At 44.5% G+C, this 124,728-nt stretch overlaps 2 protein-coding genes and 1 long non-coding RNA gene across 4 annotated transcripts; 1 reads left to right on the top strand and 2 right to left on the bottom strand.

The window, feature by feature from the left end:
• The first annotated feature begins 3,016 nt into the window (after positions 1 to 3,016).
• Positions 3,017 to 3,956, top strand: LOC137639109 (uncharacterized). The gene is made up of 3 exons (XR_011044230.1): positions 3,017 to 3,531; positions 3,702 to 3,769; positions 3,895 to 3,956. It is a non-coding gene; the product is annotated as an uncharacterized lncRNA (long non-coding RNA).
• A 19,058-nt stretch (positions 3,957 to 23,014) lies between these two features.
• Positions 23,015 to 97,716, bottom strand: LOC137639108 (uncharacterized). Of its 2 annotated transcripts, none has more exons than XM_068371425.1 (2): positions 97,430 to 97,716; positions 23,015 to 23,793 (listed from the first exon to the last, which is right to left on the bottom strand). In XM_068371425.1, exons 1-2 carry the CDS (start codon positions 97,437 to 97,439, stop codon positions 23,015 to 23,017), a joined length of 789 nt encoding a protein of 262 aa, XP_068227526.1. In that variant the 5' UTR covers positions 97,440 to 97,716. The 2 variants fall into 2 exon arrangements, with proteins under 2 accessions (XP_068227526.1, XP_068227527.1); XM_068371426.1 differs by having other exon boundaries at positions 23,015 to 23,790.
• A 3,822-nt stretch (positions 97,717 to 101,538) lies between these two features.
• Positions 101,539 to 102,735, bottom strand: LOC137639481 (uncharacterized). The gene has a single exon (XM_068371751.1). It carries the CDS (start codon positions 102,733 to 102,735, stop codon positions 101,539 to 101,541), a length of 1,197 nt encoding a protein of 398 aa, XP_068227852.1.
• Between the last annotated feature and the right edge of the window lie 21,993 nt (positions 102,736 to 124,728).

Below are 124,728 nucleotides of genomic sequence, written 5' to 3'. Positions count from 1 at the left end.
TAGATTACTGTTTTATTGGTACAAGAATGTTAGTAAGGGAGATTTTTCCTTGGTTGCATTTAAGAATGTTAGGCTTCCGTTTGGATTAAGATACAGCCCATTTTTACTTATGATATCTCTGTATTACATATTAGTTGCACAAGCATCGGACCAGTCAATGTTGTCTGAATTGAAGCATTCAATATATTCACTTATATATATGGATAATGGAGCTGTCACTTTCAATGATTCAGAGAGTTTACATTGGGCTTATAAACAGATTCCATGTATTTTTGAGCCATACAATTTCAAGGTTCAACAGATTGTCACAAATGATAGGGATTTACAGATGTAATTGATGTAGAGAATAAAGTAGTCACTCCTGAAATAAATAAACTGTTCGGTCTAACATGGGATAGGTACTCTGATGAGATATTTACAAAGCCCATTAATCTAAATGCTGAAGCTAAGACTAAAAGGTCCATATTGCAAACTATTGCTTCCCAGTTCGATATCTTTGGATTTAATATGCCTTTATTTAACAGGTGTAGATTATTTATGCATAAATTACAGTGTCGAAAGAAACTTGGATGGGATCAAATACTATCTCAGGAGTTGCAGAAGGAATGGCAAAATATTTCAAAGCAGTGTAACAGAGCAGCACCTTTACGTATTTCTAGATCTGTTGGTCCTCGTATGGTGAATATAGCATTGTAGTGTTTACAGATGCCAGTCGTGATATATATGGATGTGTCCTTTATTTGCTTCATAATGAAACTAATAAGCTTAGCTTCGTTCATGCCAAGAATAAACTAGTTAATAAACAGCTAGATGGCAAGTCGATACCAGCCCTTGAGTTAAATGCAATAAGTTTAGGAGTAGGATGTGCTATGGAAATTTTCAATGACTTGTCTGGGTCACATTGCATGAAGCCTCTACAGATTGTGAATATAACTTTATATACAGATTCCATTTGTGCTTTACATTGGCTTAATGCATCTTCATTTAAACTAGATAAAATGAATAAACACACAACATTTGTTCGCAACAGGATTCATAATATTCAGAGAAAGTGTGAAATGTTTCCTGTTACTTTTAAATTTGTTTCTGGTAAGGCAAATCCTGCAGATTTGGTGACAAGATGTGTGTCGTATAATCAGCTTATGAATTCAAATTATTTTTCAGGACCTATTTTGGATGAAGCCAATATTCCAGAGCTATCAGTCACAATACCAGCATTTGAAATTGGTGAAGAGAGCAATTGTTCCCATGGTCTTTCTGTGCTTTTGTCCAGTGCGGAACCTCTCATTGATATTAACAAGTTTTCCACTTTTAGGAGACTAGTGCTAGTATATCGGAGAGTTTTGATGTGTGTCCAGAAATGGAAAGTTAGAGCAGGGTTGAAGTGTGATAATGATGATTCTAGTACTCCCTACTTTGCTCAAGCCATTAATTTATTGATATCTTTTGAGCAGAAGAAATATTTTTCGGAAGTTTTTTGAATATTTCAGTCAAGTTAATGTGCCTATTAAAGACATTCCTTCTATTGTGACAAAGTTTAACATATTTTTTGATGAGCAAGGTTTGCTTAGAGTAAGAAGTAAATTTAAGAAGTGGTATTTAAACAAAGATGACAAGTTTCCCATTCTACTGCCTAATGATAGTTATCTCACAAGACTATTATAATGAATGCTCATGATAAATTACTTCATTCTGGTAGTTATGCCGTATTGACCGAATTAAGAAGAAATTATTTCGTACCCAAACATTTTTTCTACTGTTAAGAAAGCTTTGAAGCAGTGTGTTCATTGCCGTCGGTTCAATAGTCGTAGCATTAAACTTAATCAGAATTCCTATAGAGATTTCCGTTGTAATCCACCTAATGTACCTTTTGCCAATATATTTATAGATTATCTTGGTCCATTTTCAGTTAAAGTTAGTGGTGGGACACATAAAGTATGGTTATTATGTTTGACTTGTACTTGGTCTAGAGCAATTAATATGAAGATAGTTAAAAGTTTAAATGTAAGTGAATTTTTAAGAGCTTTTCAGATGCATTGTTTGGAGTATGGGATCCCTCAGTTGTGCATTAGTGATCAGGGATCGCAGCTTGTAGCCGGAGCTAATATTATTACATCGTTTATCAGGGATCCAGAAACTTTACTTTATTTTGAAGAAAATAATGTTGCCCCTCTTTCCTTTCAACAATATTCCAAAGGTGCTAGTCAGTTGGGATCTATGGTTGAGGTGTGCGTTAAAATGGTAAAAAGGTTAATTTTTGGAGCAATAAAGAATAACATTTTATCCTATTCGGATTTTGAATTTTTAGTATGTAATGTGATCCATCTCGCTAATAGACGTCCCATAGCTTTAAGGAAGTTGTTAGAAATGATAGTAAAGATTCTCTTCCTGAACCAATCACCCCTGAACATTTGATCAGAGGGTATGAGCTGTCTTCTTTAAATTTGATTCCTGAATTGCAGAGCATTCCACAAGATCCAGATTTTGATTCCAGAGACATAGAGAGGAGTACCAGGGGTTGTGCAAGGTTAAAGAAAATCTTAATAATATTTATCATAATGAGTTTTTAGGTAATTTATTATATCAAGCTATTGACCGAAAGGACAGGTATCGTCCGGTTTCTCATGCATTGATAAAGCCAGGAGATGTAGTTCTTGTGAAGGAGGAACATACTAAAAGGAGTAATTATCCCCTAGGATTAGTTCGCGAAGTTGTAAGTAATGATTTGGGAGAGGTGACACAAGTAACTGTACTGAAAGGGAAAACTAAAAAGATTAGTAAGTTACATGCAAGTCAAATAATTCCTTTCCTTGAGATTAATACTACTGATGATGTAGTTTGTAATACTGATAATAAGAATGTTCCTGGTGCTGATAGAAAGAAAATTTCTTCGCGGCCTAAAAGAAAAGCTGCTACGGTAAGTGAGGAAAGAACAAGAAAAATGTGCTCTAATTTCATATGTTCATTTACAGCGATGAAGATTTTTTACCTTTGAAAAATCTTCACCCTCTTCCGTGGACTAAACGGAAATTAGTATTTCTTACGTTTGTTTATTAGTATATTTATATATGTATTTATTGAAGTAAGGAGGACTTTTCTCTTAAACTATTAAAATAACTAGTTAAATTACATTTATATGCTTGGTACCATCTAAGTCCTGCTTGCTTACTACGAGCTAAGTAATTAGCTAACAAGCCTGCTAATCACGCCATTTTCTCTTTACTTGGGAGGTTCATGGATATACCCAAGCCAGTCTGGCCTAGCATACCATACCGTCCATATCTTCACTGGCAGTATTTCGGCATGAAGATTTGAGCTGCTAGATTCGTGCTACAAGATTTTTATTATTGAATTTGTGCTGTGCTGCTATTTTACCGTACGATGTTTGGGTTGAGCAATTCAAGTGTTTCCGCATTGACGAAGTTACTCAACATGATCTAACTTCCCTTAATTTGGACTCTGAGCTTCCTTCGGCATGAAACTTTAAACTTCGAGGGCATTCGACTCGTCTCATAGCTTGCATGGATAAAGGTGAGAACCAAGCATTGTTAGGGGTTTCGTAATGTTTTATGGTAATCATTATCCGTTGCCTTAAGCCTTCAAAGCACCAATATTAAAATAAATTCCTTCCTCTCTGATAGATATATATATATTGTGTACTATTAAACTAATTTTGATACTTGTACAATACTTTCGCTTAGGTATAATTGGTGAAGCTAGGTCGTCCTGGGTTATCATCCTGCGTCCATCTTTCTTATTTATATTATTGGTAAGACTTTATATTAGATTTAATTCGAAGGGTGAATGTTATATTGAATACATTATACAAATTATATTGCTTATATTTATAGCTTCAGGACAGTGTTTGATGTCGGAATGTATTTCATTTTCCAGGATATCATTTATCCATATGTTTAATTGAAGTGGCTTAGTCCGAGGATAAATTCAGTTTCTTACATTGGCGAGCACTTCCAACATTATCGGTAATGGCTTATTAGGTTTATATAGATCATATATGCAATTTACGATTTATTCATATACTTTGTTCAAATTGAATTTATATAATTTCCTTTCTTTTATTATATTTTGATATATTTGTTTTTGTTGTTTATACAGGTGAGGTTGGAAAAGCTGAAAGTAGTTTGGAAATACCCCTAGATATAACCACCTTCAAGCATTCGGAATAGACCATTTATAGCATTTTTATTTTTCTGAAATGTTTATAATAAATTTGTGAATTGTTTTGAAGAGTTTTTCTAACTACCATTGTAGAATGTTCAAATTTCAGCTTAACTAGGGCATAAGCTCTTTTCTTTGCTGCCTTAACTACAACTCCCCGAGGTAAAGCTACCTTGGGTCTGGAGGGTTTAGGAGCGCCAGAAAACTGGTCAAGGACTGTATCTTTGCCCTTGGTAAGGACATCATCAGGGTTCTTCCAGGTTATTAACCTTCCTGATGCATATCAGAATCTTATAACTCCAAAGAGGTGAAATTCCCGCTGGCGGAATGTTCTGAACTGTCGTCAAAAGGTTCTTCCTCTCCGAAGCTAACACCCATAGTAGCCCGGGAGGTTGAGGCTCGTCAATGATTGATTGATTGATTGAAAGTTTTCTGGCATCCTGACATCTAAGGTCATTGACGCCGATACCATTTACTGTATATGAAAATTAAAAGAGAATTCGATTAAAACCATAAAAATTAAGAAGTCATTACAATAGTTAAATAGTTTTATGAAGACCTGCTTCTGAAATAAATCTAAAAATTCCGCTCGCATAGTAAGACACATCATGTCCAAGAATCTTGGCAAGGATAAACCTGCCATCCTCACCTCGAGCCTCAAACAGATATCTATTTCTTAAGTTAGTAAAATTAGGGCATTCGGTCAACAAATGCCTCACTGTTAAAGGTACTAAGCAGTCCTCGCAATACGGTTGGTGTTGGCCCTTCAGCATAAACTCGTGTGTCAACCGTGTGTGACCAATACGGAGACGACAAAGAGTCGTCTCCCATTTTCGGGGAATCATGTTATACCTCCAAGGTGATATGATATTTGTTACTTCCCTCATTTTATTGCCATCTTGAATATCCCAGTGCTGTTGCCATTTATCACAAACCAATTTCTTGATGTAAGGTAGGAAATCGTTACATGGAATGGGATACCTCCTTGGTAGCAACTCGGATGCCGCATTCTTCGCCAGTAAATCTGCCTTCTCATTCCCAGACACACCTACATGTGCTGGAACCCAACAGAATCGAACAGTTATACCTTTCCGTCCAATACTAAAAAGCCATTCTAAAATCTTTAAAACTAGAGGGTTACTAGAATTAAAAACTTCTAAAGCTTGAAGAACACTCCTTGCATCACTAAAAATTGTAAAATTACCCTCCTTTTCCAAAGCTATTTTCTCAATAGCGGTTAATATGCCATACAGTTCGGCAGTAAATATGGAAGCTGTTAGAGGAAGTGCACCTCTGCAATTAAAATCATTACTATGTACTCCAAATCCAACGCCAGCATCAGATTTGGAGCCATCAGTATATATAAAAGTCGATCCTCTATGTTCTTCAACATGTTCCATAAAAAGAGACCTGGATTCTAAGTCAGTCAAATTCTTCTTAACTCCAATAAAGTATCTACAAAAAGATATGTCAGGTAATTTCCATGGAGGCGTTGATGATACCTTGAATGGAAGCACCTTATTTCTAATTATATCCAGATTGTTTAATAATTGGTTAACCCGAAACCCAAAAGGTTGAGGAGATTTTGGGTGCAACTCAAAGTAGGTTGAGTGCCTTACAAGACTTGCAGTTTGAAAGGCTGAAGAATTGGGGAGTCTTTGCAATCTAAACCAATACCGAATAATAGAGGACATTCGGTAAAGGTCCAGAGGCAACTCCCCAGCATCAACAAGGAGACTTGTGATAGGGGAGGTTCTAAAGGCTCCTGTGGACAATCTAATGCTAGCATGATGTATTGAATCTAGTATTTTTAACCGGCTTGGGGTTGCTGAGGAGTATATTTCGCATCCATAACTAATTTTGGAAAATATCAAGGCCTTGTATAATTTTAAAATTGTATTGCGGTCGGCCCCCCATGATGTATGGGACAAGACTTTTAAAAGATTCATAGCTTCAACACATTTAGCTTTTAATGTTTTTAAGTGAGAAACCCATGTAAGCCTACAATCAAATATCAACCCTAAAAATTTGGCTTCACTTGCACATGGGATCCGTTGACCTTTGATGTATATATCCGGGTCTGGATGTACTCCCCGTATACGACAGAAATGGACAATTGTAGTTTTACTTGTTGAGAACTTAAATCCATTCATATCGGCCCAATGGATAATTTTATCAATAGAGAGTTGGATTTTTCTCTCAACCATTGCCATTCTGGCTCCAGCAAATGATATGGAGAGATCATCCACAAATAATGTTGCGAGAACATCCCGGGGAACGACTGAGGATATCCCATTAATTGCTAGTGCAAAAAGGGTTACACTCAGCACACTCCCCTGAGGAACTCCTTCTTCCTGGCATTTACTCTGTAATAGAGCTTCCCCAACTCTCACTTGGAAAACTCTATGTGAAAGAAATGACTGGATGAATAGTGGTAGCTCACCTCTCAATCCGTACTCATGGATTCTTTTAAGTATACCGTATCTCCATGTGGTATCATATGCCTTTTCAAGATAAAAAAAAAACTGTCACATGGTGCTGTTTGGAAGCAAAGGCTTCACAAATGGAGGACTCAAGTTGTATCAGCACATCAGTCGTTGAGTGCATTTTCCTGAATCCACATTGAATGGGTGATAAAATATTCTTCTTTTCAAGGTACCAAATCAGTCTTGCATTGACCATCTTCTCCATGATTTTACATAAACAAGATGTCAATGCAATAGGTCGGTAGTTTGCTGCTAAAAACTTGTCCTTACCGGGTTTTAAAAAGGCTAAAATAATGGCTAGTTCTCAAACACTTGGATAACTATGATCATGCCATATTCTATTAAAAATGCTTAAAATAAATAACTTTGTATTAAAAGGTACATGTTTAATCATTGCATATGGAATTCCATCGGGTCCAGGGGCTGTATCGTTACAAGTAGCAAGAGCAGAATCAAATTCTCTTTCAGTAAAAGGAGAATTGTATGACTCTTGCTTTCTTGTTGCGAAGTTTAAAACTTTCTTTTCTTCATTGCTCCTATACTGGTGACCAGGAGCTGCTTCACACTTGCACGATACATTTGAGAAATGGTCAGCCAGGGCATTGCTTACTTCGGTTGCTCCAGTCATATACTGGCCATTTATCTTTAACACTGGTGGTGGGTTTGGGGTGAATTTTCCTGCTATCTTTTTTACTTTCCTCCACACAGATGATGTTGGTGTTCTACTGTTAATGGAGGAAACAAAGGACATCCAAGACTGGCGCCTAGCTTCTTTCATGGCACGGCGGAACTGTGCTCTACATTTCTTGTATATGACTAAATTCTCCTCATTACGGTGCATGCGCAATCGAGTTAAAGACTTTCTTGTGGCTCTGTGCAGGGCAGTTAGTTCTGACGACCACCAGGGGACTGGTCGTCGTCTGAATATCCCAGTTGTTTTGGGAATGGAAATCACTCCTGCTGTGTGAAGAGTTTCACTCCTGCTGTGTGAAGAGTTCCATTAAGTAAGTCTATGGCATCATCAACACTTTCAAACTGTTCTGCATTTCCTTCAATTTCACTTAACTCCCGAAATCTATTCCAGTCCGCCTTATCAAGATTCCATCGAGGTGATCTTTGTAAAGGTGGACCATTGTTGGTGTTTATAATGATTGGTGCATGATCACTAGTATGCCAATCATCTAATGTTCTCCAATTAAAATCGAGAAGACAGTTAGAGCTTGCAACTGATAGGTCAATGCAGGACAAGGTACCTGTCTGTACATGAAAATGTGTGGGCTCTCCTGTATTGAGGAGTCCGACATCTTCATTCTCCAAAATTGACGATATAATATTACCCCTTGCATTTGCTAAAACATCACCCCATAAAGGATGTCTACTATTAAGGTCTCCTAGTAAGAGAAAGGGTTGTGGGAGTTGTTTAATCACCTCTACTATATTATCATATGAGATGTTATCATTTGGAGGCAAGTAAAGAGAACAGATTGTGTATTTTCTCCCTATATCAATCTGTACAGCCACTGCCTGCAGAGGGGTACAGATAGACAAAGATATTTGGGGAACATCTCGACGAACGTATATAAGACTTCCCCCATGGCTCCCTGCTCGTTGATCATATGGTGTCCTATAGCTAACATACTCTCGAGGACAAGGAGTATTAGCATCGAGCTTGCTTTCTTGTAGACATACTGTTATAGGGGAGTGCTCACATATGAGGAGCTTAAGTTGTTCATATTTCGCCCTTAAACCCTGGCAATTCCATTGCAGAATGGAGGAAAGAACTATGTTTTATTTTTTGGAAGACACCTTGGATGAAGTCTTCCCATTGGCAATATTTGATCTAACAATATTTCCCGGAGGTAACTCTAGAGAGGATCTTGATATAGTGGGTTTTGTGTTTCTCTTTTTCTTTGTGTCCTTTTGATCTAATTGTTGAGGAGGATGGTGGACCTCAACTTGAATTTCTGATTGGTTCAATTTACCTTCTAGTTGTTCAGAAACATCAGCAGACAAGATATCATATTTATTGGAAGTCGTGACTTTAATGTTTCTTATGGTAGGAGGCGAGAGGGAGGGAGGTCTCTCTCTTTTTCGATTAAAAGGTTGTGATCTGTCAGGTTTTTGCACCTTCCCCACTACGGGTTCACCAGGTAAATTGGTTTCGAGTGCAACCTCCATCAGATCAGGCAAGGAAACGGCCTGTGAGAGGTTTGTACTATTGTTTAAAATCGGAGTAGTTGGCTTTTGAATAATTTTCAGATCTTTAAGTGTCCGTTTTGATTTTTCCACAATTTCTGGATATAGATTTTCGATGGGACTTTCAACCTCTTTAACTACTTTCATTTGTTTCTTTATCTTAGAAGTAGAGATATAATTTTCGTCTGTGTGGTTTGGCAAGTTTTTCTTCAGAACCATTGAAAAAGGTTGCCCTGGTCTTATTTGCTTTTCAAGAGCTCTTTTACGAGCCTCTTTAAAAGTAACCCTTTCCATGGTCCTAATGGCCTGGATTTCTTTTTCAAAAATAAACTTTACACAGCTTTTAGATGTAGCTGGGTGTGCTTCCCCACAATGTATGCAATTAGGGTTTTCGATGCATACTCCATGACTACTTTTTCCACAGTTGGCACAAACAGCTGGCTTATTGTTTAGTTTTTCTTTACATTTCTGGCTTAAATGGCCATACATTTGGCAATGATAACATCGCAATGGTGAAGGGATATATGGTTCTACCTTCAAAGATAACCAACCAGCTTTTATAACATTTGGTAATCGGCATTGATCAAATGTTATAATCAGAGTAGCAAGAGGGATACGTTGTTCTCCAACTCTCTTTCTGACTACTTTAACTACTCCTTGATTTTTCAGTTCATCCTCTATTTCTTTTTCCTCTATATCCAACAATTCTGGAGCATATATCACACCTCTACTCTGGTTGAAAGTAGGGTGCAAAACGCATTTTACGCTATGACCATTCAATGTTGTAAGTGTTTTTAACCTTTCACCTTGTAATGGGGACAGTTTCTCTATCAAGAGACTTCCATTTCCCTGGGGTAAAATTTTTGGCTGCCCTCCACATAAAGTAACTATTTCCCTATTAGCTTTAAAAACATTTATACGCTCATTTCTTCCGTTTTCAAATTCCAAGATAAAAAAATTTTCATAATTCACTACTTCATAGTGACCAGGTAATACTTCTACTTTTCTATATCTTTCTGTACTGTCATCATTTTTCACTCTCTCTCTCTTCTTCTCTAGCGTTTTATTATTCACATGACGTGAATAAGGTTCTAACGTTACAATGTTAGAACCCGAGTTGGAGCTGTCTGTACCGAGGTCCATGTTTGTATTTTCCAGGTCGTCAACAGAGGTGTTGGGTTTTTTTGAAAAAGCAAGCCGGGTTATCCACCTCTTATCGGAGGATGTCAGTCCTCCTATCCCATGTGGCCCAACACGAGAAGAGGCTTCAGCGGGGACCAGTCCTCTATTAGAGAGGGGCTGCCTCTCTTAAGGTGGGCGTACACTGGTCAGTGGGGGTAGTTAGCCCCTCCCACCGTCGACTCCAATGCCTGGCGTCACCCATTACCCGCAAATATGGGTGACTTAAGACCGGATCACTGGAGCCCGACTCTTAACAGACTTGGTCTGCACCCAATGGGGTCTGCCAGAGGGTGATGGCGTCTAAATTGGCACAGGTTGAGATGGAATGCAGTCCATCCCACACACTGCCAAATCCAAAGCAGCATCCAAAGTAAAATCGAACATGCCAAAGTCGTCAACAATATCGAGCCCAAAAGGAAGAGATGGGAGAAAAAAAGAAATAATCAAAAGTAAAAGAGAAAGTGCTGACTGATTTAGTTGGATCGACAGCTGGGCACCGAGGTCCAATGGGAAGTAGTTCCCACTGTTCATTAGAGCCCAGCTGCTAATCCCTAAGCCCCCCATCCTCATCAAGGCTTCAGCATCTGGGGGGGCTCGTCAATGAAAAACCTTTTGGATACCGAATGGGCCCTCAGGGGAAGGTCGCTATAATTAGGTCTTGTGTTAGCAGCCGAGACGGTAGACTGTTCTCCTCGAGTCTGACGTACATCCATAGAGCGCCAGTTCTTGGGTAAAGTCTTTGCTTCTATCCTTTATCTTGGTTGAATCTCAAATTCGTCCAAGAGGAGAGGATTCCCCTCCCCTGATTGATTTCGTTGGTTTAGAGCTTCCATCAGGATGACATGGCCGAGCCCAAAAAACAGATTTTGAGCAAAGCAGAAAATCTATTTTTGGGTGAGATAGCCATGTCGTCCAGATGGACCCACTCTTCTTTCTTAAAATGACCCCACCCGAAACTACTCACTCTCTGACGTACATCTGCTTCCACTCCACCATTTGCTGCAACAATAGACCCCAAGTACTTAAACTGATCCACCTCCTCAAGTAACTCTCCATTCAACATGACATTCAACCTTGCACCACCTTCCCTTCTCGTACATCTCATAACCTTACTCTTACCCACATTAACTCTCAACTTCCTTCTCTCACACACCCTTCCAAATTCTGTCACTAGTCGGTCAAGCTTCTCTTCTGTGTCTGCTACCAGTACAGTATCATCCGCAAACAACAACTGATTTACCTCCCATTCATGATCATTCTCGCCTACCAGTTTTAATCCTCGTCCAAGCACTCGAGCATTCACCTCTCTCACCACTCCATCAACATACAAGTTAAACAACCACGGCAACATCACACATCCCTGTCTCAGCCCCACTCTCACCGGAAACCAATCGCTCACTTCATTTCCTATTCTAACACATGCTTTACTACCTTTGTAGAAACTTTTCACTGCTTGCAACAGCCTTCCACCAACTCCATATAACCTCATCACATTCCACATTGCTTCCCTATCAACTCTATCATATGCTTTCTCCAGATCCATAAACGCAACATACAGCTCCTTACCTTTTGCTAAATATTTCTCGCATATCTGCCTAACTGTAAAAATCTGATTCATACAACCCCTACCTCTTCTAAAACCACCCTGTACTTCCAAGATTGCATTCTCTGTTTTATCCTTAATCCTATTAATCAGTACTCTACCATACACTTTTCCAACTACACTCAACAAACTAATACCTCTTGAATTACAACACTCATGCACATCTCCCTTACCCTTATATAGTGGTACAATACATGCACAGACCCAATCTACTGGTACCATTGACAACACAAAACACACATTAAACAATCTCACCAACCATTCAAGTACAGTCACACCCCCTTCCTTCAACATCTCAGCTTTCACACCATCCATACCAGATGCTTTTCCTACTCTCGTTTCATCTAGTGCTCTCCTCACTTCCTTTATTGTAATCTCTCTCTCATTCTCATCTCCCATCACTGGCACCTCAACACCTGGAACAGCAATTATATCTGCCTCCCTATCATCCTCAACATTCAGCAAACTTTCAAAATATTCCGCCCACCTTTTCCTTGCCTCCTCTCCTTTTAACAACCTTCCATTTCCATCTTTCACTGTCTCTTCAATTCTTGCGCCGGCCTTCCTTACTCTCTTCACTTCTTTCCAAAACTTCTTCTTATTCTCTTCATATGACTGACCCAGTCCCTGACCCCACCTCAGGTCAGCTGCCCTCTTTGCCTCACGTACCTTGCGCTTTACTTCCACCTTTTGCTCTCTATATTTTTCATACTTCTCTATACTATTACTCTGCAGCCATTCTTCAAAAGCCCTCTTTTTCTCTTCCACTTTTACCTTCACTCCTTCATTCCACCATTCACTGCCCTTCCTCATGCTGCCTCCAACAACCTTCTTGCCACATACATCACTTGCAATCCCAACAAAATTTTCTTTTGCTAACTTCCACTCCTCCTCTAAATTACCAGTTTCTCTTACTCTCACCTCGTCATATGCCATTCTCAACCTTTCCTGATATTTACTTTTTACCCCCGGTTTTATTAGCTCTTCAACCCTCATTAGCTCCCTTTTACATCCACCTACTCTATTCCCCCACTCTTTTGCTACAACTAATTTTCCTTCCACCAAAAAATGATCAGACATACCGTTAGCCATACCCCTGAACACGTGCACGTCTTTCAATCTTCCAAACATTCTTTTAGTTATCAACACATAATCCATTAATGCCCTTTCTACTACTCTTCCATTTGCCACTCTTACCCATGTATACTTATTTTTATCTTTCTTTTTAAAAAAGCTAGCACTTATTACCATCTCTTGTTCAACACACATATCTACCAGTCTCTCACCACTCATTTTCACCTGGTACGCCATACTTCCCAATGACACCTTTTACCTCTCCAGCGCCCACTCTAGCATTTAAGTCACCCATAACAACTACATAATTCCTTCTACCCAGTCCTTCTACACACCTAGTTAATTCACTCCAGAATTCATTCCGCTCTTCTTCACTTTTCTCACTACCTGGCCCATACGCACTGACAAACGCCCAACATTCCCTACCCAACCTAACCCTTACCCACATTAACCTAGATGATATCTCCTTCCATTCCACTACTTTACCTGTCATCCATTCACTCAGCAATAAAGCCACACCCTCTCTCGCTCTTCCCCTTTCAATCCCAGACACTCTACCAGACATTTCACCAAACATCACTTCACCCTTTCCTTTCATCTTTGTCTCACACAAGGCCAATACATCCATCCTTCTACTTCTAAACATACTTCCAATCTCACATCTTTTACTCTCTATCGTACTACATCCACGCACATTCAAACACCCCAAAACTAGAGTGCGGGGAGCAGTCACTCTCCCCCCAGCTCCATCTCCTTGTTGCTGTCTCACAAGATTTTTTTATACAGGAGAGGGGGTTCCCAGCCCCCTCGTCCCGTCCCTTTTAGTCGCCTCTTACGACACGCAGGGATAACGTTGGCGCTATTCTATTTGTTTTATGCCCCCGCGGCCACGGGGGCAAAAATAAAAAATAAAATAAAATAAAAAATAAAAGAGTATTCAATTAAAATCATAAAAGTTGAATGTCATAAAAGTTAAATATTTTTCAGAAGACCTGCTTCTGAAATAAATCTAAAAATGCCACTTGCATGGTAGGACACATCATTTCCAAGAATCTTGACAAGGATGAACCTGCCACCCTCACCTCGAGCCTCAAACAAATATCTATTCCTTAAGTTGTTATAATTGGGGCATTCGGTCAACAAATGCCTTACTGTTAGAGGTACTAAACGGTCGTCACAATATGGTTGGTGTTGGCCCTTCAGCAAAAACTCGTGTGTCAACCGAGTGTGACCAATACAGAGACGACAAAGAGACGTCTCCCATTTTCGGGGCATCATATTATACCTCCAAGGAGATATGTCATTTGTTATCTCTCGCATTTTATTGCCATCTTGACTATCCCATTGCTGTTGCCATTTATTGCAAACCAATTTCTTGATGTGAGGTAAGAAATCATTACAGGGAATGGGATACCTTCTTGGTAGCAACTCGGATACAGCCTCCTTAGCCAGTGAATCTGCCTTCTCATTCCCGGACACACCTACATGTGCTGGAACCCAACAAAATTGAACTGTTATACCTCTCCGTCCAATAATGAAAAGCCATTCTAAAATCTTTTAAACTAGAGGGTTATTAGAATTAAAAACTTCTAAAGCTTGAAGAACACTCCTTGCATCACTAAAAATTGTAAAATTACCCTCCTTCTCCAACGCTATTTTCTCAATAGCTGTTAATATGCCATACAGTTCGGCAGTAAATATGGAAGCGGTCAGAGGAAGTGCACCTCTACAATTAAAACCATTACTATGTACTCCAAATCCAACGCCAGCATCAGATTTAGAGCCATCAATATAGATAAAAGTTGATCCTCTATGTTCTTTAACATGTTCATTAAAAAGAGACCTGGCTTCTAGGTCTGACATATTCTTCTTATCTCCAATAAAATATTTACAAAAAGATATCTCTGGTAACTTCCATGGAGGCGTTGATGATACCTTGAATGGAAGTACCTTATTTCTAATTATATCCAGACTATTTAATAATCGTTTCACCCGAAAGCCATAAGGTTGAGGAGATTTTGGGTGCAACTCAAAGTATGATGCGTGTCTTACAAGGCTTGCAGTCTGAAAGGCTAGAGAGCTAGGGCGTCTTTGCAATCTAAACCAATACCGAAGAATGGAAGACATTCGGTAAAGGTCTAGAGGTAACTCTCCAGCATCAACAAGGAGACTTGGGATAGGCGAGGTTTTAAAAGCTCCAGTAGACAATCTAATACCTGCATGATGTATCAAGTCTAATATTTTTACCCGGCTTGGGGTAGCTGAAGAATATACCTCACAACCATAACTAATTTTGGAAAAAATCAAGGCCTTGTATAATTTTTAAAGAGTATTGCGGTCTGCCCCCCACAATGTATGGGAAAATACTTTTAAGATATTCAGAGCTTTAACACATTTAGCTTTTAATGCTTTTAAGTGAGAAACCCATGTAAGCCTACAATCAAATATCAAACCTAAAAATTTAGCTTCTCTTGCACATGGTATCCGTTGACCATCCGGGTCTGGATGTACTCCCCGGATACGACAAAAATGGACAATGGTAGTTTTACTTGTCGAGAACTTGAATCCATTCATGTCAGCCCACTGGATAATTTTATCGATAGAGAGTTGGATTTTTCTCTCAACCATTGCCATTCTAGTGCCAACAAATGATATTGAGAGATCATCCACAAATAATGTTGAGAGAACATCCTGGGGAATGGCTGAGGATATCCCATTAATTGCTAGTGCAAAAAGGGTTACATCAGCACACTACCCTGAGGAACTCCTTCTTCCTGGCACTTACTCTCTGATAGAGTTTCCCCCACTCTCACTTGAAAAACTCTACGTGAAAGAAATGCCTGAATAAATGGAGGCAGCTCTCCTCTCAATCCCAATTCATGAATGGTTTTAAGTATACCATATCTCCATGTGGTATCATATGCCTTTTCAAGGTAAAAAAATACTGTAACATGGTGCTGTTTGGAAGCAAAGGCTTCACAAATAGAAGACTCAAGTCGTATCAACACATCAGTCGTTGAGTGCATTTTTCTGAATCCACATTGAATCGGTGATAAAATACCTTCCTTTTCAAGGTACCATATCAACCTTGCATTGACCATCTTCTCCATGATTTTACATAAACAAGATGTCAATGCAATAGGACGATAGTTTGCTGCTAAAAACTTGTCTTTACCGGGTTTTAAAAAAGCTAAAATAATGGCTAGTTCCCAAACACTTGGGTAACTATGATCATGCCATATTCTATTAATAATGCTTAAAATAAATAGCTTTGTATTAAAATGTACATGTTTAATCCATTTTATATGGAATTCCATTGGGTCCAGGGGCTGTATCATTGCAATGAGGAAGTGCGGAATCAAATTCTCTTTCAGTGAAAGGAGAATTATACGACTCTTCCCTTCTTGTTGCAAAATTTAAAATTTTCTTTTCTTCAGTGCTCCTATACTGGTGACCAGGGGCTCCTTCACACTTGCTGGATACATTTGAAAAATGATTAGCCAGGGCATTGCTAACTTCATTTGCTTCAGTTACATACTGGCCATTCACCTTCAACACTGGTGGTGGGTTGGGGGTGAATTTGCCAGCTATCTTTTTTACTTTCCTCCACACAGAAGATGGTGGTGTTCTACTGTTAATGGAGGAAACAAAAGACATCCATGACTGGCGCCTTGCTTCTTTCATGGCACAATGGAACTGTGCTCTACATTTCTTGTACATAATTAAATTCTCATCAGTTCTGCGTCTACGCAATCGTGTTAGAGATCTTGTTGTGGCTCTGTGGAGTGCACTTAGTTCTGAAGACCACCACGGGACTGGTCGTCGTTTGAATAACCCTGTTGTTTTGGGAATTGAATTGACTCCTGCTGTATGAAGAGTTCCATTCAGTAGGTCTATGGCATCATCAACACTTTCAAACTGTTCTGCTCTCCCTTCGATTTCACTTAGCTCAGAAAATTTAACCCAGTCTGCCTTGTCTAGATTCCAACGTGGCGATCTTTGCAAAGGCGGACCCTTGTTGGTGTTTATAATGATTGATGCATGATCACTAGTATGCCAATCATCTAATGTCCTCCAATAAAAATCAAGAAGGCAGTTAGAGCTTGCAATTGAAAGGTCAATGCATGACAAAGTACCTGTCTGAACATGGAAGTGTGTGGGCTCTCCTGTATTAAGGAGTCCCACATCCTCATTCTCCACAATTGATGAGATAATATTGCCCCTGGTGTTGGCCAAAACATCACCCCATAAAGGATGTCTACCATTCATATCTCCCAGTAAGAGAAAAGGTTGAGGGAGTTGTTGAATGACCTCTGCTAAATCATCATATAAAATATTATCATTTGGAGGTAAGTAGAGAGAGCATATTGTATATTTTCTCCCTATATCAATTTGTACAACAACTGCCTGCAGGGTTGTAGGTATAGATATAGGTATTTGGGGAACATCTCGACGAATGTACATGAGACTTCCGCCATGGCTCCCTACTCCGTGATCATAAGGTGTCCTATAACTAATATATTCGCGAGGACAAGGGGTATTAGCATCAAGCTTGCTCTCCTGGAGACATACAATTATGGGGGAATGCTCGTGAATTAAGAGCTTAAGTTCTTCATATTTGGCCCTCAAACCCTGACAATTCCATTGCAAAATGGATGAAAAAACTATGTATTATTTTCTGGAAGACATCTTTGATGAGGTCTTCCCATTGACAGTTTTTGATTTGACAATATTTTCTGTAGGCTTTTTAAGTTTGGGTCTTGATAAATTAGATTTTATATTAGCCTTTTCAGTGTTGTTGTTACCTAATTCTTGTGGGGGATGGTGGACCTCCACTTGAATTTTTGATTGATTCAAGAAGTTTTCCTGTTGATCTGAAATATCAACAGGAAAAACATCATATCTATTTGATGTCATAACTTTGGTGTTTTTAATGGATGGGAGTGAGAGAGATGGAGGTCTCTCTCTTTCCCTATTGACAGGTGGTGATTTATTAGATTTTGATGTTTTCCCCACTACAGGCGCACCTGATAATTCCATTTCATGTGGAACCTCCATCAAATCAGGCAAAGATATAGCCTGAGAGAGGTTAGTATTATCCTTTGTAGTGGGGGACAAAGGTTTACTAGAGGTGAGAAAGGTCTTACGTGATATTCTTGCCTTATCCTCTAGAATTCTATCAGAAGATGGCAAATTTCTTTTCTGGGGAATAGAGGCAGTATTAGGTGGGTTGGATATCTCCTGCCTCATTTTTTCTCCCGATTTCAATACTTTTGCATAACTTGCTGATTTACTCAATAGTCTCTTGGCATGCCCCACACTTATGTGTTCGATACTGGATTTATTGAGAGCAGCCTCTTCCAATTTACATTGCTGGCAGTTCCTATCCGTAGATTTGTGATTCAAATTGCAGTTTATACAATTGGCCTCTAGTGTACAGTCTCCATGGTAAACATTAGAGCATGTACTACACATTTTATCATTCTTACATACTTTAGATGGGTGCCCATATCTAAAGCAATTAAAACATTGCAGCGGCTTCTGCTTAAAAGTTCGCACTTTAATTTGTTCATTCTCTATGTAAATGTGGAAAGGCACATCAGCATCCTGGAAAGTCAGGATAATCATTGACGTTCCAGGGACTTTATGCACTTTCCACACAGTTAAAGGACACATGGTCAATATCTCCTCTTCTGTGAATTCATATAAGTCTCTATCAAAAACTACTCCCCTTCCATAACTGAAGTTTAGATGGGGTTTCACATCCAGCTTTATGTCTTCGTTATCTGTATTTAAATTGGAAAGTATAACCGATTGAGTTTCTGATTTGGCACTTATTAGGAAACTGTTCTTTCCAAACCGAGATATATCTCCTGGTGCGATAGTACCTACTTTCTTTTGAAGAAATTTACATATTTTGAAATAATTTCCAGTACTCCCTTTTGATTGAGCAACAAGCCACTTTGGTGGTTTTGGCTTTCTCTGGGAAGGTACAACTACCTCTATACCTTTATCAATCCAATCTGCAGGCCTATATACATCCAGATTCTTAGGTACCCGATCGCAAAGAGCACCCTTGAAATTCAAATTACTGATTTTAATATTTATGATATCATTGATAGCTTTGAATGCTTCATCATGGTTATCAAATGATATCCATGAATCCCATTTGTCACCTTCAAGCCTCATTCTAATTTCCCTGATGTGACCATAACATTGAAATAATTTATATAGAACATCGTAATTGGTTTCAATGGGGATCTGAGTGACGTGAAGGATTCGCAAATTCTCCACGTCACCAAAATTACTTTGTTTTTGAACATAAGTAGCATGGTCCTTTAGAGTTTCCAGGTCGTCAACAGAGGGGTTAGTTTTTGGAGTAGAAGCAAGCCGGGTTATCCACCTCTTATCAGAGGATTTCAGTCCTCCTATCCCATGTGGCCCAACACGAGAAGAGGCTTCAGCGGGGACCAGTCCTCTATTAGAGAGGGGCTGCCTCTCTTAAGGTGGGCGTACACTGGTCAGTGGGGGTAGTTAGCCCCTCCCACCGACAACTCCAATGCCTAGCGTCACCCATTACCCGCAAATATGGGCAACTTAAAACCGGATCATTGGAGCCTGACTCTTAACAGACTTAGTCTGCACCCAATGGGGTCTGCCAGAGGGTGATCGCGTCTAAATTTGTACAGGTTTAGATGGTATGACATCCATCCCACCCTGCGCCAAATCCAAAGCAGCAGTCAAAACCTAAGTCGTACAAGCTAAAGTCGTCAAAAAGTTCATGCCCAAGAGGAAGATATGGGAGAAAATAAGAAGTAATCAAAAGAACGGAGAGAAAGTGCTGACTAATTTAGTTGGATCAACAGTTGGGCACCGAGGTCCAGTGGGGAAGTAGTTCCCATTGTTAATTAGAGCCCAACTGCTAGTCCCTAAGCCCCCCATCCTCATCAAGGCTTCAGCATCTGGGGGGCGGCAGAGAGAGTGTCAGCATATCCAGGGGATGGGGAGTCGGTGCTTGAACGGTGGGATTTTCCTTTTGTTTTTTGTTGATTGTTTTGTTGGTTTACCTGTTTGAGAACTTTAAGAAAGTATCATACGTTGGAAAGGAAATTTGCATTCTCCACCATCGGCACAATGAGAGTATACTTCCCAGATGGTCCACTCCATACCCTACCCGAAGGATAGCATCAAAACAGATAAAGAGGCACAAGGTGTAAGCTAAACCCGCCTGTTAGGACCGAGACCAAGAAAATATGAAATCAGCCACTTGGGCATAAGCTCTTTTTTTTTCCTGCCTTAACTAAAACTCCTCGAGGTAAAGCTACCTTGGGTCTGGAGGGTTTAGGAGCGCCAGAAAACTGGTCAAGGACTGTATCTTTGCCTGCCCTTGGTAATGACGTCATCAGGTTCTTCCAGGTTATTAACCTTCCTGATGCATATCAGAATCTTATAACTCCGAAGAGGTGAAATTCCCGCTGGTGGAAGCAGGGAGCGCCCCGTCCGAATGTTCTGAACTGTCGTCAAAAGGTTCTTCCTCTCCTAAGCTAACACCCATAGTAGCCCGGGGAGGTTGAGGTTCGTCAATGAAAAAACCTTTTAGAAGCGAAATTGGCTCTCCGGGGAAGGTCGCTATGCCTAGGTCTTGTGTTAGCAGCCAAGACGGTAGACTGTTCTCCTCGAGTCTGACGTACATCTATAGAACGCCAGTTCTTGGGTAAAGTCTTTGCTTCTTTCCTTTATCTTGGTTGAATCTCAAATTTGTCAAAGAGGAGAGGATTCCCTCCCCTGATTGATTCTGTTGGTTTAGAACCCTCAGAAACAATTCAGAGAGAGTAATCCTTCGATCGAGTTGAAGCAACTTCCTGGCCCTTGATCTTTACAGGCTTCCAGCAGTCAGTGCGAGAGTCTACGCGAAGGTTAGAGGACTCCGCCCTTCGGGGAGAAGTGACAACTCTTTTTTTTAACCGTCCACACGGCCGTAACCCGAGTCACTGCCACCCTCTCCCAGTTTGGATCTGTGATCTTCGGATCCTTAGTCTTAAGGTAATCATCATACCTTGAGGCTCTCTCGGTAACAGGCAATGGAAAAGGTAATGGCGCTTCAGCTAGGCTAGATTGCCTTGGGGCAGAGAGATAGCTAGATCCCTTAGGCAAATCCAAAGGAATGACAGGAATCTTCGTCGCTGCCACTGGAGGATTGTTGTTAGATATCCCTACTGCTTGTTTAAGCGCTTTCACCAGGCCTTAAAACGAAGACCCATCCTTGGCTAACAAGTTACCTGATGGTTCAACCTCTCTGTGTTTGGATGGTTCAGGTTGAGCCAGCCGTTTAGTGGGGGAGGGGTGGGGGGAACGCCTCAATCATCTCCCCAGTGAGCTTTCGCGCGAGAGGTTGGTTGGCGAGACAAGCTGGTATGCTCGCTCTCCTCAACCCTAGGATAGCTATCGCTAGAGTGCTTAGGATCCTCGTTCCCCTGATGAGAATCCTGTTTCCTCGCTTCCAGCGGATAAACTCTCCTATCCTTCTCGCTGGAAGGAATGGCAAGCGACGATGTGTTAAGCTTCTCCGCCTTCGGCGGTGACACCATATCCTGTCTGAGAGCATCAAGAAGGGCGACTCTCTTGCTCATCTGTTCTCCCGAAAGAGAAAGGTGTGGCTCTTTCCTTACCCCGGGGGTGAGGAATGACCAGGAGGTGAGAGCTTATGATGCTGCTGCGAGATAGGTGTAAACTCCGGAGAATTACCTGCCTGACCAACCTCAAGCGAGACTGGTCTCAAGAAGCGCTGAGTGCTTTGCTGTTAATGACGAGGTGGAGGGGCAAATGGAAACCTCCTCCCTGCTTCGTCATATAGCTCAGAAAAGCTGTGCTCCGACAGACTGGAGCGCAGTATGGACGAATCGAATACCTTTCGTTAGAAACCTTGTGGAGGAGACCTCTCAGAGGAATATCTTTCCTCTTGCAAACTTAAGGAACGATCCTCACCTTCCCCTGCCAACAGTGCATCGCCTTGCGGATGAGGGAGCTGCCGCTCCGAAAGGAGGGTTGTAAAAGATCTCTCCTCTTGCAAACGAGAGGATCGTTTAACTCTTCCTTCCGACGGAGCACTGCCTCAAGGACGAGGGAGCTGTTGCCCAGAAGGGTGTGTGTTACATCCTCCTTCCTCGGAAGGTCAGACTGCGCAACACTGGAAGGCGAACCTTCCAGTCCTCCAGGTTGCTTCTACTCCCTTTGGGCAAACTTGGCAACAGGATCAGGTCCCTGAACAAACTCTGGAACAAAGCCGAAGCTTGTTCCCAAGACCTGGCGATCTCATAACAAGTCACTCCGAGGAGTGCTTATCCTCCTATCGGGGAGAGAAGAAGAGGACTCAGCCCTCGAATGTGCACGCACTCACACCCAATCGCAGGACCTCCTGTAGCTTCTTCTTTGACAGAGGACCCCTCAATCATAAGAAGGGCCACACCAGATGAGAGAGACCGCGGAGGACTCTCTTACTGCCCCTCTATGAGGTAATGGGAGGAAACCCCACACGAGATTGTCCCAGCGTTTCAAGGGCGTCACTTCTACTTCTACTCGAACGATCCCGGAGGAAGCCGGTCGAGCAGAGTCAGAGTGGAAAGATTGAGCGGGAAGAGAAAGAAGACGAGCCTTCTTCCCTTTCGAGGCTGACCTCGAAGCGGAAGAATTCCTCTTAGCCTTCTTCTTCTTCTTCCACCTATGAAAGCTTGTCCATTGGGAGAGCGATCACTCCCGACACACACTACAAAGAGATTCCTTTGTGCATGAGTGACCTTGGCACGAAGGGCAGAGACTGTGAGGATCTATTGGCTTGGCGGAGATGAAGGTTCCACACCAGTGCCCTTTCCAACCCGGACAAAACCACATGGTTGATCCTCACAGGCAAGCACACCTGAAAAGAAAATGCAAAGAAATCAGTTCCAGCCAGTTTAGATTAACTGGTACAGTGAGACACGTCTACACTACCGAACCAAATTAAAAAGGGACAGTTAGCCACCAGTGCTGGTGGGAGGGAGTAAACATAACCCAGCTAACTAAGTGGGCAGTTAAACCCTGTTAAGTTTCAGTTTTGACTAGATTTCAGCTTCACCGAAATAATAATGCACTCTTAAAGAGCGTAAGGATTGTATTTTGCATCAGGACAAATTTTACCTAACAAATCAAAAAGTTCACACTTCTAAGACATGCAATGTGACCTAGAGGTAAGATTCATCAAAATATCAGTGTACTGTCATTATAATCGTACATTTAGAGCAAAAGTAAAAAATCACACTTACCTATTTGATAGTTTAGGAGAGGTTGAAATAAACTGGTTGAGAGTACTCTTGTCATAGAATTCTTTAAAAGAGTTGATGGAGTGAATAGAATGTATAGAATTAAGAGAATGTTCTCTACGATGGTGAATGCCACCAACAGCACCACTCTCTTCAATGGGAGGTGGAGGTACTGGTGGTGGTTCAGTGGAGCCATAGATGCTTCCAAGAGATGCTGAACCACTATATATGCCAGATGATGGATGGCTGCCACTATACAGACCACCTATACCACCATATATCCCAGAGACTGAAGGTGGACTACTCCTGTAAGCAGCATACATAGCTGCTTCAGCATTGGAGGGAGGTGGGGCTGGAGGTGGAGGATCATCTGATTCTGGAGAATCATCAGGACAAGAAAGCTGGTTGGTAGTACCAGGGGATGGAGGGTCTTCTGGGCTCTGGCTAGAACTCTGACTGTCCCCAGAATGCTTAAAAGGGGGATTTGACTTTGGACGGGGTGAATGATTTCTCGCAGATGAAAGCTTTGTTGGAGGAACTGAGGGAGGTGTGTGAGCAAGAATAGGAGTTTTGGGTGAGTTTGGAGGAGTGTGAGCTAGGTTAGGGATATTAGCTGAGGTATCAGGACTAGCAGTGCCATCGCTGCGGTCTATGCTAGGTATGCTATGCAGGGAGAGCCGTTCAGCCAGGGAGGCTACCTCATCTTTGGCATTTGTCACATTATCATCATCTTTGGGTGTGGTAGGAACCAGGGGTTCTGGTGTCTGTCTTCGGTCTGCTGCAAAATATATATATATGAGAGAGAGAGAGAGAGAGAGAGAGAGAGAGAGAGAGAGAGAGAGAGAGATTCTGTCAAATCATCCCATTAAAAATAAGCTTAAAAATTAGCATGCAATATATAGAAAATAAAGTTTATTTCACATTATCTTTTACATATCCAACTTTCAAAAATTTTAAATACCCAATACTTTTAATAATAATGAAAATTAACAAAAATTAGTGTCTTAATATTTTGTATAACTTCAAGTAAATCTAATAAAAAAATCAATATAAATTTCAACAGTAAATACAAATATATGAACATTCTTATACTGAATTGGTTAAAGTTATGAAGTAATTAATTCTTTTATATAATCCCTTCACAGAGGCTAACACACTTGAAACTGTAAAAATGACAAATTGTACAATACTTTGTATATTTCCTAACTATTCAAACCTTGAGCTCTTTACAATGAACCTATTTTGGCAACAGCAGAAACTACCCATAAGACATTTGGTGAACTCACATCTAGTTAGGGGGGGATAGACCGGCAACCCCACTGACACCTGCACTGGTAACATGACACCACTTTGGATTTGCAGGCATAACTTACCAGGGAATAGGTGATGGCGGGACAGTATGCATATGGAGCTGAAGGTTTGTATAGTTAGAAAAAATACAAATTATTTCCAAATTCATTTGTTCCACCACTATATAAAAAACCCTTTCGCTTTTCAGAGTGGACACTCACTATTAGGGGGATGGAAGTCCTCAACCAACAGGTTGGGTCCTGTCCTGGGGTGTGACTGTGCTGTGCATGAGCTTCTTAGACACATTTTGTCGTCTTGCTAACTCTAAGATTTGTGAGAGATAACAGCTTGAGCAATACGTGGGATGGAGCGTGAACTAAGCATTGTGACTTGATCAGGTAAGGACAATCTTGGAGCAAAGCTCTGCATTTAACCTAGTCATTACCTGACTCTATCTCACCTGTGCATATGTACCAGGTTTCACAAAGGACAATGGTACCCACCTGCAATCAGGAAGAGGTCAGCTTGCAGAATTCCTTGGATGCTGAAATCCCAAGAGGGGGGAGAATGAAGAACAAAGAGGCCAGTCACTCGCACATTCATTCTAGACTCACTACCAGGTAACATCTGCCCTTGAACGACTCCTACTTATCCTACAAGAGAGCTGACCACGTTTTGTACAGTCACCATAGAACCTATCGTAAAGGTAACAAGGTTCCTGTGGGTTACGTCTTGCAGGTAATGAATTGAATTGAATATAGGATTTAGGCATTAAGCCAAGCACTGGGGCATCAAAGGCCATTCAGCGCTATATAACGAAAATCATTCAATCATATCTGTACACTCACACCATTTAGTATCATTTTAACCTTTAATACAAATCGTAACACTGTCATACAATAAAATCTAGATGTGAAATAAATAGGGATTAAAAGGGTAAAATAAATAAATAAATTAATAAAATCAATTATAGCTCGTAATATAACCCAATACTTTGTATAAATTTTCTCAAGTTCAGGGTATTACAGTTTTCCCCCAGTATATCTCTTAAATGTTTGTCCTGGAGTAAATGTGTCCTCCTCTGAAGATTAAAAACAGGACAATCGACTAAAATATGTTTAACATCCATTGTCACTTGACAGGTATTACAAAGAGGGGCTTGTCTCCCTTCCCCACTCTTCATTAAATAATTGTGCGTTGCATGTGTATGGCCAATACGCAGCCTAGTTATAATAATGGTATCCCTTCTACTTGTAGAATTACAAGATGACCATTTATCCACCAATGGGTGGTTTTGTTTCAATTTTGTATTGGTGGTCAGTTCAGACCATCGAGCTTGCCACTTATTTTTACAGTAAAGATGAATCTCACTTTTAAGATCTTTGTAAGGAATACTCAAGGGGGATGGATTACTTAGCCCTGAAGCTTCCTTTGCTGCCTTATCTACTTGTTCATTCCCATCCACCCCAACATGGGCAGGGACCCAACAGAAGTGAACACTGATACTCTTCCTAGACTGCAGAAGTACTAACCAGTCCTGCACCTCTTGTACTAGATGATGGCCTGGCATAATTTGTTTTAATGAGAGTAAAACACTATTGGAATCCGTAAAAATTGTATAAAAACTATTTTGGTTGCCATTTTTAAAAATATGTTGGACTGCGAGAATTATTGCGTACAGCTCAGCAGTAAAAATTGAACAAGAGGATGGGAGTTTCCTTCTAATAACAATATCCCCCACCACAGCTGCACTTCCAACTCCTGCAGCCGATTTGGAGCCATCTGTAAAAACATGTTTCCCATGATGTTGAGCAGCATGATTTAAAAACTCACTTTTCATTACCCTACTAGGTAAGGTATTTTTCCCTCCTGCCGTAAAACATACTTTAACAGGTGGATTACACCAAGGAGGAGACTTGGGATATCCTACCTCTGCTATCTGTGCTGTTAACAAGCCTACTTCTCTAGCATCATTTTTCAGCTGTACTTCCAAAGGCTTAGGCACTCTAGATGTTAGGAGCCCGATCTAAAGGCGCCCTAACATATTTACAGTTAGGATTGTTTCTCACAGCAAAGGACCCAGCTAAAAACCTCAAATTTAACTCATCTCTGCGAATGGAAAGGGGAGGTATGCCAGAATCAACATAGAGACTGTCAATGGGAGATGTTCTGTAAGCACCTGTGCAGATGCGAAGACCAGCATTGTGAACAATATCAAGTTTTCCAAGTAAAGTCTTTGTAGCTGACCCATATATTTGGCATGCGTAGTCTAACTTGCTCAGACACAAAGATGTATAAATTCTAAGCAAAGTTGTTCTATCAGCACCCCAATCAAAATGCGATATCACTTTCAGAATGTTCAGTGACTTCTTAACCCTGATAGATAGGTCATTTATATGGGGACCAAATGTCATTTTCTTGTCGAAAATGACTCCAAGAAACTTGACACTATCCTCATATGGCAAAATACAATCATTTAAGAAAAGGGTGGGGATCTCTTCCCTTTTACGAGTACGAGTAAAGCGAATGGCTTTGGTCTTCTGAGGAGAAAACATGAATCCACGAGAATTTGCCCATGCGGAAGCAGCATTTATTGCAATTTGAAGATTTTGGCATGCTTGTAGTGCAGATGATCCACTACAATAAATTGCAAAGTCATCGACAAATAGTGATCCTTGTATGCCAGGAGGTATGTGACTAATGAGACTATTAATAGCAACAGCAAACAAGGTCACACTCAATACGCTGCCTTGGGGGACACCTTCTTCTTGCATGTAGGATGAAGATAGTTCTGACCCTACTCTCACTTTAATTGAGCGGTTTGATAAAAATTCTTCAATAAAAGAGAACATATGTCCTCCTATACCCCACGAGGCCAATTGCTTTAAAATACCACCCCTCCAGGTGGTGTCATATGCCTTTTCGAGGTCAAAAAAGACACCCACCACCTGGTTTTGGTTAGAAAACGCATTTGAAATTTCCCTTGATAACATCAGCAAAGGGTCTAGAGTACTTCGGATCTTCCTAAAACCAAACTGTCTGTTAGATAAAAGATTTTTTGATTCTAGATACCACACAAGTCTGTTGTTGATCATTCTCTCAAATAATTTGCATATGCAACTGGTCAAGGATATGGGCCTATAACTAGATGGCAGTTCTGGGTCTTTACCAGACTTGTGGCCTGGAATTACAATTGAAGTATGCCAGGAATCAGATGTATGGGAAGCCCATAAACCATTAAAGGTTTCTAATAAAAATTCCTTGGTATCCACTGGAAGATGTGATATCATTTCATACCGGATGCCATCCTCACCTGGGGCAGTTAAAGAAGAGCTGGAGATAGCATTTTGCATCTCCTCCATACTAAAAGGCAGGTTAAAAGCTTCAGTATTTGAAGAAGCAGGAGGAACAACAGATGTTGATGCTCTAATTTGTTGAAATGCTGGGGAATAGTTGTCAGCACTTGATACATGAGCAAAGTGCTTAGCAACAACCTTTGCTACATCTTTGGGGTCAGATATATATCTATTATTTTCCCTTAATATTGGTAGAGGCTTAGGGACGAATTTACCTTGAAGTTTTCTAATCTTGTCCCATATTTCCTTTGAAGGAGTTTTGGTATTAATATTAGATATATATTTCTTCCAAGATGCTCTCTTTGATTTTTTTAAAATTCTTTTTTGTTTGGCACAGGCTCTGAGATATGCTATTCTATCTGCTAAATAGTTTGTCCTCAAGTATCTTCTGAAGCAAGTTCGGGTCACTTTTCTTGCGTTGGCACATTCTTTACTCCAAGGAACTACAGAGCGATGAGGTAAACCGCATGTTTTAGGTATAAACTTGCTAGCATTATCATCAATAATATTTTCAAGATGTTGATAGGCATGCACTGGAGATGTAAATTCATCATATTCTTTATCAGTGTGTGAACAGTTTTCATAAGCTGCCCAGTCTGCCTCATCTATCTTCCATTTTGGTGGACACTGAGAAGGAAGATTATGGACATAATTTAACATTATTGGCCAATGGTCACTGCCATGTAGGTGTTCATTTACTGACCAAAGGTAGTCCAATCGAATGGATGAGGAACAGATTGACAAATCAATGGCTGATGTAGAGTTGTGGAATACATCATACCTAGTTGGAGAACCATCATTCATTAGTATTACATCATTGTTGTCGATTAATTCTTCAACAAGATTACCCCATCTATCGCACACATTTCCACCCCATTAAGTATGCTTTGCATTAAAATCACCCATTAAAATAAAAGGGGCAGGAAGCTGATTGATCAAGTCTTGGAGGTCAGAAAGTCTAAGCCTTCTTGGATTACCAGCATGATCTAAGAGGAAAAGTTCTAAGGATGGTTCAATATATAGCGAGCATAAAGTAATTTTTTCCCCGATATGAATTCTAACTGCACATGCCTGTAGTGGTGTATTGAGTGGGATTGTTTCAAATTTTACAGATTTGTGAATAATAAAACCTGTACCACCTTGAGCTCTTGCAGCTTGCAAAGGAGGGGATCTACAAAAATGATAATTGAGTCCAGGATTAAATGGTTTGTCACTGATCTTGGTTTCCTGTAGGCAAATTACCTTCGTGTCTGAGTCCCTGGTTAAAGTTTTTATTTGCTCAATGCTAGTACTTAGACCTCTGCAATTCCACTGGATGATAAACATTATCTTTTGTTATTATTTTTCTTTGTCTCATTTGTCTTTTGGGACTTTTCAGATGAAGCCATGTAAGGCCTGGAGATGGAAGGCTTTACTAGGCCACCACTCTTCTTTTCTTTCTTTCTAGGATCTTTATAAGAGTCAACCTTAGGATCATGAGCAGTAGGGCACTTACCTGACTTAGATGAAGGTGAGGATGATGGGGACCTTTTCCTCTTTGGAAGATCTTGTTTTCCAATCTCCATCAAATCAGGTAGAGATTCTGCCTGAGACAATACATTTAAGGTGGTGGAAGCCACATTGGCTTCCTTGGAGGATTGTGCTAGAACTTCAACAGTTCGAGCACTTAACCCAGAAGGCTGGGCTACTACCTCTAGGGGAGATGCTCCTATCGGTGACAACACTTTTGGTGTGTTGGAAACCATATTGACCTCTTTGGAGGTTTGTGCTCTGGCTTTTATAGGCAGAGCACTTGACCCAGATGGCTGGGCTACTACCACTAAGGGAGATGCACCTGACGGGCCAGGTGCTGCCACTGGTTCCCCTGTGGTAGTAAGGGGTAGTGGATTATAATCTTTTGTTGGTATCTTAACCGCGCGAGCAAAATTAAGTTGCCGATTGAGTAAATGCTTTGCATAACCTACACTTATATGTTCAGCATTTGCTTGCAAGATTGCAGCTTCTTCTTTCTTGTATTCTCTACATCTTTTATCATTTGATTTATGATGATCTTTACAGTTTGCACAGGTTGTATCTCTGTTGCATTGGCCATGTTCTAACAAAGAACAGTTAATACAGATCTTCGTATTATTGCAGTACCGGGAAGGGTGACCATACTTGAAACAATTAAAGCATTGTAAAGGCCTAGGTTTATATTCTCGAACACATACTCTTTCATTCTCAATAATTATATGATCTGGTATAACAGGGGTTTCAAATGTTTAAACTACCATGCTTGTTTGAGGGATCTTACTTACTTTCCAAACATTAGCAGGGCACATGTCCAGAATTTCTGGTTCTGAGAATTCATATAGATCTTTATCAAAAACTACCCCTTTACCATAGCTGAACCTCATATGTGGTTTAATATCCTTAATAGGATTAATTTCTGCAATCTTCATGCCACAAAGCATGTGAGCTTGAGTATCTGATTTAGCATTAATCAAAACAGATTGCTTACCGTATCTACTAATATCCTTACTTTTAATCAAACCAACTTTTTTTTTTGTATAAATTTACTAATCTTATAATAGTTATAATTATCTATCTTCCCAGATGCAATTATCCATGTTGGGGGCTTGGGGGTTCTTACTTCTGGAAGTCTATGCTCTATTTCTTTTTCCATCCATTCTTCTGGTTTATATACCTCTAATTGTCTTGGTGCTTTATCACATAGAGCCCCAGAAATCAAACAATTGTCAATTTTTATGTTCTCTAAATTCTTATTTGCTTCTAAAGCAATCTCAAAACTTGAAAATGATACCCAAGCTTCCCAAAAGCCTTTACTACCATTAAGCTCCATTAAAATTTCTTTGATTGCCCCAAATCTACAGAAGGCTTCATGAATTATGTCATAGCTACAACCAATTGGTATGTTTTTTAAGTGGAGAATTTTCAGATTCTTTGTTGGATCTGGTAATGAGCCAGAACCAGAGAGTAAAGTATTACGGTTATTACAAGCATCATTTTCCACCAGTGCCGATAAATTGTCTTTAACAACACTGGTCAGAGAAGTATTGTTAGAGGAATCCTTTTTATTGCCGAGGTTATCAACAGAGCTTTCCCTATTGTTGGACAAAGGACAAGGGGTCAAATGGTGCCCCAGCCTTGCCGCCAACGTACGCTCCCTCCTCCATCATATTTGCGTGTGCTACTCTCTTGCAGGTAATGAGCCATGAACGTTGTTAGACGTTTCCACACACCCTCCTGTAAAACCTGCTACAGAGTAATTTTTTTTGAATGCCAGGGATGTGTTAACACCCCTGATGTTGTGAGCTCTGCGAATTTGGTTGAGAGAAGTGGAGCTTGAGTGTAGGGCTCATTCGATCACCTGTCAATTTCAAGCAGAGATTGTGTTCCTGGTGATCCTTTTCTTTACTCTGCTCGTAATGACAAATAGTCTGTTGATGTGGGCAAGCTCTTGCGGTTCACTTGAAGTACCTCCTCAGCAATCTCACAGGAGGGCTCGAACCTAGTAGAGTCTGGCCTATTCTTTCCACATTCTCCTCTGCTCTCATACACTTGACAACACTTGAGGTTACCAAACAATTCTTCTTCACTCGAAAAGTTAGCTACTGCACTATAATTGATCAGTAGCAACTTTTCGTTTGGTAAAGGTAGAAGAGACTCTAGCTATAGTAAGCAGCTCTTCTAGGAGAAGGACACTCCAAAATCAAACCATTGTTCTCTAGTCCTAGATAGTGCCAGGACTGGCTTGGGGTAAAGTTCTCTTTCTTGAGGGTACACTCAGGCCCATTTTTCTATATTTTTCTTCCTCTTGCTTTTTCTAAGTTTTGATAGTCTATATAACGGATTTTGACCAAAGCGAAAAATCTATTTTTGGGTGAGATAGCCATGCCATCCTGATGGAAGGTTCCTCTGGGTAGCTTACTAAGGGATATTTGCTAGAGTGATACTCCCAGAGAATTAACCATATGTCTCCAGAATTTGAACTCCTGGCACGAGTATCCTTAATATATCTTTAAGGATATCGCATAATATCAGGGGACGTATTTTTTTATAAGACACAGCAATCTTCACCCCAAATAGATTGAACTCTTTGAGGGGGAAGAGTGGCGAACGAAAGAAGGGTGGGTCCATTAGGACGACATGGCTATCTCACCCAAAAATAGATTTTTAGCTTTGCTCAAAATCCGTTTTTTGGGCTCAGCCATGTCGTCCTGATGGAAGCTTACCAGAGAATTAACTTGAAAGTACTATATCTGTGAGTTTGTGAAGTGCCTTTACTTTGAATGAGTTCCTTATATGGTCTCCTACACCTATATATATGACATTACCGTTGTCTGTCATATCCACTAAGTTTGGCACTAGCTTAAGGCTTAGGGCTTCCTGCCCCCTGCAGGGAAAGTGTCGACTTCGACTATAAGGATTCAAAGTTTGTATCTCCATTCGGTAATTCTTAGAGATTACCCTTCTCATACCTTGGAAATCTGTACTCTGATTTCAAGTTGGGCCCTTCTAGGGTTTGATTAAAACTCTAGCATGCTTTATTCGTCTGTAACTGAGATAGCAGCAGTAAGACGCAAATACATTTAGTATTTTACCTTGCAACTAGATTATCAAATGTAGTTCAATCAGGTATGAATCTGATCCGGCATTGAAAACACATCTGGGGCCATATTTTCTCGTCAAAAAAATATGTAATTTCATCGAAATGATGCCACTCAATGGAGATGTGAAACAAAATCTGACTGATTTGTACAGATTTTGGAAATGCATGAACACCACGACGCAACGTTCACTCGGCACTGGTCAGATATACACCTATATGGAACAGTGTGTTAATCATCATTGTGATTTGCACTTGAGGGTAAATGTACCCATGCACCCGATGCACTGGAAAGTCCCAAAGCAGTTCACTGTTCATCGCAGCGCTAGATGACGGGTTTTATAACACTACCCGCCGCCACCACAACATGTTTTATTTCATGTACTTGCTTCGTATAGTGTCTGTAAAAGATCTGGTTGATCTCCACCCAGTGTATGAGCAGAGTCTACCAAAGCCCCTGTGTTGGAAGAAGTTCCGTGAAGAAGCAATTTTCTTTGGATCGTGACCTGCGGGTGAGCTGTCAGGATCCGCTCTGCGAATAAGTAGGTGAGCATTACTCTCAGTTATCTTAGGGATAGATTTTGATCCTGAGGTTTCGCCTCAGAAGAGCTGTCCTTCCTTGAAGTCTGAAGTTCTACGAAGATAGACCTTAAGACACTCTACTGAGCACAGAGAGACATCTCCCTTCAGTGGGCAAAGTCTCCAAGGACCCCACCTCTTGGTGGGTAGCTCGTTCTTGGCCAGAAAGGCAGGATCAGGAAAAGAGATCAGTTCTCCTGTGTTTAGGAACTGAATATGGCCTACATCCCTGATAGGGCCAATATTACACTAACTCTAGCCCCTGAGGCTATTGCGAACAGAAAATTGACTTTGTGTGTTAGTTCCTTTAGAATAAAATCCTCATTGTTTAGGTTCGAAGCATAGATCATGTTTTTTGGTACCTTATAGAAGGTTTCGCTTGTGAGGTCCACCTCAAAGGCGTATAGAAGAGGTCTAGTCAGGGCCGACTTACAGCGGTTATCGTAGTGGAAGTCAGCCCTTATTCAAGTAGGTAAATGAAGAAAGAGAGAGAAATCTGTTGAAATTTCTGTTGGTCCCCTTGTTTTCACAAGGGATACCCATTTCTTCCAAGACAATTCACATTGTCTTCTGGTTGAACTTAACTTGTACTCTACAATGAAGTCGACCTTGTTCTTCGAGATACCAAACTTTTTGTTCGCTGCTAGGGCGAAAAAATCATGAGATGCGGGTTGTTGATTCTCGAGGATGAAATATAAACAGTCGACTTCTGCACCAGTTTGGATAAAACTGGGTTCGAAAGAGGAAAAAGCTTCAGTCTCAATTCCAGAACTAGAGGGAACCAATTGTTTTTGGGCCATTTGGGGGCCACTACAGCAGCTGTTCCTCTGAAGGATCTTAGCTTGTCAAGAACTTTTAGCAGGAGATTGGTTGGTGGAAACAGGTAAATACGATTTCATCAGGTCCCGTCGAGAGACATGGCGTCTATTGCTTCTGCTTAAGGTTCTCGTAAGGGGCTACATAACGAGGTAGTTTCTTGTTGTCGCTCGTTGCGAAAAGGTCGATCTGCAGTTCCGGGACTATTATCAAAATTAAAGGAGAATGAGTCTGCGTCAAGGGACCATTCTGTCTCTATTGGCTTTCGCCTGGATAGAGCATCCGCCGTCACATCGCGGAACCTTTGAAGGTGAACTGCTGATAAATGCCATCTTCTCTTCCTTGCCAAGCGGAAGATGGCTAACATCACGTGACTGATGTGAGGTGAACTCGAGCCTTGTCGATTTAGACATATTACTATTGCCCTGTTGTCGAGGATCAGTCTGATGTGGACTGCTCTGAGAGGGGATAGTCTCCTCAACATCAGGCAGACTGCCATAGCCTCCAAGATGTTGATGTGAAAGTTTTTGAACTGGAGGGATCAATTCCTTGCACTTTCATTTCATGCGAATGGCCTCCCCATTCTTCCAGGGAGGCGTCCGTGTGTATCACCACTGATGTTTGTGGTGGTTGCAAGAGAATCGTCTGTGCTAGGCTCTTACTTGTAGTCCACGGCCTTAATAGCGTGCGCAATCGGGTTGGTGTCAACCTTGTTGATCTCTTTGAGCGTTTGATGCGTATCATCTCCAGACTCCTGACGCATCCTTTAGCTGTGCTTCTAGCACCGGGTCTGTCACTACTGTGAACTGGAGAGAGCCCAGTACTCTTTCCTGTTGGCGTTTGGAAATTCTCGTGTTGGATTAGTCTCTTGAGAGATGCTGCTATTTCTCTCCTCTTCTATAATAGAATGGAGAGGTGGTGTGACTGCAAGTTCCCATGGATTCCTAACCATTGAAACTTGTGAGCTGGAGAGAGGCGAGACTTCTAGCGATTGATCTTGAAGCCCAGGTGTTCCAGGAACTGGATCACCTTTCCAGCCGCTTGCAGACAAGTAATCTTGGATGCTGCCCGCACCAGACAATAGTCCATGTATGCTACTACTTGTACTCCTTCGGAGCATAGTTGTTCTCGACGAACTTAAGTGGAGACAAGTCTTGAATGACTCTGGGTTTGTCCGAGCCTTTCTTAGGAACACAAAACAGCCTTCCCTGGAATTTTGATGGACTTCGATTTTCTCATGACCATCTTGTTCAAGAGTTCTGAGGTATATTCTTCCAATAAGGGGGTGGTATTGGCAGAATTTTTGAAAAGTGAGGAGGATTTTTGTTCCATTTCCAATCAAGTCCATTCATAATTTGGCTGTGGACCCAGGGATCAAATGTCCAACGATCCAGAAAGTGGAAAAGTCTGCCTCCTACCTGGAACCTCTCATTGTTTAGAGGTTCCTGAGGACTTGTTTCTGTGACCGCGTCCTCCTCCACCCTTGGGGGGTTTCCGGAGGATCCTCTGTTTGGGCCCTTACCTTTGTAGGGACGAAAGGTGGTCGAGTGCCTTTCAAAGCATGGATTAAACACAGATGACTGGCTACCAGCTATTAAGGGACCATCTGGAAGGTGGTTTGTGGCTGGGGTACCATTTGAGGCACCGGAGTCATGGTCGGATATTCTGCAGTTCTAATGAAGAATTCCTCCACTTTTGGAGAAGGTTGCTATTCTCCGTGGTGGCTTTGGCAATGACTTCTTGGACCACTTCCTGTGGGAAAGGGTCTTCGCCCCAGATACATGATGAAATCGACTTTCTGGGCTCATGTTTCACCGTTGTTGCAGCAAACATGCTCTCTACAGGTCCTTTTTTGACCTGAGAAAAGCATACAAATCCATCACAGGTGGGGTGTTATTTAAGGCCTGCACACATTTCCAAGCAGTTCTGATGAGACAGGGAGGCAGCAAAACTATCTTTTGTCTCCTGTTCCCTTCTCAAAAGATGGTTTGGCAACTTTAGAAGGTTCTCAATAAACTGCTGGCCTGCTATCTCCAGATCCAACTTCGAGATGGAGAAGGTTAGATGTACCTCTTTCCACTTTTCCTCGCAGGTGGGCATAGCTAGAGATTGATTGATTGATTGATTTAAAGTTTTCAGGCATCCTGACATCTAAGGTCATTGATGCCGGTAACATTTAATTTATGTATACAAAAATAAAAAATAAAATAAAATAAAAATAAAAGAGTATTCAATTAAAATCATAAAAGTTGAATGTCATAAAAGTTAAATAGTTTTCAGAAGACCTGCTTCTGAAATAAATCTAAAAATGCCACTTGCATAGTAGGACACATCATTTCCAAAAATCTTGGCAAGGATGAACCTGCCACCCTCACCTCGAGCCTCAAACAAATATCTATTCCTTAAGTTGTTATAATTGGGGCATTCGGTCAACAAATGCCTCACTGTTAGAGGTACTAAACAGTCGTCACAATACGATTGGTGTTGGCCCTTCAGCAGAAACTCATGTGTCAACCGAGTGTGACCAATACGGAGACGACAAAGAGACGTCTCCCATTTTCAGGGCATCATATTGTACCTCCATGGAGATATGACATTTGTTACCTCTCGCATTTTATTACCATCTAGGCTATCCCATTGCTGTTGCCATTTATTGCAAACCAATTTCTTGATGTCAGGTAAGAAATCAGTACAGGGAATGGGATACCTTCTTGGCAGCAACTCGGATGCAGCCTTCTTAGCCAGTGAATCTGCCTTCTCATTCCCAGACACACCTACATGTGCTGGAACCCAACAAAATTGAACTGTTATACCTCTCCGTCCAATAATAAAAAGCCATTCTAAAATCTTTAAAACTAGAGGGTTATTAGAATTAAAAACTTCTATAGCTTGAAGGACACTCCTTGCATCACTAAAAATTGTAAAATTACCCTCCTACTCCAACGCTATTTTCTCAATAGCGATTAATATGCCATACAGTTCGGCAGTAAATATGGAAGCGGTCAGAGGAAGTGCACCTCTACAATTAAAACCATTAATATGTACTCCAAATCCAACGCCAGCATCAGATTTAGAGCCATCAATATAGATAAAAGTTGATCCTCTATGTTCTTTAACATGTTCATTAAAAAGAGACCTGGCTTCTAGGTCTGACATATTCTTCTTATCTCCAATAAAATATTTACAAAAAGATAACTCTGGTAACTTCCATGGAGGCGTTGATGATACCTTGAATGGAAGTACCTTATTTCTAATTATATCCAGACTATTTAATAATCGTTTCACCCGAAAGCCATAAGGTTGAGGAGATTTTGGGTGCAACTCAAAGTATGATGCGTGTCTTACAAGGCTTGCAGTCTGAAAGGCTAGAGAGTTAGGGAGTCTTTGCAATCTAAACCAATACCGAATAATGGGAGACATTCAGTAAAGGTCTAGAGGTAACTCTCCAGCATCAACAAGGAGACTTGGGATAGGCGAGGTTTTAAAAGCTCCTGTAGACAATCTAATACCTGCATGATGTATCGAGTCTAATATTTTTAACCGGCTTGGGGTAGCTGAAGAATATATTTCACATCCATAACTAATTTTGGAAAAAATCAAGGCCTTGTATAATTTTAAAATAGTATTGCGGTCTGGCCCCCATGATGTATGGGACAATACTTTTAAGATATTCAGAACTTCAACACATTTAGCTTTCAACGCTTTTAAGTGAGAAACCCATGTAAGCCTACAATCAAATATCAAACCTGAAAATTTAGCTTCACTTGCACATGGTATCCGTTGACCTTTAATGTATATATCCGGGTCTGGATGTACTCCCTGGATACGACAAAAATGGACAATGGTAGTTTTACTTGTCGAGAACTTAAATCCATTCATGTCAGCCCACTGGATAATTTTATCGATAGAGAGTTGGATTTTTCTCTCAACCATTGCCATTCTAGTGCCAGCAAATGATATTGAGAGATCATCCACAAATAATGTTGAGAGAACATCCCGGGGAATGACTGAGGATATCCCATTAATTGCTAGTGCAAAAAGGGTTACACTCAGCACACTCCCCTGAGGAACTCCTTCTTCCTGACACTTACTCTCTGATAGAGTTTCCCCCACTCTCACTTGAAAAACTCTATGCGAAAGAAATGACTGAATAAATAGTGGTAGTTCTCCTTTTAATCCTAGTTCATGAATTGTTTTAAGCATACCATATCTCCATGTGGTATCATATGCCTTTTCAAGGTCGGAAAAAACTATCACATGGTGCAGTTTGGAAGCAAAGGCTTCACAAATAGAGGACTCAAGTCTTATTAACACATCAGTTGTTGAGTGCATTTTTCTGAATCCACATTGAGTCGGTGATAAAATACCCTTCTTTTAAAGGTACCACATCAACCTTACATTGACCATCTTCTCCATGATTTTACATAAACAAGATGTCAATGCAATTGGTCGATAGCTTGCTGCTAAAAACTTGTCATTACCAGGTTTTAAAAAGGCTAAAATAATGGCTAGTTCCCAAACACTTGGGTAACTATGATCATGCCATAATCTATTAATAATACTTAAAATAAATAACTTTGTATTAAAATGTACATGTTTAACCATTGCATATGGAATTCCATCGGGTCCAGGAGCTGTATCGTTACACGTAGCGAGTGCGGAATCAAGTTCTCTTTCAGTAAAAGGAGAATTATACGATTCTTCCCTTCCTGTTGCAAAATTTAAAATTTTCTTTTCTTCAATGCTCCTGTACTGGTGACCAGGAGCTGCTACACTCTTGCACGATACATTTGAAAAATGGTCAGCCAGGGCATTACTAACTTCATTTCCTTCAGTCACAAACTGACCATTCACTTTCAACACTGGTGGTGGGTTCGGGGTAAATTTGCCTGCAATTTTTTTTATTTTCCTCCATACAGAAGATGGTGGTGTTCTACTATTAATGGAAGAAACAAAAGCCACCCAAGATTGGCGTCTAGCTTCTTTCATGGCACGACGGAACTGTGCTCTACACTTTTTGTTTGATATCAAATTTTCATCAGTATGGCGTCTACGCAATCTAGTCCGGGATTTTCTGTTGGCTCTGTGCAAGGCTGTTAATTCTGAGGACCCCCACGGGACTGGTCGTCTTTTGAATAGTCCTGTGGTTTTGGGAATCGAATTGATTCCTGCTGTATGAAGAGTTCCATTCAGTAGGTCTATGGCATCATCAATACTTTCAAACTGTTCTGCTCTCCCTTCGATTTCACTTAGCTCAGAAAATTTAACCCAGTCTGCCTTGTCTAGATTCCAACGTGGCAATCTTTGCAAAGGCGGACCCTTGTTGGTATTTATAATAATTGGTGCATGATCACTAGTATGCCAATCATCTAATGTCCTCCAACCAAAATCAAGAAGGCAGTTACAGCTTGTAATTGAAAGGTCAATGCATGACAAGGTACCTGTCTGAACATGGAAGTGCGTGGGCTCTCCTGTATTAAGGAGCCCCACATCCTCATTCTCCACAATTGATGAGATAATATTGCCCCTTGTGTTGGCCAAAACATCACCCCATAAAGGATGTCTACCATTCATATCTCCCAGTAAGAATTGAATTAAATTGAATATAGGATTTAGGCATTAAGCCAAGCACTGGGGCATCAAAGGCCATTCAGCGCTATATAACGAAAATCATTCAATCATATCTGTACACTCACACCATTTAGTATCATTTTAACCTTTAATACAAATCGTAACACTTTCATACAATAAAATCTAGATGTGAAATAAATAGGGATTAAAAGGGTAAAATAAATAAATAAATTAATAAAATCAATTATAGCTCGTAATATAACCCAATACTTTGTATAAATTTTCTCAAGTTCAGGGTATTACAGTTTTCCCCCAGCATATCTCTTAAAGGTTTGTCCTGGAGTAAATGTGTCCTCCTCTGAAGATTAAAAACAGGACAATCGACTAAAATATGTTTAACATTCATTGTCACTTGACAGGTATTACAAAGAGGGGCCTGTCTCCCTTCCCCACTCTTCATTAAATAATTGTGCGTTGCATGTGTATGGCCAATACGCAACCTAGTTATAATAATGGTATCCCTTCTACTTGTAGAATTACAAGATGACCATTTATCCACCAATGGGTGGATTTGTTTCAATTTTGTATTGGTGGTCAGTTCAGACCATCGAGCTTGCCACTTATTTTTACAGTAAAGATGAATCTCACTTTTAAGTTCTTTGTAAGGAATACTCAAGGGGGATGGATTACTTAGCCCTGAAGCTTCCTTTGCTGCCTTATCAACTTGTTCATTTCCATCCACCCCAACATGGGCAGGGACCCAACAGAAGTGAACACTGATACTCTTCCTAGACTGCAGAAGTACTAACCAGTCAAGCACCTCTTGTACTAGATGATGGCCTGGCATAATTTGTTTTAATGAGAGTAAAACACTATTGGAATCCGTAAAAATTGTATAAAAACTATTTTGGTTGCCATTTTTAAAAATATGTTGGACTGCGAGAATTATTGCGTACAGCTCAGCAGTAAAAATTGAACAAGAGGATGGGAGTTTCCTTCTAATAACAATATCCCCCACCACAGCTGCATTTCCAACTCCTGCAGCCGATTTGGAGCCATTTGTAAAAACATGTTTCCCATGATGTTGAGCAGCATGATTTAAAAACTCACTTTTCATTACCCTACTAGGTAAGGTATTTTTCCCTCCTTCCGTAAAACATACTTTAACAGGTGGATTACACCAAGGAGGAGACTTGGGATATCCTACCTCTGCTATCTGTGCTGTTAACAAGCCTACTTCTCTAGCATCATTTTTCAGCTGTACTTCCAAAGGCTTAGGCACTCTAGATCTGTTAGGAGCCCGATCTAAAGGCGCCCTAACATATTTACAGTTAGGATTGTTTCTCACAGCAAGGGACCTAGCTAAACACCTCAAACTCAACTCCTCTCTGCGAATGGAAAGGGGAGGTATGCCAGAATCAACATAGAGACTGTCAATGGGAGATGTTTTGTAAGCACCTGTGCAGATGCGAAGCCCAGCATTGTGAACAATATCAAGTTTTCCAAGTAAAGTCTTTGTAGCTGACCCATATATTTGGCATGCGTAGTCTAACTTGCTCAGACACAAAGATGTATAAATTCTAAGCAAAGTTGTTCTATCAGCACCCCAATCAAAATGCGATATCACTTTCAGAATGTTCAGTGACTTCTTAACCCTGATAGATAGGTCATTTATATGGAGACCTAATGTCATTTTCTTGTCGAAAATGACTCCAAGAAACTTGACACTATCCTCATATGGCAAAATACAATCATTTAAGAAAAGGGTGGGGATCTCTTCCCTTTTACGAGTACGAGTAAAGCGAATGGCTTTGGTCTTCTGAGGAGAAAACATGAATCCACGAGAATTTGCCCATGCGGAAGCAGCATTTATTGCAATTTGAAGATTTTGGCATGCTTGTAGTGCAGATGATCCACTACAATAAATTGCAAAGTCATCGACAAATAGTGATCCTTGTATGCCAGGAGGTATGTGACTAATGAGACTATTAATAGCAACAGCAAACAAGGTCACACTCAATACGCTGCCTTGGGGGACACCTTCTTCTTGCATGTAGGATGAAGATAGTTCTGACCCTACTCTCACTTTAATTGAGCGGTTTGATAAAAATTCTTCAATAAAAGAGAACATATGTCCTCCTATACCCCACGAGGCCAATTGCTTTAAAATACCACCCCTCCAGGTGGTGTCATATGCCTTTTCGAGGTCAAAAAAGACACCCACCACCTGGTTTTGGTTAGAAAACGCATTTGAAATTTCCCTTGATAACATCAGCAAAGGGTCTAGAGTACTTCGGATCTTCCTAAAACCAAACTGTCTGTTAGATAAAAGATTTTTTGATTCTAGATACCACACAAGTCTGTTGTTGATCATTCTCTCAAATAGTTTGCATATGCAACTGGTCAAGGATATGGGCCTATAACTAGATGGCAGTTCTGGGTCTTTACCAGACTTGTGGCCTGGAATTACAATTGAAGTATGCCAGGAATCAGGAGATGTATGGGAAGCCCATAGACCATTAAAGGTTTCTAATAAAAAATGTTATTTTCATTAGTAAAATAAATTTTTGAATATACTTACCCGATAATCATGTAGCTGTCAACTCTGTTGCCCGACAGAATTCTACGGAAGGGATACGCCAGCGATCGCTATACAAGAGGGGGGTCTACTCACAAGCGCCACCTGTGGCCAGGTACTGCAGTACTTCTTGTTGACACCACTTCAATTTTTCCTCGGTCCACTGGTTCTATGGGGAGGAAGGGTGGGTCAATTAAATCATGATTATCGGGTAAGTATATTCAAAAATTTATTTTACTAATGAAAATAACATTTTTCAATATTAAACTTACCCGATAATCATGTAGCTGATTCACACCCAGGGAGGTGGGTGAAAACCAGTGTACATGTATATCAAGAAGCTAAGTATCCCGTATTTCATATTATCAGTTATTCAAAATAACAATGAAATTACAAGTACCTGGTAAGGAAGTCGACTTGAGCCATTACTCTGCCTTAAATAAGTTCGTCTTCCTTACTGAGCGCAGCGTTCCTCTTAGGAGGCTGAACAACTCTAAGGTGCTGAAGTATCAAGGGCTGCAACCCATACTAAAGGACCTCATCACAACCTTTAACCTCGGCGCTTCTCAAGAAAGAATTGACCACCCGCCAAATCAACAAGGATGTGGAAGGCTTCTTAGCCGACCGTACAACCCATAAAAAGTATTCAAGAGAAAGGTTAAAAGGTTATGGGATTATGGGAATGTAGTGGCTGAGCCCTCGCCTACTACTGCATTCGTTGCTACGAATGGTCCCAGGGTGTAGCAGTACTCGTAAAGAGACTGGACATCTTTGAGATAGAATGATGCGAACACTGACTTGCTTCTCCAATAGGTTGCATCCATAACACTCTGCAGAGAATGGCTCTGTTTGAAGGCCACTGAAGTAGCCAGAGCTCCCACTTCATGTGTCCTTACCTTCAGCAAAGCAAGGTCTTCTTCCTTCAGATGAGAATGTGCTTCCCTAATCAGAAGCCTGAATAGTAAGAAACTGAGTTCTTAGAACTTGGAAAAGAAGGTTTCTTGATAGCACACCATAAGGCTTCTGATTGTCCTCGTAAAGGTTAAGACCTTTTTAGATAGTACCTAAGAGCTCTAACTGGGCAAAGTACTCTCTCCAGTTCATTCCCCACCAAGTTGGACAGGCTTGGGATCTCGAACGACTTAGGCCAAGGACGTGAAGGAAGCTCGTTTAGTAAAAACCGAGCTGCAAGGAACATGTAGCCGTTTCAGATGTGAAAACAATGATCCTGCTGAAGGCGTGGATCTCACTTACTCTTTTAGCTGTTGTCAAGCACACGAGGAAAAGAGTTTTTAATGTGAGGTCCTAAAAAGAGGCTGATTGGAGAGGTTCAAATCTTGATGACATAAGGAACCTTAGGACCACGTCTAGATTCCAGCCTGGAGTGGACAACCGACGTTCCTTTGAGGTCTCAAAAGACCTAGGGAGGTCCTGTAGATCTTTGTTGGTGGAAAGATCCAAGCCTCTGTGGCGGAAAACCGCTGCCAACATACTTCTGTAACCCTTGATCGTAGGAGCTGAAAGGGATCTTACTTTCCTTAGATATAACAGGAAGTCAGCAATCTGGGTTACAGTGGTACTGGTTGAGGAAACTGCATTGGTCTTGTACCAGCTACGGAAGACTTCCCCTTGAGACTGATAGATTCTGAGAGTGGATGTTCTCTTTGCTTTGGCAATCGCTCTGGCTGCCTCCTTCGAAAAGCCCCTAGCTCTTGAGAGTCTTTCGAAAGTCTGAAGGCAGTCAGACGAAGAGCGTGGAGGTTTGGGTGTACCTTCTTTACGTGAGGTAGACGTAGAAGGTTCACTCCTAGAGGAAGAGTCCTGGGAATGTCGACCAGCCATTGCAGTACCTCTAAGAACCATTCTCTCGCGGGCCAGAGCGGAGCCAACCAACGTCAGCCGTGTCCCTTTGCGAGAGGAGAACTTCTGAAGTACCCTGTTGACAATCTTGAACGGCGGGAATGCATACAGGTCGAGATGGAACCAATCCAGCAGAAAAGCATCCACGTGAACTGCTGCTGGGTCTGGAATCGGAGAACAATACAACAGGAGTCTCTAGGTTATCGAGGTAGCGAACAGATCTATGGTTGGCTGACCCCACAGGGCCCAAAGTCTGCTGCAAACATTCTTGTGAAGGGTCCACTCTGTGGGGATGACCTGACCCTTCCGGCTGAGGTGATCTGCCATGACATTCATACCGCCCTGAATGAACCTCGTTACCAGCGTGAGCTTTCGATCTTTAGACCAGATGAGGAGGTCCCTTGCGATCTAGAACAACTTCACGAAAGAGTCCCTCCCTGCTTGAAGATGTAAGCCAGGGCTGTGGTGTTGTCAGAGTCCACCTCCACCACTTTGTTAAGCTGGAGGGACTTGAAGTTTATCAAGGCCAGAAGAACCGCCAACAACTCCTTGCAATTGATGTGAAGTGTCCTTTGCTCCTGATTCCATGTTCCCGAGCATTCCTGTCCGTCCAAAGTCGCACCCCAGCCCGTGTCTGATGTGTCCGAGAGGAGACGGCGGTCGGGTTTCTGAACAGCCAAAGGTAGACTTCCTTGAGAAGAAAGCTGTTCTTACACCACGCGAGAGAAGACCTCCTCTCTTCGGAAACAGGAACTGAGACCGTCTCTAGCGTCATGTCCTTTATCCAGTGAGCAGCTAGATGATACTGAAGGGGGGGAGGTGGAGTCTCCCTAACACGATGAACAGGGCCAGCGATGAAAGTGTCCCTGTTAGACTCATCCACTACCTGACTGAGCATCGGTTCCTTCTCAGCATGCTCTGGATGCATTCTAGGGCTTGGAAGATCCTTGGGGCCGACGGAAAAGCCCGAAAAGCTCGACTCTGAAGATCCATACCCAGGGAGACAATGGTCTGGGATGGGATGAGCTGAGACTCCTCAAAATTGACCAGGAGGCCCAGTTCCTTGGTCAGATCCATAGTCCATCTGAGAATCTCCAGACAGCGACGACTTGTGGGAGCTCTTAAAAGCCAGTCGTCTGACGGAGCCGGACACAAGATCATGGTACTGCTGCACAGTCTGTGAACTGTCAACCATGGGGAAGCGAGGAAGTACAGTGACAACCCGAAGCTGTCTAGACTGTCTGGGTCGTACAGACAACTCCTTATCGGGTTGCTGAGGTTGCCGCACTGCGTCACAACAAGTCACTTCTGCTGGTTGTTGAACGTCTTCCCAGTGACACACTGACTCCGTAAACAAAAAATCCTTTAACAAGGACTAAGCTTGGACTGCATGTCTTGCAACACAGCTCAAGGTCTATGGGAGCAGGTGTGGTAACAGACGGGGTTAGTGACTGAAGTGGAACCATTACCTTCCCTGGAAGCATGTTATGCTTAAATAAAAGTCCATAGGAGGCTAAGCAGCTAAAGGCTCCTCTCCAAATGACAGAGTCCTCAAGGGAATATCAGAAGGAGGGAGAAAAGCACTTTCTCATCTACAGGGACCATATCCGAGAAAAGCTAAGTTCTCTCAGTGAGGGTTTCAATGGTGCAAAAGCAGCAGACTAGAAGGCAACGTATGAAACTGCTTGACAGTCTAGTGAGTTGGCAACAACCAAAGATGTGTGACTGAGAAGCATGCGGTAAGGTATGCAGAGCATGTTGTATGCAGAGCATGCTGTATGTAGAGCATGTTGTATGCAGAGCATGCTGAATGCAGAGCATGCTGTATGCAGAGCATGTTGTATGCAGAGCATGCTGAATGCAGAGCATGCTGTATGCAGAGCATGTTGAATGCAGAGCATGCTGTATGCAGAGCATGCTGTATGTAGAGCATGTTGTATGCAGAGCATGCTGAATGCAGAGCATGCTGTATGCAGAGCATGTTGTATGCAGAGCATGCTGTATGCAGAGCATGCTGTATGCAGAGCATGCTGTATGTAGAGCATGCTGTAAGGTAAGCAGAGCGTGTTGCATGGCGTGTAACATTTCTCAGAAATTCCATGACCAGTGCTAGAGTGAGTAATATCGCATTACCGTCCATTGAAAGTGCACGTGCCGAGGGAATTGATTTAGACTGTTTTGTTGATGAATTTGATAGCCGGCATGATAATCGTAGAATTAAGCTACACTAAATGTACTATAATCTACTTCACCTCAGGAAAGGGAAACTCGCCCTGTTGGCAACACTGCATTACTTCATGCATGCTTGCATGGGGTTTTAATATCAACATAATATTTACCTTACATTCATAACTCATGATTCATTTTTGTTTTGAAGATATTTTTGCCATATTTTGCGATATTGTTAAAAATATATTGCAAGGAATACATATATATTTTTATATAAGTAATACAAATAACCTCCATTATCATAATGTTTGTGTAGGCATACATGAATATGATTACAAATGCAAGTTATGAAAGTAATGAGGTGTTATTATTGTCATTTGTTATTTCCAAGTTGAATGGGAAGAGGCTCAAGTTGAGGAGAAAGTGGCAGATGCATGCGTTGAGGTGGCTGACTCATAGCATGAGGTTGCTGCCTCAAGAGTTGCGCTTGCTGTAAGGGTTGCGGATGCGCAGTAGCAGGTTCCTGAGGAACGAGTTAAGGTTCCTGAGGTGTGAGCTGCGAGAGTTGAGGTAGCGGCTGCGCAGAACGCAGTTCTTGTCTCGCGAGTTGAGGTTCCTGAGGTGCTAGCCTAAGCTGCAGCGAGTGCTGAGGTGGCTGCCTCATTGATGGAAGAGGTTGTCGTACCTCAAGAGATTGTTGCCTCGCTGGTGGAACCGCAAGCGGAAGCGGAGGAAGTAAGGCATAAGATTCCTGCTCCCATTGCTGAGGTTGCCTTAAGGAAGGCGGAGGTTGCTGCACACCGCTGGTAACTGGCAACTCAGTACGCGGTAAGGTATCCTGAGGAACCTCAACATCGTACGCCTGGCAGACTGGACTGCGGTGAGGCGGAGCGATCGCAGGAGGAGGTGTAACCTTCTCAGCCTGACACTCACGCATTAAGACCGCAAGCTGTGACTGCATGGACTGCAGCAAAGTCATCTTGGGGTCGGCAGACGCTAAGGTCTGCTGAGGCAAAGCCTTAACAGAAGATGAGGTCTGTTGCGGCATCACCTTACCTCTCTTAGGAGGTGTGCAGTCACCTGATGACTGCGGAGAGTCAGAGCTAACCCAATGACTGCATCCGGGTTGTTGAACTCTAGAGGTCTGGACTTTACGTTTAAGAGGTCTTGAGACCTGAGTCCAGCGTTATCTCCCCGAAATTTCTTCTGCAGACGAGTAAAATAAGGGCTCAATCGTCTGCGGGTGGGAGTGACGGTCTCTGTAAGACACGCCCGCAACCACCGAGGATACTTCTGTGCGCCGATCAAGGCCTGCCGAACCCTTTTGCCCTTCGACATTGCTTCTCCCCTGGGCTTGGGAGCTTGCAAGAGGTCCCGGACTGGGAGGACGACTGGCACGCAAGAAGTACCCTCACGCACAACACTGACACACTTTGCGCAAATCACTTATCACTTTTGAATTTCTGTTTGCACTTATTTCACTGAACTCGAAACTTTAAGTGGTTTGTACCTGAAACACGCAATTCTATCCTTCTTTAAAAGTTAGTAATTGCGAAAACAGAATTACAATGTAACAGAAAAATCTAATGAAAGATAAATAATTCAGTGGCTGGAAAGAGACTAAACACTAGATCAAATAAACTACGTTTAAAATCTCTCACCGCATAAAGCTTGAGAACAAGAATAAACTTTAGAAACGTTTACCTTCTTCCCCTAAAGAGACTAGGGAGAAGAGAAAAAACGATAACAACGTTACTCGCTTGAACGAAACGTTTATCCAGCTCTCTCTCCCTCCGTCTCTATCTCTCTCTCTCTCTCTCTCTAGACTTAGAACCTGAGAGAAGAGCCCAATCATATATACTCGTTAAAACATATTATTGTTAAAGGAAAAAAACTGAAAGATTTCCCAAATAAAAAGTTCCTTTATTAGAATTAAAACCATTAAGCTAAGAAAGAATGAACAAAACGTTATAAACGGTTTACTCTTACTGCAACGTGACACCGTGAAAATTCTCTCTCTATCGTAACGATAGAGCGCAAGTTGAACGTTCTGAACGTCAACAACTGCAGAGACAAAACAAAACGTTAGTTCAACTTTGAAACAGTACGAGACTATCAAAGAAATTCTTTCAAAAACATTAAAATAGCATAATATGTTAACAGGTAAAACCGAAATGACGGGCTCAATGTTAATTAACTTCGGTACAAGAAAAGACCGCCTACTATTAGGAAAGGTCGAATATAAACAAATATAAAAATTAATTTTAATAATTTTATAATAAAAGGAAGTTAATCGAAGAGGCCTATAAAAGGCGGAGAGATATAAAATAAATCTATAACTTTGTTAAGCAAAATTAAGAAAGAGAGTCTATACTCTCTTAGACACCAACACTTCCGTCTAAGGGAAGGGTCGGCCATTTAAAGGTGAAAGAGAGTTCATACTCTCTTCGTCACCATAATTAATCAAATTAATTCCAAAAGCTAGCTAAGCTAATAATAGAACTTCCTGAATAGCGAAAGCTGAAATCTTAGAGCAATACTTCACCAAAAACCGTGAACAAGACTCCAAAATTATAAGCGTATCCATGAACGTCTTGCCGGAAGCACGACAGAGGAAAAATTGAAGTGGTGTCAACAAGAAGTACTGCAGTACCTGGCCACAGGTGGCGCTTGTGAGTACACCCCCCTCTTGTATAGCGATCGCTGGCGTATCCCTTCCGTAGAATTCTGTCGGGCAACAGAGTTGACAGCTACATGATTATCGGGTAAGTTTAATATTGAAAATTTCTTGGTATCCACTGGAAGATGTGATATCATTTCATACCGGATGCCATCCTCACCTGGGGCAGTTAAAGAAGAGCTGGAGATAGCATTTTGCATCTCCTCCATACTAAAAGGCAGGTTAAAAGCTTCAGTATTTGAAGAAGCAGGAGGAACAACAGATGTTGATGCTCTAATTTGTTGAAATGCTGGGGAATAGTTGTCAGCACTTGATACATGAGCAAAGTGCTTAGCAAGAACCTCTGCTACATCTTTGGGGTCAGATATATATCTATTATTTTCCCTTAATATTGGTAGAGGCTTAGGGACGAATTTACCTTGAAGTTTTCTAATCTTGTCCCATATTTCCTTTGAAGGAGTTTTGGTATTTATATTAGATATATATTTCTTCCAAGATGCTCTCTTTGCTTTTTTAAAAATTCTTTTTTGTTTGGCACAGGCTCTGAGATATGCTATTCTATCTGCTAAATAGTTTGTCCTCAAGTATCTTCTGAAGCAAGTTCGGGTCACTTTTCTTGCGTTGGCACATTCTTTACTCCACCAAGGAACTACAGAGCGATGAGGTAAACCGCATGTTTTAGGTATAAACTTTCTAGCATTATCATCAATAATATTTTCAAGATGTTGATAGGCATGCACTGGAGATGTAAATTCATCATATTCTTTATCAGTGTGTGAACAGTTTTCATAAGCTGCCCAGTCTGCCTCATCTATCTTCCATTTTGGTGGACACTGAGAAGGAAGATTATGGACATAATTTAACATTATTGGCCAATGGTCACTGCCATGTAGGTGTTCATTTACTGACCAAAGGTAGTCCAATCGAATGGATGAGGAACAGATTGACAAATCAATGGCTGATGTAGAGTTGTGGAATATGTCATACCTAGTTGGAGAACCATCATTCATTAGTATTACATCATTGTTGTCGATTAATTCTTCAACAAGATTACCCCATCTATCGCACACATTTCCACCCCATTAAGTATGCTTTGCATTAAAATCACCCATTAAAATAAAAGGGGCAGGAAGTTGATTGATCAAGTCTTGGAGGTCAGAAAGTCTAAGCCTTCTTGGATTACCAGCATGATCTAAGAGGAAAAGTTCTAAGGATGGTTCAATATATAGCGAGCATAAAGTAATTTTTTTCCCGATATGAGTTCTAACTGCACATGCCTGTAGTGGTGTATTGAGTGGGATTGTTTCAAATTTTACAGATTTGTGAATAATAAAACCTGTACCACCTTGAGCTCTTGCAGCTTGCAAAGGAGGGGATCTACAAAAATGATAATTGAGTCCAGGATTAAATGGTTTGTCACTGATCTTGGTTTCCTGTAGGCAAATTACCTTCGTGTCTGAGTCCCTGATTAAAGTTTTTATTTGCTCAATGCTAGTACTTAGACCTCTGCAATTCCACTGGATGATAGACATTATCTTTTGTTATTATTTTTCTTTGTCTCATTTGTCTTTTGGGACTTTTCAGATGAAGCCATGTAAGGCCTGGAGATGGTAGGCTTTACTAGGCCACCACTCTTCTTTTCTTTCTTTCTAGGATCTTTATAAGAGTCAACCTTAGGATCATGAGCAGTAGGGCACTTACCTGACTTAGATGAAGGTGAGGATGATGGGGACCTTTTCCTCTTTGGAAGATCTTGTTTTCCAATCTCCATCAAATCAGGTAGAGATTCTGCCTGAAATAATACATTTAAGGTGGTGGAAGCCACATTGGCTTCCTTGGAGGATTGTGCTAGAACTTCAACAGTTCGAGCACTTAACCCAGAAGGCTGGGCTACTACCTCTAGGGGAGATGCTCCTATCGGTGACAATACTTTTGGTGTGTTGGACACCATATTGACCTCTTTGGAGGTTTGTGCTCTGGCTTTTATAGCCTGAGCACTTGACCCAGATGGCTGGCCTACTACCACTAAGGGAGATGCACCTGACGGGCCAGGTGCTGCCACTGGTCCCCCTGTGGTAGTAAGGGGTAGTGGATTATAATCTTTTGTTGGCATCTTAACCACGCGAGCAAAATTAAGTTGCCGATTGAGTAAATGCTTTGCATAACCTACACTTATATGTTCAGCATTTGCTTGCAAGATTGCAGCTTCTTCATTCTTGTATTCTCTACATCTTTTATCATTTGGTTTATGATTATCTTTACAGTTTGCACAGGTTGTATCTCTGTTGCATTGGCCATGTTCTAACAAAGAACAGTTAATACAGATCTTCGTATTATTGCAGTACCGGGAAGGGTGACCGTACTTGAAACAATTAAAGCATTGTAAAGGCCTAGGTTTATATCCTCGAACACGTACTCTTTCATTCTCAATAATTATATGATCTGGTATAACAGGGGTTTCAAATGTTAAAACTACCATGCTTGTTTGAGGGATCTTACTTACTTTCCAAACATTAGCAGGGCACATGTCCAGAATTTCTGGTTCTGAGAATTCATATAGATCTTTATCAAAAACTACTCCTTTACCATAGCTGAAGCTCATATGTGGTTTAATATCCTTAATAGGATCAATTTCTGCAATCTTCATGCCACAAAGCATGTGAGCTTGAGTATCTGATTTTGCATTAATCAAAACAGATTGCTTACCGTATCTACTAATATCCTTACTTTTAATTAAACCAACTTTTTTTTGTATAAATTTACTTATCTTATAATAGTTATAATTATCTATCTTTCCAGATGCAATTATCCATGTTGGGGGCTTGGGGGTTCTTACTTCTGGAAGTCTATGCTCTATTTCTTTTTCCATCCATTCTTCTGGTTTATATACCTCTAGGTGTCTTGGTGCTTTGTCACATAAAGCCCCAGAAATCAAACAATTGTCAATTTTTATGCCTTCTAAATTTTTATTTGCTTCTAAAGCAATCTCAAAACTTGAAAATGATACCCAAGCTTCCCAAAAGCCTTTACTACCATTAAGCTCCATTAAAATTTCTTTGATTGGTCCAAATCTACAGAAGGCTTCATGAATTATGTCATAGCTACAACCAATTGGTATGTTTTTTAAGTGGAGAATTTTCAGATTTTTTGTTGGATCTGGTAATGAGCCAGAACCAGAGAGTAAAGTATTACGGTTATTACAAGCATCATTTTCCACCAGTGCCGATAAATTGTCTTTAACAACACTGGTCAAAGAAGTATTGTTGGAGGAATCCTTTTTATTGCTGAGGTTGTCAACAGAGCTTTCCCTATTTAAACAAGCAGAAGTCGTCAACGGTGTCTGGGGTTCGCCATTTGATCCAGGGGTACGGGGAATATTAAGTTTACTCATTAATTATTTTTTCAGGGGGAGGGAAGGGGTCATAATAACAATGGAAAAAAAAAACAATGGAAAAAAATATAGTTTAAGGGAGAGAAAAAATTAAGACTGTCTGAAATTCCAAAGAAGACACCGTTAGCCTTTCCTGGAATTAATTTCTCCACCAATGACACCTGTGAAAGCTGCTTACCAAATGTCCACTCCCTACCCTACCACAAAGGGATGGTACCACTATGATTAGAGTGGCTCAAGTGTATGCCAAACCCGCTTGATGGGACTGAGAGCATTTCAAGAATACAATCATCCCCACTTTAATCATAGTGGCAGGCAAACCGGACAGAATGCCGAGAGTCCTATCTCTATGAAATCGCCAACCCCTGGAATCCGAAGGCTAAATTTCCTAAGAGATAGTTCCGCGTGCCAGTATGGGAATACTGACACTCCTAGGTGTCCAAACATTTTCGGGCAGTTGGCAAGACCACCACAGCTCCCACAATTGATTTTGAAATAAAAACCAATCATGGATACAATGTCCCCTCTAAAAAACCTGGAGAGTGAAATGGGTATAAGAGTTTTGACAGCAAGGTTGGAGACAGCTGATAATTATGAAGGCGGAATAAGCAATAAGAGGTAATAGAAAAAGAATGAGAGAGATTTAGAGTCAAACTGAGGAAAAGAAATTCCCCAGTTCGAGAGCCCTCTTGCCCGTCACAAGCCTTCAGCACGGGAATGATATGCCGTGCTGAAGCCCAATGACTTCATCAAGGCATTCTCTCGTTAAGAGGGAATGAACACATTGAGCCCACTTACATCTTAAGTACTCCTGCAGTGAACGTGGCTGCCAGATCATTGGAGCCATCCCTGATAGCCTTGTTCCTGCAGAGAACGTGGCTGTCAGATCATTGGAGCCATCCCTGATAGCCTTGTTCATGCATGACATAATTGTACAGCAAAACTTCAAACGCTCGAAAAACTCCTAACAGGAGATGGTCTAGCTCTGAAGCCGACCATAAAATCTTGGAGCGTCTCATGGCCAGGCGACGGGGAGAGTCTATGAGGCTTGAGAAGTCTCCCTGGGCAGAGGCAGGAACTCCCAAGCCGAGAACTTCTCCCGTGTCATACCAGATGCTCGCTCTATAAGCTAGTTTAAAAGGAGGGAAAGCAAAGGCTGTCTCCCCCAAACTCCTCCTGGTGATCAACCAGTCGCCTAGCAAACGTAAAGCTCTCTTAGAAGAGCGAGAGAGCACTAGCTTAGAAAACAACGGCTTCGAAGTAGCTAGGCCTAGTGTAAACTCTGACGAAGGCGAACGAGGAGCAGCAGTTACAAAATGGTCCGGACAAAGATCCTTAAAAATCAGCATGATTTTTTTAAAGACCATAGCGGGCTGAGCAGCTTTAGGCTCCTCTCCGACTGACAAAGTCCCCAAAGGAATATCAGTAGTAGGGGGATCAGCAACTTCCTCATCTGAAGGAACCTCGTCCGACAATTGCCGAGTCTCATGAAAAGAAGAGACCTGCCGCGGTGGCAATGCTTGACAAGCAAAGTCCACACGCAAAGGAGCAGCAGTAGCAGTCAAGGAAGCGACGTCATGTCGCTGCTGAAAGGACTGACCAGCAACAACAACAGGAGTTGATGGACGCTCGACGTCAAGTCGAGACTGCCTTGACTGCCTAAACTGAGCAGTCAAAACAACCCTTGACTGCGGTGCTTGACGCTCAACGTCAAAACAAGGCAACTGAGCTGGTTGGCGAACGTCCTGAACGTCAACACGAGACTGCGGCAGCGGCTGAACGTCAACACGAGGTTGCGGCAGCGGCTGAAAGTCAACACGGGACTGCAGCGAGTGAGGATCCAAGTCACGTGACTGACGTGACAAACTACCGACATCACGTTTCATAACGTCAAAAGGACGAGTAAATGCTCGTTTGGGCGGCTGACGGCCAGAGTCTCGTTTAGCGTAACGGCGACTCGAAAGCGAAGGTTCATCGTGAACCTGCTCAACGTCATACTTCTCCATAAGGGAGGCAAGCTTAGTCTGCATGTCCTGCAGGACAACCCATTTAGGATCAACGGGAGTCGGAACGGGCCGAGACGACGGTAACGTCTGTGTTGGCAAAACATTGCCTTTACCGCGACCCTCGGAACCCGTGTTACGCTTACGTTTAATAGGCGAACCGTCTTCCGACGACTGCAAAGGGTCAGAGCTGTCCCCATGGCTACAGCCAGGACGCTGGACCTGTCCTGAAGGGACTGACTTCCGCTTTAAGGGTCTAGAAACTTTGCTCCAAGGTTTCTTTTGCGAGAAGCCTTCGGATGACGAGGAGGAAACAGCCTCGCTCGTCTTATGGTAGGGGCGATCTTGACAAGACACGCCCGATACCACAGAGGGAATGTCTGTTCGTTGGTTAAAGCCTCTCGTCCCCTTAAGTCCTACGACATTACTTCTCCCTGGTGCAGGGGAGCCTGAAAGAGGTCTCGGACTAGGTGAACGACAAGCACGAACAGACGAACCCTTGGTCGCAACACTAAAAACACTTTGCGCACTTATCACTTTATCACTACGATTTTCTGTTTTTTTGCACTTACTTCACTGATATCGTATTTTTCAATAATTTCACATTAGGCATGAATAAAACTGATTTCTACCTGAAGCACGCAATTCTCCCTTACATCAAAAGGTGATAATTGCGAAATGAGTCGTATAATGTAAGCACATTAGTACATGCAAAAATCAGTAAACATATATATCGAATAAAAACGGAAATATATAAAGTTAAAAAAGGATCAGTGACTGGGGAGGAGACTAAACACTAGTTCATTAAAAACTACGTTTTCAATCTCTCACCGTACAGTGCCTTGGGACGAGAATAAAAACTAAAAACGTTTTATCCTTTCCCCCCGTACAGAGACTTGGGACGAGAGTAAAAAACTGAATCGAGAACAACGTTACTCGCTCCCAAACTCCTTACTTGGGACGAGAATAAAGATCGGATCGTTCTCTCTTCCTCTCTCTCTCTCTCTCTTGTCACACACGAAGAGAAAAGCCCACTCACCCTTCGTCAATAAACAGGTTATTTGACCAAAGGAAAAAACTGAAAGGACTAAGAAATTGAAAATTAACAAGTTCCTTTAAATTAGTATTTAAAACACTTCAGTTTGAAAGAAGAATGAACAAAATGTCAAAATCGATTTACTCTTTCTGCAAAGTGAAACCGTGATTCTCTCTTTCTCTATCGTAACGATAGAGCGCAAACTGCGTAGCACAAATAAACCAAACGTTAGTTCATCTTTGAAAAAACAGCACGAAGACTATTCAAAGAAAATCTTACTTAAAATATTTTCTAAAAAATATTCATTTCATAACTCTTACAGAGCAAATGATTTAAACTTATCGAAAATAAAAGTTGAATGGGCTCAACGTTGTTTAACTTCGGTTTCCAAGTTAGGACCGCCTACATCTCGGAGGTAAAGGCCGCATATAAACAAAACATAAAATTTATCTTGATGTTAAGTATAAATGGAAAGCTAATCGAAGAGGCCTAATAAAGGCGGGAGAGATATAAAATATATAGAGGAAAATCTATAATTATCAACAATAATTTATAACGTGATAAAATAATTACTAAAAGCCTAAAACACACTTCCGTACACTGAGGGAAGGGTCGGCCATCTTTACTCTATGGAAAAACCAGAGATAAAAAAGCAAGGGCAAAACACTTTTACTCTTCTTTCAAAAGCATTTCTTTTGAAGATAGTATTGAATAATCCAACACGGCGAAAGCAATAAAACCAAAACCAAGTACTTCACCAATTCGGTAGAAAACTCAAGGTCATAAAGCGAGTGGAATCGACTTGTCGATGAAACCGACAGAGAAGAACTGAGGCTGTTTACATGTATATGCGGTATCTGGCCGATAGTCGGCGCTGGTGGGCACACCCGCTACCTTCATGGCGACCGCTCGCGATTTTTTGTGTTTCTGTCGAGCCGTCAGCTATTATATATTCACCGGCTAAGTTTAATATTTAAAAACTCCCATTCCTACCTCTGTTAAGAAACAAACTTAGTTAAAGCACTAACACTCAGTAAAAATAAAACCCAACCAGCGAAGGTTAAAAATAAATTGTACATCACCAAAATAACTGTAATACTGTATACAGGTTACAGCGAGTGAAAAATCCAACTTCTTGCCGCTAGCACGGCAGGGAATATATGAAGGTTCCTGGAATGGTTCCTAGGTACCTCGCTAGGGCGCAGGGGTGGTACACCTGGCTATCCAATCGGTGATTGGCGCGAGTTTCGAATTTTCTGCCGTTGACGTCAGGGATGTAAGCAATATATATAACTACCGGGTAAGTCTTATGTTTAAAACTTCAGAGCCCTTACAAGCCATAAGACTCTTTCCATTTCATTCCCAACAACCTCTGATAGGTTGGGAATTTCAAATGATTTCGGCCATGGATGAGATGGTCGCTCATTTTTGGCCAGGAAACCAAGCTGCAGGGAGCATACTGCTCCAATAGCCAATGTTTTTGCTGAAGGCATGCACTTCACTGACTTTCTTTGCGGTAGCAAGGCTCACTAAAAAGAGAGTTTTGAGGGTAAGATCTTTGAGAGAAGCTGAGTTTAGGGGTTCAAATCTTTCAGATATAAGAAACTTAAGGACTACGTCCAAATTCCAAGCTGGAGTAGTAACTTGACGTTCCTTGGAAGTTTCAAAAGACTTGAGAAGGTCTTGAAGATCCTTATTATTAGACAAATCTAGGTTTCTGTGTCTAAACACCGAAGCTAACATGCTTCTGTAGCCTTTAATAGTTGAGGCAGAAGGCTGCAGTTATTTCTGAGATGAAGCAGGAAGTCCGTGATCTGTGCTACAGTGGTATCGGATGAGGAAACGGAAGAGGACTTGCACCAGTCTCTAAATACCTCCCATTTAGATTGGTAGATCCTGATGGTAGAGGATCTCCTCGCCCTTGCAATCGCTCTAGATGCCTCCTTCGAAAACCCTCTAGCTCTAGAGAGTCTCTCGATAGTCTGAAGGAAGTTAGACGAAGCGCGGGGAGGCTTTGATGGAATCTCTTTATGTGAGGTTGACGAAGGAGATCCATCCGCAATGGTAAACTTCCTCGAACGTCCACCAACCATTGATGTACTGTACCTTGGTGAACCATTCCATGGTGGGCCAGAGGGGAGCAACCAACGTCAACCTGGTCCCTTCGTGAGAGATGAACTTCTGCAGAACCTTGTGTAAGGATCTTGAATGGCAGAAAGGCATAGATTTCTAGATGGGACCAGTCCAGAAGAAAAGCGTCTATGTGGGCTGCTTCTGGATCTGGGACTGTAGAGCAGTAAGTGGGAAGCCTCTTTGTCAAGGAAGTCGCAAACAGGTCTATGGTAGGGCGACCCTAAACCCTCCATAGCTTCTCGCACACATCTTGGTGAAGAGTCCACTCCGTGGAGATGACTTGACCCCTCCTGCTGAGGCAGTCTGCTCTCACATTCTTCTCTCCTTGAACAAATCTTGTCATAAGGGAGATGTTTCTTTCCTTTGACCAAATGATAAGGTCCTTTGCGGTGACGAAAAGGAAGTGAGAGTGGGTTCCTCCCTATTTTGAGATATAGGCTAAGGCCGTGGTATTGTCCGAGTTCACTTGTACCACATAGTTCTTGATCAGATTCTCGAAACTTTTCAAGGCCAGATGGACTGCCAGAAGCTCCTTGTGATTTATATGGAGTTCCTTCTGACCCTTGGACCAAAGACCTGAGCATTCTCGATTGTCCAGAGTTGCTCCCCAACCCATGTCCGATGCATCTGTATACAACACATGGTCTGGGCTCTTGGGGGCCAGTGAGAGACCCTCTCGACGTCTGAGGTTGCTGTCCCACCAAGCCAGGCATGTCTTGACTGAGCTTGAGATCGGAATGGAAATAGCCTCTAAGCCCTTCTCTTTGTTCCAATGTTGGTTTAGGTGGAACTGAAGAGGACGCAGGTTGAGTCTTCCCAGGGAGACAAATTGTTCTAACGATGATATGGTTCCCACGAGGCTCATCCAAACCCTTACCGAACAATTGCTCTTCTTCTGAAAGAGATGAATTTTTAACAGAGCTTGCTCCAATCCTGTGGGCGATGGAAAAGCCCAAAAAACTTGACTCTGCATCTCCATCCCCAAATATAGAATAGTCTGGGATGGAGTCAGCTGTGACTTTTCTTTGTTCACCAGGAGACCTAACTCTTTGGCTAGGTTCAATGTCCACCTGAAATCCTCCAGACAGCGGTGGAAGGACGACGTTCTGATCGACCAGTCGTCTAAATAAAGGGAGGCTCTGATCCCTGACGAATGTAGGAAGCTTGCTACATTTCTCATGAGCCTTGTAAAAACAAGAGGAGCAGGGCTGAGGCCGAAGCACAGTGCTCAAAATTGGTACACTTCTTTCCCGTGCATGAACCTTAGATGTCTTTGAAAGGTTGGGTGAATCGGGATATGGAAGTACGCATCCTGGAGGTCGAGAGAGACCATCCAGTCGCCTTTCCTTACTGCTGCTAAAACAGATTTTGTTGTTTCCATCGTGAACTTGGTTTTCATAATGAACACGTTTAGTGCACTCACATCTAGCACTGGTCTCCAACCCCCCCGAGTTCTTCGGAACTAGGAAGAGACGGTTCTAAAAGCCTGGGGACTGAAGGTCCAAGACCTTCACCACTGCCCCCTTCTCTAACAAGAGAGACACCTGATGTTGCCAGGCTTGCCTCTTTGCTTCTTCTCGATACCTAGGAGAGAGGTCTCTTGGGGTATGTACAAGAGGAGGTTTCCGTACAAATGGGATTTTGTAACCTTCCTTTAATAAAAGTACTGACCACTGATCAGCTACCCTTCTCTCCCATGCTTGCCAGAAGTTCGTCAGTCTGGCACCTACTGCTGTCTGAAGCCATGGACAATCAGACTCAGCCATGGACAATCAGACTCTGCCATGGGAGGACCTGGATCCTCTTCTCTTACCTCGCCTTCCGTCAGGGCGAGAGGTGCCTCTGTTGGAGGCTCTGCCACGAAAGGGAGGAATAAATCTCGAGGCTGGCATATCAAACTTGGGTTTGTTGCTGGTAAAGGAAGAGGGCAAAACTTTGCGTGCTGTTTTGGCCACTAGATCATGCGTATCTTTCAACGCAAGAGACGACGCAATATCTTTAATAAGCACTTGTGGGAACAGAGTATTCGAAAGAGGAGCAAACATTAACTCTGACTTCTAGCACGGAGTAATTCCTAAAGAAAGGAAAGAACATAAAGATTCCCTTTTCTTTAACACTCCTGCAGTGAAAACAGCCGCAAGTTCGTTGGAACTGTCCCTTATGGCCTTGTCCATACATGACATAATTTGGATAGCAGTATCATTGTCCGAGGGAGAAAACTTTTTACTTAAAGCTCCCAAGGACAAATCCAAAAAATTAAAAACCTCGAAGGCACGAAATACTCCTTTCAATAGATGATCCAGTTCTGAAGGGGTCCATAAAATCTTGGAGCGTCTCATGGCTAGACGACGGGGAGAGTCTACCAGGCTTGAGAAGTCTACCAGGCTTGAGAAGTCTCCCTGGGCAGAGGCAGGTACTCCCAAGCCGAGAACTTCTCCCGTGTCATACCATACGCTGGAACGTGACGCTAACTTAGGAGGAGGAAGAGCAAAAGCAGACTTTCCTGAGCTTCTTCTGGTTGCCAACCAGTCTCCCAGCAAGCGCATGGCTCTCTTGGAGGAGCGAGAGAGAGCACTAACTTCGTATACGAAGGTGTCGTAGCAGTCAAACCTAACGTAAACTCAGAAGGAGGCGAACGAGGAGCAGCAGTAACAAACTGAGTTGGAAAAACTTCTCTAAACACATTCATGATTTTTCTAAAATCAAGGGATTGTTGGACAACATTAGGTCCTTCTTCCTCTGAAAGGATCCCTAAAGGAGCATTAGTAGAGAGAGGATCATCAATTTTCTCTTCAGAGAAAACTTCGTCTGATGAAATTAAATCCTTACGAGAACGAGAAATCCCCGAATATCGTGAAGGTAAAGCTTGACAGCCTACATCTATTTGTACTTGAGAAGAAGTTAAGGCAGGAGGGTCGACATCACGTCGTGAATGCAGTGACTGTCGATCGACTACACGCCGTGACTGCAGTGATTGCAGCTCAACGTCACGTCGAGACTGCTGTGACTGACGCTCGACGTCACGTCGTGACCGCGGTGACTGCCGCTCGACGTCATGTAGTGACTGCGGTGGCTGACGTTCAACGTCATAGCAAGACGGCCGTGACTGCAGTACGAAATCGAGGTCAGACTGACGTTCAACGTCACGTCGAGATTTACGCTCTGAATCTCGCTTAGCCGCAAAGCTAACACTGGGGTTAACATCGGAATGACGTATCACTTCACGTTTAGATGGTTGAAGACCTGAAACTCCTTTAGCAGACCCGTGACGCACTGCAAGCAAAGGTTCCTGACGAACAGGAGCAGGACCGTAAGCCTGCATTAAGGAGGACAGTTTAGACTGCATGTCCTGCAAAACATGACAAATTCGGAGATAATTTGTATTTTTCCTAACTAAACAAACCTTAGCTATTTAATATGGGTATTACTTTCGGCGTAGCTGAAAAGACGAGCCATTAGAATTTTAACGAGGGTTTATTACCCCCATCGCTAGTTAGAGGGGGGTAGGGAGGGGTAGCTTGTTACCCCTCCCCCCTCACACACCTGTGTGCTGAACTCACTTTGCTTAGAGGTAGGACTTCACGGGAGATAGGGCTGGCGGGCAAGTTTGATTAAATAGCTAAGGTTTGTATAGTTAGGAAAATTACAAATTATCTCCGAATTTGTCATTTGTTCCGTAACTGAAATACAAACCACGCTATTTAATATGGGTGACTCAACCCTTAGGAGGGGTGGAAAAGTCCCAGCCATACTGGCTTTTGGCTTTGCCCGGGGACTCATTATCTGAGTGTGTCAGCACTCAACAATAAAGAGTCCCTGCACCTTGCTCGCACCTTGCTATGCAAGGGCTGCGGCCTACATAAGCTGTGTGTGAAGGATTATGTGTAACTCGTCCTAGGAAGTTGACCTGAAGTTCTTTAGGCTAGGACTTTCCCAATACCACCTCGTCAGGGTATGGGGACGTGACAGTATTAACTTAATACTAGGAACACAAGGAAACATGGTTTACCCGCAGTGGTTTGAGGTCAGCTGTGCAGAGAACCCAGGATGCTGCTTTCCCCAAGAGAAGGGAGGATAAAGAAAAGGATATGGGCCAGACATAACTTTTCTTTCATGCAGACTAAAACCGGGTAACAATGCCCTCAACCCTCTGCTACTTGTCCATTAAGGAGCCTGAGGTTTAACCCAACTGTTGTGCAGCCACCACAGAGCCAATAGAGAACGTATTGAGCCTCCTGTGGGTCACGTCTTGCAGGTAGTGGGCTGTCAAGGTCGTCTGACGCTTTCACACTCCTGCGTCACTGAGAAGTTCTTCTTGAAGGCCAGGGGCGTAGCTGCGCTCTAAGGCGACATGACGGAGGAGGGTCAGGATTCAGGGACAGACGGATCGCCCAACGAATCCATGCCGAGATGGTATTCTTGGTGACCCTCCTCTTTGTTCTCCCAGTGCTCACAAACAAAGCTTGGACTTGGGGACAAATGCAGCTGTTCTTTTGAGATATAACCTCGGACTCCTTACTGGACACAGTAGGGGAAGGTTTGGGTCATCTGTTACAGAACGAAGACTCGAAATCCGGAAAGAGTCGAATCGAAGATCCGGCACTCCCGGATTCTGTGTCTTAACCACAAACTCAGAGATGAATATGAACGTTTCCTCCCCTCATCCCCTTGCATGGGCGATGTCAACGAGAGACCATGAAGTTCATTGACTCGCTTGGCCGAGGCCAATGCTAGTAGGAACACCGCCTTCCAAGTTAGGTGGCGATCTGAAGCCTGGCGAAATGGTTCGTAGAGAAGTCTCTTAAGAGGCCTGAGAACTAAAACCATATTCCATGGAGGATTGATTGATTGATTGATTGATTTAAAGTTTTCAGGCATCCTGACATATAAGGTCATTGTCGCCGGTTCCATGGAGGTGGTCTCACTTCCGACTGAGGGCAGGTAAGATCATATCTTCGTCTGAGTAGGGAAAGTTCCAGCGAGGGTGAAATATCCACTCCTTTGAGCCTGAAGGCTAGACTTAAGGCTGAGCGATAGCCTTTCATTGCCGAGACTGAGAGGCGCATTCTTCCCGCAAATATACGAAGAACTCCGCTATTGCTTGAATAGTGGTATCGAGTGGAGAGATACCCCTCACGACTCCAACCACAGGCTCTCGCCACTTTGCCTGGTAGACCCCTGTGGATGATCTACACAGGTGTCAAAACATCCCGTTCGCAACTCGTTGCGACAATCCTCTCTTAGCGAGGAGATGCTGGATAGTCTCCAAGCATGAAGTCAAAGGGAAGCTACGGCTTTGTGGAAGATGTTGGCATGTGGTTGTTTGAGTAGGTTGTGCCGTAGAGGGAGTTCTCTCGGAAGTTACGTTAGGAATTGCGGAAGGTCCGGAAACAATTCCGCGTGATGAGCCACAAAAGGGTCATCGAGAGATTGACCGATATTCTAGTCTTGTTGAGCATCCTCCTCATCAGACAGAACGAGGGGAAAGCTTACACGTCAGTGCTGTCCCACCGTTGTTGGGAGGCATCATGCCAGAGTGCCTTGGGATCTGGGACTGGGGGGCAATACAGCGGGAGCTTGAAGGTCAGCGCTGTAGCGAACCGATCCACAGTCGGGTAACCCCACAAAGTCAGGACTTTGTTGGCTACTGAATGATCCGAGGACCACCCGGTACTCATTATCTGAGAAGCTCTGCTTCGACCGTCGGCGAGCACATTCCCTTTTTGTCTGGGATGAAGCGAGCCGATAGAGGAATCAAGTGGACTTCGGTCTATCTCAGTATCTCTACTGAGAAATGGGATAACTGCTTGAAAAGGTACCTCCTTGCTTGTTGATGTAAGCCACTACTGTGGTGAAGTAGCTCATCACACCACAGAGTGATCCGCCAGGTCCTTGTTAGAACTGTTGAAGGGCCAGGAAGACAGCCTTCATCTCTAGCAGATTTATATGGAGGCACTTTTCCGATTCTGACCACAGGCCTGAGGTCCTGTGATACAGAACGTGGCTCCCCCCCCTTCCTTTGAGGTGTCCGAAAACAGCATCCAAACCGGAGGAAGGAACGAGAAGATCCATTTTCCTTCGTAGGTTCTCGCTTGTCACCCACCACTGGCAATTCGTCCGTTCCGCAGGATCTATAGGGATCATGGTGTCCAGGGAATCGCAGCCAGGATTCCACTAGGACCTGAGTCGCCCCTGGAGAGACCTCATCCTGAGGCGACCGTAGAGAACTAGACGAGCCAAGGGTGAAAGGGGACCGAGGAGACGTAACCACGATTGGGTTGGAAGCTCTTCTCGACTGAGGAAAGGGCTTGTGACTCTTCTCAGCCTTGCTATCCTGTCGTCTGATGGAAAGGCGTTATGGAGATTGGTGTCTATAATCATGCCTAGGTGAACCAGTCATTGATTGGGCAGCAGAGCGGACTTCTCCAGACTTACCATGATCCTTAGATCCTGGCAAAGTCGTAGAAGTTTGTGTCGGAGTCAAAGAGGGAATGACTCCGAGTCTGCTAGGATCAGACAGTCATCCAGATAATGGAGGAGACGGAAGCTGATCTTGAGTGCCCATGAAGAAATTAGGGTGAACAGTCCGGTGAAACCCTGTGGTGCTGTGGAGACACCGAAACACGGCACCTTGAACTGGTACTCCTTGTAGTCTATGTTGAATCCTAAGTACAGTGATGCCTCAGGATACGAAAGTAATCCGTTCAGGATACGGTTTCGTATCCTGATTTTTTCGTATCCTGAGTCGCGTTTTACATGTAAATAGCCTAATCCGTTCCAAGCCTTACAAAAAGTCACCTTTTCTTTCATAAACACGCTAAACTTTAGTAATAAACATGCAATGCAGCCATTTCTATCATTCAATAATTAACCCAACCGTTAAAAACCGCCTAATCCATTCCAGAAACCACCATGAGATTATTCAATAATGTAGTTATAGCCTAGTTATCCCCTCCAAGCCCTAAGAAAACGGTCAATTTTCTTTACTACTGTATAAAAGTTATGGTACTGTATGTAGAGCATTTGGATCAGTGAAGGTGTATTGTTACCTGTACACCTAAATTAAGGGTTGATACCCTGAAAAAAAAAGGTGCTGTACTCTTGGCGACGAGTTGGGATCTCGTAAGCTTTTCGTATCCTGAAAATTTTTTCGTATACTGGGGCATAAAAATCTTTGTATCGCTTTTCGTATCCTGAATTTTTCGTAAGCAGAAACTTTCGTATCCAGAGGTATCACTGTACATCCTTGAAGACGGATGGACTGGGATCTGGAAGTACACGGCCTTCAAGTCCAGAATACACAAGAAGTCTTGCGGTTTACTGCCAGACTGACTGTGTCTGCGGTCTCCATGCTGACCGAAGTATGCTTTAATCTGGACCTCTGCCCACAGAGTTTGCGGCCTTGCTTGATCCCATGACAAGGGTATTAAATGACACCGGATTCGTCCTCAGGGGGGGTAGAGGTGTTGTGAACAGGACGCGATATCCCTGACTGATTACGGAAATCGTCCAGGAAACGGCCCTGAGTTGCCGCAACCTGTCTGTGCAACCTTGTAGGTATCCCGCCACTGGCGGACATGCAGGGAAACTGGCAATCCTAGCGTTTGCGGCCTCGGCTGCTCCTTCTAGGATTCTTCCCTCCCCTGGGGGACTAATTGCCTCTCTTATCCTTGACCGGAAAGGGCTTGGACCCCACTGTCTTAGCTGCCGTTGTTTTGGTGGGACGTGGTTGCTAAGGTGCTGGAGGTTTATAGGGCTTGAATGTCAAAGCCCCATATAGGAGGGAGTCTTGGTGACTTTGTACACCTCTCAGCCGCCTGCTTCACGTCCTTAGGCTCAAACAGGTTCATTCTCATAACGAAAGAATGTCTGAGCCTGTAGATTTTGGTGCTAGGGGACTCCCGTTACTGTCCTGGAGTCCTTTGACTCCCTCCCGGGAGGGATGCAGGACTCCAACCACGATGGAGGCAGGCTCTTCTCCACCCCTATTCGAGAAGACTTTACCGCACGAGGTGGGGTTTCCCTTAATGGTGTGATTGGGGAACGTCTCACCTCCCGTGACTCTTCTGAGGGCGGGAAAACTTCGTCCGAAGGTGAGGGAGAAAAGTCTGAGGGGGAAGAGTGCCTGCCTCGAAGACTTACGAGGAGACAGCTACGACCTCGTAGAAGTTACCTCGTCCAAAACTCCTCTTTTCCTCATCGGGGGAGTGGATGTAGCCAAGGATTTGTGGCTCTACTGAGAGAGAACAGCTTAAAAGCCTGTGCTACCGCTCTAATCTGATTAGAGACCCAAACCAGGCTGCCGGCTGACGGCTGCGCTGTCAGACACTCCCTCTGGAGGGGAAATCGCCTGTAAAAAGATAAGGAGGGCATGTCCCTGGGCCTTTCTGGAACCTTCCCCCCCACCGGCAAGCGCGCTGTTCTGTGCTTGGGGGGGGGGGGAATGTGGCGATGGCGCCCTTACCACGCGATGTCCGGCAGCCTCGCGCGGGGGAGGGTACTGGTGATTGCGCTAGGGAGCGCACTGGCGCTCGCGCAATGGGGTATACCAGGGGGTCACGCGCGAGACTGTCAAAGCGCTGATGCGGGTGCGCGGGAATACCCTGGGCTCGCGCGCGAGAGACTGCTGAAAACGCTCGCGCGCGCGTGCGAGACTTCATAGAGTGCGCAGGAATCATATTGATGTGCAGGATCAGAATGAAGAGCCCGTATGGACCAGAATGTTGGAGCGTGCTGCAGCACGTATGAGTTTGTTGGCGCGCGCGTGCGTGAAAGACCATCAGTGCGCACGCGGGAGACCATCGGTACCCCCCCCCCCCCGAAAAAGATCGTTGGCGCTTGCGCGCGTAAGAAGATCGTCGGCGCTTGCGCGCGTAAGAAGATTGTTGGCGCTTGAAGATCGTCGGCGCTCGCGCGTGTTAGAAGAATGGCGAGTGCACGCGGGAAACCATCGGTGCCCGCGTGCGGACGATCGTCGGCGCTTACACGCGTAGGAAGATCGTCAATGCTTGCGGGCGTAAAAAGATCGTCGGCGCTGGCGCGCGTAAGAAGATCGTCGGCACTGGCGCGCGAAAGAAGATCGTCAGCGCTTGCGCGTGTACGAAGATCGTTGGCGTAAGAAGATCATCGGCGAGCACGCGCGCGCGTTTAGTGCGGTAGGATGCAGGGTCAGCTGACAGGACGATCAGGAACTGTGATGTGTCCTTAAAAAGGGGCGGTCATCCCACGAAGAGGACCGTAGGCAGGACTGCTTTAGAGTCCAGAGCCGAAGTCCTTCGTTGCAGTGCAAGGAAGCGCTGGAAGATCGGTAGGTCAGCTGGCTCAACACTGGAAGATCTGCTTGATACTCCAAGGAAGGGTCTCTATGAGAGACCTTTTCCGCGAACGGGAGAGGTGCCCTTCGTAGAAGAGACTAGGAGACACTCGCAGGCTGAATCACTGGTGAGCGCCTGTGCACTATCTCAGGAAACTCCAACGATGTGCGCTGATGCGCAGGTGAACGTTGGCGCGCAGTCCCTGGAGCATGATGTCTCTGGATGGCAGTCTCAGGAACAGCAGGCGAGCGCTTGCGCGCAATTGCGCACGAGCGCACCGGAGAATGTTGGCGCGCAGGGGATACCTGGCACTTAAGGGACTTACTCACAATGTGAGAAAGCCCCTTTTGTCCCGAAGGTACCGGTGCCCGTTGGATAACGGGGTGCGTGGGCGCCCACAGCGTCAGCAGCCAGGAATGGAGATGGCAGGACAGCAGGTCTCATCAGGAACAATCCTCCGAAGAAGGGTCTCTATGAGTGGCCTCTCTCGCGAACGAGAGAGGAGAACACTTCGTAGAAGAGACTTGAAGACAATGGTGATGGCGCCCCTTAGGGCCGTTGGATCAGCAAGCTGACCTATAAGGAGCAATCCTCCGAAGGGGAGTCCTTAAGAGTGGCCTCCCTCGCGAACGAGAGAGATCACCAGACTGATCCTGCAGCTGCTCAGCCCCTTGAGCATAGCTGCAGGTGCGACCGCTCAGCCCCAAGAACATAGCCACCTGAAGTTTTCATGCGCCCAGCCTTGCAACCACTCAGCTCCTTGAGCATGGTTACAAGTGCAGTCGCTCAGCACCAAGAGCATAACCGCCTGAGGACCAGGAAAACCCCGGAATTATTAAGGTATGAGAAGTTCCCCCTCTGCCGGGGGAAGCTCTCACACCTGGGAAGGGAACCTCCCTCAGAAGGGAAGTTACCTACCCCTGGAGGCGAACCTCCTTAGCGTTCTAAGATGAACTGAAGAGCTGACTGTTGTCACGGGAGGACTTCTAAGAGAAGGGATAATGCCCATGACGATGTCCTAGAGAGACGGCAGCGACAGCAGACTCCCCAGGCACAAACAGGACAGCTCTGCTTCGTTGGCACACTTTAGTCAAACGAAGAAAAACTGCATAGTTAACTGGGAAAATAAAGTTAAAATGACAAATCATAGATAATTTGTATTTTTCCTAACTATACAAACCTTAGCTATTTAATATGGGTTATTACTTCGGCGTAGCTGAAATGACGAGCCATTAGAGTTTTAACGAGGGTTTACTAACCCACCACTAGTTAGCGGGGGGAAGGGAGGGGTAGCTTGCTACCCCACCCCCCTCACACACACCTGTGAATACTTCACTTTGCTTAGAGGTAGGACTTCAAGGTGGACAAGGCTGGCGGGCAAGTTTGATTAAATAGCTAAGGTTTGTATAGTTAGGAAAAATACAAATTATCTACAAATTTGTCATTTGTTCCGTAACTGAAATACAAACCACGCTATTTAATATGGGTGACTCACCCCTTAGGAAGGGTGGTGAGTCCCTGCCATACTGGCTTTGGCTTTGCCCGGGGACTCCATATTTGAGTGTGTAAGTACTCAGGCAATGAGTCCCTGCACCTCGCTAGCATTGCTGTGCAACTGCTGCGGCCTACATAAGCTGTGTGTGAAGGTGAGAAGCGTAACTCGTCCTAGGAAGTTGACCTGGAGTTCTTCAGATGGATTTCTAGGCTAGGACTCTCCCAATACCACCTCGTCAGGGTATGGGGATGTGACAGTATTAACCTTAATACTAGGAACACAAGGAAACATGGTTTACCTGCAGTGGTTTGAGGTCAGCTGTGCAGAGAACCCAGGAGGCTGCTTTCTCCAAGGGAGGAGAAGATGAAGAAAAGAATAAGGGCCAGACAAACCTTTTCATTCATGCAGACTAAAACCGGGTAACAATGCCCTCAACCTTTTGCTACCTGTCCATTAAGGAGCCTGAGGTTAGACCAGCTGTTGTGCAGCCACTACAGGGCCGATAGAGAACGTATCGAGTTTCCTGTGTGTCAAGTCTTGCAGGTAGTGGGCTGTGAACGTCGTCTGACGCTTCCACACCCCAGCTTGCAGGACCTGCGTCACTGAATAGTTCTTCTTGAAGGCCAGGGACGTAGCTATGCCCCTGACATGATGTGCTTTAGGGCGACGTGACGGAGAAGGGTCAGGATTCAAGGCTAGGTGTATTACCTTGCTAATCCAGGCTGAGATGGTATTCCTAGTGACCCTCCTCTTCATTTTCCCAGTGCTCACAAACAAGGCTTGCACTTGGAGACGAATTGCAGCTTTTCTTTTAAGATACAACCTCAGACTCCTTACTGGGCACAGTAGGAGATGGTCTGGGTCATCTGTTACAGAACAAAGACTCGAAACCTGGAAAGAGTCGAACCGTGGGTCCGCACTCCCGGATTCTGAGTCTTGGCAACAAACTCAGGGACGAACCTGAACGTTACCTCCCCCCATCCCCTTGAATGGGCGATGTCATATGAGAGACCATGAAGTTCGCTGACTCGTTTGGCCGAAGCCAAAGCTAGCAGGAACACCGTCTTCCAAGTAAGGTGGCGATCTGAAGCCTGGCGTAATGGTTCGTAGGGAGGTCTTTTCAGAGACCTGAGAACTCGAACCACGTTCCATGGAGGAGGTCTCACATTCCGACTGAGGGCAGGTAAGTTCATATACATGAGTAGAGAAGTTCCAGTGAGGAAGAAATGTCCACTCCTTTGAGCCTGAAGGCTAGACTTAAGGCTGAGCGAAAGCCTTTCACCGCCGAGACTGAAAGGCGCATTTCTTTCCGCAAATACACGAAGAACTCCGCTATTGCTGGAATAGTGGCATCAAGTGGAGAGATACCCCTTCCACGACACCAACCACAGAAAACTCGCCACTTCGCCTGGTAGACCCCTGCGGATGACCTTCGCAGGTGTCCAGACATCCTATTCGCAACTTACTGCGAAAATCCTCTCTCAGCGAGGAGGTTCTGGATAGTCTCCAGGCGTGAAGTCGAAGCGAAGCTATGGTTTTGTGGAAGATGTTGCCGTGTGGTTGTTTGAGTAGCTCGTGACGTGGAGGGAGTTCTATCGGGAGCTCCGTAAGGAGTTGCAGAAGGTCTGGAAACCACTCTGCGTGATGCCATAGCAGAGCTATCAGGGTCATCGATAGATTGACCGATATTCTGGTCTTGTTGAGCACCCTCCTCATCAGACAGAACGGGGGAAAGGCGTAAACATCGATGTTGTCCCACCGTTGTTGGAAGGGATCTTGCCAGAGAGCCTTGGGGTCTGGGACTGGGGAGCAGTACAGCGGGAGCTTGAAGTTCAGCGCTGTAGCGAACAGATCTACAGTCGGGGAACCCTACAAAGTCGGTACTCACTATCTGAGACGCTCTGCTCAGACTGTCGGCGAGCACATTCCTCTTGCCTGGAATGAAGCGAGCCGAAAGTGTGACCGAGTGGACTTCGGACCATCTCAGTATCTCTACTGCAAGATGGGATAGCTGTTCTGAGAAGGTACCTCCCTGCTTGTTGATAGAAGCCACTACTGTGGTGTTGTCGCTCATTACCACCACAGAGTGGCCCGCCAAGACCTGATGGAACTTCTGAAGTGCCAGGAATACGGCCTTCATTTCTAGCAGGTTTATGTGGAGGTACTTTTCTGGTTCTGACCACAGGCCTGAAGTCCTGTGGTTCAGAACGTGGGCCCCCCATCCTATCTTTGATGCATCCGAAAACAAAATCAAATCCGGGGGAAAGACGAGAAGATCCACTCCCTTTCGTAGATTTTCGTCTGCCAACCACCACTGAAGGTCCGTCTATTCCGCGGGACCCATAGGGATCAGAGAGTCCGGGGAATCGTGTCCTTGATTCCACCGAGACTTGAGTCGCCACTGGAGAGATCTCATTCTGAGGCGACCATTGGGAACCAGACGGGCCAACGAAGAGAGGTGGCCGTGGAGACGTAACCACGTTTGAGCTGGAAGTTCTTCTGTGGGAAGGGCCTTGCGACCTTCCTCAGCCTTGCTATCCTGTCGTCTGATGGGAAGGCTTTGTAGAGATTGGTGTCCAAGATCATGCCTAGATATACCAGTCACTGAGTTGGAAGCAGAGAAGACTTCTCGATATTTACCATGATCCCCAGACCCTGGCAAAGTTCGAGAAGCCTGTCTCGGTGGCGAAGAAGGGTTGCCTCAGAGTCTCCTAGGATCAGCCAGTCGTCCAGGTAACGGAGGAGACGGATACTGATCCTGTGAGCCGAAGATGATATCTGGGTGAACACTCTGGTGAACACTTGAGGAGCTGTGGAGAGACCGATGCACAGCACCTTGAACTAGTAGATCTTATTGTCTAGGCAAAATCTTAAGTACTTCCTGGAAGACGGATGGACTGGCATCTGGAAGTACGCGTCCTTCAGGTCCAGTGTACACATGAAGTCTTGCGGTCTCACTGCAATCTGACCGTGTCTGCCGTCTCCATGCTGAACGGAATCTGTTTGACAAATTCGTTCAGGGTCGAGAGGTCGATGACTGGTCTCCAGCCTCCAGACGCCTTCTTTACAAGAAAGGGTCGACTGTAGAAGCCTGGGGACCCGTCTGCCACCTCCTGGAGAGCGTCCTTCTTCAACATGGTCTCGACTTCTGCCCGGTGGGCTTGCCCCCTTACCGATCCCATGGTAAGGGAGCTCAATGACACTGGCCTCGCTGTCAGGGGAGGTAGAGATGATGTGAACGGGACGCGATACCCCCGACCGATCACGGAAATCGTCCAGGTATCTGCCTCGAGTTGCTGCCACCTTGTCGCGCAACTTTGCAGGCATCCGCCCACTGGTGGACATGCAGGGGGACTGCCAATCCTAGCATTTACGGCCTCGGCCGCTCCCTCTAGGATTTTTACCTCCCCTGGAGGACTTCCTGCCCTTCCTGTCCTTGACGGGAAAGGGCTTAGACACCTTTGGCTTTGCCGCTGTCATCTTCTTCGTATTCTTAGCTGGATGGGGCTGTTGAGTTGCTGGAGGTTTGTAGGGCCTCGATGTCAGGGCCCTATGGAGGAGGGAGTCCTGGTTGGACTTCCTCCACCTCTCAGCAGCTAGCTCAAGTCCTTAGGCTCGAACAAACTCTTACCGAGTACGGAAGAGTGTCTGAGCCTGCTAACGTCGGAACTGGGGACCTTATGGTGAAATCTCTCGGCAACTGCGTCTCGACGTTTCAGGATCATATTGGCCCACAAGCTCGAGACTTGGTGGGCCAAAAACTCGATGGTCCGCGTGCCTGAGAGTAAGAATGTCTCCAGTGCCTTCCTGGTGCTTTCTTTGGACAGGTCCTCAGACTGCACCAGGATGCCCAGAGACCCCAGCCAGATGTCAAGCCACGAGGTTGCCTGCATGGCACACTTCGCCACCTTCTCCTGGCTTAGGATCTCAGTAGCAGAATACGAAACCTGCCGGTTGGAGAGTCTCTCTAGAGGGACTCCCCCAGTGAGTTCTTCCACAGAATGGTGAATGGGAAGACCCAAACAAGACTCCTCTAAGATCTCGAAATACCTCCTCTGCTGGACTCGAGGAGGAGGGAGGAGTTTGTCACCGGCGCTGGATCTGTTGGAGGAGGCAAGCTCAGAGAGCTGGCCTTCGACCTTGTCTCTGGCACTCTTCATCCCAAGTGACCAGGGCAAGGCTGCACTGGCCCTAGAGGGCTTCTTGGTGCTGTAGACTCGGTCCAAGACCGTGTCCTTACCCTCACGAAGAAGAATCTTAGGGTCCGGAAACCCGTTGAGATTTCTCATGAGGGTCGGAACTTGCCAGAACGCATGTTCTGACTCTTGAGGCTCTCCTCCCGAAGGGCTAGCAGCAGTCTCCCGTCCCCAGTGGCTCTTCCTGGGGGACTCGTGGACATTCTACGAAGGTCTAGCTGATTCCTGTCTGATCCTTGCAGAAGACTTAGGCAAAGTCTTCGAGTCTTTCGGCTCCCTCCCAGGACTCTAGCAATGATGGATGCAGGCTCTTCTCCAACCCCGTGTGAGAGAAGTCAACCCCGTGTGAGAAGACTTCTCAAGGAGAGGCGTAGTTTCCTCCATTGGTGCGATGGGGGAATAGACTGGCTCGTCCGACTCCCCTGAGGATGGGAAATCCTCATCCGCAGGGGAGGGAGAGAAAGTCTGGGGGGGAGAGAGAGCTTTGCGCAAGGATTTCCGAGGACACAGCTTAGCCCTCGGAGAAGTCACCACGGAGGGGACTCCTCTCTTCCTCTTCAGGGGAGACGAGGTAGCCACTGCTTTGTGACCCAGTTCAGAGAACACAGGTTTAAAAGCCTGCATGAGAGCTCTGACTATGGTCCCAAACCAGGGCTGTTGGCTGACAGTCGCGCTGTCAGACACTCCCTCTGGAGGGAAGGGGATCGATCGATCCCTAGGAGGAGTCGACAAACGAGGGTTCGCCTGAAACGAAGCTGAAAGAGTCCTTAGACCTGTCCGGGAACCTCCCCTCCTCCGGAGAGCGCGCTGTTCTGCACTTGCGAGGGGGGAACGAGACGAGGATCTGTCCGCCTGAAGCCCCATGAAGTCGCGTGCGGGATCGCGGCACAAATCGCGCTGGTGGTCGCGCAATGAGCCCTGCCCTGGATCGCGCGCGGAAGGATCGTGTGAGACAAGAATTTCGCTCGTGCGCGCGCGAGGGTGAGGGCGCGCATAAGTGATGGCGAGGGCGTGCGGCGCGCATGAGCTGGAACGTGGGGCGGGGTTGAAGGCTGGATGGGAGCTGGAGCGTGAGCAACCTTCTGCTCACGTGTGCGCAGGCGCGCAGGAACCTACTGAAGAGCCCATGCGGGAGAGACTATTGGGCGGGTCTGCGCAGGAGAAATGTTCCTAGCGCGTGGGCGTGGAGCACGTGTGTCAGGAAGCACGGGGCGAGGGCGGGATTGCGCAGCCTCGTGAGAGCGCAAAGGTGAACTTGCGCGCTGGCGCGCAGGAGAACATTGCACAGGTGGTGCAGGAACTGCCCTCTGAGGAGAACGAGGGCATGCATCAGGATGCGGGCATACAGGCGTGTGCTGCTGTGATGGGCGCGCAGGGTGCGCAACAGGATTTGGGCGCAGTTTGGAGGAAGAGAGCAGGGGTACCTGTGAGCACCCGTGCGCTAACTTAGGTACCTCCTGTACTGCGCGCTGGAATGTAGGAGAGCGCTGGCGCGCTGGTGAGCGCTTGAGCGCTGTGTCAGGAACTGCAGCTGCGCGCTTAACTCCAGAAGTGCGCTGAGGCACTGGAGAGCGCTGTGGCAGGAACTGCAGAAGGGCGCTGGCGGGCAGGTGAGCGCTGGCGCGCTAAAGCAGGAACTGCAGGTGGGCACGCAGGAGATTGTGGGGCAGGGGGACCCTGGCGCATAAGAACAGGAGCAGGAGCACGCACGCGCGCAAGAGAGTGCAGTGGCACTAAGTCAAGAACAGCAGCAAGACGGCGCGCAAGGGGTGCCTGGCGCTTAAGGGAGTGAGGCACAGTTTTGCGCTCAAGTCCCTTGTGCCCCGAAGGGACGGTGCCTGTGCAATGACAGGATCAGCAGCCTTGAAGGGTGACGGCAGGACAGCAGGTCTGGAGGGTGACAGGTCAGGAAGTCCCGAAGGACGACCTTCCACAGAAGGAGATCGCGAACGATCTTCGGAGAGGTCTAAGGTGGTAGCTGGCAGGATCGGTGAACGATGAGTCTCCTCCGCAGAGGACTGCGGGGACGACGAGCCGAAAAGGCTCCTCCTAACTCCCTTGTGAGGAGAAGGAAGTCCTCTACGGCGAAGAGGAGGACGAGCCTTCCGCCTTATATGCCCTCTAGGGGATGTGGGATCAGCAAGCTGACCTTCATAAGGCCTCCGTAGAGGAGTCTCTGTAAGTGAACTCCCCCGGGGGGGAGAGTCACCAGCCGGAGAGACCGTGGGACTAAGTTCCACCCTCGAAAGATGTTCAGAGGGGGAATCAGAGCCTTCAGCTACCTCAGCAACAACAGGAGCAGTTTGATCCGACACACCAGAGGCCTCCGTTACAACAACGTCGACGATAGACAGAGGATCTACGTCTGCTATCGCCGGCGATTGCTTAACAGCTGCTCCCAGCTTAATCATATCAAATAGGGCTTCCTTGGAGGGCGAACCCTGAAGCCCCAAGGAAGACCAAAGCTGTATCAAATCATGATTATGCACAGTGAAATCAATATCCTCCTCCGAGGGAAGAGGGGCAGCTGCCTCGCTATGGGAGGCAACTACCTCTCCCGCACACCGGGATCGGTCAACAGAACAAAGGTCTACGCTCGCCCTCGACGGCCTCTCGGAAGGGACCGATTGAGTGGGGGCTTCGGAGGAGGTTTGGGCTACGGAAGAAGAGGCCTTGGGATTTTTTCTCTTCAAAGAAGCCTTTGGAGGAGAAATATCCCTTTTAGACTCCCTACACTCACCGCATACATTACCCTTTTCACACTGTTGGCCCCTACAATGAGGACACAAGGTGTGAGGATCTGTGTCGACCGCCGACATAAAGGTCCCACAAGGGCGGTCAGGTAAACCAGGACACGTACGCATATTAATAGAGGCCAACTTCACACATTCTGTAGAAAAAGAAAAAGCAAAACAGATTAATGGCAGTCAAAGCGAGGGTGAGAGCAGACACGTCTATTCATCACCCGAGCCAAGAGCAAAGTGAAGTATTCACAGTTGTGTATGAGGGGGGGGTAGCAAGCAACCCCTCCCTACCCCCCGCTAACTAGCTGTGGGGTAGTAAACCCTCGTTAAAACTCTAATGGCTCGTCATTTCAGCTACGCCGAAGTAATAACCCATATTATATAGCGTGGTTTGTATTTCAGTTACGGAACAATAATTATTTAACAGAAATTCCGCCGGGAGGAACTCCGAAGAGTAACCCCGAGGGAAAAGCAAAACATGACAAATTCGAAGATAATTTGTATTTTTCCTAACCATACAAACCTTAGCTATTTACATTGGGTTTACCTTTTAGCGCAGCTGAAATGGCGAGCCATTAGAATTTAACGAGGGTGTATTACCCCCGCGCTAGTTAGCGGGGGGGTAGGGGAGTGGCAGCTAGCTACCCCTCCCCCCCCTCACACACAGATGAATGCTCACTTTCACTTAGAGGTAGGACTTGTCTTGGGGGACAGGGCTGGTGGGCAAATATGTGTAAATAGCTAAGGTTTGTATGGTTAGGAAAAATACAAATTATCTCCAAATTTGTCATTTGTTCCGTAACCGAAATACAAACCACGCTATTTACATTGGGTGACTTACCCATTAGGTAGGGTGGAAAGTCCCCAGCCATACTGGCTTTGGCTTTACCCGGGGACTCAGAATCCGAGTGAGTAGCACTCGAGAAAAGGAGTCCCTGCACCTCACAAGTTCCTTGCTCCGCAAGGAACCGTGTGGCCTACATAAGCTTGTGTGTGAAGGAAGAAGTGTGACCCATCCTAGGCAGTTGACCTGGAGTTCCAGAAGGAACTCTGGGTTAGGACGTTCCCAATACCACCTCGTCAGGGTATGGGGGACGCGACAGTATTGACTTAATACTCGGAACACAAGGAAGCATGGTTTACCTGCAGAGGTTCGAGGTCAGCTATGCAGAGACCAGGATGCTGCTTCCCCGTAGAGGGGATGATGAAGAAAGAAATAAGGGCCAGACATACTTCTTTCGTTCATGCAGACTAAAACCTGATAACAATGCCCTCAACCTTCTGCTACCTGTCCAAAAAGGAGCCTGAGGTTAGACCAGCTGTTGTGTAGCCACCACAGAGCGATAGAAAACGTATCGAGACTCCTGTGGGTCACGCCCTGCAGGAAGCGGGCTGCGAAGGTCATTAGACGCTTCCAGACTCCAGCTTGTAGCACCTGCGTCACAGAGTAGTATTACTCGAAGGCGAGGGACGTTGCGATGTATCCAACATCGTACTGTAGGGCGACGTGACGGGGGAGGGTCTGGAGACAGGTCGAGATGAATGTTCTTGAGTCCGGGCTGAAGAGGTATACTGGTGACTCTCCCCCGTGTCCTCCTTGTGCTCCCAAATCGGCTGCAAGTGAGGACAAACTGCAGCTGTTCCCAAAGCTAACCTCTCGATTCCTTTACTGGCAAGAAAGAGAAGGTCTTGCGACATCAGATACAGAATGGAGACTCGAAATCTTGAAGGAATTGGACCGAAGGGCCGGGACCCCCAGATTCTGAGTCTAGCCAACAACTCAGAAGCGAACCTGAATGTTGCCTTCCCCTCTTCCTTAGAAAGGGCGGAGTCATACGAGACCAAGAAGATTGCTTACACACTGGCCGTGGCCAGAGTGAGCAGGAGACCCAAGGCGGAATACAATCCGAGGCCTGTCGTAAAGGGTCTTGAGAAGCTCTCTTACAGGACTAAAAATCCGAGCCATGCTCCAAGTTGGAGGTCTTCCTCCAACTAGGGCAGGGACGATCGTAGCTTCGCATGAGCGAGGAAAGATCCAGCGGGCAGGAAAAAGTTATTTCTTTAAGCCTGAAGGTCAGGGAAAGGCTGAGCGACAGGCTTCATTGCCGAGAGCGGAAAGGAGTTTCCTCCCGCCGAAAGGCAATACAGTAAGACCATTATTGCTGGAGAAGAGGCCTCAAGGGAAGAGGTATATCTCCCACGGCACCAACCACCGAAGACTCTTCACTTTGCCTGGAAGACCCCTGCGGATGACTATCACAGATGACGCGACCTCCGTACCGCGACTGTAGTGGGTTGTCTCTTCTTGAGGAGGAGGCGTAGTGTCTCCAGGAACGAAGCCGAAGCGACGCCCCGGTTCGGGAGAGATGTCGCAGTGTGGTTGTTTGAGTAGTCTGCGCCGTGGGAGAAGCTCTCCCGGGAGTTCCGTCAGGGGAAGCAGAGGGTCCAGAAACCGTTCTGCGCATAGTCCCAGTGGAGCTCTCCCATTGAAAGGTTGACAGACAACCTGGTCTTGTTGAGAACCATTGTCCACAGACAAAAAGGAGGGAAGACGCAGGCGTCGAAGTTGTCCCACCATCACCGGAATGCATCTTGCCAGAATCTCGTGGTCTGAGACTGGGGGGAAGAACAGCGGAAGCTTGAGGTTCCAAGCTGTCGCGATCAGGTCCCCCAGACCAGGACTTGCTGGTTACTCAAGGTCAAAGACCCCCAGGTACACTCTCTCTACGACGCTCTGCTCGGATAGTCGGAGAGAACATTCTCTGCCTGGAATGAGAGAGCCAATGGTGGTATTGAGATAATCTCAATCATCCCGGTATCTCTACTGCAAGATGTGAAGGTGTGAAAATGCGTCCCCTGCTGGTTAGAACACGCCAGAATCATGAAGTCGACGCGCACGGGGCGACTCGGCAGGAGCTGTAGGATCTGTAGAGGGGCCAGACTACGGCCCCTAAGCCTGCCTGAATGATGGAGAGGTATCCTTCAGGTCTTGACCATAGGCCTGGACCGGAACATGCCCCCCCCCCCCCCCTTTCCTTTGACGAGTCCAAGAACAGCATCAAGAATGTGGGGAAAGGACGAGAATATCCACTACCATCAAGAGGTTCCATAGGTCAACACCCATTGCAGGTCTAATAGTTCCGCTGGTCCCATAGGGGCCAGGAAGCCCGGTTAAACGTTGCCTGAAACCACCGGAACTTGGACCGCCCCACATGGAACTTATCCTGAGGCGACCGTTCGGACTATAAACGGGTCAATGAGGAAAGGAGAACTAGGAAACGTTCCAAGGTAGGGCTGAAAGCTCTGCTTGACTGAGAACAGGTACTGCGACTCTCCTCAGTCTTGCCACAGTCAACTGAAAGGAAAGCTCAGAGGATGTGGCAACAGAACCTGGCGTCCCCAGGTGGTCACCCATCCAAGAACCGACCAGAACCGACGTTGCTTAACCTCGCTGGACGGACGAGAAGCGGGGTTTCCAACGTGGTAAGGCCGTTGACTCAATATCATAGCCAGATACTCCAGATGTTGAGGCAGAAGAAGAGAAGGCTCCAAGCAAAATACCATGAACCCACACTCATGGTAAGCATCCGGAAGCTTGTCCCGGCGCTGAAGAAGGTCGAACCCAAGCCTACCGGAGTTGACCAGCCCTCCAAAAAGCAGAGGAGGCAGAAGCCTGCACCTGAGCGGCCATGAGGAAAGCAGGGAGAGTTCTCTGGGGAAAAAAACCTGCTATGCCACGGCGGGATAGCCACACTGCATCACAAGCAGGAATACTTGCAGTCTAGGCTGAATTCGACGAGCTCCCTGGAAGATGGATGGAATGGAAACTGAAAGTACCCGTCCTTCCGATCCAGGGTTTAAGGAGTCCTGTCGCCTCGTTACCAGTCTGATCGATTCTGCTGTTCTACGCTGGCCGAAGTTTGTTCGACAAACTTGATCAGGGCTGGGAGGTCGACTACGGAACTCCCCTCTCAGATACTTCCTTACAAGAAAGGATTGACTGAAGAGGCTGGGGGTGAAGCCGTCGATGATCCTATGGAGGACTTTCGCCTAAGGTATGGATCATTCTGCCCAACCGGGCAACTCTTGCCGACGCTATGGCATAGAGTTTCAGAGACACTGAATTCGCTGACAGAGACGGCAGGCGCGATATCCTTGGCTGATCGCAGAGATTGTGCGGGAAAGGGCATCGGGAAGCTGTCATCTGGATGAGTAACCTTAAGCATCCTCCCAGCGAGAAACCTGCAATCCTAGAGTTCGTGAACTCTGCCGCTCCTTTTAGGACTATGCCCCCCAGGGGGAGCCTCCCGTGCCATCTGTTCCTGACAGGAGGAAACTGCAATTGGACACCTTGTCCCAGTTGTCGTAGCCGATAACTTAGGCCGACGTGGTTGAAAGAAAAGGGCGCTGGAACCCTGCAGAGTCTGGAAGAAAGCGCCTTGGAGGAGTGAAAACGGAAGTCGATTTCCTCCGCACAGCCGCTGTCTAAGTCTCTGTCCTTGGGCACAAACAAACTCTTCTCAAGGATGGAAGGGTATCTGAGGTCGTCGACCTCCACAGATGAGACACCCGAAGGAAGCCCCCAGTCAGCGCGTCCAGATGGTACAACATCGAGCTTGTCCGCAAGTTAGATACTTAACGACGAAAGGCCAAGGTGTCTGAGCTCGAGAGGAGGAAAGTACCCATGATCTTCCTGTAGCTTTCTTGAACCAAACCTCGGGCCGTAACCGAGGAGGGAAAGGACCTGGTAAGCCCCCCAGAGGAAGGGGTAAGCAGTCACCCCTTGGCCGATGGAGAAATCTCGAACGGAAAGCCCCACCGCCAAAAATCCTTCCAGGGAATGACGGGGAAGGGCTAACCCAGGTTTTGGAAAGAGGAGTGTTGCTCAGACCTCCCTGAAGTTTCTTCCTATTCTTGTAAGTGCCATGCTCTGCGTTTACGGGGTGAGGCCGTGTTCTGGAAATACGCTCCAGAAGAACTCGCCAGGCTGGCCATGCTGCGAAAACCCCAATGGGAATCGTGGTCGCAATCGCCCTGGAGCTCGCGCCATGGTAATTAAAAGATTTGCGCGTGGGCGAACGTGGAAGCGCCCATGCGCGGTCACGCAGGAGCGTAAACGAAGGTGAGCGAAGGAGCGCAGAAGGAGGGCGAGCGTGGTAGGAAGGGCGAGAGCTGGTGGTCGGCGAGCGATAACCCATAGACGAGCAATGGATACTGCAAGAATTAAGCCGACGTTTGTGCGAAGAAACACTGTAGGTTCGAGCGATGGAACACCGTCGGTTCGCGCGACGGAACACCGTCGGTTCGCGCGACGGAACACCGTCGGTTCGCGCGACGGAACACCGTCGGTTCGCGCGACGGAACACCGTCGGTTCGCGCGACGGAACACCGTCGGTTCGCGCGACGGAACACCGTCGGTTCGCGCGACGGAACACCGTCGGTTCGCGCGACGGAACACCGTCGGTTCGCGCGACGGAACACCGTCGGTTCGCGCGACGGAACACCGTCGGTTCGCGCGACGGAACACCGTCTGTCCGCGCGATGGAATACCGTTGGTTCGCGCACGGGCGAACATTGGAGAGCATGTGCGAGGACGCGCATGAGCGTAGACGTGCAGGCACGTGGGCGTGTGGGCGCGCAGGTGAGCGGTCGCGCGGGCGCGCAGGCGAGCGGTCGCGCGGGCGAGCGGTTGCGCGGTTCGAACGGTCGCGAGGGTGGGCAGGTGAATGAGCGCGAGTCCGAGGCGGCGAACGCAAGCGTTAGCACGATGGCGAGGAAGACCGCTGGCGATATGGATCAACAAGCAATCGGTGAGCGCTAACGCGCAGGTTGGCGATGGCGCGTTGTGGCATGTCGACGCGTTGGCGAGCGATGGCGAGCAGCATGCGCAGCTGGGCGATCGTGCGATGGCGAGCAGCATGCGCAGGTGGGCGATTGCGCGATGGCGAGCAGCATGCGCAGGTGGGCGATCGCGCGATGGCGAGCAGCATCCGCAAGTGGGCGATCGCGCGATGGCGAGCAGCATCCGCAAGTGGGCGATCGCGCGATGGCGAGCAGCATCTGCAGGTGGGCGATCGCGCGATGGCGAGCAGCATGCGCAGGTGGGCGATTGCGCAATGGCGAGCAGCATGCGCAGGTGGGCGATCGCGCGATGGCGAGCAGCATGCGCAGGTGGGCGATCGCGCGATGGCGAGCAGCATCCGCAGGTGGGCGATCGCGCGATGGCGAGCAGCATCCGCAGGTGGGCGATCGCGCGATGGCGAGCAGCATCCGCAGGTGGGCGATCGCGCGATGGCGAGCTAGTAGCTGGCGAACCATGTTCCTTCAGAAGTGTTGGAGAACGTTGGCGTGCCGGCTGTAACACACGCGGGCGATCCGGAGATCGCCGAGAGACAGGTGATCACTGACGTGTAGAACGCTGTTGAATAGGCGATACTAAAATCGCCAGTGCGCGCTGGCAAGCAGGTGATCGCTGGCGAGTAGTAAAAGGGTGAACGACCTCAAGAGAGAGAGAGAGAGAGAGAAAGACCGAAGTCAAACTCGATCGCCACCCATAAAATTACGCCGTGGTGGCCAACTGCCGAGGACACCACGTAGATATCGTACACTACACACACAAAAATGAAAAGGAAACTTACTGATTTCTATACTCAAATATATATACAAACATGAAAACATGTTTACATATATATTGAGTAAAAGAAAAGTAAGCGATTAAGTAAAGACAAAACAAACAATGGCTGCCAAGAGAGGACCAAGACAGAGACGTCTGTCACAGTCCGAGCCAAAAGTGAAAGTGAGCATTCATCTGTGTGTGAGCGGGGGGAGGGGTAGCTAGCTACCACTCCCCTACCCCCCCGCTAACTAGCGCGGGGGTAATACACCCTCGTTAAATTCTAATGGCTCGCCATTTCAGCTGCGCTAAAAGGTAAACCCAATGTAAATAGCGTGGTTTGTATTTCGGTTACGGAACAAATAAGAATTAAAAATTAATTATGCGCCCTCCTCCCCCACTGACATTCACGGGAGAAGGGGGAGGGCGGAGAACTGTAACAAAAACAGAATTATAACAGAATTATAATTACTGTATGTAATTCATCTAAGAATGATCACAAATAGTAAGAACCACTGACCCCCGAAGGGAAGAGTTCTCCACAGAGAAGCTGAAAAGTTACAAATACAATTAGATTTCATTAAAAATAATTGAGACAAATAAACGGAATAACAACCCAATTCATAACGGGAAAGAAGCTTCCGTAATAATACGTAGTAATAGTAAGAGGTGAACGACCTGGAGTAGAGAGAGAGACCGTAGTCAATCTAAACTCTCACATTCCCTTCGCTGAGAATCCAAGTTCCCCGTAGGAAAGGAGGAACAGCGAAGATAATAGATGAATGAAGAAAGTCCAGCGATGACGATTCCCCACGGCGGCCGAGTTAACAGAAAGCCGAAGGAACTAACGAAGGACCAAGAGGGAGAGCCCGCACCCCATGACGTGAAACCGTGGTGGCCTAGCACTACGCCGGTGATGTTGACGTACACTATACACACAGCACAAACACTGAAAAGAAAACTTACTACACTTCTATGCACAAATATATACATAAACATAAAGAATGTTTATGTATATGTTACAAGTACTGTATAATAAAAAGTAAGTAAAAAGACAAAAGGCATTAATGGCTGTCAAAGAAGCGAGGGTGAAAGCGGACACGTCTGATCACCACCCGAGCCAAAGTAAAAGTGAGCTCAGCACACAGGTGTGTGAGGGGGGAGGGGTAGCAAGCAACCCCTCCCTACACCCTGCTAACTAGCGATGGGGGTAATAAACCCTCGTTAAAATTCTAATGGCTCGTCTTTTCAGCTACGCCGAAAGTAATACCCATATTAAATAGCGTGGTTTGTATTTCAGTTACGGAACAAACTAAGTTTAGGATCTACAACACTCGGAACAGACCTCAATTTCGGGAACGTCTGTTCATAAACGTCAGCACTATCAACGAGAGACGCAGTATTAAGGTCACGTCTGGAACGACCAGAAAGCACAACGGGATCTTGACTCTTAGAAGGGGCCTCCAGGGCCACAAAAGTAGACGTTAAATATGAACGTTTAATCGGGGAACCTTCCTCTGAAGAAGGAATATGTTCCAGGCTGCTCCAGTGACGACAGCCAGGACGGATAATCTGTTCTGAAGAAACTAACTTTCTTTTTAAGGTCTCGAAACCTGACGCCAGGAATTTTTCTTTACAAACGAGTCATCGGAAGAAGAGGAGAACTTAGTCTCGCCTCTCTTATGGTAAGGACGTGCTTGAGGAGCCACGTCTGTAATCTCTGAGGGAACGTCTGTTCGTTGTTTAACGCCTATTGCTACCTTTGGTCTTGTGACATTCCTTCTCCCAGGGGCTGGGGAGCTTGAAAGAGGTCTCGGACTGTGTGAGCAACAAGCACAAACAGACGAACCCTCCGCATTAACACTGAACAAATTTTTACCACTTTTCACTTTAACACTCACTTTTCAAAATTTTGACATCAGGCATGAGCTGATTTCTGTCTGAGGCCAGCGATTCGACCTTTTCACCCAAAGCATGAATTGCTTTCAACATATCTTTAAGAGAAGGTTCATTAGTGCAAGTAGGGGGTTCTGAAACTACCACTACAGGGGGAGGAAAAGGTTCAGGGGCATGGGAAGAGGACAATTCTAGCGAACGAGAAGAACTTCTTCTACGCCTATCTCTCTCGAGTTTTCGAGTATACTTCTCATGTTCTAAAAACTCAAATTCAGATAAAACAACACAGTCCTCGCATCGATCCCCTAATTGGCAAGCTTTGCCTCTACAATTAACACAAATAGAGTAGGGATCGATGGAAGCCTTTGGAAAGCGCCTGTTACAATCCTTTGAACATTTTCGATAAACGGGAAGGGTCAGCCATTATGGAAAATTCAAAACGAGATCCAAAATCAAGCAAAGTTCAGCAACAGAAAATCAAAAAAGGGATTCAAGAGAATTCGAAGAAAATCCAGCACAATGAAAGCCAAAAAACTATTTACAAGTACTTCACCAATTGCAGAAAAGTTTTAGGTTTAGTGCGAGCACGGAACCAAGGTTGACATTCCAATCGGCAGAGAAAAACTGGATCTTATCAGAATATGTTTAGTATCCTGACGACAGTTGGCGCTAGTGTAAATCAGCCAACCACCATAGTGATCGCCCGCGAGTTTTGAATCTGCCGACTGTTGGAGACGTTAGCTACATATATATCCACCGGCTAAGTTAAATATTTAAAATGTTATTTTCATTATAAAATAAATTTTTGAACATACTTACCTGGTAGTTATATATAATTACCAGGTAAGTCTTGACGGACTAACGTGTTGTCGATCCGGCCGGCAGAGATGATCTGAAGAACAGACAACGGGAATGATTCCAAGTACCACCCTGTAAGGGTTGTTAACCACATAACCGCACAACCACCACAAGGCGGTTGCCGCGATTTTTGAAAAATTCTGCCGAAAGTCAGAGACTATAGCTATACTGTATATATATATATAACTGCCAGGTAAGTTCTATTCATAAAACTAGTGAATTAATCAATACTTCATTCTGCTAAAATTCGCGGTAAAGTTTTACAAGTCTACAGGGTATCATTTCAAACAGAAAATATGTTTTCCTGTAGCAAATAATGTGATTTAACCGAATTTGACCTTCATTTCAACCGCAAACAAACAGAACAACCAGTTCGACTAACTTCAAGTAGCGGTTGAAATGAAGGTGAAAACCGCTTAAATCACGTTACTTACTAGAGGAAAACATATATTTTCTATTAAAATGTTTAAATATAACGAGGGCCACTTCGCTCGCCAGAAAACAAAAACATCAACCTCGTATGTACTGGCGAGCGGTAATGTTGAGCTGCGCATGCTAACATTAGCAACCCTATATACAATGGTTCTTGTTCCGCCACTGGCTCGCTGCGCTCGCAGGAAAATAAAACATCAAGCTCGTATGTACTGGCAAGCAGTAATGTTGAGTTGCGCTCGTTAAGAAAATAGTAAAACTAACACATTAAAATATGACAAATTCGGAGATAATTTGTATTTTTCCTAACCATACAAACCTTAGCTATTTACATTGGGTTTACCTTTTAGCGTAGCTGAAATGACGAGCCAATAGTTTTTAACGAGGGTTAATTACCCCCGCGCTAGTTAGCGGGGGTAGGGGAAGGGATAGCTTGCTACCCCTCCCCCCCACACACCGGTGATTTGCTTCACTTCACTTAGAGGTAGGACTTGACTTGGGGGCCAGGGCTGGTGGGCAAATATGTGTAAATAGCTAAGGTTTGTATGGTTAGGAAAAATACAAATTATCTCTGAATTTGTCATTTGTTCCGTAACCGAAATACAAACCACGCTATTTACATTGGGTGACTTACCCCTCAGGAAGGGTGGAAAGTACCCAGCCTTACTGACTTCGGCTTGCCCGGGGACTCCATCCCTCAGTGAGTAGCACTTGAGAGAAGGAGCCCCTGCACCTCACAAGTTCCTTGCTTCGCTAGGAACGAGTGGCCTACATAAGTTGTGTGTGGAGAAAAGTGTGACTCGTCCTATGAAGTTGACCTTGAGACCTTTAGATAGGAATCTAGGATAGGACGTTCCCAATACCACCTCGTCAGGGTATGGGGGACGCAACAGTATTAAGCTTAATACTAGGAGCACAAGGAAGCATGGGTTACCTGCAGAGGTCGAGGTCAGCTATGCGAGGACCAGGATGCTGCTTCCCCAAGAGAGGGGAGAATGAAGAAAGAAGTAAGGGTCAGACATACTCTTTCATTCACGCAGACTAAAACCGGGTAACAACGCCCTCAACCTACTGCTACTTGTCCATAAAGGAGCCTGAGGTTAGACCAGCTGTTGTGCAGCCACCACAGGGCCGATAGAAACCGTATCGAGGCTCCTGTGGGTCACGTCCTGCAGGTAGTGGGCTGTGAAGGTCGTCGGACGCTTCCAGACCCCAGCTTGAAGCACCTGCGTCACAGAGAAGTTTCTCTTGAAGCCCAGGGACGTAGCAACACCCCTGACATCGTGTGCCCTAGGGCGACGTGACGGAGGAGGGTCTGGATTCAAGGCGTGGTGGATAACCCTTCGAATCCAAGCTGATATGGTGTTCCTGGTGACCCTCCTCTTAGTCCTGCCTGTGCTCACAAACAATGCTCGCACTTGAGGACGGACTGCAGCCGTTCTCTTCAAGTAGTACCTCAGACACCTCACTGGACATAGTAGCAGCTGGTCTGGGTCGCTTGTTACAGAGCGGAGACTCGCGATCCTGAAAGAGTCGAACCAAGGATGCGACACTCCAGGATTCTGAGTCTTGGCCACAAACTCAGGGACGAACCTGAACGTTACCTCCCCCCATCCCCTTGAATGGGCGATGTCGTACAAGAGACCATGAAGTTCGCTAACTCGCTTGGCCGAAGCCAAAGCGAGCAGGAAAGCCGTCTTCCAAGACAGGTGGCGATCGGAGGCCTGGCGTAATGGTTCGAAGGGAGGTCTCTTAAGAGCCCTGAGGACCCGAACCATGTTCCAAGGAGGAGGTCTCACTTCCGACTGGGGGCAGGTAAGCTCATAGCTATGTATGAGTAGAGAGAGTTCTAGCGAGGAAGAAATGTCCACGCCTTTCACCCTGAAAGCCAAGCTTAAGGCTGAGCGATAGCCTTTCACTGCTGAGACAGAAAGGCGCATTTCCTCCCGCAGATAAACGAGGAAGTCCGCTATTGTTGGAATAGTGGCATCGAGTGGAGAGATACCCCTCCCACGACACCAACCACAAAAGACTCTCCACTTCGCCTGGTAGACTCCCTCAGAGGACTTTCGCAGGTGCCGAGACATTCTCTCCGCAACCTGTTGCGAAAAGCCTCTCTCCGTGAGGAGACGCTGGACAGTCTCCAGGCGTGAAGCCGAAGCGAGGCCACGGCCTTGTGAGGGACGTTGGAGTGGGGTTGTCTGAGAAGCGCGTGTCGTGGAGGAAGTTCCCTCGGGAGCTGCATAAGGTCCAGGAACCATTCCGTGTGATGCCATAGCGGAGCTACCAGTCATCGAACAGTTGACCGATAGTCTGGTCCTGTTGAGCACCCTTCTCATCAGACAGAACGGTGAGAAGGCGTACACGTCGATGTTGTCCCACCGTTGCTGGAAAGCATCTTGCCAGAGAGCCTTGGGGTCCGGGACTGGGGAGCAGTATAGAGGCAGCTTGAAATTCAACGCTGTCGCGAACAGGTCCACGGTCGGAGAACCCCACAAAGTCAGGACTTTGTTGGCTATCTGAGGATCTAAAGACCACTCGGTACTCACTATCTGCGAGGACCTGCTCAGACTGTCGGCGAGCACATTCCTCTTGCCAGGAATGAAGCGAGCTGATAGTGTTATCGAGTGGACTTCGGTCCACCTCAGAATCTCTACTGCAAGATGTGATAGCTGCTGTGAAAAAGTGCCTCCCTGCTTGTTGATATACTGTAAGCCACTACCGTGGTGTTGTCGCTCATCACCACAACGGAGTGACCCGCCAGGGTCCGTTGGAACTGTTGAAGAGCCAGAAAGACGGCCTTCAACTCTAGCAGGTTGATGTGCAGGCACTTTTCGGATTCTGACCAAAGGCCTGAGATCCTCTGGTTCAGAACGTGCGGCCCCCACCCTTCTTTTGACGCGTCCGAAAACAGTGTCAATACCGGGGGGAGGACGAGAAGACTCACTCCCTTTCGCAGGTTCTCGTCGACCAGCCACCACCGCAGGTCCGTCTGTTCCAAAGATCCTATCGGGACCTGAACGTCCGGGGAATCGGATCCTTGATTCCACCGGGACTTGAGCCGCCACTGTAGGGATCCCATCCTGAGGCGGCCGTTGGGAGCCAGACGAGCCAGGGAGGACAGGTGACCTAAGAGACGCAACCACGATTGGGCGGGAAGCTCTTCTCGCCTGAGGAAGGGCCACCCTCCTCAGCCTTGCTATCCTGTCGTCTGATGGAAAGGCTTTGTGGAGATTGGTGTCTATCAGCATGCCTAGATAAACCAGTCGTTGGGACGGCTGCAGAGAGGACTTCTCGAGGTTTACCACGATCCCCAGATCCTGGCAAAGACCTAGAAGCCTGTCTCGGTGCCGAAGAAGGGTCGACTCCGAGTCTGCTAGGATCAGCCAGTCATCCAGATAACGAAGGAGACGAATGCCGTTCCTGTGCGCCCAAGATGAAATCAGGGTGAACACTCTGGTGAACACCTGAGGAGCTGTGGAGAGACTGAAACACAGCACCTTGAACTGGTAGATCTTGTTGTCTAGGAAGAATCTCAAGTACTTCCTGGAAGACGGATGGATTGGGATCTGGAAGTACGCATCCTTTAGATCCAGTGTGCACATGAAGTCTAGAGGTCTCACCGCAAGTCTGACCGTGTCCGCTGTCTCCATGCTGAACCGAGTTTGCTTGACAAACCCGTTCAGAGCCGAGAGATCGATGACAGGTCTCCAGCCTCCAGACGCCTTCTTTACAAGAAAGAGTCGACTGAAGAAGCCTGGGGAGCCGTCGACAACCTCCTGGAGAGCACCATTCTTGAGCATGGTCTTGACTTCCGCCCGAAGGGCCAGCCCCTTTGCTGATCCCGTGGCATAGGAGCTCAACGACACTGGATTCGCTGTCAGGGGAGGTTGAGATGTTATGAACGGGACGCGATAGCCTTAGCCGATCACTGAAACCGTCCAAGCATCGGCCCCATGTTGCTGCCACCTGTGCACGCAACGTTGGAGGCATCCCCCCACAGGTGGACATGCGGGGGGACTGCCACTCCTAGGGTTTGCTGACGCGGCCGCTCCCTCTAGGAGTCTTGCCTCCCCTGGAGGATTTACTGCCCCTCTTGACCTTGGCCGGAAAGGGCTGGGGCTTAGACACCACTTTCTTAGCTGCCGGTGCCTGCTTCGGTGCCTTACGAGGCTGCTGCTGCTGTTGCTGCGGAGCTGGAGGCCGAGCTGTAATGGCCCTATGGAGGAATGAGTCCGTGCTAGATTTCCTCCACCTCTCAGCCGTTCGCTCCATATCCTGTGGCTCCAACAGATTCTCCCCAAGGAGGGAAGCATGTCTGAGCCTACAGAAATCCACGGCGGGGACCTTCGGGTGGAACCTCTCAGTCACCGCATCGCGCCGCTTCAACACCGAGTTGGCCCACAGGGTGGTGACCTGGTGCGCCAAGAACTCGATGAAGCGGGTGCCCGAGAGTAAGAAGGTCTCCAGGGCCTTCCTATTGGTCTCCTTAAACAAGTCCGCAGAGCGCAATAGGATGCCTAGAGTTCCCAGCCATATATCCAGCCACGAAGTGGCCTGCATGGCGCACTTCGCGACCTTCTCATGGCTCAGGATCTCCGACGCCGAGAACGACACCTGCCGGGCGGAGAGCTTCTCGAGGGGAACTCCCTTAGCCAGCTCTTCCACGGAGTGATGGAGAGGAAGAGCGAGGCTAGACTTACCCAAGATCTCAAAATACCTCCTCTGCTGGAGACGAGGAGGTGGGATGAGTTTGTTCCCGGCAGAGGAACGACTGGAGGAGGCAAGAATCGCGAGCTGGGCATTGGCCCTGGCTCTGGCACTCTTCAATCCCCGAGACCAGGGCAGAGCCGCACTGGTCTTAGGGCCTTCTGAACATCGAACACTTGGTCCAGGACCATGTCCTTACCTTCTCGGGGGGCGATAACGGGATCCATGAACCCGTTGAGTTACCTCATCAGGCTCAGGACCTGCCAGAAGGCATGCTCAGATTCCTGCTGGTCTCCTCCTTGCGGGCTGGCAGCTAAGTCTCCCGTCCCCGGAATCTCTTCCTGGGGCGAAGCGTGGACGTTCTCCCGGGGAGCAGCGGGTTCCTGGCGAATCCTTGAAGATGATTTCAGGATGGTCTTGGAGTCCTCGGGTTCCCTCCTTGGAGGGATACAGGATCCCAACAAAGAGGTTCGGAGAGCCCCTTCCACGCGAGACGATTCTCCTCCATGAAGAGAAGGCTCCCCCCTTGGTGCCAAGGGGGAGACTATCACCTCATTGGACTCACCCGAGGACGGAAAAGCCTCGTCCACGGGAGAAGGAGAAAACGCCTGCGAAGGGGATGGGGCCTTCCCGACAGTCCTCTTAGGAACCAACTTCTCCCTGGGGGAAGTTACCACGAAGTCCACTCCTCTCTTTCTCTTCAGCGGAGGTGAAGCAGTCGTTGGCTTGTTCCCCTGATCGGCGAGTGCTGGCTTCATAACCCTCACTAACGCCCGCATCAGAGGACCAAACCAAGTCTGTCGCTCCACGGACACAGAGTCCGAAATCCCCGCTGGAGGGAAGGGGATCGGGCGATCCTTCGGAGTGGACACCACTGGACCTGCCTGAAAAGGAAAAGGAGAAGAAAGATGCACTGACCTCTCTGAAGTGTCTTCCCTGTCCTGCACAAGGGTCCTGCGCTTTGGTGGAGGCGATCCTGAGCGCGGTCTGGTGACACGCGTTCCTACTGCTGTCACTGGCTGCGAAATTCGGCGCGAACGGTGGTCGCGCGGGCGCGCAGGCGAGTGAGCGCGAGGGCGTACAGGCGAACGAGCACGTGGGCGAGCCGGTGAACGAATGCGTTGGCGCGTCGGCGAGGGAACTCGTTGCTGCGTGGGCGGGCGAGAACGCTCCGAAGATCGCTGGCGACGTTGGTCAAGAGACCTGTAGCGCGTGGGAGAGCGATTGTGAGCAGGCGATCGGTGGTGCGCTGGTTAACGCTGGCACGCAGGCGAGCGTTGGTGCGTTGGCACATGGTGTCGCATTGGCGAGCAATAGCGCGTAGATCGCGCAGGCGAACAACCGCGCGAGGGCGGGCTAACAGAGGGAGACCCATGTCCCGCCAGATCTTCTGGGCGACGGCGCGTTGGAGAACGCTTGCGCGCAGGCGATAGGTCACGCGGGCGGTCTGGAGATCGCTGACGAGCAGGCGATTGTTGAATCGTCTGTGATCGCTGGCGAGCAAGAGGGCGACGCGTGGAATCCTGTGAGGGAACAGTCGGCGCGGTGCGCAAAGGCGAACGTTCACTAACAGGAACAGGAAGCGCGTATGCGCGTGGGCGAACGTGTGTTTTAGAAACACGCGTTGGAGAACGCGAGCGATGTTGTGCAAGAACAAGCTGAGGGTCGCGTGGGCGCTCAGGAGACTGATGGCACGCAGGGCGCACAACATGAACTGTAGGATATTCGGAGACCACAGGGGAGCGCTGGCGAGCAGAGGGGCGATAGTCCTCAGAAGAGCGCCTGTGCGCTAACACTGCAGAAGGGCGAGCAGGGGATCGCTGGCGGGCTGGGCGCTCCTCAGGAACAACAGGTTGAAGGATGTCCTCAGGAGAGCACTGGCGAGAAGAGGGGCGATCATCAGGAGAGCGCTGACGAACAGGAGAGCGCCTGTGGGCTAACACTGCACGTGTAAGGAAAGAATCCCTTTGCCCCGAAGGGACCGTTGCCCGTCAGGTGACGAGGTCAGGTTGCTGAACATCTGCCCCAGAAGTTGAAGGCCTGGAAGGCGTAGGAGACCGATCCCCAGAGAGGTCTAAGGAAGCTGGAGCTGTAGGCTGTTTACGGCGAGGAGAGTCCCCTTCGGAGGAAGGAGGAGAAGATCCAAAAAGGCGCCTCCTGGCACTCTTATATGGAGACGGGAGGCCCTTGCGACGCAGCGGACGGTGAGCCTTACGGCGATGGCGGCCACGAGGAAGATCGTCAGGACCATCAGTCCTCCGAAGGGGAGTCTCAGTCAAAGCACTCCCCTTAGAGGGAAGCTGGACAGCAGAAGAGCCCGTAGGACTCCCTTCCCCCTTCGAAGGATGTACGGAAGGGGGAGGAGAGCCGTCAGCACCAACATCCACAACTGCACCTTCAGAGGATTGACCCGCCCCGTCGGAAGCCTCTGCCACCACGACGTCGACGATAGACAGAGGATCTACCTCTGCTATCACCGACGACTGCTTAACGGCAACCCCCAACTGGACAAGGTCAATCAGGGCAACCCTGGAGGGCAGGCACTTAAGCCCCAGGGAAGCCCAAATCTGAAAAAGATCATCGTTAGACAAAGATTCATCAATAACCTCCCCCGGGGGAGGAGGAGGAACCACCCCGCTATGGGAGGCGACGCCCTCTCCCCCAACCCAAGGTCGGGAAACAGAACTAGGGCCTGCGCTCCCACTCGGCCGACTCTCCTTAGGAGCCGAACGAGGGGGAGCTTCGGAGGAGGTTTGGGCAGCGAAAGAAGAGTCCCGAGAACCTTCCTCCTTCAAGGCAACCCCGGAAGGAGAACGGTCTCTCTTGGACTTCTTCTTACGCCGGTGGCCAAACCTCTCCCACTGGGAGGCAGACCACTCCCTGCACTCACTACACTTATTTTCCTGATCACACCGTCGGCCTCGACACTGCGGGCAAAGGGTGTGAGGATCAGTGTCCACGGCCGACATAAAAGTACCACAAGGGCGGCCGGCAATTCCAGGGCACGTACGCATAGTAATAATAAAGGCGGTCAACTTCTAACACACACACACAAACTGAAAGAAAAAGCAGAAAAAGATTAAAGGCTGTCAACGAGGACGATGGACAGACACGTCTGTTCATCGCCGGAGCCAAAAGTGACGTGAAGCAAATCACCAGTGTGTGGGGAGGGGTAGCAAGCTATCCCTTCCCCTAACCCCGCTAACTAGCGCGGGGGTAATTAACCCTCGTTAAAAACTATTGGCTCGTCATTTCAGCTACGCTAAAAGGTAAACCCAATGTAAATAGCGTGGTTTGTATTTCGGTTACGGAACAATAAAGAAATTAATGACTTACTTTTATGACCAGGACGACGAAGCTTGTGGTTCATCGGGGTGTTGTGACTGTGACGACTTAACTTCTATGACTGGGATGTGGATGGCACTTGGGACACTGTAAACGCTGGGTTATTACATTACGAGATTTAGGAAAATTATCAACATTGGATGACGTATCAAAGAATTCACCATGAAATTTAGGAAATGCTTTTAGGTACTATATACTGCAGCCGCTGCAAGTTTCTATAACTTCCATTGTAGAATACGAAAAAGACCTCACTTGAAATAACAAAGACCTGACTTGGAAAAAGGTTTCCACGGAAAAGGATTTGTTGGAAAGGGTATGGAGAGACCACTTGAAGAGATAAGGGAAGGGGGTTGGGAAATATTAACACCCCTGTGCAAACTTTCCATATGTATGGGTTCGTGATTGGTTAACAGAAAAACAACGGAGTCCAGAGAGTAAACATGAATGAACAAGAATGGAAAACTTGTCCAGAGTAAGTATTTATGTGAAATTTGGGAATGACAAGGTAATAACAAAATGTATAAAGGAATAATAGCAAGATAAAATGGAGTGTATAATAAACGATATTTAATGGAAATATAAAATGAGGTGATTTTATAAGAGAACGAGGATCACATGAAGATTGGGGACCCCAACACTCGCTGGGGTCGCTTATCTTCAGGTGGAAAAAAATGGGGTCTTTTTTTCTTCAGGTGAGGAATTTAAATTTAAGAATGGGACTAACAAGCTAACTAACCAGTTTATAAGTTAATTATTATTAGTGTAACAACATGAGTGAGACTAACCAATAAAAGTGCTAACAAACTTATTTATAAGGTAGCAAATAGATTTTTTTTCAAATTGATGGTATTTAAAAAAAAAAATCTTATTTTTCTTTAATGGCTAATAGACTAAACTGTCTTCTATACAAGATAATTATGTGTAGAAACTCCAATTTAAAGAGTATACTAAATTTAAAAGCTAAGTTTCTATTTGTAAGGACCCATTCTTTGCTAAATCTAAACTTTCACTGCATAAGTGGATTCAGGATAATATTCTAAACATTTCGGAACAAAAATATGATTGATATTTACAGTTTTCTTTTTAGAGAAATCTGCATGAAGTATTTTGAGGCAAACCCGGTTAGACTTGGTGGTAATGGCTTAGTACCGCAAATTGACGAGTCTTGCTTTGCACGCAAAAACAAATATCACAGAGGACGTGCACCAAATCGGTCAATATGGGTATTTGGAATGGTCGACAATAGCATTAAGTGTTCGATATATGGTGATCGTTGAAACACGTGTTGCTGCAACTCGACTTCCAATCATAGAAAAAGTAAACACACGGGCCATCGAATTATTTTTGTACTGAAATTGCAAGATAATACGCTTTTAATTGAATATGGATTGTTTATACAAATTTTTTCTTTTTAATAAATATTTAATAAAGTAGTTTTAATGAATATATATTTTTTTCCTTTTTTTTAGTATTATAAGACAAAATAGATCACCTGGAGACGTCAATAAACTAGGGTTGCTTATATTCAGGTGAAAAAAATCAGGGTCTCTCTTCTTCAGGTGAGTGTAGTTAGGGTCCTTTATCTTCATGAGAACTATTTGGGGTCGCTTATCTTCAGGTGATCCGAGAACGGATAATAAGACGTGTAATTCTTGGGTTAAACCTAATATGTATGTATAAGTAGTTATTACATAAAAGGAATGGTAGTAAATTACTTGAATAAACAAGGTGAAGTAGAATACTTGAATGTGGCGGGTAAAATGACGTAGGGGGAAAATGGGGAGGGGTTATAAGAGAAGAAGTAATCCTATTGGTGGAGGCGGAGTTTATGCACAGGTGGAAGGAGTTTATGCATAGAAGATCGAAAACTGCTATGTACAAACGAACGAATGAGACTGACTACAACCGACCCGTAGAATGTCAACAAATAAATGAAAAATATACCGTTAGTATAGGATATAGATAATTAGCGTATTTTTTCAATGGTTTATTATACATCCAAGAAAGTAATGTATAGAGAAGAAAAGGCTTGTTTTACCATCATACACCATTTCCCCAGTATGTTTTCCTCACCCAAAACCCCGAGTTCTAACTAGGGGGTCCCCCATTATCGGCAGATAGATACAGATATATATATATATATACATATATATGTGTATATATATATATATATATATATATATATATATATATATATATATACAGTATGTATGGGATGTGTGTAGGATGGCGGCCAACTGCATGTATGATAGCGGCCGCCTTATTTTCAACTTTATCGGAAACTTGTATAGAATATTAACTGTTCAGAATGTTATAAATATCCAGGGTAAGTACTTACTATACCGATATACAAAGATTTTGAAAACCATCTAATTCGACGTGAAATTTATAAGTCGAACGAGCTCTGTACCTTGCCACGCAGTTTCTCGCTCCCATAGTTCCTAGAATTCCCTATAGATGACGTTCTGATCGAATCAACAGCGCCATAGCGGCGGAATTCTGAATTATTAATCGGCCGCGGCAATTTGAAACGACCCAATGGGACCCCACTTGACCTGGGGATTAACGGGGATTAACTTTTTCACCCAATCATAACTCATTTTTTCTAAAATTCAAATACGGAAACGGGAGCACCCATCGAGGGTCGGAAATGCTCATTCTTTACCAACGTGGCGCGATGGCAACTAACCAGTGTGTAGATACTTGTGAATCTTTTTTCAATTCAGTCAATCCTAGTATGTTGAGGATTATGAACTTTACAACAAGTGCTGAGTTTTCAAAATATTTATATAAAATGGGACTTTTAGGCGACTTTTCCGGCATTTGTGCAAAATGTCATATCGGTGAAATGCGCTACAAGTATGATGGAAAATCGGCGAATAGTGGAAAAGCTAAGTTTTTTTGGCGTTGTTCATATAGTTATTGCCGAAAGAAGATCGCCCCTAACCACGGTAGCTTTTTTTCACGATCAAAGCTACCGTACGAAGATGTGTTCGTTATATTAGCAAGTTTTATTTATGGTTTTTCTCAGAACCAGATTCTCCCTATGTACAAAAAGTTTGCCTCTCACACACTAGTTGATTGGTACAACTTCTGTCGCGACGTGTGTGCGGACATCTTAGTGATGGACAGTAAAAAAATTGGCGGACCAGGACATATTGTCGAGATAGACGAGAGTAAATTCGGAAAAAGAAAATATAACGTTGGCAGCAAGGTCGATGGCAAATGGGTGTTCGGCGGGATTGACCGGGAAACACGTGAGACTTTTTTCAGGGTTGTCGAGGATCGTTCGGAAAAGACATTGCTCCCGATATTATTAGAGTGCGTCCATCCCGAAACTACAATAATTTCGGACTGTTGGAAGGCCTATAATAATATCAAGGATCAATTTCTTCAACACAAAACTGTTAATCATAGCATTAACTTTGTGAGTCCAAAAGATCCCAGTGTGCACACCAATACAATCGAATCACAGTGGCGAGTACTAAAAAGATCTGTTCTACCGAAATTCGGTACTCAGAAACATTTATACGAAAGCTACTTTGCGATGTATATAATTCAAAAACGTTATTTGATCGGTAAGGGGTGTAGACTGAAGGCATTCCTGGAATTAGTTAAACGTGTTTATCCGCTCAATACCCACAATTCTGATTCCGAAAGTCCTGGTCCGTCCCAACACCCGTCCCCTCCACAAAAAAAGGTGTCCCATCACCGTACATCTCCTAAAAGTGCCCCTCCAACGTGCCCTCCCCAAAAGAAGAAGAAGTTGTCTCTCGGCAGAAAGCCAATACCAGTTGAAGACTCGGACTTCAGTGACTTTGAATAAGTGTGGGGCGCCGTTGTAGAGGTTACGAATAAACCCGCAAGCTGAACAGGAAATAATGTAAGTACAACCCTCTCCGTTTCTGGTTTGTGTGATCGCGGCCACATGTATGCATGATGTCGGCCGATTAAGAATAGGCAAGTGTAAGGGGGGTCGCAGGGGGGCGGTAGCCCCCCCGTTTAGGTGTTTAAGAATAATTATACGGCTATGTACGGGGGGTCGCAGGGGGGCGTTAGCCCCCCCGTTAAGGAGAGACACGAGTTGTAGGCAAGGTTAGGTGGGCACATTCAGGTTAGGCAGTGTTCTATTCTAGAGTTTTGGCAGAACATTCTGTTGTAGAACAACGGCCACGTCTTACGAAGGGTTAGAAAACGGGAAGAAATTCCCGTTTTCTATGTCCGCGGGAGGACCTGGCCGCTGATCTACAAAGGCTCCGTATGTATATATATTTCTGAAACTTCATTTCCGACAGGAACGAGTGTCATTTTCGAAGAGAACGGACCTTTTTCTATAGAGAATAGTAGTTTTATCCCTAGAATACATTAGCCTGTAATAAACTACAACAGAACCAAATTCCCATAAAAACCGCAGATTTCTGACGTTTTTTTTTTTCTAATTTCTGGCAATCCCAACATACTGCCAAGGGTCCCTTTCCTCACTGGGCTATTTTTCCCTGTTGTAGACCTTGACCTTGTAGCGTCCTGCTTTTTCCAATAGGGTTGTAGCACAACTAGTAGTAGTAGTAATAATAACATGAAATAGCAGGACATACTTTAGAAGTGAAGTACCGAGTCTGAATTTGTCCAACATACCGTAGAGTTTTGCTATCCACAATGACAATAGTCAGAAACGCTAAACGACAGTTTCTTTTGAGGTTATATCTTTGGAGTTATGAAAAAACACAAAAAGTAACTTACTGCTGTCCATCTTTGGTGTGGGGGCGGTTAGAGCACAGGCACAGAAATCACAAGACGAGTCGGCAATGATGCGGGCTCTCAATTGTCATTTCCCGTCGATGATCGCCTCGCCAACTCTTCATTGATTTTGGCGCATAACGTACACAATTCTTACTTCTTGTGCCTTTATCAATACTCCTGTGCTTTATAAATCGCTAAAGGGCATCAGTGAAACACAAATTTAAGTCAAAATTCAACCATTATTGATTTTTCGCTAACATTGAGAGATTATCCTTGTGACTGTTCTTCTTAGCCATTAATTTTGTTTAGATTGTATTTCTAAGTAAACGTTATAAAACAGTCAGAGTAATTTCATTAAAATTTACCAGAATTGTATTAATTTTATAATTTTTCATATAACTATATAATTCATTTCTGATATGATAAATATAAATATAAACATAAAATTTATATTTTCTTGAGAAATACTATTTACGCGTCGTATAAAAAGGGGTCAATGCGCTGACGAGTCACTAAAGAAGGGGTCATTTCGCTCTGTTATTGTCCCTATAACTGATGTTGTTTAGAGACGTCATTATCTAATAGTTAAAGGTATTATAAAGACATTGCCTAGATGCTAAGTTTGCTAAAACCTTATTTCTCTCTTCGACCGTCCAAAATGCTATAAAAGGTCTGTTTATTCAAACTAAAATTACAGAGTTCCCTGATACACAACGGTATATAGTAGCTGAAGAGTTTTTTTTTTTTTAACTACCTTATCCCATGGCCATGCTGAGTCACATAAATGTCCTAGAATGTTTTGATTTAAACAATGAGCGTGTTTTTAAGTATCAGATTTAAGACGATTAATCTAACTTTCGAACTCTGCCAATTTCAAAAATAAGATTACCTATCTTAAATTCTTTGCAAGGAAAATATCTTTAATTCTTGAATAGGAAAAAAACGTAAATATTGTTGGAGCCTCTTTTAACACACTTCATAACTAGATTCTTATTATGCACAGCACCAAGATAAACTTACAAACATCCCAGAGAAGCCTACTTACTAATTTTACTTTATGGGCTGTTTTCCTAGTCCTATCACACAGAGCCCCTTATGCCCTACAGGACTTACAAAATTTGTTTGTCGTATAGGCATGCATTCTTAGGTATTTAGAGTATCATACACCATATTCCGTGTTAATTGTTAAATACACATCAAACACCTAGAAAACAAGAAAGTCTTCAATTTTTTTCCCGAAAGCCTTAATATCTATCTATCTATTTATCTATCTATCTATCTATCTATCTATCTATATATATATATATATATATATATATATATATATATATATATATATATATATATATATGTTGTGAAAATAAAAAAAACCTGTCATAGGTTATAGGTTTTATTGCACACAAAAACTGGAGTCACCTCCTGAAACAATAGAAACAGCCACTATTACAACACGTACTACTTTACATGCACAATAACAAACAAATACATCAAAGTAAGGGCCAGACAACACAGGGACATCCACAAGCAATAATATGCACGAAGACACACAAATAGCAACATAATAAGCTGGTAAATGCAACCAGAGAAACACAACGTACATGAGAGCATAAATGTAAAACTACATTGAACATATATTACCACATTCTCCCCACCTATGAAATTCAAGCAGCATAATCATCAAAATACTTAGGAGCCCGCCGGGTCCTTTCGGACCTCCGGAGTGGTACAGGTGTAGTGCCTTGACCAGACGCAGCACGAAGCTCTTGAACAGCACTTTCCCCGGATGTAACGTCATGAGTGACTTCTTGAAGAGCAGGTTCCGAGCTTGCTCTAGCATCTGGACGGCGCACCTCAGACTCTGATATACCTAGAGACTCTAGAGATTGCGGCAGTGAAGATCTGGTGGCCTCCACGCTGCTACTATCATCACCACTTAAAGGTGCTAGATGCCTCAAAGACACAGTGGACTCTCTACCATCAGGAAACTTGACATGAGCATATTCAGGATTAGCTTCTACTATTTCTACTTCATCTACTAGAGGGTTATTCTTGCTGTGCCGTACTTGTCGTCTTAATAGAGCGAGACCTTTGGTGATGAGCCAGGTAGGCAACGTACGACCTGACGTGGACTTCCGAGGATGCTTTAGGAAACGCTCGTGTGGTGTACAATTAGTTGACGTACATAGCAGAGAACGGATAGAGTGAAGTGCATCTGGGAGGACAACTTCCCATTTCGAGACATCAAGATTCCTTGTTCTGAGAGCTAACCGAATGGTTTTCCATATGATTCCATTGTACCTCTCCACCTGGCCATTGCCCCTTGGGTTGTAGGGCGTAGTGCGACTGGTAGCCACTCCTTTCTCTAGTAAGAATTTCTTCAGTTCTTCTGACATGAAAGAGGCTCCCCTGTCTGAGTGTATGTATGCTGGCATTCCGAATAGTGCAAACAGTTGTACCAAACACCCGATGATAGCACCAGCAGTCATGTCTGAACAAGGGAACGCAAAAGGGAACCGTGAGAATTCGTCAATGACTGTGATCAAGTATCTGTTTTTCGACTGTGACGGAAGGGGCCCCTTAAAATCCAAGTTCAATCTCTCGTATGGCTGAGTAGCTTTCACCAGATGGCCATCATCAGGCTTATAGAACTGAGGTTTGACAGTAGAGCAGATTGGACAAGAAGCAGTAACCTTCTTTACATCCTCAACAGAATAAGCCAGGTTCCGAACTCGGATGAAATGCACCATCCTTGACACTCCAGGATGACAGAGACTTTCATGCAGTTGTTTGAGTTTGTCTGTAGCTACAGCACCACAGACACGCGAGAGAGCATCTGCAGGAATATTTTCCGTACCTGGACGATACACTATATCGTAGTGGTAGCATGACAGTTCAATGCGCCACCTGGCTATCTTGTCGTTCTTGATTTTGCTTGAAGATCTTGTGTCGAACATGAATGTTACACTTCGCTGGTCAGTAATCAGCTTAAAGTGATGACCAATTAGGTAATGCTTCCACTTTCTGAGGGCCTCAACTATGGCATAAGCTTCTTTCTCTACTGAAGAATGCCTTTGTTCACTGTCAGAGAGAGTGCGAGAGAAGAACGCTACAGGACGTCCATTCTGAGTGAGAGTAGCGGCAATGGCATGGTCTGAGGCATCTGTTTCGACTGTGAAAGGGGATGTAGGATCAATGGCTTGCACCACGGACTTCGCAATTTCATTCTTCAATTTCTCTAAAGTCAGAGAAGCTTCAAAAGACAATGGGAATCTCGTGGAGTGTGAAAGAGGCCGGACCTTCTCAGAGAAGTTGGGTATCCATCGTGAGTAATGAGCAAGCAACCCCAACATTCTCCGAAGAGAGGCAGTATCCTTGGGAAGGGGTAGACTCAAGAGAGGCTGCAGTCGTTCTGGATCAGGACTGATCTCTCCGTCCTTTATAGAGTATCCCAGAAGGTTTATAGACTGTGTCCTGAAATCACACTTGTCATGATTAAATGTGAGGTTGTAATCCCTCGCCACTTTCAAGAAATGATTTAGGTTTTTGTCATGCTCCTCTTCCGTCTCTCCACATACAGTCACATTGTCCACATAAGCAAATGCCCCTTCCACCTTTTCTTTTGCAAGGATCTGATCCACAACTCGTTGGAAAGCGGCCACTCCGTTCTTCACACCAAATGGGATTCGATTGAACTCGTACAGCTTTCCACTCGCCTCAAAAGCAGTGTACAACTTTTCGTCTTCTCTTATTGGCACTTGGTGGTAGGCGCTCTTCAGGTCCAAGGTGCTAAACACTTTATATCTTGAGACATTATTCACTGTTTCATCGATCCGAGGCAAAGGGTAAGCATCCAGCTCAGTAAACCTGTTTATAGTTTGTGAATAATCAATCACCATTCTCTTCCTGCGATTGTGCCCTGCAGTGATTAGCACCTGGGCCCTCCATGGAGACTGGCTGGGTCTTATTATTCCTTCTTGTAGCATTCTACCAATTTCAGTTTTGACAAATTCCTTATCAGCCTGAGAGTAATGTCTAGACTTTGCCACAATGGGTCTGCAGTCTGATGTCAGATTGCTGAAGAGTGCGGGCGCAACCAACTTCACTGCTGCCTACCCACATATCTTGAGTGGTGGGCGTGCTCCTCCAAAAGCCATTTCTAGAGCAGAATGATTCTTCAAGAATTCATGCCCCAAAATTACATCACTACACAGGGCTGGCAGTACTTTGAGTTTTACACTAGGATAAATTTGTCCTTGCAGCTCCACATCAACACAACAAAGACCTAAGACTTTGGACGAGAGAGACGCATCAGCCATAGAGACGTGCCCGTCGTCAGGAAGTATGATTAGGTTGTTTTCTTTAGCAATCTTCTGACTCACAAAATTTTCCGAGCTTCCTGTATCAATAAGTGCATTAACAGGGAGACCATTAACTTTCAAACAACTCAAAGATTTACCAAGACTACTAGGCACAGCCCCAGACACAGTAGCCAGTGTTGCTGCCGAATATTTAGTTTTACCAGCAGAGGTATCCCCTACCGGTTTCCCTGACCTACACACTTTTGCATAATGTCCTTGTTTCTTACACTTTAGACATAAATCTTCCCTAGCAGGACATTTGAACCGAGGGTGCCGTTTCAATCCACAGAAAAAACACTGATTGGCGCCAGTAGTGGCGGCAAGATGAGCAGTTTCATCACTACTTTCTAAAAACTCTGAATCACCTGACTGACTTTGTGGCTGAGGTACAGCAGCAGTAATTGGCTCAACAGTAGTATAAGAAGCAGAATGTTTCTGAGCCATCTCTAAAGTGCGTGCCTGTTCATAAGCAGTTTGCAAGTTAAGAGTTATATTTTCGAGTAGTCTTTGACGAATGGCACCAGAAGAAAGTCCATTGATGAATGCATCTCTAACATAGTTATCACACGCCTGCTCTGCTGACACTGCTTTGAACTGACAGTCTTTTGCTAGGAGCTTCAGAGCTTGGAGAAACTGGTCTAGAGACTCACCTGACCCCTGCCTACGTGTGGCCAGGACATGCCTAGCAAATACCTCATTTCTAGGTTTTACATACAGTGATGTCAGTGCTTTCTCAGCCTTAACATAAGTGTCACAGTCTGCTATGTAGTCGTACACTCGAGGAGCAACGTAGTTGGTGAGTAGGATTAGTTTGTCTGCACTGGGAGATGTCTTCTGTACTGCTTGGTAGAAGTTGTTGAATGTCCTCAGCCAGTGCGTCCACTCCTTAGCAGCGGTGGCAGAATCCGGGTCAGCCTCGAAGCGTTCTGGACGTAGGAACCGTTCCATGGCCTCTCAAATTTTTATGTTGTGTGCAATAAATGGTTGTGAAAATAAAAAACCTGTCATAGGTTATAGGTTTTATTGCACACAAAAACTGGAGTCACCGCCTGAAACAATAGAAACAGCCACTATTACAACACGTACTACTTTACATGCACAATAACAAACAAATACATCAAAGTAAGGGCCAGACAACACAGGGACATCCACAAGCAATAATATGCACGAAGAAACACAAATAGCAACATAATAAGCTGGTAAATGCAACCAGAGAAACAAAACGTACATGAGAGCATAAATGTAAAACTACATTGAACTATATTACCACATATATATATATATATATATATATATATATATATATATATATATATATATATATATATATATATATCTTACATATAACTGTAATCGAACAGTTTAACATGAACATGTTTCTTCGAAAAGGCCCATAAAAGAAACAGGAAATATAAATAAATCACTAAATTTCGACCAATGCACATTGGCCCTCTTCAATGTGTACAGTACACATTAAAGAGGGCCAATGTGTACTGGTCGAAATATAGTGATTTATTTATATTTCCTTTGTTTCTTTTATGGGCCTTTTTGAAGATACATATATATATATATATATATATATATATATATATATATATATATATATATATATATATATATATATATATATATATATACATATATATATATATATATATATATATATATATATATATATATATATATATATATATATATATATATATATATATCGCTCGCTTGCGACAACAACGGCATAACTCAAAAAAATGTATTTTTGAGTTATCCATATAGACATATTCATCTTCAAATGCTGATTCTTTAGGAAAAAGTGTCATAATTGTAGCTAAAAAAATGATTGCTTGAGGCGCTAAATGTCCTAACGACATACATTAATATGAGTGTGTTTTAATTAATTAAAATGGCTCTTCTGAAAAATAGCTATTTTTGAGTTATGACGACGTTGTCGCAAATGAGCGAATATGGATGCGGTCATAGTGAGTGGTAGGTGGAGATGGTTTGTGCATATTCTCCGCACTCTTCAAGAGAGAGGTTGGTTCACCAATTGTTTAACTTGGCTCCACAAGGCACTAGAAGATTTGGAAGATCCAGGCCAACACGACTGAGAACTATAAAGCGTGAAGTGGGAGATGAGTGGAGAAATAATGAAATAAAAGCTCAAGATAGCGAAAGCTGCCGATATCTGACAGAGGCCCTTCGCTTCAATAGGCGTAGGAGGAGATGATGATGATAATGATATATATATATATATATATATATATATATATATATATATATATATATATATATATATATATATAGATATATATATATATATATATATATATATATATATATATATATATATATATATATATATATATATATGGGCTCAAGCCATGTCGTCCTGATGGAAGTTCCTATAAGTAGCTTCCTAAGGGATATATGTACTACAGTGATATTCCCAGAGAATTTTACCTTTAGGTATCCTGAATTCTAACTCCTGGTGCGAATATCCTTAAATTTCTCTCAAGGATATCGCATAATATCAGAGGATGTATTCTTGACACGTCACATAGCAATCTGCACCCCTAATAGCGTTAACACTTCGAGGGGGATGTGGCAGAATAGAAGGGGAGCCGTATCAAGGTTACCCTAGTTCTCATACTATTGAGTATCACAACAGTGCCATATCCAATATGGCGAACATTCCTTATTTTGTAGCGATTTCGCTCAGTGGTGTTCCCTGTTGATCTGACATTTTCGATCGATTTTCAAGGATATTTATTATGCATTCTCCAGCTTCTTTTGCTTCTGAGAAGTTGAGTATTGAATCTTTACAACTTGTGTTTTTTGTTCCTGTCTCACAGTGAAATTAGAGTAATTTATTGTGATTAGGAGCTAGGCCTGTTACCGGAGGCACCATAGGCGCTGTCGTTTGTTAGGTGTTTGTTTTAGTTAGTAGAACGACATTCCCGGTTTTTAGAATAGCATTAATAATTTATTTATGAAGCTATTTAGGCAGTTTTATATTTGTAAAGATATTTATATGCACAAAATTTTCCTTTTTCTGCGTCGATCGTATATGTCAGAGTTTCGGTGATTTAGGTAACCGAGATCTCGCCTTGCCTAGGTAACCTAACCTAGGCTACATATACTTTCGACATTCCCCGGTTACCTTCGTGTATTGGTTATCAATTCATTGGAGATAGATATCTCCTGGAATTATTATATAACCGATACTCGTCTCTATTAGAGATTAAGTGTAATCCCTCTTCACTGTGAGTGTAGCCTTTGGCTACAACCCTAATGGGTCGGCCTTGAATTTTTAATTCAGGCATGACTAACCTAGGGTTTTTCTGTGTTGTCCCTTAGCTGCAGATGGCTAGTTTTGGGATTCGGTCAGGAACTCAGAGTATTTAGTCTTATGTTGGCAGTCGGCCGGCAGGGTGAATAGTCATTACCCTGCCGGCTAGGCTGCCAGCATAGGAGGCTAGCCCTCCCTAGGCTACACCTGAAGTGGTTGTATGATGCCACCATCTTCTCCCTGTGGCCTAGTAGACTAGTCCTATGCTCGCTGAGCCTAGGCTGAAGTGTAGTATCTTCTTAGGCCTAGGATGGCGGGGCACTGGAACTCTTTTTCTCTCTTGTTGAGAGGAGGTGGCAATACTGCCATCCCCTTAACTGTATTGGCACACCCTAGGCTGGAGAATAGATGATTCTCCTTCTGCCTGAGATGGTGCCGATACTGGAACAGAGTTTCTTTTAGGTGTTTAGGTCTGGCAAAATGCCAGCCCCTACCACACCTCATATAGGACCCTTTTTCTTCCCCCTCTGTTCTTTTATGAGACCCAGTATCCTGCAACCTTACCGATGCCGGTGGGTTGCCGGTGCCGGCCAGACTCCCTCCCCACTGCCGTAGTCCAGCTGCCGGCGGCTATGACAGCTGCATGCAGCCATGACAACTGCCGGTGGCCAAGTTGGTTGCCGGCGATTATGTGTCTTTCATCTGTTGGCGGCTATGACGGCTGCCGGCGGCGATGCATACTGCTGGTAGCCATGCCAATTGCTGGCAGCCATGATGGCTGGGAAAGGGAAGTCCCTTCTGTCTCTAAGGTTCTTCAGTTCTCCCTTGAACTGCTAGCCACAAGTTCTATTGCCGGAGTACCGCCGGCCAGACCGGCACAGATAGGTGCTGACTCAGTACTAGTACTGCCGGAGGCTAGCCTGCTGGCAGTGTGTCGGCGGGACCTTGCCGGCAATAGTACTGTGGCTGGATGGAAGCCTGAATGCTACATTCGCCCCTTCCATTTGAACCTTATTTCTGGAGAAAGGCAGTAAAATTTGACTTTACAACCTTATTTACTGTATACATACACAGTAATAGGTAGCCTTCACTCCATGCTATCTCTCTCTCTTTTAGCTATCAATCTGGATGTACCGACAAGAACCAGCTATGCCGGCGACATGCCAGCTGATCTAGTATATGTTTATACAGGTAGTCAGTATATTTTCAGTATAGGATATACTGCAGATAGAAAACTACTGTATATATTATACTAGTAGTTATTTCCAATATATCTTGGGTATTCCTACCCAGGTAGTTACTGAGCCCAATCCTATATTGAAAGAATATAACTTCTTCAATATTCTGATTAGAAATCAGTTTTTTAGATTACCTTACAATATTAAATATTTAAAGTGCTGGAGTGTTACACTCCTAACCCTTAGAGGGCAAAACCCTTTTCTTGAGTCTCCCTGATCAGGAAACTCTGTGATTTAATTTTGTAAGGGAGGTCACAGCAAATAGGCTGGGTGGGATACACAAATATATGTCTTTTATTTTTCTTAGTCCAGTTGGCGTCATGCCAGCTGGACTGTGCCATCACTTGCTTGCCACAAAGGCTGAACTACTTATATATAATTATACAGTAGCCAGTAATTTGCAACATAGCATATGCTGCAAATAGAAAACTATAGTATGATTATACAGTAGTTATTTCTAACATATCTTCTGCTGGTACCGCTCCAATATTGAAAGAATAGTATTTCTTCAATATTCTGATTGAGGAATCAGTCATCCTTACCCCACAGTGTTAGAAATAAAAATGGACAGTGACTTATATACTTTTCTACCCCTAGGGGTTAGAACCCTTTTAGTTGGAGTTACCTCGGTAGAGGAATCTCCCTATAGCTAACACTGAGGGAAGGTAACAGCAGTTGCTTACATGGGATACACAAGTATGTGTCTCCTACTATCCCTTTATAGCTTACTGTCCTAAGCTACTTTGTTAAAAAACGACTTTTACATATTGATTATCAGTGACATAATCAATTGTATACTCATTTTATCCTCCTTTCTTTACAGGAGGAACACCAGATGACTCGTGCTGCAGTCTTCTGCAAGATCAAGAGTAAGGGTTTTCACGGTCATAATACATGCAGGTTTCATGCCCCCTGCAATATTATTTCCGAATCACTACATTATTGGAACCCGCAGGTTTGTAATGTATGTCGGACCTTAACGTCTGAAAGTTCAGAGAATCCCAAGTCTACAGAGACTAGGGATACAGCTCGGGACAAATTACGCAACTGGGTGAGAGGTTTCCAGAAAATCTCTCCGGGACCTTACCTACCTAATGATAGGATGCGTAAGCTTCTATTTCCGAAGGCAAGTAAGGAAATAGTGGTGCCCCAGGCACCAATTACATCTCCCGAGGGCCAGATAGCCTTTGGGAAGGAGGGCAGGAAGTGCCCAGGGGAAGAAGGGAAAAATGTCGTGTCGGAATTGTTTCCGCCTATGCCGGCTCTAGAGCCATTGACGTCGACATCCTTATCTTCTACCCTTCTATTAGAGGGAATGGACCAATTATGGGCCCAAGTGATTAATCTATTAGAGAGCTTTCGCAAACAACACGAAAAGCAGGAAGTAAAATGCTAGATAGAGCCTAGTAAAGCTCCACGTGTTGCTTCCCAAGGGTCATACAAACGACCTATGGATCAAGACCTCCCAACATACTCCAAAACCAATCCCTGGAGGTTTGCGGAGCTGATGCCGATTTTAAATGTCAAACTCTACATCTCGGAGAAGATGGGTGCGGTTCCTTTGGACAAAATTCAATTTTGGCCAAGCTTTGACGCTTTTCCTAATTGTTTTGTTCGACTGAAGGATGAATCAAAGTCAAGAAAAGGAACGAAATCGAAGGAAGTCATGATTCTCGACCATGATAAGGCGCAGGCTATTCTGTCAAGTAGTCTGGAAAAGGCAGGTTTACTCGGTGTTGAAGATATCTACACTGGGTAACAGGCACTCTTTCTTTCTTGCTCCTGCTTCAATTTCATTCCCCTTTATGGAGAAAGCAATTAAATCAGTTGCCAAGGGAGTGGAGCCCGGTAGGCCATGCCCTGCAATCGAGGAGTGCAAGCCTCTGTCACCAGCCTTTCCCAGACAGGAGAAGGATTGGAAGGAAGTCCATTTAACTTTTTCAGTAGGAAGATTAGATGCGGATGCCGCCAGTAGACAGTTTAACGAAGTTCTCCCTAAACTATCAGAGTTTCTCTTGTATAATGAACAAGAGACAAAGGAGAGACTTGCAGCCTCCCCATCTCAACAAAACTACTTAGAGTTTTGTTCATCCCATCAAAGTACCCCAGACATGCTCATGGTCTTAGCCAAAATGCATATGGCTACCTTAGTGAAAGACCTTTACGCCTTTATGAAGGCTAGGAGAGCATGTAGGGAGTTTGTGTTCACGGCCGCAACACTGAAACATGAGACAAGGAAGCTGATATCTTCCAACATCTGGGGTAAGGACCTTTTCCCAGATGAGGTAGTTAAGGAAGTAATTAAGAATGCCACCACAGAGAACGTAAGTCTTCTCCAAAAGTGGGTCATCTTTTCAAAGAGAAAGTCTTTCACGGTTGTGGGTCCCCAACCTAAAAGGAAGACAGGAAAGTCCGGAATTATATTTCAGGCTGTTCAACAACATCCCATGGCTGCAACGACCACGATGCGACAGGCAGGTGGTCAAAAATTTAATCCTACTGATCATTCGAAGCATAGAGATGCTTCTGGTAGGAGGGAGGTTCCTTCAGGATCGTTGAACCTTCGATCCTTGGGTCCAAGGCCTAATCAAGATGGGACTACGATGGGAAGTAGAAATGTCTCTACCATCATTTCCTTAACTCCTTCTACAATTCAAAACCCTCCTGGAGGAGTATACCTAAGAGCTCTAGAGCATATAGGTGGTAAGGAAACAATAGTCCATCGTATTCCAGGGAAGGCTGTTTGGTGTTCACGAGAAGGACTCAAGAAATCTCAGAGTCATTCTGGACTTGTAGCCACTCAACAAGTTCAAATAAAACAGCGAGTTCAGAATGTTAATCCTTCTGAACATTTGGACCCTGTGTCAAAAAAAGGGGTGTTTGTAGTCTTGTCAGACCTGAAAAATGTCCCTTGACAACTTCCAGCCAATCACCCCATCCCCTCCTATCTAGGATTCAAGTTACAGAAGGTAATGTATATTCTAGGAAAGATATGTGTCAGACTAATCACAGTCCTAAATATCTTCGTAGGATTGGCAGACTTAGTCATGCAATAACCAAGTCTAGAAATGGTTCAGGCAACAATGTACCTGGATGAGAAGTTGGGGTGGGCAGCACCCGGAGTGGCTGGTCTATGAACATCCAAGGAGATGAACCGGTTACCGGAACATCGCGGATGCTAGACAAGCCTCAAGAAGTCTCAATTCCCTCCAGCTCAAAGGTTTCAATGGCTGTAAAATCATTGAAGTCTGTAGTCACACCAACTCTCTTTTTCCATAGGAATATAAAAGGAGATTGTAAGGTCGGTTAAGAGACTCGGGTAATCAGTTAGATTCCCAAGACGTTAACAAGGAGGTGTCCTGAGCTCTCTCCAGTTCGCAATAGTGACAGACCCAGTGCTAAGAGCACAGCTGAAAGATGCGTCAAGAGTCTGGAGAAGATACGCATCAAACGCTTGAAGAGATCTAAAAAGACCAGTTTAGGTCCTTCTTTAATCGCTTCTCTAACAAAGGTTAAAGTCCGAAAGTCCCAAGACCATGTTGGTCCTGTCATGAGTGGGGAAACTCTCTCCACGCAGATCAGACTTCCTTCGACTGATCTGGGACACCGAAGCAATAATGAAACGTCGCAATCGACAATGCTAGAAAATGTCTCATACGGTATAGGTGACGCTAACCATCCCTTACCTAAAGGGATAGCACCTGTCAGCAGTTCATATACAACCAATCCACAATGTGACAGTGGATGCTCTATTTCGGCTCAAGCCGATAGAGTTGGAATGGGCCACGGATGCAGACCTATTCCCTCCCAGACGGGATCAAGTCCCAGAACTGCAAATCGACCTCTTCATCACGAGCGTCTTCAAGAAACTGCCTCGAGATGTAGCCCCATACGAGGACCCTCTAGTGGAATTAACAGACATCATGTCTCTGGTATAGAAGGGATGGACTCAGATATCCTGATTCATCCCATCCAATCGCCTGCTGAAGGTCCTCAACATGCTGAGATCCTTCCAAGGGGGAGTAGCTCTATTGGCTCCCAAGTAGCCCAAGAGCAATCTGTCCTCTTTAGTGAAGGAACTGAAGCTGAGGCTGGCCCTAGTTCTGAACCCAGGACTATATCAGAGGGTTCAGAAGCTGATTGCCTTCGATTTATCACGGAGAACCCGAACCCTTCATTTAATGATTTCCTTGCCCTAGCGGTTAGGAAAAGATTTGGGATCTCAGAAGGCAATATAGAATTCTTAGAAGAATATAAAACTAAGTCAACGAGAAGACAATATGAGTCTTCTTGGAAAAATTGGGTTGCTTTTGTTAAAGCAAAAGAACCAAAAGAAATTTCGACGAACTTCTGTATGTCCTTCTTTGTCTACCTTCATAATCAAGGCCTGGCAGCCAACACGATAACTACATGCAAATCAGCCTTGACTAGACCTCTTCTATATGCCTTTCAAGTAGATCTGTCGAATGAAATCTTTAATAAGATTACGAAGGCATGTTCAAGGCTTAGGCCTGCACCACCACCAAACCCCATTTCATGGTCTTTGGATAAGGTCCTACATTATGCCTCATCTATGAACAATGAAGAATATCCTAAGGTCTCTTATGCTCACTCAAAACTAAACTGGGTAATTACTCATAAGTATTATTAAACCGTCTTGAAACTCACGATGGTTCTTAACATGAATACGAGCAGAATCTGGTCCCAAATAATGATGATTGGAAATAATACACTCTTTATAAAAATAAATATATTCTATATAAATTTCATCACTTTGAAAACAATTTACATAACAAAATTAAGTCACTGGAAAAATATCAAGTCTGAACAAAACTTAGAATAAGACAAATATGTTACGATCTGAAATTTATAATAACTTGAATTGAACTATTATATCTTTAAACCTTAACCTAGGAAAAGAAATAATGCAATGAAAATAATACAAATGCTTGAAATAATTCTGAAATAATACAATGTTTAAGTTTGACTCTTAAACAGGGCTGTTTACAAGAACGTTATACAATGCCAACCCTCACCCTAATACAATGAGTTCAAAATCACCTTTTAGTATTGCTTTTTTATTAACCCATGATTTGCTTTGGGGCGCAGAATCACTTAGGAGAGGACGCACTAATACACTGAACACTTTCGACAAATAACACTGAAGTACTTAAGGGAGAGAGAGGGAGAGGGGAAGGCTGCGGTTCTAACTCGATCTCTATGTCTGTCTGTCTCTGACTCTAACTCAACCTTGGGTCACCTATATATGAAATTTTGGCTAATTCCAGAAGCTTCCAGGATCGAGTTCTAGTAGCGTGGGGGTTGTGCCAAGCGTTAAAGTTGCCAAATATCACTCTCCCAAAGGCTGTACGTATGCTACGCCAGACGGCTCTCTCAGTCAGCTAGCTCCGCCCACCCATTGTCCCCAAAATAAAAAAAGACAACATCCTCTCGCTGGCCCTTCACGAACCTTTGAAAGCACGTGGTAAAGAACATTCCAAAGCACATGTTCTGAAATTCTCTCTCAAACATGACGCAATACATCATAAAATATAAAAGAACATTACCTAAGCCCCTGTTCCTATCTCGCATGAATCGTACAACACTTTCAAATAGACTACACAAGACTTTATAGCAAACATACGTGAAATAAAAAGTTATTTCTTTAAAAAAAAAAATACGTAAATTACATATTTTAACTTTAATAAAGGATATAATGAAATTCACGACGAAAGTCTCACATGATTCACTTAAAATTCTTATATCTAAATGAGAGGGGCTTATTTTACGGGCTGGAGGTCATCTCTTCAATGCACAAATAAAAACAATATACGAAATATAAATAAAGTTATTAAGAAACTATGATATTTACTTTATACTAGACCAGCTTTGTAAGTATATATATATATATATATATATATATATATATATATACAGTGAACCCTCGTTTATCGCGGTAGATAGGTTCCAGTCGCGGCCGCGATAGGTGAAAATCCGCGAAGTAGTGACACCATATTTACCTATTTATTCAACATGTATATTCAGACTTTTAAAACCTTCCCTTGTACGTAGTTCTGTTAACAAACTACCCTTTAATGTACAGAACACTTAATGCATGTACTACAGTACCCTAAACTAAAACAGGCACAAATATTAAAGGTGATTTTATATTATGAATTTCCTAAACACGCTAAAAAGCACGATAAAAAATGGCAACTAATGTTTTGTTTACATTTATCTCTGATCATAATGAAGAAACAAACTGCTTATTACCCAGACATATTTCCCATACTTTTCCCTTAGAACTACATCACATCTTCCTACTTTAGATATATATATATATATATATATATATATATACATATATATATATATATATATATATATATATATATATATATATATATATATATATATATATATATATATATATATATATATGTATATATATATATATATATATATATATATATATATACATGCATACATATATATATATATATATATATATATGTATATATATGGGTTATGGAAAAAATCCGCGAAGTGGTGAATCCGCGATGGTCGAACCGCGAAGTAGCGAGGGTTCACTGTATATATATATTGTAACATAGTTGTTATATATTTCTAAATTATTTAAGTTTTTATATATGTATAAGGTTGAATATTGACGTATTGTTATTGTAAGGACACCGATCCCTTCGTTGTCCAGAAAATCGACAAACTACTTATTTATTTAAATTCTCTCTTCGCCACACTGTGGTTTCCTATGTATATATATTCCGCTCTACCAGAGCTACATTTTGATATATGTATCATTTCATAACATGTTTCCGTTAACCCATAATTCATATATTTGTAAGTGTAAGAAAACACATATATTTTGGCGGGCACTTCAATCTGATTTGGCACCAACGTCATCCTACCTTTCCGTCCGCACCTTGTAATATACTTCCGTGCACATTCGAATAAAGTATCAGTTGATCTTGGTGACGCTTGTCTCACTGTCCTTACAACTGGTGACCCCGGAGTTGAAAGTAGCATCAGCGGTTTTGGCTTTGCCATTAACGGACTTATTACGGCCGTGCTACCTTCTACATACTCCGTTACCTTAGGCACGAGCCTGCCTTTGGTTCTCCCACACTTCGGTGAACGTAAGGCAGTAGGATGAGCTTAACCGACATATCAACTTCTCACCTCTTCGCCGACTCGTCGTCTGGCCACGATGCAGGAAGCAACACGCCCATTGCACCCAACGGCCTCGCCTCCACGCCCAAAGTCAAACTGCCGCCCTTTTCTCAACACAACACCGCTTCCTGGTTCCTGAGAGCGGACGTACTCTTTCGCGTCGCTAGACTCAGCGACTCCTGCGCCAAGGCTGACATCGTTCTCACCTCCATACCTGAAGAGGTATTTGACAAGATTTCCCCATGGCTCGACGCCCAGGCCGGCCAAGTTTCATACGACGACCTGAGAACGAAACTCATCGGTATCTACTCCCTCTCTGTCTCAGCAAGGGCACAGAAAGTACTGGACCTCGCCGGCAAGCCCATGGGTGACACCTCTCCTGTCGAGGCGTGGGATGAGCTAACCGGCCTGCTTATGCTCCCCGAAACAGACAGCAACGGCTGACGACGTGAGATTAGCTTATTCCGCGAAATCTTTCTTCGACGCCTACCACAGGACGTACGGGCCCAATTGACAGACGCCGACACGCTCCCGATGAACGAACTCCTGTCGAAGGCTCAGAAGCTCCACGAGGCCTCCAAAGCATCTCGCCTCGGAGCATCATCGTCAACGCCGCCTCCGTTCTCCTCCTTCAGCAGCTGCTCTTCCATAGACTCCTCGGCCCTTGAGGACGACGAGATCAACATTCTATCAAGAAAGAAACCACCGCAACCGACGCGACCGAACCCTAGGCCTAACCCGGCATGGTGCTTCTACCACCAACAGTTCAGCAGTGACGCCAAGAAATGTAGAGCATCATGCAGTTTCCCTAGAAGATGACGCCAGAAGCATCCACCTGCCACCATCGCAGCCGCAGTTAACCAAAACAAGATTGGTTTCTGTATCCTCGATACCATTTCCAACCGTTGACTCATGGTGGACACCGGCGCAATGCAGTCAACGTTCCCTCCTTCGAAGTCCGACCTAGACCGTGGTCCCGACAAAAATGCTCCCTCACTCATCGCCGCCAACGGATCTCCCATACGGTGCTATGGGATCAAGACCCTCAAGATATCTATCATGGGCCATTCGTATTCTTGGCCCTTCGCTATCGCCGACGTCAATCGCCCCCTCCTCGGTGCGGATTTCCTCGCCCACCATGGACTCCTCGTCGATGTCGCTAACAGACGTCTCATCGACACGGGAACCTGCCAATCCCGCGCCCTAGAACACGGCCCTGCAACAATGTCCGTATCCGCCGTAACTACGCACCCCTACGCCGACCTCCTACGAGAGTTTCCCGAGGTTTTCAAGCCCGAGCTCCGACACTCGCCAGGTTCCCCGTCCAAGCATGGTATCTACCACCACATCACAACGACAGGACCTCCCACTCACGCCAAATTCCGCCGCCTCCCGCCTCAGAAACTGAAGGATGCCAAACGCGCCTTCGAGGACATGGAACGCATGGGTATCTGTAAGAAAGCATCGAGCCCCTGGGCATCACCCCTGCACATGGTTAAAAAGCCGGACGGGTCCTGGAGACCTTGCGGCGACTACAGGCGCCTCAACCTCCTCACAACGGCCGATCATTACCCGGTGCCCAACATGCAGGACCTAACGAACGCGTTGCACGGCGCAAAGTTTTTTACCAAGATGGACCTCCTCAAGTCTTATTCCCAGGTCCCCGTATTCACGGAAGATATCCCGAAAACTGCCATTGTAACGCCGTTCGGATCCTACACCTTCGCATACTCAACCTTCGGTCTACGCAACGCCGGGGCGACCTTCCAACGACTAATAGGTAGCATTCTGGGTGACCTACCTTTCTGCGTCTGCTACGTTGACGACATCCTGATATTCTCGAAAACCAAGGAGGAACACCGGGGACACGTCCGCACCGTCCTAAGGCGCCTACAGGAGAATGGCCTAGTCGTACGCTTCGACAAATGCACGTTCGGTGCGGAGGGAGTGGATTTCCTTGGTCACCGCGTATCCTCGCGCGGGGTAAAACCCATGACAACCAAGGTCGACGCCATCAGGAAGTTCCCAACGCCTACGACCATTCGCCAACTTCAGGAGTTCTTGGGAATGGTCAATTACTACAGGCGCTTCATCCCCAACATCGCACAAACCCTGTCACCCCTCGACGACGTCCTGAAAGGAAAAGCAAAAAAACTTGAGTGGGGTTTGCCCCAGCAACAGGCATTCGCTCGGACGAAGGATGCCCTTGCGAATGCCACCACCCTGGCTCATTTCGACGACAACGCGCCCCTGCGACTAACGACCGACGCCAGCAACGTCGCCTGTGGGGCTGTGCTTGAGCAACTCGTCGATGGTTCTCCTCGACCGCTGGCATTCTTCAGCAAGAAATTGAAACCCGCCGAAACAAGATACAGCACCTTCAATAGGGAACTCCTCGCCGTCTACCTCGCCGTCCGCCACTTCAGGCACATCTTGGAGGGTACCCCCTTCACAATCGCGACGGACCATCAACCCCTCGTACAAGCCTTCACGAAATCAACGGACGCATGGTCCTCCCGACAACAACGTCATCTCGCATCAATCGCCGAATTCGGGTGCACCATACGTTACGTCCCAGGAAAGAAAAACCCAGTCGCGGACGCCCTTTCAAGGATTGAAATTGACGCGATCCACCTGGGAATCGACTACGCCAAGCTCGCAACCGAACAACGCACCGACCGAGAAGCACAGGATCACCTGACGGGGCCATCCGCGCTCAAGATAAGTGCGATTCCCCTCGGACCAGCAGGAGTAACTATTCTTTGCGACACCAGCACAGGCCGCCCACGTCCCTGGGTACCAACCTCCTGCCGAAGGAAAATATTCGATATCATCCATGGACTTTCACACCCCTCAGGACGCACCACCGCTCGCCTTCTGTCTGAAAAGTATGTCTGGCCAGGGATAAAAAAGGACACCCGGGAATGGGCGAAGTCATGCATCAACTGCCAGTCAAGCAAGGTCAGCCGTCACACCGAATCGGGGGTAGGCGATTTTCCCCAGCCAAAAAGACGTTTCGGCCATATACACATCGACATCGTGGGACCATTGCCCCCTTCTGGATCCGCTCGCTACCTACTTACAATCATCGATCGCTCCACGAGGTGGTTGGAGGCATCGCCGATGACCGAAGCTACGACTCAAGCATGCGCCGAAGCCCTCCTGTCAAGCTGGGTGAGCAGGTTTGGCGTTCCTGACGACATCACGACTGACAGAGGCCCCGCTTTCCTCTCAGAAATATGGCTCGCTTTGGCGAACCTGATGGGGACGACGCTCCACAGCACCACGGCATACAACCCCGCGGCAAACGGCATGGTCGAAAGAACTCACCGCGCCCTCAAGGCATCCCTGATGGCGAGCTGCACCGACGGTGACTGGAAATCACGACTTCCTTGGGTACTCCTCGGCCTTCGCACTGCCCCTCGCGCAGACGGCGAACCTTCGCCCGCCGAAAAGGTTTACGGGGAAGCGCTCGCAGTTCCTGGCGAATTCTTTCCCTCATTAACCGACGACACGCAGCTGGATCACCTAAGGGACATCGCCAGGAAGTTCTGGCCGTGTCTCAAAACTTACCAGGACAGAACCAAGCACTTCAAGCCAAAAAGCCTGGATGACTGCAGGTACGTTTTCGTCCGTGTCGACGCTCATCGACAACCACTGACTAGACCCTATCGAGGTCCCTACCGGGTAATTAAAAAGACAACGAAAGCCTTCCTTCTCGACGTCCATGGCCAAGAGGACTGGGTCTCAATAGATCGCGTGAAACCAGCGTTTCTCGAAGGAAGTGACACCGCCTCCGCTGGACCTGGCAGATCCAGAGTTCCGCCTCAAAACAAGCCGCCCAACGAAAGAAAAATCATCAAACGACGACAAGAGGAAGAGATCCTTACACCGACCGCCAGCGCGCCCCTCCGGTCAAAAACAAGAGGAACCCTCCGACGCCCGAAAAGATACGAAGATTGATCATCAGCCCTATACGCCGCCCGATGTCTTGGGGGGGGGAGTACTTGTAAGGACACCGATCCCTTCGTCGTCCAGAAAATCGATAAACTACTTATTTATTTAAATTCTCTCTTCGCCACACTGTGGTTTCCTATATATATATATTCCGCTCTACCAGAGCTACATTTTGATATATGTATCATTTCATAACATGTTTCTGTTAACCCATAATTCATATATTTGTAAGTGTAAGAAAACACATATATTTTGGCGGGCACTTCAATCTGATTTGGCGCCAACGTCATCCTACCTTTCCGTCCGCACCTTGTAATATACTTCCGTGCACATTCGAATAAAGTATCAGTTGATCTTCGTGACGCTTGTCTCACTGTCCTTACATTATAAGGTTAAGTATAGACGTATGGTTTTCTTTCTTTAATAGTTTGTCTTTTCACTGGTTGTTATGTTAGTGTTTATAATGGACTAACGGCTGTTTTATATTTTCAAGTGGTATGGGTTACGTGGCTGCGCTCCTGCGTGAACGGAGGTATGGAGGGGCTTTTTGGAGGAGGGTTCCTTAGTGTGTTTCTGAGCCTCCAACCTTGAAGGGCACGACATTTGCTGCTGGAACTATATTAATTCCTCACCATTGCAGAGCTACTTTGTGAAGCTGTTTAGCTTTTCTGGATATCCTTTCGCTGTAGCAAGGACCATTTATCCTTCATTTCGTGTACTGCCCTTGGTTCAGTAAAAGCCAAGGGGACCTCTCTGTCCCAAGGTAATAATAATTATACCTGTTTAATTATCGTGATCACGACCTGTGATAATCAGCCAGCTGATGTCATTTGTGGAGCTTGTGAAAGCCATTAAATCAATCCAGCCATCGTCAACTCATTAGGAATAGTTAGATTGTATTTGTTAGGGTATTCTTACTTTTCGTTTGCCTCCTCCTTTCTGAACCCTCTCCCCTTTTAGTATGCTTGTGTTGATGACCTTTCTTTAATTGTGTAATTGTTTTCTTTTACAGGGAGTTTAAGAGTGAGTGTTTATTATTAATTTTTGTATTGTTGAGGTTCAGGTGTTATTTCTATCTGAAATTTATGTATTAAAATTAAGTATATTTTTGTGGTATTTTCTTTGTCCCCTTGAATTGACTTTGCACTCTTATTGAAATTGTATACTATTCCACCTTTTGTGGACTTAGTATGGTACTTTAGTGAATACTGTTTGATAAAAGTTTAGTGTTTTTGTGTGGTGGTCAAGCCAGCCATCACAAAATGGCGACTGTGACAGGATCTTTTCGTTCCTAAGTATTCACCAGTTTTTGTGCAAAGTTAATTCTTGGGGTTATTTTTCAGGCAGCATATTTTCACCTCCTCGTGGTTGTCTTGTGTAAATTTAATATTGTGTGAATAATAGTGGTCATAATGGTTAATGTACTAGAACTCCTTAGCGGAGAGGGGTGACAAGAAAGGCTTGCAGAGTTGAATAGGGAAGACTTGGAAATTGTAGCAGAACATTTTGAATTGGAGTATGATGTGGCCATAAGAAAGGGTGTATTGCTATTGTAAATTTATGAATGTGTTAAAACTGTAAAGGCTGGTGGGGAACAAGTGAAACTTGATAAAGCACTGTTGTCTGTAGAAATTTTGGATAGGCAAATTGCTCTGAGGCAGATGGAGTTTGAAATAGAAAAGTTTAAGGTGGAGGAAAGAGAAAAGGAGAGGCAGCATGAGATTGCCATGAGAGACGCAGGTTCCTCTTCTTCCTCTCCCCCTTCCCCAAATAGGTCAGTAACGCCTGCTATTAATTTAGCGCAGGCTCTCAAACTTGTGCCTAAATTTGAGGAACGCAATGTAGCAGAGTTTTTTGTGTCATTTGAGAGGATTGCAGAAAGGTCGGAGTGGCCCCAAGAGTATTGGACCACTCTTATACAAAGTAAATTAATTGGGGAAGAGCTCAGAGGGTGTATGTAACTCTGGAGGAGGATCTGTTATCAGACTATGAGTGTGTGAAGGCTATTGTCTTGAAGGCCTATGAGTTAGTCCCTGAATCCTATAGGCAACGCTTCAGGAACTTAGAAAAAAGTAGGGAGCAAACTTTTATTGAATTTGCAAGATCAAAGGAACAATATGCTAGTGATTGGCTCAAGTCCAAGGAAGTGGTAAATTTTGAGAAATTGAAGGAATTAATGTTGGTGGAGGAGTTTAAGAGGTGTGTCCCGGATAAACTAAAGGTCCACCTCGAAGAGTTAAAACTAGAGACCATTCAGGAGGTAGCCATCGCTAGTGATGAGTATTATTTGTCTCATAAGAGTGAGTTAGGGGGAGTAACGAAAAATGTGAAGTCTGGTTGGGGTAAAGTAGGTAGGAATAATAATTCTAACAATAATAATGCAGGGATGTTTACTAGAAATAATTATAGAGGTAATGATCAGGGCAATGCCAATACTAATATTAATTTTTCTCCTAACAGGGGTAATAGACCTAATATATATAATGCAGAGAAATTGAAGACTTTGACGTGCTTCTTTTGCAATAAGAAGGGGCACATAAAGAGCCTGTGTTATGCGTTTAGAAAATCGCAAAATGCTAATGTTAGGCCAGTGATGGGTGTGGAAGAGAGAGAGAGAGAACCTACCCCAACAACATCCGCTGATCAATGACTACCTGGTTGTTTTGACAGATATTTGTCCTTCGGTAGTGTCTCTTTCGCCAATTCGTCCGAGAAAAGACGAGTGCGTATTTTGCGTGATACCGGTGCAGCTCAGTCTTTGATTCTAAGGGAGGCATTACCTTGTAATGTTGTACCAAAAAGTGGGGAATTTGTGTTATTGGCTGGTTTTCCTGATACGGTAAAATCTTATGCCATCGAAAATTTTAATTTAATCTGCCCGTCCTTTGCAGGGAATTTGAAATTGGCCATCGTTGATAAATTTTGAAGGACAAACTGAATTGGACTATTGAAGAGCTTGTCAAAGCTCAGAAAAGAGATTTTCGGGATCTCCCTATTGAGTCAGGTGAGGTTACTGATATAACCGGTCCTAAATTTAAAATAATTAATAATATTTTATATAGGTTGAGTAGGCCTATGGAGGCTGATAACTTTGATTATGAAATTTTGAAACAGATAATGATTCCATTTGTTTACAGGAATGAGTTGATATCATTGGCGCATGAAAGTGGTTTGGCCGGACATTTTGGCATTCATAAGACTTCTGGCAAATTGTTAATGAATTATTATTGGCCGAAGTTGAAGGCGGACGTAAAGAAGTTTGTCAATAGCTGTGATGTTTGTCAGAAGGTCGGTAAACCTAATCAGCTTATTCCAAAAGCGCCTCTATGTCCTATTCCAGTGGTTTCCGAACCTTTCAAGGAGGTCATTATTGATATTGTTGGACCATTACCAAGGACTCGTAGTGGAAATGAATACATTTTGACTATCATGGATAGGATGTCTCGATATCCCGAGGCTATACCACTACGTACGATAAAAAGTGTTAAAATTGTAGATGTACTAATTGACTTTTTTACCAGGTTTAGGATGCCTAAAATTATTCAATCGGATTGTGGTTCTAATTTTGTTAGCAGGTATTTCAGAGATAAAATGGCAGAGTTAAATATAAAACATGTGACCTCTTCTATGGAGAAGAGGTCAGGGAGCTCTGGAGAGATTTCATCAAACCCTGAAATCTATGGTAAAGAAATATTGTTTGATTAATGGTTCTGAATGGGATAAGGAATTACAGTACCTTATTTGTTGTTCGCTTTTCGTTCTGTTCCAAGTCAGTCTTTAGGTTTTTCACCTTTCAGCCTTGTGTTTGTCTATTGTGTTCGAGGTACTCTTGATGTTGTTCGAGAGTCCTAGGAGGGAGACGTCCCTGAGATCAATTTATTAGATTATGTGTCTAATCTAGGTGATAAGTTAAGAAAGGCTTGGAAATTTGCAGGTGAAAATTTATTGTGTAGCCAAAAAAGAATGAAGTACTTTTTTGACAGAAGGTCTAAAGCATGGTAGGCGACAAAGTTCTGGTTTTGTTACCCATTCCTGGAAATCCATTGAAAGCGTCTTTTTCAGGTCCTTGGAAAATTCTGAAAAAAAATTAGTGAAGTTAATTATTTAGTAGAGACTCCCGAGAGAAGGAAACCTTTTCAGCTTTGTCACATAGATATGTTGAAGGCTTATATGGAACGGGAGAAAGTCATTCCTGTGGCAACCATAGTGAATGCTGTAGTTTCCGAGAACGATAAACATTTTCCTTTTTCAGAGGGTGAAAGTATTGATGATAATTGTTTTAATGGAAGTGAATGGCGTTCAGATAATAAGAATTCTTTGAAAAAATTTTCTGGTATGTTTTCTCATTTAAGTAAGGAAGAACAAAAGTCTTTAAAGAAATTGGTATTTAATTATAAGGAGTTATTTTCGGATGTACCGGGAAGGACTAATGTCCTTGAGCATGACGTGGACGTAGGTAGTGCCACTCCTGTGAAACGATCGCCTTACAGGTTGAATCCCTTCAAAAATGAGGTTGTAGCGAAGGAAGTGGATTATATGTTAAAACATGACCTAATTGAACCTAGTCAAAGTCCTTAGTCATCACCTGTTGTATTGGTAAAGAAACCCGACGGTGATTTCAGGTTATGTTTTGATTACCGTAAATTGAATGAAGTGTCTAAGTCTGATTGTTACCCATTACCACGAATTGAGGATTGTATTGATCGTATGGGTAAGGCCAAGTACATTAGTAAATTCGATTTGCTGAAAGGTTATTGGCAGGTTCCTCTTTCGAAGCGGGCAAGGGCCCTGTCCGCTTTCGTAACACCCCAGGGACTGTTTCAATGTAAAGTGATGCCGTTTGGTATGAAGAACGCGGCTGCCACCTTTCAGAGGTTAATGAATACTTTAGTCTATGGTTTAGAAGGGTGTGTAGTTTATATTGATGATATTGTTATTTATAGTAATGATTGGGAAACTCATTTAAAATGTATTAGGGCACTGTTTGAAGTTTTGAAAAAAGCAGGTTTAGTAATTAATTTAAAGAAAAGTGAATTCGCAAAGGCGAGGGTCGTATATTTGGGTCATGAAGTTGGTAATGGTAAAGTTGCTCCTAAGCAAGCAAATATCAAATGTATTGAAAAAATGTTAATCCCTAAGTGCAGGAGGGACGTCAGAAGATTCCTTGGGTTGGGTGGGTACTACCGAAGGTTTGTTAGAAATTTTTCTGACATCCCCGATCCTTTGACTAATGTCTTAAGAAAGAAGGTGGCATTTGTCTGGACGGATGAAACGCAAAGGGCTTTTGATAATTTAAAAAGAGTATTAATTAATTTCCCTGTCTTGAGAGCTCCTGATTTTGACCTTCCTTTTTCTCTTGCCACGGATGCAAGTGACGTTGGTGTAGGAGCGGTGTTGTTGCAGAATGATGAGCAGGGAGTTTCTCATCCTGTCGCATTCTTTTCAAAAAAGTTGTCCTCCGCCCAATGTAGGTATTCCACTGTGGAGAAAGAGACTTTTGCTTTAGTATTTGCTATTAACTATTTTCAGGTTTATCTCTCCTCCTCAGATACACCTATTAAGGTCTTGACGGATCATAATCCCCTGACCTTCATCAGCAGATACAAGAATAAAATTCAACGATTGATGAGGTGGAGTCTCATGCTGCAAGAGTGGAATTTAGAATTTTCTCACATCCCAGGAAAAGATAATATTGTTGCCGATTTTCTCTCTCGCGGCGTTGAATATTAGTTGATTGAGAGAGGGCTATGCAGTTATTAAAGGTAGTATCTGTATCGTTCTAATTATGGTGTGTGTGCTGTTGAAGTGGGCACGTAGTGAGTAGAAGCAAATGTATATTTAAGATTTATTAATCATGGTTTCTTTACAGAAGACTATGTTTTGGGTATAGTATATGGGATCTTTAAGGTTAAAAGGTGAGTGTGATCACTGGTACTTGATAATGGTTGATTAATTAGGTGGTCTAAGGTTTTGAGGTGTCAGGTACGATAAGGTTTATAATAAGTTAAGAAAAGGAGATAGGCACTAATATGGTTATTCTGTATTTTCAGGCTAATAATTACGCTTCATCGATTTTGTTTGTTTGTTTGCGCAGGGGAGTCTTGTGGTGGTCTTCTCTGTGTCGTTCAGTGTGTGTGTATGTATTGGATACTATGGTGATAAGTGTGATATATAACACTGAAATAGACAGTGGTTTTTGTGATCAACATTTATTGATAGTGAGTGATGTTTACCCCTAAAAATGAACAGTGTATTGAGTGTGGAAAAGGTTATAACCTTTGGACTATATATACAGAATCCGGTTGTTAGTGCAATGACTCTTTATTAAGTTTATTAACGGTATGAGTGATGTGAAATTTTTAGGTTAGGTACCTATTTATGGAATGGTGATGCTTTGGCTTTCTGGTTTTGGAAAATTAACTTGTGATTATTATTAGGTTTAAGATGTTTTTAGTATTGGTTATATATTGCTATCCTTGTGAGCTGCAAACCTTGGTACTTGCCACCCTCTTTCCTTTTGTTTGTCATGTTTTTGCAGTTTGTTTAATAATTATTTTTGAGTGTTGGTTTAATATTTCAATATGTGACAACCTGTATGTTATAATTCAAATCACTGTATAAGAAAAAAAAATAATTTTTTTTTTGGTTGGGTGAGGAGGTGTAACATAGTTGTTATATATTTCTAAATTATTTAAGTTTTTATATATGTATAAGGTTAAATATAGACGTATTGTTATAAGGTTAAGTATAGACATATTGTTTTCTTTCTTTAAGTAGTCTCCACCTTACAAGGCTGATTTTTGCCAATTTTTTTTTCTTTGATAAAAGTCTTACTTTTGCCTATCAGAAGGCCGTGATATGTGTAGAATTAATCTCCAGCCTCTATAATGCCCCCCATGGTCATCAACGCCCCCCTTATGTTCATAGTAAAAATAAGAAATATCAAGAGTAATTGTCTAATTTTTATAGTTTACCTCTTAAAAATTGGTCGAAGTCGCTTTCTAATATAAGTTTCTTCAAAGAAAATGAGTTCAGGGGTGACTATGATTTTGTATCCAATATTTCTGTCATCAGACAAAAATCGTAATTTCTCGTTTTTTCTTTTTCGGGAGAGGGGTTTATTTCTTTGCTTGTCCTACTCTTATGCCTTTAGTAATATAATATTCAGATGTTTTAGGCTATCAAGTGACATAATACCTACAAATATACACAAGGTTTTTTCCCTAAATCGAGATTTTAATTTTTGGTGAATATTTATTTCTAGGTTTCCCT

This window comes from Palaemon carinicauda, chromosome 4 (assembly GCF_036898095.1).
Source record: "Palaemon carinicauda isolate YSFRI2023 chromosome 4, ASM3689809v2, whole genome shotgun sequence".
Taxonomy (NCBI): Eukaryota; Metazoa; Arthropoda; class Malacostraca; order Decapoda; family Palaemonidae; genus Palaemon; species Palaemon carinicauda.
This window is presented reverse-complemented; position numbering and strand designations above follow the sequence as displayed.

Excerpts from the sequence above, each read along its gene's own strand:
- LOC137639481 (XM_068371751.1), bottom strand. The coding sequence starts at position 102,735 with ATGGAACGGTTCCTACGTCCAGAACGCTTCGAGGCTGACCCGGATTCT.